Genomic DNA, 121,922 nt, shown 5'->3' with positions numbered 1-121,922 from the left:
TAACCCTGATTGAAGCAAAAAGAGATCAAGAGCTAAGAAAGCTGGATGAACTACTTACAGCAAAAAAGATCATGAAAGGATATGTTCACCCATTTTGACCTCTGCATGTCCAAACTTGAGTCTTTTAGTTCTGGAAATAAAATTTTTCAGTGTGAGCAGTATATATCTGAAGTTTAATACTGAGGTGTTGCTAAATTTTCATCAGCAGCAAGCATGCCAGCATTAAGAGCATTTTAACACTTAATAGAGTGTTAGATCAGTTTCTCTGAGCACAAATCTCTTGCATACTTGAGCTTTTCAAAAGGCCGTTTTAATATCTTATGTTTGTTCTGTCATTGATCTTACTTTCTTAAGGTTTTAGCATCTAACCATTTAAAAGGAAACTTGATTTAGGCTTTATAAATTTTGGTGGGGATTTTTCCTGTACTAGTTTCCTTGAAAACTCCTAGAAATACTGAGTCAAGAGAGGTATGTAGAGAAACAATAGCAAACACTAATCTGTCAAGTTTACACTAATTTTGTTGTAAAAGTATGTCCTTCCTGTTGAATGGAGGTTGCCATTCTGTTCAGAAGTGGTACTAAGTGCTTCTTTATATTTGACCCCAAACAATACATATTAATGGGTTTATCCTGCAGTCTTATGATTAGCTGAAAGCAGTAGATTCTCTTAGTTTAAGTGTTTAGTATTTGCCTAAAATTTGTTAACATTAATACCTTCCATTAATACTAATATATCAACAGGCTCAGTATGTCATTAAAATGACAGGACATCACATATGATGTTAATATTATGTATTTCAGAAAAATGTTTTCTTGCAAAAGGCATAACCAGTCCCTTCAAATGTATTTTCTTCTCAAGAAAATCCAGACGGAATGCTAGCTCTTAGAACTAAGAGGCAGTCAGCTGAACTACCCACTTTTCTTCCTCAACTATTACCAGAATTACTGCAAGATTTTTTTTTGTTTCCTGAGACCACTGAATACAATTGATGTAATGAATCAGTCCAGAAGGACATCAGTATTTGACTATACAGGTGATTTTAACTCTGCAGAAGCTTTGTAAACACTTAAAAGAGATTTTGGTTGGGTCTGTTGCCCAAATATTTTGACTCTATGAGTATTAACACAGTAGACTTTGCCAAGGCAGCGATAGCTTCAAGTGAAAAGAACGCATCTAATGAAGAGTTTCAGAATTAAGAAACAGAACAGTTTACCATGGATAATTGTTTGTGGATCTTTAATACCTTCTCCAGCACTCTTTACTAAATGTTGGGTTTGCCCTGGATACATCTTAATTTGTTCCAAATGGTACTCCTAAGAACACCAGTAATTATCTACAGACACAAGCCCAGAGTGTTAGTTGTTTCACAAGGTACATCCCTTTATTATTGTAATCACAAAAACATGATTTTTACAGGAATGTTTAAGTGAACATTAATCAAAGCAATTTGATTGGTTTCATAAAGATCAGGTAAACATACTACAGAAGATTGTGTTGTACAGAACAAAAATACCAGCTTTCTGGCCTTGCAGTGCACATTTTAGTGCAAGTATTAAGACAAAATAGTGTTCAATTCAGCAATGTATTGCAGAACATCATGCCACAGTCCACTTTGAAGACAGTCAGGACATGCAGCTTATTAACAAAATGCTGTGATATATAAAAAAAGCCACATGTTAATTCATAAAATATATAGTGGTTTATTTGGATGATTTAAAGTGATTTCACTGTGGGATTTAGTTTTATCCAGGACAAACATCCAGAGTGTCTTGTCATTTGGAATATTCTTCTTTTAGGCAATGGCTTTGGCTTCAGGTAGGAATGCCTCCCAGTATTTTATTAGCTTGAAGAGAAGGGAAAAATCACTCATTAAGTACTAAATGTTGGAAAACACAATGCATACCTACCTCATCTTTGGCGTAAACTTGCCTCCACAAGACAAAGAATGTAGGTACTTATTCACTACTATTTTTACATAGTGAAAGAAAAAACACAAATAATAAATACACAGACCTGCTATAGATATGTTGCTACATGTTGAACACAGTGTTATAGAATACAATTACACAGATTCTTCTTAAAGATCAGCCACTTATTATTACCACTAAAGATACTGGGTTTTGGGTGCTTTTGGAGGGTTCTATTCCTGCCATGAAAGGAAGAAAGAACCCTTGTTTTGCAAGTAGGCCTACTTCTCAGACACTGTTTTAATGCTTTCCAATACTCAATAATAATTTGTACTTTTAAAAAAGAGCAATAAACATTTAAGAATCCAAGTCTCTTCATTAAGTACATACTGATTGCAGTTTACTCCAATCTCTATGTGAAAGTAGTAATTCAGTTTGAGAAGGTGACAAGACCCTCTGTTTGCCCATATCCCTAAGGGAGCTTATCTGTTGCTTCCCTGAATTACAGTTCTGCAAAGGCTGGGAAACTGCAATCATCATGTCATTTACCAATACAGTACAGACTAGTAGCTCTTAATGTTCTAGAAGCTGCTTTGCTTAAAACCCATCTTTTACTAACTAGCCTAATTTGGAATATATTATTTATTAACTTGTAAAAAGCTTAAAATTTATCTTACCTGCTGTTGTGTTTGCACTAACGATTCTAAGTACTCGATAATAACAGTTTTAAAGTCTTTCACTCGTTCCTTCTGTTAATAAATAAATTATAGCATATTAACTTCTTAACAAATTTTGCTTGTAATGTCAATATTATCTAGTAGAATTGTCATTTACTTCGACAAAATTATACATGCCTCAAATCTTCCCACTTCCTTGCGAATGGTTTTGGAGATCTGTTCAAAATCTTTTTCCCCTTGCTGAACTTTTGTCTCCCACTGGCAAAGGAAAGACATACAGAGGTAAGATTTTGTGCTGTCCATTCAGTCCACCCATACCTGAACATTTCTAGCACACTGATTGTCACTTAAGAGCTAAAACGACCTATTTGATTGTTTTGACCTATTTGAAAGAAAATCTTTAACAATTTTAAATTTGTGTTACAGGATGTTATCAGATCAGTTTCAACAAAGGTATCTTTAAAGTGATGCTATCTGTAGATAAAATGTAAAAAGAACATTTAACAACTTTTAAAAAATATTCTTTAGAAAACAAAATGTATTGCAAAAGCTTTACTAACTATTCCCCTTACAAACTTAGGAACCTAAACCTGTCTAATCAAGCTTGGAAGAGCCTCAAGTTAGTTCCCCATACTTTCTAACTCCAGAAGAAATTAGTAAATCTTCAACTCTGCCTCTTGTGAAGTATTTGATTATCACTATCATATTTCTGTTGAAAATGACAAGCTACTGAGGATGTGTTTATCTGCTTTCCAAAGCATAACACTTTTTTTTCAGTAGCAACTGTTTTCATAGAAAGCTGGAATAGAAACCTTACTGCCTGTAAGAAGATCACTAGAGGAAAATTCAGAGGAACAGATGTTTCTTAGGGGGTTTTGCCATATTGGGAGCATTGCATTCATGTAACAATATATGACACCAGGTCGTTTCTCCTTAGTTTCTGTGAAAAGACATCGAGCTAGACAAGAAGGGATCATCAGCATCTACATTGCCTTGTAACTGCTTTTACACACCTATTGCATTGTTAAATTTAAACTAGTTGTGTAGATAAACTGAAAGCCCAACAGCAGGCTAGCAGTTCTTTGAAATGCAACTGTATCTGTTAATCTCAATATATTATCTCAGAACAAATATATTCAGTAACATTTATCTTCATCACAAAGAAGCAGCAGGGAAGCAACATGCTTCAATGTAGCATGTTCCTGTCAGCAATCCAGGGCTGCCAGTAATTAAAAAAACCCCATTTTGCTATGCAGCGTCAAGTTTCTAGTGTGAGATAAGCATCATCTGTGTTCCAGTAAACATCTCCATATTTATAGTTTTAGTGTATATTTATTCACAGTCCCCTGACTGCCCTTTCAGATATACATTATGAAGCCATTTAGTATAATAGCAATAGTATCTTCATGGAAGATCAGCCTCAAGAGTTAACTAATAACTGAAATAGTACAAAGCACAACTAAAGTGAAATATATTAGGATTGCCCATACCTTCCTACCACGTCAGAGGAGCCTGAGATTTCTGTGAAAGCTTCTATAGGCCTAATGAATTCAACATTTCAGTTCCATCATGCCCAAATTGCAGGTCCTATACGAATTATCATTGGGTAACAGCTGCCATTTTATAGTATCTGACGTGAGGAATCTCTCATTCAATAAGGTATCTCTAGGATTGTCCTTCCTCCCTTTATCCACAAAAAACAACCAAGTCATGGATGATGCTTAGGCTTCCATTTGCAATTCCTCCAGTCAGAGGGTCCATTATTACAGAATTCTCAAATCTGAACACATTTCAGTGGCAGTGATAACTTTCAGTTGACACATTTAAACTGTGGGTTTACTAAAAATGTTCTCTAATTATCCAATAATGGAGGGGAAAAAAAATCCTTCAGAAAAAAGCAATTACTTTAATATCGGGACTGGGAAAGAATCATTATTTCCCACTACTACCAGTAATCAGGAAATTTATTGTGCATGAATGGGTGACATCAGAAGAGACAATCAACTTAAATGTGGTCACACAAGAGTAATTGTAGGCTTTCTCAGTAAACAAAGGACTTTTTTAAGGAAAAGAAAATCAAGTTAATGAGTAATTTCAATACTGTATGTGAAATATATCAAATGCCAAAAAGAACAAAGGAGCATGTGGTTAGTGACCAATGAGGAAGCAAAACAAAGCAACTGTGTAAAAGAGCTTGAAATCTGCAATAACGTTCTTCCATTATTTAATGGGAGAGCACTAGAGCATACTTAGAAAGCATTAGTGTTAAATAATTAAGATGTCCTACCTCTTCAATTTCCTTAGTGAAGCATGATAGAAAAAGTGTATAAATTATGATACTTCAACATGTCAGATTTACTTTTACTGAAATTACACCATATATACATGCATATATATATGGGTAGAAAAGCTGCATATTTAAGCAAAACATGGGAATAGTTCTCTATTAGCTGTCTTTGCTGGATTTACCCAAGTCATCTTAGCTTTAGAAACCAAGAGGTGTTCCTCTGCCTATCCAGCTAAAAGCATTAACTTGTACATGTTCCCTCCCTCCCATCCCCCAGACTCTGTAGGGACAGTATTAACTGTCTAACAGATCATATAATGAGTAAAAATTGCACACATTCAGTGTTTTAAGTAAATTTCTATTAAAAACTTCAGTAAATATGGGAAACAGCAAGTAAGTGATTTGTAAACAAAAATGATATAAAGCAGCATTAATGCAAAATGAATGAGCCAATGCAGAAAGTCTGACCTCCAAAATGTAGTTTGATTACATTACCTCTTTTATCTCATCTTTAGCTTGCTGTAATTTATCAGGTTTGTTGGCAAGTTGGAGCTTTGCTTCAGCTTCACGTTTTTTTTGTAAAGTGACCTGAGCATCTTGCCACTTCTGCCAGCATTTCATTCGATGGTCAAACACACCCTATGAGAATAGACAAACTTATTAAACAGCTGGACTTGTTAGACCTATCTAAATTCCCAGTAGGAAAAAATTATTCTAGGATAAAGCTGGAACAAGTAGTATACTCAAAGAAACCTTAGCGTGTCTACTACATACTGCATTTCACTTGACATCATGCTTGCACAGTTCAGTACCTTCCACAAACAACAGGCTATTCAAGAACCCTTTTCAGAGCAGACACTTCAGTGCTCCAAATCATTTTATGCCCCTCATTTTATCAAAACACTACTAAAACAACCATTATGAAGTGCTCTATTATGCACAGAATTTTCTAAACGCAGATACTAGCAAACTGTTCATGCATATGGATTACGTGCATTTCCAGCAACATGTTTATGTTAGCAACGGACTAAAGCAGCAGAAGTAAAGTACACATATCAAAAAAAAAAAAAAAAAAGAGAGAGAGAGGAAAAAGAAAAAAGAAGTAAAAAAATATATGTATTTCCAACAACCTGGCAAGTTCAAAGGTGTTTCTGGACAGAATTCACAGATACCTGTTCTCATGTCTACATCTAATCATGCTGTGCAGCATAGCTTACACTTAAATTAAATATTTTCTTTAATGAGATGCAGATCCACAAATTGCACTTTTTTTCTTATTTTAAGACAGTACTGGCTATCTACAAAATATAGAATACCAAATTATGTTCTTCCACATTTATGTATGCTTACTGTAACAGTAAGTAATCTGAAATAAACAGGTGCAGTATGCTTAGACACAGTAGAGTACAGTATCCCCAAATACTGTATACAATCAGTATTGGTCAAAGCAGGTTCCCATTTTGTCTGGATCTTACCACTCTATTCACATTTTCAATCACAGCCATTTTTAACATTGGAGTAACTCATGAATGCTTTCACTTTACCCTGCTAGAACATCAGGGAAGATGTTAATCATGTTTTACATGAGCAAATGCACACATTCATTTACCCTTTTAAGATGAAGAATATGATTTAAACACTAAATCAGTACTTTTCCTGGTAGTACTCACTTTTACTGCAGCAATCAGACGAATGTAATCACCAAGCAGTTCTGAGAACACATAGAAATCAGCAAAAGCTTGCTCTTGATGCAACTGATCTATCTTCTCCTCAACTTCTGCAAGCTGAGACAAAGCTCTAGATAGAGCAGTGTGGTCCTCCGAGTTACCTAACATGGCAGCACTTTTAGCAAAGGCAGCAGTGTTGGCTGAAAGCTCTGAAACACAGGAGTATGTTCAGCAAGACTGTGTTAATTTGTTAAATTACTCTGCAGCATAAATCAGTGGAGCAGAGGTTTAACTTCACCAACTGAAACGAAGCTAAAGATCACAGTGAGATATACAAGGGCATCACAATGAAACCACATTTAGGAGAAAGACTCCTGTGCAAAGAAAGTCTACCAGTAAATGCTTTGTTTGCTAAGTCTGTTAATGTCATGCTTAGTCTGTCCAGCAAAATAAACGAAAAAAAAAGTCATTTCGGTATTATCCAACTGCCTACTTCAGAGAAAATGCAAACCCACAGAACAAAAGGCAAATTACCTACAGAACAAATTTTCAGAACAATTTTAACAGAAGATTTTTTCCATTTAGTTGAGTGTGGAAAAAATCCAACCCTTTCACAAAATCATCATCTCTGAATGGAATTTATTTCTGTTGGGCTGTTTTATTGACTATAAATAACTTTTATGAGTGCATACTGTAATGTATTGTCACATTCTGATATGCCTAAAAAAACCCCAACCAAACCTCACATATCAGCATCTGAGAATGTGAAGTTTTGAGTTTATTTATTAACAAATACTGGTGCAACGGACTCCAATCCCATGTAAGTAATCCTGTACAAAGTTTAGTTCCACGAAGGACCTTTGAACAAATGTTTGGTCCAAATTACTTCAGGTTAGTATGCAACTTTGCCAGTCCTGCAGGAGTGATTGCAGAAGGAAGCTGTCTTCAGATATTTAAAGCCTTTACAATTTAAACACAACTCTAAGAAAAAAATCCAATGAACCAACACTTCTTCAAATCTATAAAGCGTCAAATCAACCACAAATAAAGATTTCCATTTTGTATTACTTCTAAAATACTCCTTTGCCTTGAGGATAGGTGGCTAAAGATATTTTAACTGCAGAGAGTAATTCTTTATTAGAATTATGAGAAAGCAACTTACAACATTTTCATGAACTTTTGGAAATGCTCAGAGGTGACACCATATTTTAACATCATACAATATCATCAGAAAGCACACTCAAGGTCTTTCTTGAGCTACAAATTCAAAATTGTGGCTTTTCTAGGGTTTTGTTTGGTTTGGTTTTTATTATATTTGGTTTTTTAAAATAATCTGATAGAAATAATCTCTGACAAAAAGCAGCACAGGTTATTACGATATAAACTTACAGGTTTTGCTTATATCTTAAATAAACAAGTAAAAAGCTGATATTCTGTGACTACCTATTTTCCCAGGAAAGTTTACCTTAACAGTAGCTTGAGGGTATGTCATTATGCAGACTAAATTAAGAATAAGAAATTCCTGTGTAAGCAGTTAAACTCAGATAAGAGAGCAATACTGAACCAGAAAGTGTTTAAATGAATCTATGCAGCCACCTCTTGTTCAGAAAGAAATTACTCTTGACATGAGACCTAAAGATAAATTTATGGATGTTTACTGTAGCAGAATCACTTGCTATGTGTGATAATGACACTGTGCAAAGGAAAAAAAATATGCCACATAATTATAATGACTCTAGGAATGACAGATACTCTGGTTGAATGGAAAATTAAAGACAGGTATACAAAAATACTAGAGCAGTTTAAAATAAAAGATACAGTTAGAAAACTTTTGCACTAAAATACATTGTATAACTATTTTAGTTAAGAGTTCTGACATGCTGAGCTCTTGTTTCATCACCATTTCCTACCTCTCATGTAAAAGTAAAGTTACCTTTTCTGTGGCAGACTAATGCTTCAACACTGGAATGAAGCTTCCTAAGTTGCTGATCCAGATTCTCAAACTGCTGCTGTTTTTCTTCAAACCACTGACAAAAGATGAAAGAGTCAAGCATTACAAATTAGATTACCAACATTTCTGGTTCTAAAGAAGCAAATTATCCAGGTACTTCCAGGGTGGTCAACTGATGCAGCTAAGAATTCATGCCAATAAGGAAATTAATAACCCATTTTCTACTTCTACAGCTTTAAAATGCAATTGTTGAGGCTCATTAATTCATCTCATTATTCAAGCCGAAAAATCAGCTCTTACTGCATCCGATTCATTCATCTTGATTGTCATTTTGTTGACAGCGTCGGCAGCCTTGTTCACCATCCTCAATATTCCTGCTCCACTCAGAGCCTGGGTGTTAACTGCTCTCGGCAGCTAGAATTGAATGACAAATAAGGGCAAAGAGACTGGTTAAAAGGATGGAGGTTTAACTGGGCACAAGGGGGAAAGAAAAGGATATAGTGCTTTCTTTACTCCTATGTGTTTCAATATAGTGGAATCTAATTTCTCAAATTTACTACTTCTACATTCTCAAGAGGAAAACTTAAAAATATAGACTATTTACTTTTCTTCTACATCTTTACATTTAAATGGAACAAACAAACCACTTGTCCAAAGCTGTTATGAACTAGCCAAATGTCCTAAATGGCCACTTATATGCTACAATAAACAAACAGCCACTACAGGAACAGAAAAGCTTAGATTTATAACAAATTAGACAAAGAAAATTTGGTTACATGTTTAATTGTAATGCAAACCATGCACTGCATGCTAATAATAAAATATTGATGACTTTTTGCTTTTCAATATAAGGCTATAAGTGTATCTCAAGTACCAAGAGAACATGTTATCTGCATAGGTACTGAGAAACCCTCAGAATTAAATTAACAAACTTTAAATTTAATTGATATTATTGTTCAGGCTAGACTGAATATGGTATACAAGGTGGCCCCTATGTCAGACCGTTTACCCTTCATATGATGTTTTGTCAGTCAGCAGCATTGACAAACCCATTGTAAGTTATCTATTGATGCTGTTGTCAGTAGGGAGGCCTCTGTGACTTATTAGTATAAGTAAGATACTGACATTAGCCAAAACACAGTTCAGTATTAGAGTGAAACCACTACGCACATTTATAAAGAGATACTATGTATCTCTAACAATATATTTAATATTGTGAAATGTACTGGATTAATAGTAAACATAACTGAAATCCTTTTTCACAAAATACCTAGCCAGGCCAGCAGCACTGCCAGCATTTCCACTTTATCCTACCAATATACCTCAAGCTGAACTCCTAGAGGCAAGAGAGCTGCTTCCAAGTCAGTTTAATTTTAGATCTTACTTAACAACCAGTAACATCAGAACTGAAAAGACCAACTCACTTGAGAAGTCACTGTACAGTAAATAGCTTTTTGTCACTACCAATGTAAGTTTTACCAGAGTCTGAGGCACACCATTACCTAAGTAGCCTCTGCCATTCTAGCCCATGAAGGGTATGGTCCAATTGGATTTCAGATTAATTTAGGGGATTGGGTCTCAATAGAAATATATTTGAACATATTGTTTGGTAGGTTACCATATCTAGAAATAAATAAGAGAAGGTAAAGGAACAAGTACCTCAGAACTTTCCAAGAATTGTCTTAAATCTGGATCCTGTAGCAAAGTTGGGTGCTTTACTGTTCGCTGCAGATACCTATGATTTTAAAAATTAAAATATCAAGTAACAGAACAGAACATACTGACTGTGCAGATTTAATGTGCAAACTGACTGAACATAATGCAGTGCCAGACACTCCACACCACAGTATTACATTATAAAGGTTGGGTAGTGTTTTACAACACAGTTTGTTTACACCAGAAACTCCTTAAGGTGGGGCCCACCATATCTGTATGTTGCACAGCAGTAAAACAACACATTTCTTATTTTAAACAGCTGAGTGAAGACATACTCCTTTATTAACCAGTTTATGCCAGAAAAAAAATGAGCTTGTTTTTTGCACAGTACAGTAGACAGGTAATTTTTGTTACAGGTAATTCTGGCTGATTTATTTTAGAATTATAGGAAATCTTGGATAAGCAAGTTGATTATGGTCTAGGTATAAACTATTTGTATGCTGGACATACTACAGTCTTCAATCTCCATTTACTTCTAAAAGACTCATACATACAAGTAAAATTCAATGCAACTCTTTCCTCTTTTTTTTCTGTCCTTCTGTTTAGACCTCAAGTGTAATTTTTTATCCACCCTCCATTAGGTACGACCACCAGATCCTCATCTGTTTTTTCCTGAAGAAGGTAAGGATTGCAGTAAAACTATTTTACATATTAGATTGCTCAACTCTTCTTCCTTGTTCTATACTCTGTATGAAGTACAAGTTAAGGTTAACATGGCAGTATAGCAGGAATAGGACCTTGCCCTGACAAAGATACTTGAACAGTATCAGCTGCCTATCAGTGCTGGGTGACAGAGATCCAATATCTCATGCCAAAATTCAGCAAGTCACATCAATGTCATCAATGCACATCATCAGAAGCCCATTTTACTTTCCTGTGACTGAAGGTCTCTTCACCCACCTTCCTGTCCAACAGCTGGTTTGCTATAGAACTAATACATTGCTGAAAGTGTCTTAATTCCTTCAACCCAAAAGATCTACAGAAGCTGGTAATAGTAGTTTTACTTAGCGAACCTCTGCAATCTTTATTTTAAGGCTGAAACAAGTTAGCTATAGCCATTTTTATGAATAGGGCTACTCTTCCTGTTATTAGTGGGAATTACTCAATTTCTACACAAAAGACAGCTGTATACATCTCCAGAATTCATTTAACTACAGATCACCAGGGTTGTAATTACAGAACCTATACAGTATACTACAAGTAATTCTGCGCCTAGATAAATATCAGCTAGATGCACACATTACCTTTCTAGAGCTGCTCTTCTTTTCTCTACAAATTCAGTAGATGAAGAATCTTCTTTGCCTACTTTAACCTTGGTCATGCCTTGAAGGAAACAGCACCATATTGATTTTATTTTATCACAGATAAATCATTAACATAACTGATGTGATTAGAATATAAGCCTCACCTAAGTTTGCATATTTAAATAAAATTATAGTGAAAAACACTACATAGGAACATAAAAAAAATCAACTGCATGCTGCATCGTTTTGTGGAAGTAGCTCTGTGAAATACTCAATTTCCTGTTATACTAATTGTGACTAACAGGAAGTAAAACTAGGTTAATTCGAATTTATGAAAATAATCTAAATGCTGATCAGTCTTAGTAGCAACTCATGTCCAGAAAAAGAAAACAGTTACCCATATAAAGCAGAATGCAAAAATGTCCTCAGTTTATAAGCCTATTCACTGGTATGCTTATTACCATTATTTTCATTCTACTATATTTTTTCTTCTAAGTTCTAAAACTAATAGCTTTTAAATTAACTAATGCAATATAACAAGTACTGAAAATTCTGAACTGAACTGCATGGAGAATAACATCAGCAGAATAAAATGTATGCAGCTTTACAGTATTTCCTCTGACAAGAGTGGCAACCAGTTACTGATGTATCATGGCATGGGAAATAGATTCAATCTCAGCAACAGAGGAACTCTATTATAACGGAGAGACTGAAGTCACTATTTTTCATGCTAAAGCTCTAAACTCAGAGTTTAGCAACCCGAATTCCACCAAAAACACCACGAAATACTGGACAACAATAATTATTCTTATTTCCTAAAAAAACCGGAAAGGTATTTTATTATACAGTCCAGACGTCTGATTTCTAGCTGTAGTATATTTCTTATCTGTTCCCTTTGTGTTTCTTCAGCTAAAAGTTTTGGGATCTGACTATGTACTCACTAATCTGTCAGGTCAACAGTTCCCTAAGTTCCTCACCCATTCTCCCTTCTGGATTTAGAGGTCTCACACAGTAACACCTGGAGGAGACAAGCTGCAAAGCCTTACAGGAACAAGAAGGAACCCTTAACCTCACAGAGAAGCCTTAGTTTTTCCCTCCTCTTCAACATGATGAAAATAAATCTGCTAAAGATTTTTTTTCCAAAAGTATTCTATTACATTACAGCATAATGTAACTAAATACATACATTTGTCAGTAAAATTGAGTGTCTTCAAATACAAGGATTAAAGTATTCAAGGGAAGTTGAGGCAGTTCACATCCTCGTCTTTTTATACTGCAGTATTACTACACAATGATATTTTACTGCAGCAAGAAGGAAATCCTGGCTAAATACAAAAGAGCCTTCTTAGCTGAACTTTGAACACAAATTCATAGGAAAAACAAAATAAACAAACAAATGACCCATAAGAGGAATTCCTACCCTGTAATAATGCAAGTTATTTCTAAATATCTTGCCAGATTTCTTTCTCTGCTAATATAAGCCTATTTAAATGGAAGTACTAAGACTGTTTCTGTAGACCAAGCACTCTTCTAACCCTTCACAGAAAAAGATCCATGACATAATAGATTATTTTCTTTAAAAATGAAAATGTGATTTTCATATGCACTTACGTAAGTAGTGAGGTGCCTCAATGAATGTCCAATTCCACTTCACAACTGACTCATTTTTATCCTTTTGTTCCACAGTCAGTAATTGATGGACTTGAATTTGTAGTTAAGATCTAAAATTTCAGCCTCTACCTCTCACCATAATGAAACTGGAGCTTATAACTCCAGGTGTTACCAACAGTGTAACAGAATGAACAGACCGGCAACTACTTTTCTACAACACACACTGCATACCACTGAATTTATCACATTATGTATTAAGACTTTAAACATAAACATGCATAATGCAAAGACTATGTCACCTTACTTTCAGGTGTTTTGTCAGCTCTCTGCTTTAAGATGCATTATTTCAAAACAGACTAGAATAAATTCCTTCGTTTCTCCAGAACTGGAAACATACTGACTACATGCTCTTGAACAGAACTAAGCAACACCTGTGAAGTTCAACTTCAAAGAGGGAGTTTCACGCTCTTTTAAAAATATTCTCCAGAGTCTGAGTTTTCTCAGCCTACCTGTAGCTTAAAATCTCTACACAAGGCTTTGAAGCACCAGCCAGTACTTGCTTTCACTGCACTCCCACCGTTTTAATGTCTTCCAGGTATATCAATTTTTATGCTGGTTTTGTTCAAGCGGCAGCTGAAATCCAGCTGAATTTGACTGTGATACAAGCACTACATTTTCACATAAATGCACACCATCATAAATGCCATAATGTTGTATCATCCAAAGGACATGATCAGAAGCCTCATTCCATTTCCATAAGCCCTGTCAGCATTTGGAATTTACTTTTACTTACTTTTTTGTTATAGGAAAAACTGATTATTACAGAATTTCCTGTAGCTTTCAAGAACTAACAAAAATTCAGGTCAAATTTTCAGTCTCTCAAGCTTAAAAACACAGTGCTTTTCCACAGAAGTAAAATCATGAATTTTCCAAGCCTCCTGCTGCCTACATCTACTCAGTCTACATCTACTCCCACTTAAATGAAAATCTGCTGCTCTGATTATCTTTGCAGACTAAACTGCTGAAAATAAGTCCTGCCATTGTCCACATAACAAACAACATTCTGGATTCAAACCACTTATTTATATCAGTAAAACAAAAGTCTTTAACAGGCTTTACTGTTTTAAATATTTACCTATTTTGAAAGAACTTCTCCTACTTAGAAATCACTAAACTGAAGTTGTTTTAGCACACTAGGCATTCAAGTCAAAAGTTGTTTTTTGCATTAAGACCATGCCAAACTTCTGAGAGGGTTTGCATTCACCATGATCAAAAGAAACAAAGAGAAGTATCAGATATCTGGAGTATGTATGAAGCTCTATATATTGCAGGGAATTCATAACAGCTCAACTTAAAAATATCCTTTATTTTAACATCCTTGTTTTGATAGACTTATCACCCCTTGAAGGGAAAGAATCATAGATAAGAAACACAAGGTCATGCATTAAGAGACACCCTTTTCATTATCAACACCAGTCAGAGTTAGGAAGAGGCCATTACATATCTTTCCAATTTAATATGAACTTTCTGAAAATACAGAACACAAAGACTGTTTGTACCACCTGAGAAGAAGCAAGCAGTATTTATGCAGAAGAGTAATTTGTGTTCAGTACTTAAGTGTCACCTTATTGGAACTGCACTTACCTACAATACTTTTTTCTGGAGCTGGAGGCACAATATAACCAATATGCATGTATTTTGTTGCTAATTTGCTGTGCAGGCCAAGAAAATCACTGAATCTTCTTTTAACAGAGAATTCATTTTTGTGGAATATTGAAAGTGATGTCTTAAAAAAAATAGAAATGTTGTGAATTACTGATCCATCTCAACTATAATACAAAGTATTCAGAAATTTTTGTTGCACTTCCTACCTTTGTTGTTACTCTGTATGCCATATAAGCATTCATGCCATCTCCTGTAAGAAAATTGAAATACTTATCCCAGGCCAAGATAGTGTAATCCTGCCATACACTTTTTAGACCAAAATGTACATTAAATAGATTTCCATTTAGATGCTAAAAATTGCCAAATGAAAACTAAAGCGGAAATCATGCTAAAACCTAAGAATAGTCTTCAATTGACTGTCTTCAATTAAGACAGTCTACCATCTGAATTTCTATGGTCAAGGAACTTACCAACTTTCTCTGGGTCTGATACATTGATTTCTATATCAAACAAATCTCCATTTGCTTCCTCTTCAATCTAGGAAAAGGATATACCACATTTAACGAGGTAAGAGACATCCACACTATGTACAGGTACAAGTATAAGGATATAGAGGAAGGAAAAGAAAAAGTCAGTATGATTGTATTTATGAAACATTTCCAGTCTTCAATGTTAATATACTTTCTAACACTGACTGTGGTTACAACCAAAGTTCTTGTGGTGAACTTGGCAGTGCTAAGTTAACAGTTGGACTCAATGATCCTAAAAGTCTGTTCCAAACTAAATGATCCTGTGATTTCAGTTTTAAGCCTTACTGCTAAAGCTTTCAGTACAGCAGACTTAGGGGTCTGTTCACTGTATCACCTACAATGCCAGCAGACACTGTGGTTCATAACCACTCTCATTTGCAATGTTTCTGTGCGTCTCTAATCGAAGGACAGACATTCCTTTTCATTTAACAATATCTGTAGCAGAAGAGCTTTGGAAGGCAAAAGCAACAGATAAATTTTCTGATACTTGTCTGAGTTCTAGTCTTCCAGAATTTCATAATCTTTTATGTACTATACCTAAGTTTGATAAAAAGAGAGATCTTAAGACATGCCATGGCAGAAGGGACAGTACCAGGGCTGAAGGGGGCAAAATCAGAATCAACCATCATGTGGTTTCTGGGGAAGTAGGCATCATTGAGTCACAAGTAGGTCTGGTTTGCAAAGTCACTGTCTAGTAAGATAACTCCCTAGAATGAATGGCATTCAGCAATGTCTACCCTTTGACTGGAACACCAAAGGTAAGTAGCAACATTAAGACTACAATTATGCTCAGCTCTTTGTTAGCATGCAGGATAATGCTAAAAAAATAGGAACAGCTTCAGAAATACAAGCTGACGCTAAGATGCTAGTTAGAATTATTTTACATTAATAACATCTCTCATGTATCAAGTTCACAGCTTACTTCTGCACACACTTTTAAAATATCTATTCTGAAGGAAGAGAACTTATTCCTAACACTACCTAACTCAAATACAATCACCTTGGTAGTGAATTCTTGCAGTTTTTTCATGAGTCACATTCACACTAAACGTCTTTTGCAAAACAAACAGCAAGGTTTAATGCCATGCGTCAACATTTAGGAACTGGCATTTGAGAACAAGGTAAAATCTAAAATTCCAAATGAAACATTTCCATAGTTTCGAAGTTTACAGCATACCTCTTCTCTGGATCTATCAAAAATCACTGGGGCTGTTAAACTTTTCGATTCCATTCTGGGAGCCATTAATGTAGTAGGTGTTACAGGAGTGACTGCAGGAGTAGGTTCTGGTGAAAGTATTGGGTCCCTCTCCGGACTGTCCAATGAAACTTCTTCAGTTGCTTCTAGATAAACATTTTGAGTTAGCAACAAATTTCCTGAGCACCACAGATAGATATGCATCATAAAGACAACAAACACACATGCTAATGAATGATGATAAAATAAATAGCGCCCATTTGTTCAGGATAATTTTTTTCAATACATAGCTAAAAACAGATATGACATTTGGGCTTATAGTGCAGAATAGGTTAAATTAAGATCAATACTGCCTCCTCTTTTTTTGTGTATACTGCTCAGTAAAGAGTCTTTTAAAAGTAGTCACAAGCCACAAATCATTTATTTCTGTATGATATATTGTGAACACTAATTACTTTTTTTTTTACCATGGAAGCAACTCTTTTTCATCACCTGTTTAGAACTCTGAACAGCTGATTTAGTCATACAGGCTGCTCCACAAATCTCACTGATTTGGACCACTGGCAAACCACACATTTCCTGGGTATGCAGAAGTCCTTTTCCCTAGCTTAAATAAATTGCAATGCTGCGTTCTCACTAGAGACGCATTTTCAAGAATTCCAGTTTATTAAAAGATAACATGGACCCCAGAACAGTAATTTGATACCAAAACTGACTTTGCAATAGACCTCAAGTCCTTTCACAAACTAGACTTCTGTGGGTAAAAAGGCACTAAACCAAAGCAGACACTCGTTCTAACTTGAGGCTAACAAAGTTTGCTGTCATCATTGTATTTTGGAGCACATCACAGAATTGTTGAATTTGGAAAGGACTTTTGAAATCATCTAATCTAACCTCTCTGCTCAAGCAGAGCTCTAACTAGAGCAGGCTAAACTGGACCACACCCAGATGAATTTTGAGCATCTCCAATGAGGAAAATCCATCTCTTCCTTGGATAACCTGTGCCAGTGCTTGACCACTCTCACCAACAACAAAAAAAGCCCCAAAGCCAGCATCACCCTCTCACCCCCACCAAAGACAAACAAACAAAAATCTAGGACTTGTCTTATCTGGTTTTCAGTGTGTAGGCATTGCCTCCTGCTCTGTCAGTGGGCATTACTGAGAAGTCAGGCTCCCTTTTCTCCATTCCCTACCATACAGTATTTATACGCACTACAGGATCCTCCACACCCCAAGCCCCTACTCCAGGATGAACAGAACTAGTTTTCTCAATCTTATCTCTTATGCCATACCCTTTATGGCCCCAGTCATTTTCATGGCCTCAGTCATTTTCATGGCTCTGCACTGGAATCACTCCCATCTGTCCACGTCTCCCTTGTATTGGATAGCTCAGACCTGGACTCAGCACTCCAGCTGTGGCTTCAGCGGGGCTGAGCCAAGGGGAATGATCAATTCCTCCAGTCTGCTGGCATTGCTTTTCCTAATTTCATATTACAGATTTTCATAGCATTTTCAAACTAAAGTTAAAACCAAGCACCTCAATATATTCTCCATTGTTAATATGAACAAAGAATGCACAGCCTTTAATTGAAAATAATTATTTTCATAGCATTGCTTCATTCTTACTGCTAAATCTTAAAGAACATAAGCATCGGCTAATGCTTCCTCTTCTCAAATGCCACAAGAAGGACACTGCATCTTAAATCAATAAGGAATTTTAACTCAAAACCTAAGATTAGGTGGGAAATCATGCTGAAGCAGCTGCAAAAGAGCATTTAAATTGGCAGAAGAGCAATATTTCAACAAGAGGCAATTCTCTCCTTTGGTGGCTAACAGCATTCAACATATATGTTATACAAATGAATATATCACAAAAACATTTCTCAGAAAAATATGCACATACATATGCAACACAGTATACTACACACATGATGAAATGTAAAATATAAAATATTTATGAAATAAAGCATTGCACTTCAGTGCTTCCTTTCGTCCAGTTTCCTTTTTTACTAGCTGTATTCCAGCACATTCAGGAAACAAACCATTAACCACCACTACATACTTTTCTGTACCTTCAAATATTAGACAGGTTTAAAAAACAAGTTGCCTAACAATTCAAAGCACACATTTCTCACTTTCATTAGCTGAGAACACAAACCTCTTATTGTAAAGTATAACCTCATGAAAAAACTGTGAATTTCATGTAAGAAAGCAGCGCTGCTATAAGATGAAATGGAAGCAAACTTCTTCCTCAGGACTCCTCTTTTTCAGACTTGAATCCATATACCCATTAGTATCATAAAGTCATCTAAGCTGTGCATCAAATTAATTCCAAGCAGGATTGGCAAATTTTTAAAGCTGCTGTCTGGCATTTTTTTATTTTCCTGAAGGAACTTACCCAGAGGAAATAACATTTGTTTGTTTGATAGCAATAAGACAGTTATTTTAGGAAAAAATGAGAATTTTCGCCATTCTCCCTCTTGTTATCTCCCACTGCAGATTTGGCATGCCTCCAGACATTATGCAAATCTAGAAGCTTGACGTGAAAAAGATATGGAAGAGGATGATGGTACTGAGTTGGGAGCCTGGTGATGGGACAGGGAGAAAGTTATAACACTCTTTTGTTTAAAACAAAAAATATTCAAGGATTTTGAAAGGAAAAAGAAGCCTTGGCTTTATATAAAACAGCAGGCTCTTACATCTAGCTATTTTTTCCCCTCAGAAAAGCACCCTTCAAGTAGTACATGAGCTGAAGATCTATTTCTCACAAAATAGGTTTCTTCTGATGAACTGTAGCATTTATGCTTCTTACATATATCCCTTTACTTTGACGAATCAGATGACATGGTCTGATTAAAAAGTTTTATTGATAATTCTTCTGCTTGTTTTTCAGGTGAGCATTTTTCCCCATGTAAACATTAATTTGGTAGGCTTCACAGTAGAAACTACGGCACTTCCAGAAACATTTGCTATTAATTTTAGATCTTCACCTGAAAACTTAGCATTAAGTTGTGGTTTTGTGGTGTAGTTTATTGTTGGCTTTGGGTTTGAGAGGTTTTGTGTGCTTGTGTGGGTTTTGTTTGGTTTGAAAATATTCAGTGTCATAATTACCATGAAAATTGTAATCTACATGTCTTCTTTTCCAGGATAGTCCTCAAGAGCTTAAGTTCTCATTAAAGTGGCAAGCAACTACTCTGTACAACTTTTGGGAGGAGAACATCGAGACCCAACACTTAATATCAGCTACGGGAGTTACCAGAACGTATTAAGAGCTCCCACCAATCTAACAGCATATACTGTTACATATAAAAACATACCTTACAATCCATAAACAGTCTTTGTTAGGGATAACTGTCAAGTTACTTAGCTCCAAAAGAACATGAAGATACGCCATTCTGCTGTAGGAAACAACTATATATGCTTAATTAATATTCTACAGCCAACCACAACGTTTCTATCAAAAATCAAGCACAGGCCTTAATCTCAGCATTACACAGATCTTGTTTCTTTATTTTTCACCAGCAGTTTTTGTGAAATATCATCTTAGAAAATGCAAGTTTGCAATTCCTCACTAGCAGCTCACTTCAGCCACAAGTTATTTTTACTAGTCACACTTCCAAATGTCAGACCTTTAACATTCTGACATAGCTTGAATGATTAAATTGGCTTATTATTTTTGAAAGTTTGCCCATGTGAACATATAAATTTTGAAGTAAACTTAAGCAGAAGCTGTTATGCAGAACAGAGGACAAGCTATTAAAAAAGGCTTCTTTGTGCAGAGCAATATTTCAGAGACTTATCTAAACTGACTGTAAGAACTACTATACCCAAGTCATAACCCATGACCCTTATTGTTTTATCAGAAGTACCAAGCATAACCTGAATGAGAACAGAAATAATTTTAACACAACAGTCAGACACTAATATGACCACCTTCTGACTTCAAAGGTGTAGATTCACATGCTTTCATGCATTTATTTCTTGCAAAATAACTGAACAAAGAGATTCTAAAAAGCAGCAAGACATCTGCACAAATTCTTCAAACTCTTCATATCAGACACATTACATGACAACAACCCGACAGACACCATCAGCTATAAGCTTTTCTGTTCAGATGGGCCTGAAGAACATATCTTGTCTGGATCAGAGAATTATCACCTCCTTTTCTGTCTCAAATACCAAGGAAAAAAACGTAAAGGGGAAAAAAAAAACCTACAAAAGTAAACAACACAAAACCCCACCAAACAAAACAAAACAAAAAAAAAAAAAAAAAAAAGAAAAAAAATGAAAACAAACATCACCCCAGCATGCAACACAGTGACTTTTCCTCAGGATACTGTAACTAGACACTTCCATAACATGATCCATTCCCAAACACATTTCAGAGCTGAAAAAACAAAGTAGCAGTAATCTTTTACCCAAGAGAAGAGACAAAAAATTACAGTCTTCCACTTTTTTGAAGAAGGTGACAGAACAGTGACAAAACTTCACAGATGAGTTCACCATGTCTTGCTCTTCTAAGAGCACCAGAGGCAGAAGGCACAGATAGCTATGCCCTTCAAGGGCAATCCATGGTGTATTTGTGCAGTTATACACTGATCTTTGGGTTAACATTTTGGAAGACTAGTTCAATATCTAGCTCTTCATTGTACAATACCAGGTTACTGACAACCAAATTTTAAGATATATTTTCAAATTTCTCAAGATACATCTAGTATTGCCTCATTTGAAGCAAAGACCATTACGGTCTCCGCATGTTAGAGCTCTGTGAGGTAAGATAAAGTAATTCTTCTGGCCAAATAATTAACATTGTGACCTTTATTTTTATTCTAAGGGTGAAAGTTTTTAACTGGATTTAGCAAGACAGAACCAAGAACCACAACAAAACAGCAAAATTTACTTGTCTCCAGTGGCAATCAGGAAAACAAATTTCTCACATTTTTGAAACCCTGTTTTAAAAGTTCAAGGTAATGAATATCTATATTGTACATATTATTCTGTAGCTGCCACAGAAACATAATAGCAAAGAGGTTTTAAGCATAACCAAAAAAGCCTAAAACATTTCCCAGGTTATGTCCTCCATTAAAGCAGTGGAGAAAATCTGTACTGCTTCACCACCTTTTCCATGATGTTGCAATGTGAGATGGAAGAACGGAAAATTTTTTTTAAGTCTACAATAAGTAGAGAAGCATATCATCACATTTTTTACAAGTCTGAAAAACTATTAATTACTTCTGACCCTGAAGAATGGCAATCTCTGCCTTCAGGAGCCACAACCATGATTTCCTTTATTTTAAAGTGTCTACTAATTAAATTTGAAGGAACAACAGAAATTACAAAGCTATGGAGCTTCATTTCCTTTCCTTTCCACTAAAGTGCTCCTATAAGCTGTGCCAAGTTAAGACTCTTTGGAAATTCAACATGCCAAAGAAAAACCCTCACTTTTAAATTAAATTCTGCTTTCCTAGAAAACCAGACTTGTGCAATCATGCTGGAAGCAAGAAATTAGGAATCTCATCTTGCCTTTCTCAGGCTGTTTCTATACTATCCAGCAAAATAGTCCTAAGAAAGAAAAAAATAGTTATATTTGTGAGTTCAAAGTACTGGAACACAAATTCAACACAGTTTTTCAGAATGTATGTTTTGAGAATGACAGTGACACAAACACAGAAATTCCTGACTTGGGTTCAACTGCATTATACAGACTTCTTGCTTAGAACAGGAAACTGTGAAAAACATATTTTATCTCATGCTTCACAAATCACATTTGTTTTTTCCTCAATTTTAGACTATTAGACTCACTCTGTACTGTATATTGAACTTTAAAAGATCAGTCTCAGCTGAGGTAGATATGCAGTGTTAGATGCCTTCCATTCAGTGCTGCAAGCATTTAAGAGAATTTCCTACATGGCAAAACCCAAACTCATTAAATCAATTCCATGTGTTATTCTCACAGCATTCATTTCAGTTGAAACAATGTGGCTGCAAACACTTGTTCCTTCTGTCTGACTCCCCTCAGTACTTCAGTTTTCCTTTTCTTAATATTATCCAAAGGAGAATTGGCTTTCTTAAAATAAACACTCCAGATGGCTCTATGGTTATAAAAAGCTGGCTTTATATACTGAAGCTAAATAACCAAATTACTAACTAGTTCTAGGAAACTTGATTGCTAAAGCATTTACAATCTTTGTAAGTCAAAAAACAAACAAAAAAACCCCTCCCCTCCCCCCCCCAAAAAACAAACAAAAACACCAACCAACCAAAAAAAAAAGGTAAGATTACCTCTATCCTTTACTCCTTTTTTCTCTTAAAGCATTTTCAGAGTGGTACTAAACTAGTCAATACATTCGAACAGTGTCATGAACAAACAAGTTCAAATACTTAGAAAAACAAATTATGGAAGTTCAGAACAAATGTTCTAAATGTTATAAAGTTTGTTTTGGAATGATTACATCATGTAATCAATGAAGATGAGATGCCTGTACTCAAAGCAGACTGTCAGATAACTCAATATGAAGTAACAGGGAGAATTATAGTATTGAGACGTAACATTCAGAACCATCTTATGCACATAATATATTCCAAATATTACACCTCCTTTCTTGAATAGTTGATGTTCCGACAATTGTAATTGACAGCAACAATAACCAATATTAGGATAGCTGAAAACTGAAAACCGAAATAGCAACTGATTTATGAAGCTTTAGAAGCATTCAGTCTATTAACAGCTCACTTATCAGAGCTTTCACATCTCTTTCTAAAGCATGCAGTACTGACAACTGTCAGAGACACAACCATGCACCAGTGAAATTACAGGACTGGCCCCCTGTGCCAGTTTTCTGGCATTAAAACAGGACTATTAAGAAAGAAATACCTGCAATACAATCTAAATTCTCTCTCTCTTTATAACTGGAGAAAAGATTGGATTATGCATTATTATTAAGTAGAAAACAAGAAAGTAACTTAAGTAATGCATTTCCACACAAACAGATTTGAACATTTTGAATCACAAAATGATAAAGTCTGTTCTTACTGTCAGCAGAACATGGTAGTGACCAGCTCAATAGTCCCACACTACACACTGACTGTAAACACCACTGAGAAACTTATAAACAAACTTAACTAACAACAACTTTTCACAAGAAAAAACCTGTACAACACTGTCAAACTACTTAAAAGGTTTCAATCCTCCCTCTCAGAAAAGCACATTTCTTTCAGTCAAGGGTGAAGGGGTTTGTACAGGCACACCAGAAGAAAATGGTCATTACCAGCAAAGAGGTCTTCTCTGTCACCATCCAACATGATTTCTGCTGGCTTTGGACCATTGGAGTTTGTGCTGAGGTCTTCTGCAGGAAGACTTGCTGGCTCTGGAGATGAAGGACTTGACTGTTTTAAAAAAAAAGTTAAATAATTAGAAGATAAGCAGTTGCCATGTGTCCGTACATAAGAATGATTGCAACATTCTTTCATTGCAAAGAAGCAAAAGAAGATGTACAGCAAGGAAACCCTGTCAGCTATTTCTATTTTCCATTCCTAGCACAGCAACAATGAATAAAAACATGAGCTAGTCAACAGTCCTTTTAATTTCTTCATTTGAGAGAAAAAACAGTAAAGAGTTTCTTCTGGTTTAATTAATATGAAACAAAAGCTGCTACAAAATTATCTAGAATAAGTTTATTGGCAATGCCAAATGCAATTTGATTATTAGGTTCCTCCTGGAAAGGCTCGGATTTAAATCTGGATTTGCACACAGCCAAAAATCAATAAAGAAATCTCCAAGATACTCTTTTGTTCTATGATTGAAAAGATTTTGCCATCCAAATAATTCAAGGCTGCTTGGAGCTGCAAGAAATTTTGATACCTTTGCAACAGGATTACTGCCACAGAGGATCACATGGTACTGTATATGGAAGTTGGGCTTCCAGAGATAATTTTTTTAAAATTGAAGACTAGAACTTGCCCTGTTGAAGACACTCAGGAAAACCAAAGCAATATTGAAACTGGGCCACCAAATGAACAGCTTTCTTACAAAATAAAAACACACATAATTCAAGATCAGTGCTTCAGTTAGAAAAATCTTTCTTGAAAAGATACCAACTGCATTTACTGTTGCAATACCAGCAAATTTGCAAAACTCACTTCTCAAAACTTCATCCAGGATAGCTAGCTACGGAGTTTTCAACAACAGTGTATTTATTCATGGATGCATGCAAGTATTAAAAAGATACTAGATGTTTAAGGCTACACTTCAAAGAACACTGTAAACTAGACAAGATTTTTAAAAAATACTGAAAAATAATGCAAAGTCACTGAAAGTCTGTCCAGATTGTATTTTCACAAGAAAGTAACTTAAGTAATGCATTTCCACACAAACGGATTTGAACATTTTGAATCACAAAATGATAAAGTCTGTTCTTACTGTCAGCAGAACATGGTAGTGACCAGCTCAATAGTCCCACACTACACACTGACTGTACACACCACTGAGAAACTTATAAACAAACTTAACTAACAACAACTTTTCACAAGAAAAAACCTGTACAACACTGTCAAACTACTTAAAAGGTTTCAATCCTCCCTCTCAGAAAAGCACATTTCTTTCAGTCAAGGGTGAAGGGGTTTGTACAGGCACACCAGAAGAAAATGGTCATTACCAGCAACGAGGTCTTTTACAAATACAGCACACGCAAGAGTCCTAGCAGAGAGGCCTTCTTTATAACTGGTTTTCATCCTTCTTCCCCCCACTTTATGTACAGAGCAGGATGTCAAATGGTCCGGAATATCCCTTGGGGTCACCTGTCCAGCTGTGTCTCCTCCTAACCTCCCAGACACCCCCAACTCCCTCACCAGTGTGGCAGCATGAACAGCAGCAAAGGTCTTGGCTCTGTGTGAGCCCTGCTCAGCAATACCAAAAACATGTTGTATTATCCAGCCCTGTGTTCAGCACAAATCCAAAACAGTCTCATGCTAGCCACTGCAAAGAAAATGAACTCCACCCCAGCCAAAAATCAGCAGAACAACATTTTGTTTGCAACAACAAACTGATCCACTAAAATGACAGAAGAGATCACATCTCCTTCCTTTTGTGAAAAGCAGCCACTCTCTGAAAAATCCACATACAACATGGGGAAGCCAGAAACAAACCAAAGTGATGAACAGCAAAAGGAGCAGTCTCTCAAACTCCTTACTGGATACTGCCCTAGAGTCTGCAAAGAACAACAAAGAAGAGAAACTTGTAAGGAACCAATCCATTAGTCACATGAACACTTCTCATCTCGTATGAAACAAAATGCCAAAATGACCCCACAGTAAACAGAGTGCTCTGGGGTAATAAAGGTATATCTCGTCCATTCTGTGAAGTATCATAAGGAGATAAAACTTTTAAATTGTATTACAAGACTTGCAATAATTTAGATTAAATGAGCTAAGAAATGCAAGAAAACCACAGCACTTGATATGCCTCAGTATTTTACAACTCACAGTCTATATGCATTACACAGAATAGCCAAAGACTTTAAGCAATTTCACAATTCGGAAGTAGAATGTTTCAGAAGAAATCATCTGTCTAGTGTTACGTAGACATGCAAGTTCAAAACCTCGTATTCCAACTACAACAGAAGAGCATGGAAATACTTGATTTCTCAGTGCTTGAGGTTCAAGAAGTTTAAAGTTTCACCAGCAAAAGCAGTTCTTCACTGCATCATAGGTACTCATTCCAAACCAGTTTCACTGCTAGTCAGCTTTGAACAGCCATCCATTAACATTCTGATAGACTGGAATTTTAGGTCACAGGGAATCCCACACTGTCACAGATGCAGAAAGCACATAGGTTTGTGCTTGTCAAGTCATTGCTATAAAAAACAGCTCTAATACAGACAGTCACAGGGAAGAAAAGTCTTTCTGAACCCTTGCAGCACATCAGCAAGAGCTTTCTAAGAGTGATACACTTAATTATGCTCTTCCTTAAAGAATGATGGAAAAGAGCCCTTGGAGAATGCTTACACCTTCAAGCTACTCCCTCAGTCTACCTTCTCAGTTTTACTAGAAGTAGCTATTTTAGTTTCTAGTGGTCATTTTTGACTATACCTGGCTTCTAATCACACAAGTATTCTATCAGACACAAAATTCACTTTGAACAACTAAATCTGATCAACTCATGGCAAATATCTGCATGCCTAAAGTTACAAGTTAACCCAAGGTCATTACAGAGCTATTCCCACTTTAAAGAGACAGATTGCTCTAAGAATGGCTATAAATACATGTCACCAAGTCTCCTTCTGGCACTGAGCCAGGAAAGATCCTGCCCAATGGCACAGTTAAAGAAAGCCAATATTTCTACACTGGATACCAAGACTCACAGCTGTAGTTAGTAGAACAGTCACAGGCAGCTTTCACCTAATTCCAATGAGAATATTTGCAAATGACAAGGACTCAAACAGACCTTATAAGCACCTCAGAAAGCTGAAGAGCAAAGCTCACCGGAGGAGGATATCTCATATCTTGTAAAACCCTGCTCAGCAAAGCTATGGCAAAGGAGGACAGAGGATATACGGAGTTACAACATTTGCCTAAGTCACCATTACACTTCCCTCTTCCAGGAGAGGCTAAGTACAGGCCTGCCCATGGAAGAAGTGAATAAATTAATTATATTGCTTGCATATGCAACTTTTACTCTACCCATTAAATTCTCTTCACCTCTGTCCACTGCTCTTCTCATTTTTACCCTTCCAACTCTTCTCTCCCATGCCAGGGGTAGTCAAGAATGCCAGATGGAAATAAAATTCAACAAAATGACAGGCAAATAAGGTCCCTACTGACCTATTAATCTTTCTCTGTCTCTTTGGTCCTTTTAAACAGCTGTATTCTCAGACAAGATGAATTAAGAATGGGATGAAATATATTCACTAAAAGTTGTGACTTTACAAGAAAAGGACAATATGTAGAAACATCTTAAAAATTATTCATGGTCTGAACACCGCATCAGCTTTTTTAAGAGTTTTGCAATGAAGCCTAGTTTCTTCTCTTCAAAATGGATACAGTCCTCAGGGAACTACAAAAACCCTGCACAGCCGTTATGTATCAAAAACTGGGTCAATAATTTGTGATAACCTGATTATTTCACACAGCCAGTGGGTAAGAAAGAGCTATCCAGCCTCTCAAAAACCAAAAAAAGTACCCGTGCATGCAAACAATATATTAAGCTGTTTCAGTTACAGTCTTCTATGGATGAGAGCTAAAAGACAGGACCTCAACATTGCTTTTTTATCTCTACAAAATACAGCTAAAATCGGCGATGAAAATGGTTGTCAAAGGAGTTAGTAGTTAGTGCAGTGAAAATCTCTGTATCAGACATGAAATGGAGATGAGACTAATAAAACCTCATGGCCCAGACAAATAGCATAGCTGTTTAGAAACTTTAAACTTACTTGATGCCAAGGGTTCACAAAATGTCACAAACACAGCCATTTCCTGAAATGTACACAGCTGTGAAATTTCTGAACCAGTCCTGAGCTGAAGGTTTAGCGAAGTCTCCAATAACCAAGATACTCAATGGCCAGGACATCCAGGTATGCAGGACAGTCAGGATCCTTACTCATTTTACTTGAAAATGAGTTTCTGGTAAGATGCCCATGGGCCCATTCCAATTTACAATGTCAATAACAAGCTCAATTTTCTGTTTTTTTTATTGTTCATTACATCTGGAGGCAATAACCAAGTATTTTACAGCTATGACTTATGAAGAAACAAGAACAAGATCTTGCATTTTTTGCTGGCTGAAATTATAGCTCTAGACATTTGGACATCCTCCTTTCTCTTAACAGTAGGGTACCCCCTAAACTAGTTCTGCTTGCGTGAGCCCCTCCTAGCTTCCTTCAGTCAGAACACAGAAGGCTGACAGAAGGTGGCCATCACAGTATTCTAGTTGCTCAGGTTAATCCAGCTCATTGTCTGAAACAGGGTTACAGGAGCTCACAAATCACAGCATGGGAGGAGAGAATAGACTCAATGGCAGGACAGTGTCATTTGCAGCAGAAAGGAAGCAGCCACATTGGAATGAATTTCCACATACCTCCATTACAGCCTGGATTTAACATCAAGCAATGAGACACACATTTTCAGTGGAATTACACCAATTAATCTTGGATACAGATTAATCTTGGATACTTAGCTTTCTGCAAAGGTACAGTACAGTACTGAAGGACTTAGTGCTTTCCTCTCTGATATTCCAATGGGAGCTTTACTGCTTCCTCAGTAATGGCCACTGTTAAACTGAATGGATATCATTAAAGCCATCTGGACTTCTGTGACTATCTAGTGTTTTGCTTCGTGTGCAAAAACCAAATGGATATTGCAGATCTTTGACATAAACTGATCAACTGGCAATGAGATTATTACACACACTGCCCTAAATGACAGTCCTTAATAAATTACCACATCAACTGCTTACTGATTATATTCAAGTTCCTCCATGTATTTCTCCATTAAGAAAAGAAACCACCAACAAACAAGAGTATGGTCATATAAATACTGTTTGAATGAGTAGGTGGCAGCCTAAATTCCTATGTTCACATGGCACCTTCACAAAAGACAGACTGGCAATACAGAGCTAAATGACAAGTTTAGCCAAAATGAAATAAGAAATGGTGCAACATATAAAAAAGGAAGGTGACAGAGACACAGACTGGTGCATGGAGAAGGAAGAAGGCATAAATGGTGAAAAGAGAGTAAATGTGAACAGACCATTTTTCAGAAAATTTAACATTTATCTTACACATATGTCACCAAATTTGACTTTTATACAGTTGTTTGTGGACCCTTCTAATGGGAGCATAGGACACATACAGCAAATTAGCAGTTTGTTGATTAAACTTATAATAGGGAGTGATTCTTCTCATAATGCACAGCTGAATTCCACAACTTGCTGTGCAAATCATGATGGACACTTTAAAAAAGAAAAAACAAAGTACACAACAACAAACAAAAAACCAAAACCAACCAACCAAAAAAACCCAGAAAAACAAAACCAACAAACAAACAAAAAAAAAAAAAAAAAAAAAAAACCACAAAAAAAAATAAAACCAGGCAACACCAAAAACCAACCAAAAACCACCAAAATCCATGCACCTGAAATTTTATCAAGCAGAGAAGTCTAACTAGGCCTTAGCACTGAGCTACAAAAACCTGATGCCTAGAAGAGCACTGCAGATGCCAACCAGCAAATATAGGTAATAACCAGCAATATTATTCACATGGAACTCACCACTGATTATCACTGTAAATGCAATTTTGGCTTAAACCATTTACATGATTCATCCTGGCTATTTTCACTAATGAAAGCTACTCTGGTAGCTAAAGGGAAACCTCTCTGTAACCTTGAATGTAGGAGAGGCAGTTGTTCAGACTCACAATACAGTTGGCACAATGAAAACAAAATAATCAATCATTCTCATTCTACTATTCATAGGCACTGTGGATACCTGACAATAAAATGAGCATCCCATCAGCTCCGACAAGTTGCTGGCCAAACTGGTGCCCAGTTCACTGGTGTCCTAAGATCTCATTCTCTGCCACATAGCAAAGTTTCAAGTCCTAAAATGTGTTTCCACTGCAGCCCAGAAATCCAAGGTCTTACACATCAGTGAGATCTTTCCAATGTTTCATTTTCTACAACTGAGAGAGCTCAGTTCAAGACATTAACTTTTTTACAACATGCACAGAGAAAGCGAAAACTCCATCTTCTTTTTTTCTTCACATTAGAGAATTCAACTTGGAATAAACAATATTCTCCATCTGAAGCCACTGAAGTAACTAAGCCTCTCTGTATTTAAATGTTACATATTTGCCATTCCTAATATACAATGAATGTATATTTTGTCAAAAGCAACTTAGCCTGTGCTTTCCAGATGAAGACTTTGTTAATACTGAAGCTAATTGAAAGATGTACTAGAAACCATACGGTTTACAGCTTTTCCACTGCACAATCTCATTATATGCAGGAAAAGCACAGCACACATTTTGTGAACTGCACAGAGAATGAAAGCAAGATAAAATAGGAAGGGATTGAAATTAATCATGTTAAAAGCAAATGGACAGCACCAAGATAAACCAGTTGGGAACGCTTTCAAAGTACCAAAGCCCTCACGTAAGTTGGGTTTGGACCTCAGTGTCTCTTGCCACAACACTCTCACTTCTAGTATCAGCAAACAAATACATTATTAACTACAAAAAGCATGACATCATTCTGTTGCTACCATGCAACTCCCACTGCCATTTATAATCAGTTCATCCATTAATATTTACCATATTAAAGTAACACTCAATACAAAAGTTTAATTAAGTCATGAGACTTAATTCCTCTCTGGACTATGGTACTCTCTACACTGAATCCATCAATTTATGTTCAAGCTAGTAAGAAGTCCAAAGTCAATTTTCATGACCTCTTCCTTCCAAATTTGCAAGAAAATCACAAGACTAAGGCACTGCCCTAAATGCTGATGTCAGAAAAAGCTTACTGACACAGCTTTTAAAAGCTTCTCTTTCAGCAAAGCGGCTTCCCCTTTCTATCTGAGACGCTATCCCAAACAGACCCTGTACATAAACAAAGCAGCAAAGTGGAATTGTCAGCCAAAGTAACCGATACAAAGCCCATTTCTTTGCTAGTGTTTGCAGTTAGGGGAGTTTCAGTAACTTTTTTATCTCATGGTAACTGATTTGGACACTAAATCTATCTTATCACCTGCAGCTTTAGTTCCAGACTATATCAATAAAAACATTGTTTGTGTTACACTGCAGTCTTTCTCAGTACAGTGAAAAAGCCTTCAGTAATGCACACTGTGTCACACAGAGATGCACAGAAGTCTACTCATGCAATTCTTGTCAACTGCACATTCACATAATTTCTTATTCCTTCAGTTCATTTTTTCATAGATTTTTTTTTACCAATGTACAATTATGCATCTATAAAAAGAAAGAAAAAAAAAGTGGCTTGAGAAAAGGCAAGTGACTTTAAAATGCATTTTAAAGCCTCTTTGTATACTGCAGGGTTTTTTTGTTAGAGAGAGACAACAAGAGCAAAATCAAAGAAACACACACCAATCATATTTCTGTAAAGGTCAGGGACAGAAAACTCTTCAGGAAAAGAGGAACAGAACAATTTTCTTTCTCAATGGGCATCTGTGTACAGGAAGAAAAGTTCTTCCATAAGATACTGGCAAGACACGTAGGTGGAACGTGACCAAAAAGGCTCCCACTATAAGGAATGAACACATAAGCATGTCCCCTCGTGCCTCTTTCCCAGGAGGTCCCAGCAGTCGCCGCAGCCCAGCACTGCGTCGGCCCCCTTGGAGGAAACCTCAGAGACAAATAAGTTTTTGCAAGATTTGCAACCTGAAATGGAGTGAAGCCTCGGAAAGAGGCCAAACAAAGAAAATGGGTCGTTATTAATCCACTTAAAGTCTAAGGCTGACACCCACAGACATATACCACAGCGAAACTGGAAAGATGTAAACTGAGACTATTTCCCCGGCAGCACAAGGAGAGGACAAGAGAAAGGAAAACGACTGTACTTGGAAAAAAGAGTTTTGAGCTACTCTTGGCAGAGAAGCCCCCCCGCCCTCCGCGAGGGAAGCACCGAGGAGCCGAAGCGGAGGTGGGCGGTGGGGCTGCGGCCGGAGGCCAGGTCGGCAGGGGCAGCGGCGGGGCGGGGGCCCGGGCAGGAGCGGAGTACGGACGGCCTGACGGGGGAGGGGAGGGTACGGAGGGGAGGGCCCGCAGAGCCTGCAGCGGAGGGCGAGCTCTCCTCACCTCCAGGGTGGACACGGTGCTGGTGAAGAGGTCCTCGCCGTCCTCCAGCTCCTCGAGGTCGGCGGGCCGCGTCTCGCCCATCGGCGGCGGCTCCCGCTCCGCCGCCATCTTCCCCTCCGGCCCGGCCCCCGCGCTCACGTGACCGCCCACCGCCCCGCCGGCACGTGACCGCGGCGGCCGGGCCGGGCTCGGGTGGGGGAGGGGGGTCCGCTCCCCCTCGGCCTGCCTTGTCCACGGCCCCTTGTGAAACCCCTGCTATAGCCACGGCCCCTGGTGAAACCCCTGCTATAGCCACGACCTTTCCCAAAACCCTGCCTCATCCACGGCCCCTTGTGAAACCCCTGCCTTGTCCACGGCCCCTTGTGAAACCCCTGCTATAGCCACGGCCTTTCCCAAAACCCTGCCTCATCCACGGCCCCTTGTGAAACCCCTGCTATAGCCACGGCCCCTGGTGAAACCCCTGCTATAGCCATGGCCTTTCCCAAAACCCTGCCTCATCCATGGCCCCTTGTGAAACCCCTGCCTCATCCATGGCCCCTTGTGAAACCCCTGTTGTATCCACGGCCCTTCCCAAATCCCTTCCCACCCTTGCCTTGCATGATGCACAGCCCTTCTCAAACCCCTTCCACATCCCCTGCCACATCCCCAGCCCCTTCCCCAACTCCATCCTCAACCCCTTACCCTTTCCAAGAAGAGGTAAAGAGCAGAATTCCCTAAGTTACCTTGCTTGTTTTTTTGTCACTCGTTAAGAAAGGTACTGGAGGAGTTTATCTTATTTGATTAGAAGTAGCATTGTAATTATAGTTAGGCTAAGGGATCTCTGACCACAGAAATCTATTATAGGGGTTTTTTTGTGTCAAAGGGGTCAAGAAATAACTCAAAGATAGCTACAGGACCTGGATTTTGAATTAATTGATGTTCAAGGCTGAAAAACTGGATTAGTAAATCTGTGTGGAAAAAAAACAAATTAGAGAAAAGTAATCAAGGAAATAAATTGGAAAACAATTTTAAAACTTAAAAAAAATAAAAAACAATGTTGCAGGAAAATTTAGAATTACTGCAAAAAGTCTATCACATATGAGATTGTGATATGTTACTGCAAAAAGCAAAACCCCAGTTTGAAGCCAAGCCTCATCCTGTCAGTGTGGCTATTAATATGTATTTCATTTCACAAATATGTAAGAGCTGTCAACTTTACCTCATGCTACTAAGTGAAAATCTGAGAGAAGAGGAAGCTACCCAGTACCCTACTGGAAACTGCAGCCACCCCTTCCTTTGCAGCCACCTCTGTAATGCTGTCTGAGATGGATATAAATTAAGCTGCACAGCTGCTGAACAGTAGAACTACCAGTGCTAAGTTTACATGTGGAACTTGTGTATATGCCATGTGGCTGCTTTAATTACCTGGTTATGCAATAAGATTCCACAGAAGCCCTGTTCCCAAGGAGCATTTACTACACAGTTACAATTTTTTCCTTGTTTCCTAACAGCTCCCTACTTCATTTATTATATGCAGTCTCAAGTCTACACTCAAGACACGAAGATTTGTCTTCCCAGTTCCATTTCTCTGAGGTCTGTCACAGGCACTGATGAACTTTATCTTCAGGGTATGATGCCCATTACACAGGAACTGAGCAGAGATGGAAAAAATTAAACCTAAACTGTTTACTGATTTGGATGTTCCAACAGATATCAGTAGGACTTGGGGTTTTTTTGCTAGAATATCTAATATTCCCACACTTTTGTCCCCTAGGCAGGAAGCCACAGTATCACAGCACTAGCCTTACCCCCACCCATTTTTAGGAGTAGGCTTTTATTTCCTTCCTTCTCTATTGTGTCACTTTCTTTCCCTTTGTTGGCCATTGTCAGGTCCCAAACTTTCTTGATTATCCTTGGGAGCCATTGAAAACCCTCCAAAAATGGTAATTTCTGGTTTTGGCCCACCAGACAGTAGTTCCTCCAAATGAGTACATCTGGTTATGAAACTGTCATTGTGCTACTCCTGCTTCTGCCCCCAGCATCTGTGGGCTCTGCAAGCTTTTGTAGTGCAGCACTTAAGATGGCATATGGAAATTAAAAATTTATTATGCATAAACACTCTTGGGATCTTTTACACAATAAAAAGCTTCCTTTTTTCCTGCAGAATCAGGTTTCACTCAGAAGTATAATCTCCTTGATTTTAAATTTCTTTTGAAATGAACAGTACAACAGTATTATGGCTCCATATAATTTCCCTGGTTCAGGTCACAAGAGGTGCTTATGCCTCGAAATAGTAACAAGAAGTTATCTGGGTTTAGGTACTATACCATGTACTACCTTCTGCCCATCTGTCAAAAAAATTATTAAGTTAGATGCAAAATAAAGATGGATATGCTCTAAGCAATGTGAATCGAAGTTTACAATCAAATACGTCAGATTTTCAGAGAGTCTTATCTTACTGACTTTGTTTTAGGATTGCACTTAGAGCCACAGTCACTGTAATACTGTGTTATTTTAGTCACTGAAATATCAATGAAACTGAAAGAAAATCATGACTCATGACTTAGAAGTAGCTGTTTTGGAAGAGAGAGTGATAGTGAATTATACAAGTTCAAAGTCAGCCTGCATGATTTGGATCTGGAGGGAACACAGGAGATTACCTATTCTGTTTGCTGGAAAATGTTTGTCAAATCTTTCCTTCCACAACCCCAGTGATGAAGACCCCAAAATTTCTGCAGACAAACTGCTTTAATGCTTTTCTCTCTAGGATCAGAAAAGAATTTCCATCACTATTCTACCAGTCAAACAACCTCATATGAACTATGATTTTGCAGCAGCATGATACTAGCCTTGTTCAATTTGTGACCATATTTAGGACAGATATTGGCCTCATTTGGTATCTAGGAAGGCATTATTCAGACTGGATATAATGTCTCCCTATTGAATTTTGTATTTCTTTTTACCAACATTTACACCAGTTTTTTTTTTTTTATGATTTTGAATTCCTTGGCTAAGCTACAGCTGTTTCGTGTCACTTATAAATACAGTATGCATTCTCCACTTCTGGTGAGAGTATTAAATTGTATCAGGTCTTATAGTAGATCACTTCATTCATCTTTCATTCAGTTCATCCTTCCGTGAAGACTATAATCACCAAAAAATAGCTTTTGCCTTTGTTTGCTACACTGGTTTTGTACCTACTTTAAATAGATAAATATATTGTTTCATTAGCTTTTTTATGAAACAGTCATGAAAGATAGTGTTCAAGAAATAGCAAAAGAATTTTTCCTTGCTAAGAGCTATTTCAAGAAAATGGGTAAATACGGTAGGGGAGCAACAACCACCAGAGTGCTTAGAATTAGAAGAAATACATTTGTTGCGTTTTTATATTTTCATTTATAAAATATGTAAAAAGGAATACTGTACTCTTGTATAGTGACTGCCCTTGCTCACAGCAGTAAAGACTTTTAGTGAGTAGGCTTTCCTAAGAAAAATTACAAAGCACAACTATTTATCAAATCCGTCCATTTGGTTCTTGTGCCCACTCATCCTTTCAGACAAATAAACTTTAGCCTTCAGATCATGATAACTAACTGTTCTTTTATTCTCTCTTTCCATTTGAGTATTTAATTACATATCTTATAAAAATAACTTTTTCTGTCACCTTCTTTTTTTCCAGTGAGTGGTCAGTGTTCTCATATATTGCAGAAAAATCTTTTTAATATATGTGAAAGAAACCAGTTCTCTTATCAGTTGGATGCTTCATTTGCCTTTGGAGTAGTAGCAGGTCCTGCCCTCTAACAAATACTGGAATGGGAATTTCTGTTCCCTAGTTCTTCTAATATTCCAGTTCCCTTAAATATAGAGCACTGCTAGCATTAGCTGAGCATGTTTAGCCTGTTAAAATAGTAAGATGTAGAAGTACTTTTTTTTTTTGCAGATTCATAAGCACTAACAGCAGGTGAGAATAAACAAAAAATTTTGGTTATTGTGATGTACACTCACCTGCTATTTAGATTTTCCTCCACTGTTTATGATTTACAAGAGGGAGAGATGTCTTCCAGTAAAGCTTTGATTTTATTTTGCACTACTAACCTTAGTTAATCCAGACCATTGCAACTGGATGAAAGACACAGTAGCATCTGAGATCCTGATTTGCTTTTGGCTTCAGAAACAATCTCCCTGACAACTGTCTGTCAAATCTCATGGGTTGTGTTCTGATACAGGAGTCATGCTGGAAACAAATATCAGGATGTTGTTAGCAGGTGGCAAACCTGATACATCCCTTGCCAAAGTAGAAGATGTGTTTAAAAAGACCTAGAATGGATGGAGGTGGGGCAGTACTTGGAAAAAGCATCCTATGCACTTGCCTGGAGTTAACACTTCTTCAGTCATCTGCTTTTGTCCACAGAGAGAGGTAGTCTTAATCACATTAAAGGGAACTAAGGGTTCCTAAGTGACAAGTAATTATGTGGTATTCTGAGCTGGAAGAGACCCACAAGGATCACCAAGTGCAACTCCTAAGTAAATGGCCTGTAAATGGCCTTGAACCCCCAACTTGGTCTTATTAGCACCATGCTCTGATCAACTGTTAATCTCCCTGACCTAGTATTTTCAGTTACAGCCCAGTTAAATTTTTGTACCATGTAATTTTAAACCTGTGGTGTGTGACTAAGTAAATTTCATACATTTCTCTAACTATAGCCTGTCCATAACTGTCTTGACCTGCTTTCCAGTTTACAGAGAATGTAGCAAAATCATGTAAGGTATGCATCTTGTCCCATGTAAGGCATGATGATTTGCAGCATTTTATTAATCAGTTTTAATTCATTTTATCAGTGATAAATTGTTGCAAGGTTTTTTATGTCAAATCACTGAAGTCAACAGACATTTTTTATCATTCTCTGACTTGCTAGGACTTTCAGTTAGATACAAGAACTTTAGAAGCTATCAATCTTTTCAAAGATTCATGTACAATCTTAGCTGTTGTCCAAATGATATTTGTATCAATTAATTCCAGTGGGTATTCTTTGACACCCTTTTTTTAGAGCTATCTGTTCATATTTATGTTGTGAGTTGCCTTAATTCTTTTGTCCAAAACTGGATGACACAATTAAAAGAACAATGAGGAAAGGAGGCTGGACCTTCCATACAGTGTCAGAGACAAGTCAGTACACAGTATCAGTTGGTACTATCCCTGGGTGGAACATCAAAAGTTACCTTTGGAAAGTTACAGTAGAGGTTTCATGTAAGGGAGGCCTTGATATGAGCAATTTTTCTTGATCTTTGGAATTTTTTTTTAATGAATTCTGTATTTCTTGAACTGTAGAACATTTTGTTTTCCTCAGATGGAAGACACGGTCAAAGGTGATCCTTTTTTCTACAGCTAGTTTCTGGTACTACATTGCCTCAATACCTCCTAACTCTTTATCTCTACTTCAACAATGGTGAATATAACATTACCATTCAATTTCATCTAATTTTTCCAGAGAAATTTTAATCTAGTGATAACTTTGAGGTCAGAACCATAATGAAAACAGTTTCAAGGGGAAAAAAAACCAAATCAAACCAAAACCACCAACAACGAACAAACCAACGATTAATTTCCAAGTGTCTATTTGTAGAAAAATTTTTGTAAAAATCACCTGCTGAAAGCATGTGCTTTGTAAAAAAATTCCTATAACCAGGTCTTCATCTCATTGTATCTCTATCAGCCAGCAGTACTATCTCCATCTAGTGTAGGCCTTACTAAGATGAGAGTTTAAAATATTTTGTGTTATCACTTGATAGATGAAGAAAGTCTAGATTGTCTTTCTCGTTCAAAATGTTACGATTCCTGAGCTGATCTTAGTTTAGACGATTTGAGGAAGGAGTAGGGTGGAATGTGAATGAAGTAGAAACTTTTTGCATATTTTTTTTTCCATTGGACAGTCATGGAAGAAGCATAAGGGTAGAGGAGGTGGCAGCATGGAAGAAAATGGAAGTGATATGCAGCAAAAAACAGTGTAATAACCACTCTAGCTCACCACTGTAAACCTTGGGACAACTGTATTTTCCCACCAAGTCTGCAGCCTGTGGGAAGGAAGCTTATTTCCCTGCCTGCTTGGCACAAAGCAGAAACTGTGATGATCATATACACCAGTCTACTCCTGTGCTCTGGAATGGCAGTAATGGGGGCCTTGATCCATCACAAGGTGACCAAGAGTTTTCAGATGTTGCCATTGGAATATATGCAAGTTTTATTGATCATAGTATTTTTCTAAAAGCATACTCAAAATGTTAAACTATAGTGCTGGTTAATTCATTCATTCATAAAATGTGTGTAGAAGGCAAGGGTGGCATTGCAACTATACTTTTGGGATATATAAGAAACAATATTTGTTATTGATATTCCAGACACTGGACACAACCTATTTTGTATGTTTGCATGACTGTGAAGTCATTGCTAGGGAGTTGCCAAGAGGGCCTCCAAAGAGATTGTGGAAGGTCAGAGTTTTTGGCTTCCAGCTGTTCCCTTGTACAAAATGAGGGAGTTGTTGCACCTGGTCCTATATAGGTCTTTAGTGCTTTTAAATAGTTTGTCCCTCTCAGCTAGCTGAGTGCGGCTGATTTGAGGTAATTCACCTAGATTTTAAAGCAGAAAGTAAAAGAATGGAAATCTGCTCTCTGAAACCACAGTTAGAATTTTAAGAACATGCATATCCAAGACTTCCTTCCAAAATCCTGCATTTCAGTTCTCCCTTAGATTTTTCATACGCATTTTGGATACAGTTCACATCAAATAACTTTAGCTGGCTAAAAGGCAGAAATCTAATGAAAGCTATTCTACTTAATTTGGACTCTGGCAGGAGATAATAAAAATTAATAGATGATTTCTCAGACATCCTTTCCACCTTTAACTCTTATGCTAGGAGCAATTTAATGGTGAGTGCCTATTTCCATTGCCAAGAAAGGAATTTTATACTTAGGTAGATGCTTGACTTTAGACCAACTGTGATTAGGTGAGAAAATCTCATTCTGCAAAACATATGCACATATCCTAAATTATAAACTCCCTAAGTTAATGAGCCTTAATCTTAAATGTATCTTTCTGGCTGATTATAGTATTTATCATAATAAAAATTATAAAGTGACTACAAAATTAACCTGAGATGAAGTACTATTAATAATACTCAGTCCAAAATTGGCCTGAGAAAAAATTTCTTTCCTCCCTCCAGACACAATGGCTCATGTCTGCTGCTGCTTTTAAAAAACCCAGAGCCCTAAAATAAAAGAAAACAAAAAAACACTCCACTTACAAATATCTCTCAAAATGTTTGCATTTGCATGGATTATGAGAGCTAGGCTCCAGAAAGATTTGTTTCAAATATCTCCAGTCATTTTTTTTTCAGACTATAGCCTCCAATACACAGATTTTTTTTTTCTTCTACTTTGTGGACATACAAGATAAAGGCTTGTGCGGACAATTTTTCATTGAAAATTGCACAGTGGATATGCATGAACCAGAATTTGCTTTATTTCAAATTTCACAGCCTAAATGCAGCTGTAATTTGCATAATTTACAATTTTGCTGTAAACTGAATTGGGGCATCTGTCTACATTATAGCCAAACCAGGCAAAAGATAAGTAGGAAAAATGGAAAACTTCTAATATAATTGATTTCCACCAAAACCCACTGTCTCTGTCTGTTATAACAATTAGTTTATTAATTTAATGTTGATTATGCCGTTCCTATCGAGGAATAGGCAAGCTGGCAAAGCAACAATGCAAAAAAATCTGGTACTGTTGCTGCTAGAGTTGATACAATATCTAATATATATATTTACTTTTCTTTTAGATATTTTAAGTCATGTTAAGCAAAAATCTGGGTTTACAACATAATTTTCCTTTGACAAATTTTATTTCACTGGGCTCTGGCTAATTTTATCCTCTGGAGGCATAAATTTGGGATTTGAAAAACCTATTTCCTTCAAGCTTGTAATTCAAGTGATAACAGATGCTCAGGACAGACTAAGAGAAAAAAAAAAGATTAATCTCTCAAGAGTGTTGAGACAGTAATCAACATAGTTTCTAAAAAAGTTAATAAAGACCTTTTCAAATTTCATCATAAGGAAACAATTTCAAGAACTCAGTCTTGTCATAAGATGGGAGGAATCTGTTGATGAAGAGATGGGAACTTAAGTAACAAACCATTGAATTAAATCTTAGAAGGGATTTTTTTAAATGCTTGACCTGTATAAACTACAAATTTAGCTGCAGATAAGGCATGTAGCTTTCTAGTCATCTATATATCTATTTTACATTGCATCCTAGAATATATTTTGCCTTATTTTAGTGTTGCATATATCAAAAAGTAGGGCATCAAGCATCTCATTTAAATAACAGAGGTTATAAATAAGATTTGCCAGTAAGATAATTAATGAAATCACTGAATTGTCTTAGGAATAATTTCTGTGTAAACTGAAAGTGATACTAATAGCATTCAGCATGAGTATTCCAAAGTAGCACAGATTGGGATTGTTTTAACTTCAACCCTTAAAAAAACCAGCACCACCATAAGGAAGCTCATTGCATCTTAAGTTTATTTTCCCTTTCAGATAAAAACAGAAAGTAGAGATTACCTTTTTTAAGCATGATATTGAATTTATTTTAATGTAAGTATCATCATTTTTATGTTCCCCATTTAGTTAGGAGATACACACCTTCAAAGAGGAATTCTAATTTACTCTAGATCGCTCCCCGCCCTTGTACCTCTTTTAAATGACCATACAGGAAATTTATAGAAAGTCTTACTTTACCTTTGGTCCTTTCCTTGGGTAACTGAGGTAGATGTTTGCTGTGACACAAGCTTTTTTTTTTTTTTTTAGCCTTAATCTTAAATATTTTACAAAAATATGCATATCCACATGGAAAAAACCACTATAAATCAATACATAGAGAGTGTAAGGGTGTGGAGGTAAATATATATCACTGCATATGGATAGAATATTTATATATAGTGTAAGGTCTATATTTGTGGTATAGAGACTATATATATTATCATTTGAGTATTATATCAAATATCTATATACTATACTATACTATACCATACCATATCTATATATCTATATATACTCTTTTGGTGTACAAAATATAATTATGTCTATCCATGTACATCTATCGCTGTGTGTAAAATATATATATATACTAGTCAAAAGAGAAACAAGCATAAATATCTGAGAAAAATAAAAATTTTTAATTCAAACAAAAAATGCTTTTCCTGGAGACCACTAAGTTCTCTTCCTGTCATTGCTAGTGTACTGGCAGAATAATATAAAGATAATGGACTGATGTCTCAGTTCCTCCTTTTTTCTGCAATTCTAAGGTTAAAATGGAAGAAGGAAGAGCAGCCTCCCACTTCCTTCCTGATTCTAGGAATATAGATCAGAAACAGCTGACATACCAATTTCTCCGGAACAACAAACACAACCAGTCCATGAAACTAATTATTTTAATACATTTTAAATTCTTGAAGATTTTGAATACTTTCTTCTAAGAAACATATGCACATTCCTCTTCACAGACCAGCAGAGTTTCTGCAAAATAAGGCTGTTTTGAAGCCTTTTTTCTCCAAGAGATGTTGAGATATGTGCTGTCACAAAGCTTCTTCCCCAGCTGCTCACCTGGGAGTTGTCTCTGCCTCAGTGGACCTGCCTGCTGTGCCAGTGGGACTGATTGCTGTTGAAAGCCATCAGATGGAAAACCAAACAAATGAGATCCACACACTGGGAATCACTTGGTGGCAACCAGCTGTTCAAGGTATGGGTTGTAAGCTGTTCCTGCTCTGGGCAGATGTGTCACCTGGCTCAGTTTATGTCTGGCTGAGTTTCTTTTGTGTTAGCAGAGGATGCGCTTGTGCTCTTTTTTTTATTGCCCTCTACTATGGGAGGTTATTGCTTGACTGAACCACACAACTGAGAGGCATAGTCAGAAATCATTTTGGCACACCAGGCAGGATCCAGCTGGGTTTGCACTCCAAAAAGCCTGACTTATTTTGTCTCATGTGGTCTGACAACTCCCACTTGTGCTTGGTGAGAGACACAGGACTAGCAGTATCATATAGTTCTTGTATAGTCATAAGTAATGAATAGCACATGTGAGTAGAAGTGAAGAAAACATGATGGTTTTGGAACACTTGTTAAGAATCAAGATTCGTGTTTAGAGAATATTTACTATGTCTTGACTAATGATTGAACTATTTCCCAGTTGCAGTACCTTTAGATCTTTAAAAATTAAATAGATAAGTCTCAGTACTCAAATCTGGATCTAGACATAGTAGTTGAAATTTTCAGGAAGGCTTAGACATTCATGTGGTGTAGTGCCACCAGCAATCCCAATTTAAATACTTATAAAATTAATTAGTCTTCAAGTTTAAAAATATAAATGGTCTGGTTGTTGAAATTTGGAAGATTTACCCTATATTTGTTTTGGAGAATGAATTTTTTAGTGGTTGGGATAAGACCATAAGACCATAGCTTTATTTGTTGTTCAGAACAGAGATCAGAGATCAGGCTGTTCCTCTGATCCTACATTTGGCTAAGTTTTCCTGGTAGCAGAATTAGAAAGGCAATGTGTACAACTCTGATTTGCACAGACATGCAGTGACGTCGGTTTCATGTTTTTTTATCTAAAAATTTACTTTGCCTACCCAAGGTCCTCCAGGTACCTGTTTTCTAGTGTCATCAGAAGGATTGGATGTGCATGCCTGTGTGGATTGAGCTTTAGTTTCTTTGACTTTTACCTAAACACTCCAGAGACTTCATAAAAGTGCATACTGACATGCTGGCAGTAGGAACCTGCTGGGAAGGAGCCTGCCTCCATCAAGGTAAAAATCCACTTGGGGCCCTCAGTGCAGCAGAAGTCAAAACCAGAGTAAGCAGTGCCTTTTCTATGCTGTCTGGAGAAGAAATATCCTATCTCCTGCACAGAAAAGAGGGCTGGTTAGATGGAGCAGAAGAGGATGAAGCACAGTCCATGCAGCCACAGGAGGTGGTACGCCCCCTCAGGAGAGGGTGCTGGTTTCTGTGCGTTGGTCATACAGGAAGAGACTTCAGGACAGTCTGTGTGGTCCTCACCACCACTGCTGTCCCTGACAGCACATCTGGAAGGTACTATTTTCTTCATTTTGTGATACTGGTATGTGTCCCAGCATTTACTGTCATCCATCCAGTGCATGTGCCAGGGTGACTTCTGTGCTTCTATTCATCAAGGAAGGGCTGAAAAAGCAGTGCTGGCACATACTTCTCTTGCAGCAGGCTGCTGCTGTCTCATGGCTTGTCCAGAGGCAACACTGTCCGTAGAAATGGTGTTGACTGGGAGCACTGGAAGGAATACAGGTGCACTTCTGGCACCAATGCTTTTGCACAGGTGTTCAGGCAGCAGGAGCCTGTGAAGAGAGATGTTTGCAGTGCTCTGCAACCTGATACTGGTTGTCAGGTCTGGACACTAACTGTTCACGCAGAAAAGGTGAGGAAGGCTGAGCATCTCACAAGACCTGGATCCTACCCCTGCTCAGCACTCGCTCCTGTCTAGGTTTCAAGAAATGTTTCACCAAGGCCCCTTCCATCCTCTCACTGGGCACAGATGAGTGCCTTTAAAGCTGCCATTGAGAACACAGAGAGGTGTATAAAGATATTATTATTTGCTTAGTTTTTGCATATACAGTGTGGGATTCAGGGTAGGATTTAAAACTATGTAGTATATCTTTCTATATGAAGTAAATAAGCTAAACAATGCTGAGCTAAGATCATTATCAGTGTAACCTGTTTAAATATTACATGGGATAAATTCCTTCAATTTATTTTAGAGGCTTATACATTTTTACTTAAGTCTTTTAAGCAGCGGAAGTTATAGTCATCTCTGATGTTCTGATAGAATACTTAAATTCTGACATTGTGCTACTTATTAGATCCAAGTATCAGAATATTCAAATAAAATCAAATGAAAAATACTAGTGGATTTGTAATTATGATTTCAGAATGATGAGAATGCATTATGGGTTTTCTGGTTTAGAGAGTAAATGTTGTTTCGAAGTTACTTCATTTAAGGGATCCACCCTGGACATAAACCATCAACATTAGGAAATTCCCATACTATGTTTTAACAGAGTATAAAAAAAATGAAGAAAATGCTATTTTGGACTAGTTAACTTTTTGTTCTATTATAACAGCTCTAAGCTATTGCCAACGATATATTTCTTTTTGCTAAGTCTGTATGTTGACATGGAACCTATTATTTTAAATGAGAATGTTACTTCTGGAAAAATTCATTGGTCTCAGTCAAAGGACTTTATATTATTCTTTGTCAAAGAAAAAAATGTGATCGCTTTCATTTTTATCAGACATTTATGTCAAAGCTGGAATAAGCAGCAGGTTCCTTCATTAATTCAGTAATTTAATGCTTTTCTAACCGAGGTGTTTACACTACTCTTGGTAACAGAGTTTATATTCAGAACATACTTCAAGGTTGCCACTCATGTTATTATATTTTGTATTCTCAGACTTTCTTGTAAAATCTCTGGTCTGAAACTGTGAAATCAGGGCAAATATAGTCCTATATATGGCACTAGGTAGACTCCCTCTGGTGGTAAATTCCAACATGAATTGTACCAGGATTACCATTTCTCTATATTGATCAAGTAGCTGCGCTTGCAGAGAACTATATGCACTAAAACTTACTGTGAAAGTAATGTGAATGGAGCCTGTAATTGTCCTTCTTTACAAAGTGGGTAGCAAAAGTCACAAAGGTGTACTACAGAAAAACATAATAAAATCTGTGCAGCCCTTAGACATATAAAAGATACTTCTCACATTGTCCATCCAAGAAGGTAAGGAATATATGAATGAAAAAAGGAGTAAAAATAACCTGCAATATTGAAAATACAAATCTACTGAATGGAAGCCATTGCATGTCACTTAACCAAAACTCTGAATAGTTTCTGTCTTTAAAAAAAACCAAACTTTTATAGCTTTGAGTATTTACCATAATATGCATTTTCAAAGACACAACTGTTTCCCAGAAAAGCTATCTGAAACTGGTGGGAAGTTGTCATCCCATCCATCTACCACATCAGAGAGTCAACAAGTCGTATCAAAAAGGAATAGTCAATGCTTCACAGCTAAAAAAAACCAAGATAATACAAAGTTGATAGCATAGGTCTTAGACAGTCCTTCAAATGTGATTTAGTTGATGAAACAGGTTCAGGCTTAATAATTTTGCACTTACTCTACAGATGAACAAAAATCTGAGAAAGGATTAAAGTCTTAAAGAACTTGAAAATTGTCTGCTAGAATTTTTTAAAAAATATCAGTCAGAAAAAAAGAAATGAAACACACAAATACAAAACAAGAACTAACCTGTAGGAAAACGAAGTATTATCTGCACTTTCATTACGGGTTTATTAACAGCAGCATTTTACATAAAGCATGAGAAACAGATTTTTATTTTATATTACTTAATGTTTAGGCCCCAGGCCCAGAATATTGTGTATCCGCAGAGGACAGCAAAAAAAAAAATACATTAACTAAAAGTACTTCAAGGAACAGCAACAAAAAGAATAAAAAATTAAATTACATAATCTCTCAGGAAAAACTGAGGAAGCCATGAAAGATGTGATACTAATCTAATATAGGAGAAGTTTTAAAAATGGTGTAAAGAAAAGTGATGGTGAGCAATCTTGCATTTCCCTCACAAAGTCGCAGTAAGTAAAGTTTTATTTTCATATTGGAAAGTTTTGGGCAGATAATAAGAATACTTCCTAATATGTGCAGTGTTGATGAAATGTGAACCAACTCTTTCAAGAGAAACTGTATAGTCTTTTGGATATGTTGTTCATGAGGGAAATTAAAGCATATGCACATGTGTATATGTGTGGCCTGACAATAGTGTGCAGATTGGGGTGCTTCATTCTTGGTGGCAAGGTGCCATGTCTTAATGCTAGACCTACACAGCTTCTGCAGGGTATGCTCAGTTTTAGACTGTAGCTCTAAATGCAAGAGCAAGCACTGATTTCTCTCATTATGTTGGAGATACCCACATTTTATGGATTGTTGAAAAGTGTTTATCAAGAGGCACAGAATTAAACTGTCATTTTTTTCTTGCCTCAGAGTTTTCATGAGAAAGGTGACTGTTTGGTAATGCTTGTTGTAAAAGTTACTCGTTGTGTTTGGCATGTGCTGCCACTTATTGGTACCAGGCAGTCTGGATCTGTTGTTTTTCCTCCTTCATCCACACTCCACATTTTTTTTAAATTTTATTTATATCTGAAAAAGAAGCCACAGAGAATTTTTTAAAAGTGAGGCATCCAACAGAAATAAATGTTCCAGTTCACATGAAGCAAATAGTAATCCTGAAACATAAACCAAAATCACTTAGATCATTCTGTCACAATATAAATCCTGCATAGTATTTTCTTAAGAATCCTTTAAAGAATGATCTTGTCTCTCACATTTGTTCAACATGATCAGTTACTTTTTCAAGTTAGGTATCTGCCTCTGATAACATTCTGTCTTATCATGAGATTGTAGAAGATGGAGCTGGAATGGACCTCAAAAAAATTCTGGTTCATCACACTGCCTTATGTTCATCTGTGTCCTATCTGACAATATGCACAGATCAATTTTTAAAACTTACAACTTTTTAAAAATTGTGGTTATTGAAGAAGACTGATATGAAAATTAAAATGTAGAGGGAAGAGTCCTTAACAGCACCTTGGACAACATGGTGATCTTCCTTGCCTGTCTTCCAACATTTCTTTCTGTTGAATGTATATTTTGTTTTCCATTTACTCCTTATGCTATTTTACAGATTATTTTTCTATAATTGCTGTTTTCTATCTTCTGTCTTTCCTTTGTCCTTATTTTCTCTTATTTTCACAGATGGTGGTACATAGAGAAGTCAGTGAAATGATTTGCTATAGACGAGCCATCAGAAGTACATTATCTTTTTATTGAAGAAAATGGAAATGCAATAAGCACAGAAATTATGCTAGTAGTTGTTTATAATAATCTTGAGACATTCCCAGTCCATTTTTCCCTACTCTGAATTTATGCTGTGGTCTGGACATGCTGCATAAGTACACAATGATTATCCAGGGCTGCATCCAAGCAGTTCATTTCCTCCCTCACTTCTTTGGCAGCTGCTTGTGGTTTCCTCTGGACATCAGATTCCTTTCTCTACCCTTTCAGGATGAATCTGATGCCAGTAGCATGACTGAAAGCCAGGCCAAAAGCAATGGCTGACCTCCTACCCGTGTACTTACAGGAATCTAATGTGTTGGAAAAAAAATCTAGGGAAAAATCCAGCCTGTTTCTTGGAAGGTTCTTATACACAATATAAACTTGAAGGTAAGAAATAACTCTGCAAAACAGAATAGTTTGTAAAATTATTGAAAAATGCCTGGAGAATAGAATCACACCATTCTACACTCTATTATGATACAGTACAGGCTACCCATCATTTATCAGAGCTGTTTAGTTATATAAATTTGGAATTTAATAATATAAACTTTTGCAGAGTTTTTTGCAATCAATTTCCAACCTCCTTTGTGATTTGTATTCCCTCCTTTCTTCCTTTCTTTCAGTAACTGTTGCTATATCTGTATTGTTCTGTGGCCAGTCCACTGTCATGTTTGGGGTCAGCTGGAAAAACCAGTAACATCTCTGCTACAGCTGGACTGGTGTCCATTCAAGTGCTTCTCTGGAATGGATACAAAAAAGAATTGAAAAAGTTAAAGTCTGTTGAATTTCTGTATGCCTGATAGCAAAGATCCCTTTGCCCTGAAAATAGGGAAGAAAATAGATCTTAATGCATATGCAGTGTCTTGTAATACGATATTTTCTTGTATAAATGGAATAACTGTGTTGCTTTGCAGTTGTTGGTGTTGACTGAGCAGTTTTTTGCGTGTGGACTGTCCATGTCAGTGTCGAATCTGGGAAACATCCACAGAATATTGGGAGTTATGCAAGGTACATTTCTTTTCTGTAGCAAGAAAAATGAGCTGCAGCAACAGGAAACTCCAATAGTACCAGCAAGGAAACACATGGATCCTTGAAGATGACAAATTGAAAAAAAAATTGTATTCACATTATTAAAAAATTCACAGGAATTCAATTTATATGCAGGGCTTCCATGTGTTTCAGAGCTGTTCGTCAGCTTTGATGCTGGAAAAGGATTCTTACTAGCTTTTTATGTCTTCACATACATTCCAGTATACATTCCAGAGGGTCTACTACAAATGAGCTGAAACAGAGATGAAGAGAATTGCTGGAGTCTAAGGCTTCACTAATGAAACTGATAAGCTGGTTCACCAGAAAGCAGCTAGAAATTTAATTTTTAGTGGATTTTTCTCTAAGAAGCACACTAAGTGTTGACATGGACTGTACTTCAGGACATTTACAACAACAGTACCTGTGAATTTACTTTGTTCATAATCAAGTTCAGTTCGGAGATCAGCTCTATCATTTTCTCATTTGCTGCCATGGTAAAGTATATAAAACTGGTACATTTTATGTTGTGCAAATAGTAAAAATCTCAAAGACTTCCTTAATTGATGGCCTAAAAGTTATTAAGAGAACTCTTATATTATAATTTCCAGAAAAACAGGAAGTACAAAAGCTAAAATTTAGGTTTCACGATTTTCCCCAGCCATACTACGTCAATTTGAATTTGTTTTTCCAGATTCTTGAGCTTGGTATCAATTCACATGACTTTGCATGGTTTATAAAAGTACTACAGAGGTGAATATTTTGCTTTTGTTTTATTTATGAGGAAAAATTCTTTGGCTGCATTTTGCACTATGAAATATTTTTACCTCAAAACAAGAGATCAGGCAAGCACATGTAAAACATATTGATGCTCTATAAAAAACAAAGAGAAAAGAGTAACAAATGGAGAGGATCTGATTAGACAAAATGAAACAATGTGTGGTTTTCCTGGGAAAAGAATAGTGAGCACTGTCTGTATATTAATTAGGAGAATTAAAGGAAAAAAAATACAGTGTATCTGGAACAAAGGGGTATTAGCCACAGGAGTACTTAGAGCCTACTAAATGAATACACATTCTGATCCTCAGCAACTATGTGCATTAGGAGTTAGTGACTTCCTGCAAGTAAGCCCATTAACAAAATAAATCCATATTTAGTACATACAGCATATCAATTTGATAAGAACAGATCTCTTACCTGTCCCATCTATGCAATGTTTGCTATGGATTAAAAAGAAAGGCAGTGCATAGGCTGGTTTATGGCACATGGCTTGAAAGCAGCACATTTGTCATGTCACTAGATGGTCACCTGCCAAAATTTGCCCACATCTTCTTATCTGCTTATGTGTCAACAATATACTTATCCCAGTTGTCTAGAGTTCAACGAAATCAGTCAAGTTTCCAGGGAGTATGGCAAAGTTTGTATGCTATGAGATGACTGAAAGGGAATTTGGGTGCAGTGAAAGGAGGTGAATGTATACTTTTAAACTTTATAAAACACTCAAGCTTTCAAGCCTTTTAATGTCAACAAAATACCCTAATTACTTAAACAAAAGGAGCTGCAGATAAGGTAAGAACTTAGACACTGGGTAGCATCTAAAACATGGAGCTGCTTAACAAGGTTAATATTTTTTATATGTGCTCCCTCTTGCTCTACATAAATATCTTAACATCATAATGTTGTTTGTCACAAAACTAATGAACCTGTTAAAACTCTGAAAACCATGTGATACATGAAACTGTACAGACATATTTAATAAAGCCTGTGCATTCCAGTAATGAGAAACTCTGATGCACTAAGATGTTCCCAAAATGCTATCTGAAAAAACCTCAACATTTTTTTTGCCAGACCAGGCTGATAAATGCAATTATGCATCATACAAGGACAAACACTATTTGGAGCGGCTCTGGGAAATGTCCTGGTGGTCTCCCCTTCCACTCTGGGCAAGCACAGGCAAGGTTGGCAAGGTCAGCAAGGTCCCTGTGGTGTCTGGAGACCACCGACACGCTGGATAGTGCTCTGGACAGATTCAGCAGGGAACAGTAGAGTTGGGTCAGTGTAAGCACCTGCACTCTATCTGACCTGCTAACTTCTGAAGAGGAATTTCTCCTAATTGGTCTCTATAAAGAAAACTAATGCTAGGCAGGGGGGAAAAAAAGCACATATTGGTCAGATAGTGGGTAAGAACCTCAGTCTGACCCAGCTGTGTCTTGTCTGTGACAAAGAAAACTGAAATGAATTGCAAGGTCATTGCACCCTGCCTGTATCAGACTATCTTTCATTCTCAATAAATGATGTGTGATTACAGTAAGCAGCTACCTTTGAGGGAGTATATTTTGGCAAAGCCTCTGCCCTCTCTCTTCAGCACTGGTACTATGGCTTTGTGCCATGGTATCCTCCTACCTGTCAAAATATTTCAGTTTGAATTCACTGACTGCTACCAAGTGAGGAGTAAGTCTGGCGTAAAGGCAGCCACTGCTAGAATGCTTACAGTGGTGAAGTTACTGGGCAGAGAGGTTGCTCCAATCATATTCACAGGGATCATTCTGATATCTTTAGAACATCCTTCTCAAACACAGAGAGTTGTGGTTTAGGAACTAGCAGGTTATTTTGTCTAGGTCTCTGGTTTATGGAGAATACAGCCAAATGATTGTCTCATTTATTTATTTTTCCATTTTTCCCACTCCAGAATGACTTCATCAAGGTGTGGACGGCTTTATTTTCATTTGTTTTAGTTATTTTTTTTTTTATTTTGGGATTGCTTTTTTGTTTGTTTATTTGTTTTCTTGTTTTTGTTTTGTTTTTTTTTAATGGGGGATGATTTTGTTATGTTTTGGTTTAGGTTTTTTGTACCTAAGGGTTGATTTTTCTCATTGCTTTCCCTCAGAAGCTCAACACTTGAATTTGTTTCTTTTATGGGTAGAATAAACTGAAGACAGATTTTGTTTGCTTCCCTTTACTAAACTTTCCTTGTTAAAAATGACTGATGATTGTTTATCCTTTCTTTTGTGCTTTCAAGAGATATCAAATCCCATGCTTTGAGAAAGGACTGTAGAAGGGGTCATGGATTCATCATCATTCATCATGCACTTCATTGTGCATGTGTGTGCCTGCACTACAAACGGAGACTTCAGATAAATTCGTCTCTTTGCAGTGAGCTGTAATTAGAATTCTGACTGGCTGAAAAGTGACTATTCATTACACTGCAAAACTACAGAGCCTGATTAACTTTTACTGGAAGCTTTTCAAAAACACCATTTGCACTTTCTGGCATTCACTGAATAATAACGGCATAGTGCAATAGCTTCGTAATATTTTGTAACGCAGTAGAAAATATGAGCCCATGTCATCCACTGGGAGCCCACTGGGTTAGGTCATGTATAAACACCATTTGTTTTGGCTCCATTTAAAGATCAAGTTAGTAAGACTAAGCCTGAGAGAACATGTGTCCTATACAGTCTTTATTTTTTCACCCCAGTGCAAACAGCTTCCTAAAGGCACAGACAGAGTGCCCCAGTATAAGCAGCATCTGGCAGCACAGAGTCAGTGGAGTAACTCTGGTGCTGGTCCCTCTCTGGCTGATGGCACACAAGGATGCACACTGTTTGTGCCCACAATCTTTGGCTAACATGTCCATCCCTTAGATATGCTAAAAGCTGAATCAGCTGAATCAGCCTCAAAAGATATCAGAAGAAAAGACAGTTAAGTGCCTGATCCAAATAGCCAAAATATAGGGGAGGCTTTAATGAGACTACCAGTTCCTTTGAAGCACAAAGGTGTTCTCAGACACAGCCAAGGATTTAGAACTGAATATTTAGTCCTTGAAATAACATGGGTAGCCTTCCAAGCTTGTTCCATATATAGCACATGCAAATTTCTATTCCCTTGCCTGCGAACATTTTAAAGCAGGAATTCTTTTAGGTCAAACAAATTACTTGGCAGCCTTTAATTTTAGGTGTATTTCGCTCTGTAACAACATCAAATTCTTACCCTTTAAGCTGGAATACGCTGTTCTTTCAGGAGTTGTCAGTTTTTCTTTAAAACTGGAATAAAATCAAGGTATTTCAACTTTTAAAGAATAAAATAAAATTGCATGCCTGCTGCTAAAGAAAAAAAAGAATATTGAAGTGTTTTTTCTTACCATCTTTCATACCGAAGCCTAAAAATGTAGAAAATGTATATCCTGATTAGGAATGTCTTCGAAATTCCAGAAACAGCTTTTAATGCTCAGACAAGGTTCTATTTTGATCAATAAGGTTATCATGCTTAACAATTCTGTGTATACATGAAACACAGCTGCTAGGGACTATTATTTCATTCTGTTTTCTAGTGGTCCTTGTTTGTGTACATTAAATACACACATTGAATGAGTTTTGAATCACTAAAATCAATACGGGGAAGTTTTGTTTCTCAACAGGTTCTTGTTCACTAGCTCTTACTTGTGTTTGTATGTGAATTAATGAAGTGATGTAAAGTATAAATCAGAATATTTAGCAGAATGGAAGATGGAGAGTGGTGCTACAATACCTCAAACAAAGACGCAGGTTCAATTAAGTCTGGTCTTTCTCCCTTTACCTTTTTCTCTTTACCCCTTTTTTGGCCAGGAATTCTCTATACTGCAGCACTGGCCCCTTGATGCCATCCAGAGGTTCTTTGATGTCACAAAGTCCTTTAGAATAACAGATTTTTAATGTTTCCATTACTGTTTTAATTTTTCATTTGTACCAGGCTTACTGTACCATTTTGTTAGCCTCTTCCATTTGTTCATCTTGCCTATTGTTTTTGGTCCTGAACTGAAAATGTCTAAAGGCAGTGGATGTCCTTCTGTGGTGTAGTCATCAAGGACCAGAAGAACTGTGAGTTGTTCCCTGTGACTGAGCACCAAAAATACTAAAATATATCTATATGGAAGATTTGCTGTGACCCATATGGACAATACCTGACTGTTACAGAAGCTGCTGTCAGAAGGACTGCTACATGGAGGGAATGACTCATTCCATCCTGAAAAATCTTAAAAGAATAATCAAAACTAATCTGCCACCAACTTTAAGACCTGAAAAAAAGGAGCTTGAAACTGAAAGATAACTAACATAGATGGTGTGATTTCTACTGGAGGAGAAGAACTTACCATGCTATATTTGCACTTCGATTGAGTGTTAAGATTGAAACAGTTTAATAATGGAAATAAAATGCAATATAATACATTGGTATTACTACTAATTGGTATTACTACTAATGATAGTAGCAGTACTATTAATAAAGGAATGAGAGAGAAAGAGGAATAAAACTCAAGAGAAAGAAGTGATGCACAATACAATGCTCACCATCTGCTGACAGATGCCCAGACTTTCTGAGCCATAGAATCACAGAATCAGCAAGATTGGAAAAGACCTTTGAGATCATTAACTCCAACCTCTGACCTAACACCCCCTTATCTACTAACAATGGCACTGAGTGCCACATCCAGTCTTTTTTTAACACCTCCAGGGACTGCGACTTTACCACTTCCCAAGGCAGCCCATTCCCTTGCTTAACCATGCTTTCTGTAGAGAATTGTTTTCTAATGTCTAGCCTAAATTTCTCCTGGCACAGCTTAAGACTGTGGAGTTTAAGATCAGCAGCTCCTGGTCAATTCCCTCCAGTTTAAATACTAGACAAAATATTCTATGATAGGGAATATCCTTCTGGCCAGCTCATATTCGGTGTTCTGGTTATGCTCCCTCCCAGCTTCTTAGCTCAGTGCCAAAGCAGGGGACACTAAATAGTCCTTAATTTAGGGTAATCACTATTTACCAATGGCTAAAACCTTATTAACACTCTTCTCATACTAAATCCAAAACAGAGCGCTGTACATACAGCTACTAGGAAGAAAATTAACTCAATCCCAGCCAAAACAAGGACACACTCCTTGGTGATGAAACGCACACACATGCCTCCCAGATGACTGAGTGACCTTTAAAGAACTGCCTGTTTTAGGTTCTCATCAAATCTGTTTATGATTAAAAGATTACAAAACTCACTCAAGTAGAAAATTCAGTATTAAAGATGCCAGAAATGGAGCAAGTGATTCCTCAAATACTACTGATGTAAGGAATCGCTATTTCACTGACTAATTCTTGTCACAGAAGAATAGCAATTAGGTCTAAATTTTATTCATAGATGACAGAGATGGGGGGAATTAAAACATCTTTATTTCCTGTTTTATAGTAGGAGAACCAAAATCTAGAAGTTCAAAGTTCAGTATCTTTACTGGCTTTCCACTGATCCTAATCAGAATGAGTTCCTCATTCATAATTTTGATGGTTTTAGAGACCTGCTCTGTAGCTGGACTTCACACATGGCATCATATAACATTACTTTGTGCCAACACTGCAGTGTAGGTAGCACTCATTCCTGTCCCTCAAGGACAGCACCAGCTGTGCAGCTGCAACACAGACTGAAGCACAGTCCCTAGAGATATGCTTAGATGAAAAATCACTGTATTTGTCAGTGGTTTAAACACCCTCACACTGAAGCAGAGTCCTGACACTAAGACAGTTCAGGGAGAGCTCAGGAAGCCCTTTTTGCCACTGCTGAGCTGCCAGGTGCCTGTGCAAAGGATTGCAGCCTGCTGGAGTTGCAGCCCCAACCTGTTTGCACTCTCACAGAACTGTAGGCTCAGTTTCGCAAACAAATCTTAGCCTCTCTTTGGACAGCTTTATTACATCTTAACTACAGCTTGCACACATGCAATATGTGTTAAATACTAGACCATGCTGACTGATCAGCTGTAGCCTTAGCAGATTAAGTAACCAATGTTACCTTAAATAAACTTCCTATGTCATGGAGTTGGTACTGCTGTTTAAAATTATCAGTGAATATGCCCTTCTTACTACTGTTTAATTCAGCAGCCGCAGAGAAATCTTTTCACATTCAGTGAGAAGTATTATATAGACTTCACCAAATAGAAAATTGAATCAATTCACTCCATAGTTGATGGAATCTTTTTCATTTTTTGGTATGTTTTATTGTGTATCAAATTGTCCTCATCTTATAAACATAAATACAAATTGTGAGGAAGCACATAGAGAATGAAATGCTTTGGGGTAGCTCACAAAATATGACATGAATGTGAGTAACAGGTTTGGTTTTTTTTACTCTCATGAGTGTTTGAAAAGGGTTATAGGAAGTTCCTTAGATATTGAATATCCTTTCCATAAATAGCCATGAATAAGCATGATAAAGCAGTTCTGATCCACAAGGACTGGCTTTGGATTCAAAATGCAGCTTGAACACACTGAGAGCTTAAATTTTTGTGGCTTCTAGACAGGCTTGTGTTGAAAGATAAGATTTAGCTTGCTTTAGATCTAAACATGTGACACTTTGCTGGGCATTCTGTATTTGATTTTGTAAATTCAGTACATTTAGTTTTTTAAATACCAACTGATCCAAAAGAAAATGCTAAGTCTTTAAGGCCAGCTGTTAAAATTTTTACATATTAATCACAAATAATTTCATACCTCTACACTGAATTTAGGCACTTAAATTATTCCATTTGCAAGTTAATTCAGGAATTCTTATTCCATCTTTCATAACTCAAGTTTTAAAAACCCTGAAGTTCTTCCCACCCCTGACTTTGGCAACCCAAAATGGTTTTTTTTAACCAATTTAAATAACAATCTATTTCTCAAAGGCTCTGTTCTGTTCAGGTACAACTACACAATCAAATTAAGGTATAGCTGTAATATTTGGTAGTTTTTCCACACCAACCTCATAGAACAAGTACTGATAACAATAACAGTCATGGCATCGGGGTAGTCTTAGTGTGTGCTATCAGAAAAGAAGCTCCCCAGGGACCCTTAGTTAAATTAAAAGCAGTATACTAGGATATGGTGCAGCTGCACTTTAATAGGCAGGCATATCTTTCCTTTCTCATCAAAACCACCAGGAAGGTTAGGAGAACAAATCTTTATTGACCACCAGTAAAATTTGTTATACTAACTCATTGAGGCACTTCATAAGTCTTCCTCTAACTTATCTTTGCAGGTTATACGTACCATAAATATTGTTCTTCTGTCCATCTATCAATCAATTAGCAAATGAGGTTGTTTGAGCCAATGGTGAACTAATGATATACTAGTGGTTCTCCCTGGAAGAATACAGCATGCTTCAGCTTTGTAAAAATAATTGTCCTTCCCTTGCTCTGAATTTAAGCGGGTAAAACATATTACATGATACCACGCTGTAAGTAAACACCATTAACTACTTCTATATTGATAGGGGTGGTTGTTAACAGCAATCATCTGCAATCATCTTTCTTGCTGCATTTTATGCTGCTGCTATGAAAGCCAGTAGATAAGTGTATGGCATCATCAGCAGTCCAGCAGTTAGTGTGGATCTCTGCTGTTATACATTATAGTCTATAGCTGTTATTTTTTTAATCTAAGAAGAGCTTGGATCTGTATGTATGCAGGTATACTGTATTCATCTCACAATAACTTCTCTAAATCAGCCCAGTATGCCTTCTTTTACTTACATCTTCTTTATGGCCCTGAGTCCTGTTTTGTGCTGGTTCAAGATATAATACTAGTATGTTAATTTATCTTCCTTCTGAAGACTTGCAACAGCTTTCAAAGCCTGACATTAAACCATTTATTTTAAAAACACTCCAATACTGATCTAAGGCCCACAGAGATTGAGTGAATAGTGCGAAGGAATAGTAATGTAGAAAATAATAACAAAAGCAGTATTTTGATCCTTAAAAAATATCTCTGGGTATAAGACATAGGCTGCAGACATGCAGAATAATTCTTAGAGGAACTAGCAAGTAACATTTTATACTACACACCTAAATGAAATAGGATTTCACATTCCATTTAAGACTTGATGTTTTTGTCCAGAGCATGCAGAAAAATCAATCTGAATTAACTTTTAAAATAGATTGGCTAAACCACTTTAAGTTTCTGCGCAGCCAACTCTCATTTAGAATGTATTAATTTACTTTGGAAGTAAATGTAGTTAGATTGAATTAGGGCCACTTTAATTTTGAATGAGAATGTGCACATAATGCAGTTAAAGTAATCACAACTTTAAATTCACACCTTTAGTTAATTTGTATTAGTTTTCTTGAGTGTTCCCAGACATATAAACTCTAAATCTCAGTGAAGTCAATAAACATTTCTTCAGATGTGCATTGTTACGTATCCAGATAGAACAGAGCAAGCAAGACAGCCTAAAGGAACATGCCCTGACAGCCAGTAATGCTGCAGACACGAGGTGAAGGTAGTTTCTCATCTAGTAAAATCTATGGTGAAAGCAACTGTGTCTTGTGAGCAGTATGATTCAGTACCTGAATGCTGAAAACACTTAAAATCACCTACTGTCAACATTTCATTATAACTGTGATAGCCAAATTTTTGATAGTGAAATAATGTTATCAGAAGTGACTGCAGTGGGTTGCTCCCCCTTGTCAGGCAACATATGACAACTGAGAGGCATTTAATGAACCGTGGGTGTTGATTGCACATGCCAAATTTCCTTCTTTCCCTGCCAACTGCAGGTCTTAATGACTTTGTTTGCTGTACACCTGATGGCCACCTGCTGCCAGCTGTATCTGCACTATGTACAGCTTGCTCCTTTCAGGAGCTGCGGATGGAGAAGTCTGAAAGAACATTTATTCGAGCTACTGAAAAGCAGTGGGAGATGTGAAGGAAAGAAGACAGGGGCAATGCACTCTCTAATAGGCCCCATATTTACTCTAACACTGCAGATTAAAACTTACATGACAACCATCCACGTGCCAAGTGAACTACAGGACTTCTGCCCAGAATGTCTGTTTAGAGGTAACAAAGTGCAATGGCTCCATGACTGAGAAATGCCAAGGTAGGATCCTGAAGCAAATAACTTGGCAGTAGCTGCATATGGAAAACAGACTGTTCCGAGAAGTGAGAGAAACCAGATGTCTGGCCATCAGGGCTTGGTTGATTGAAATTTGCTTTCACACATGCAAATTGAAAATGCGGTAACACTGTGAATCCCAAAATTTAAATATTAAAACTGGATGGCTTGCAGTGAATTTAACTGTGTTTGCTATTTCAGTGAAAGGAAAAGTTATCAAAATACTGTTAAAAAATTACTGAGTTCCAAACGCTACAATCACAGATGTTTTGAAAGAAGAAGTTGAGGGTATAAGCAATTCTGATTAAAATATTATTAAGCAGAGCTAATCTGCTTCATTTTGGCTTATTTTAAAAATTGTCATTTTAAAAAGTTGCATGGAAATAGTCAAACGAAATTCTCCTTTCCAACAGATGCATCAGATTTGTAATAAGGACAGATTTTTTAAACTGTATTAGCTTCTGTCTTAATCTTGCATAATATGAAACACAAACCCTAATATTTATATTTTTAACACTTACAAACCACCTGACAAATTCAGCTTTACACGAAACTGTGCACCTACATTTAAATGAAAATTTATAGCAGGTTACTGTATTAATAAAACATTAAATAAATCCACACTTAGACATTTAAATATAAAACATCCTTCTTTTAGAAGAGCAAAATTATTATATTTGGAAATAAAAAATAAAAATTTTTGGTATCCATGGGCCTGTTGAAAATTTCTTTTAAGTACAAGTTTGCTCATACATAGAAGTTAGTGAGAGATGAGAAAAGAAAGAAAATACAGCTGAGAGAAAAAAGAGTGCATATATAGAAAGAAATGCATGACAGATTACTCTTTGCACTTGTCAAATTCTTCAATTTCCACTAAATTTTCATTTTAATTATGCTTAAATACTAGCAAATTTCAAGCCAATAACAAATTTCTCTCAACAGCAAGAAATAGATTAGGGACATGGACTGCCGGCAGCTTGCTCTTGTTGACTGTTTCAGATCTGTGATCCTATTTTATAGCTCTAGCCTGGTTACAAGTGTCTAATAAGTCATCAGAAGTTTTGTGTGTATGAGAATATGAGCTCCAGACTGCCCTGAGCCCATGGAATCCTTTCACAGGTGTGCCTACCACTCTATTCCATGAAAGCTGGCCAATAGGATTGATCCTCCTAGGCTTCAGATAAGCAGTGGAAATGAAATACTTTATTATAAAGATTTCCTTTGATTTGACTAAATGTTGTGTATACCAGCCTCTTCTTGTGAGCAGTTTATCAAAAGAAAGTGTTCAGCAATTTTTTAATTAATTCAAAAGCTGCATCTCAAGGCTGAGGAAGCTTCATGTACTCCAGGGCAAATCATAATGAAAATTTGAGGTTTAGAAACATCATTTTAATGGCAAAATACTTATTTTATCCTTCCCTATTTCATTTAAGCCACGGGCTTTCTATTATGATTATTTATGGTTATCATTTTGGTTGCTCTGAGCAGCCGTGTCTTGGCTTACTTGTCTCTCTGCTCAGGATGAAAAATGAAGTTTGAAAGAATGTTCATTACCTTCACGGCATGTGTCGACTGCACTGATTCTTCATCTGCCAAACTGCATATGCTGGCTTCTGGCTCATCTGGAGACCTCTGGAACTAAAAGTAATTGATCAAATTAATTCTAATATAATCCCACACAGACCCTGCTACTACTGCAGCTTGTTAACCTTATATGAAAACTGTTTATTTAAACTGTCTGTATGACATCATGAAAACTACCTTCAATACATAAAAAAGTATGAAATTAAAGCCCATTTTAATATTTTTTCAAAGATTCGACTTGTGTTATGCTGCATTTTCTTCAAAAAACAGAATTTGGAACCTCAGTGCTTAGAGAATTAGTTTTGATTCAGTTGGCCCTACTTCCTGAATAGTTGGATTTCCCCCTACTCTTTAAAATACTAACCACAGTGATCAAGTTTATTACAGTAGCTTTGTACACAGTGTGAAGTAGCAGTTGAAGGATCTGAGCAGCAATTTTCTGAACTCTGCACTCCGTTTTATATTATATAATCACAGAATGTCCTGGGCTCAAAGGCACCTGGAGGATGATTTGGTTCCAACCTTAGTGCCATGAGCAGGATGGTGATTCTCATTCTTGGATTTCATGGACTTTTACATCTAAGTCAACTTCCTGATAGATTTATTAGATGTATTAGATCCTGATTTCTGGTTATGCAAAACATTTAAGCAGTTCTAATAAACACCTTTTCAACTGTTTCCATCACCCTGTGTATTTCCTACTTTTATGCAGGCTGCTGGAGGTAGGGTGCTGTTAACACCAGTAACAAAACATGGTGCCCTGTGCTGAGGCATAATGTGTGAAAGACAAAATATGTCAGATCCCTCTGTCACAGCATAACACATAATTCTGTATAGCAGTAGCTATTCATAAACCATCAGAAATACCAAGGGTACCTAAGACAACAGAAAATTATTCTCATAATAAAACAAGAGTGATGACGCAAATGTGCACATGACTGGTAGTGATTTATAGGTATAGAATGTTCCCCACTGATTTGGGTTCTCAGCTTCAACTAGGCACAACATGGTGAATTAAAGGTAGCACAGCAGTCTCCATTTCAATGTTTCCTATAATTTATCACTTTGACCTAAGCACTTAGCCATGATGAAGTTATATAAATACATATACATATACACATACGTATACATATATATGTATTTACTTTGCTTAATATGAAAGAGAACAAAAAGCAAGTTTAAAATGTCATAACTGTATTAAGATGATCATCAAAATGTTAAAGTAGTATCTTTAAATCATTTGCCTTCATCACTAGTGCTTAGTAGCAGCTAAGACCTGTTAGATTTTACAGTACTACCTCAGGGTAAATATTTAATGCTTACTAAACATGGCTTCTGAATGGGCACAGTGAAGACTATCCTGAGAGCACATCTAAAAGGATAATACATTCTCCTGTAACCCTCTCCTGTGATTATTCTTCTGCTTAAAAAGCAAAATTGTCTTTTGCAGGTAAGCCAGGCTCATTCTCATAGGCTTTCCTGACAGCTTTTAAAATTCTCTTGGCTCTAGCCTAGTAGGTAGTTTTCCCAAAACACCATAGATGTAGCAGAAAGGATACAACACTCGTTAAAGTTCATTTCTTGTCCAGTTGCTCAATGCTATATACCACAATCTGTATCTACTTAACGCTAAATGACAACTTTTCAGTTTAAGTTTTTTTCTGAAAGCAAATACTGAGATGCAGCCTTTAAAAAAAACATGAATTCTTTTTTCAGATTTAGAATAAATTATACAGTCAAAAGGAGAGATATAATTCTGAAACTATGCTTTCTGTCTGGGATATAGGAGTCCTCAGTTCAAGTCCACACTCTGCATTATTTCTCTTGCAGTAACTTAGGAGCACATTTCCACCCTTTTAACAACAAAGGAAGGTAATGTAATAGTTGAAAAAATATATTATTCATTAAAAAATTAAAACCATGCTCATTTCCTGTTATTCATGCAATTAACTTCAAAGAGAATAAGCTACCAGGCAATGATATGCATAATGCTCTAGCCAATTACTGAGGATACCTGGAAGTGAAATGTGAGGTATGGCAGTTGCTTTTTAGCTTACATTAAGCAAATACCAACTGTGGAGAGATATGGCTCTATTTCACATATCAAAATTCCCAAGTCTTGTTTTTGTGCTGGAGTTCTACCCCGTTTGTTTTATTTTTCCCTTATTGGTTCAGCTTTTGTAATAAAAATTAATATACTTTTCCCACAGACCTTTGTTCAAGTACAGACATTCACAGTAGTCCAGTGATCCTTTAGAATGTTGCTCAGGGACAAATTCTCTAATACCTTAAAAACAAAACTTATTTATTGACAAGCACAGTAGGTTGCCTTCTCCAAGCCCTTTGTAGTCACTAAAAATCATCATTCAACACCTAAAGGGGGAAATGTAACAGCCTTTCCTCATGAACAGTGCCAGTTAGAAGAATTTGAAAGATACATCAAGTGCAAACCTGTGTGTAGGAATCGTGGCTTCCACCTTGACTATCTATACAAGGGTCCCCACTACAGCAGAGGTAAACCAGGCTGATGTGGAAAGCATGGAGCCCATCATAACTTACTAGACCTCAGGAGAAGCAAATCCAAGTGTTTTCATTCTTACAAAGTCAACAGGTCACTCTATCTGTTTTTCAGCTGAGCACGAGCACAGGCTGGCAAAGTTCCTTACTCGCCCAATCTTTCTTGATTTCTTTCCACACAGCCCGTAATTCTATATTAATCCTCTATAAACAGTTCATGGTAGTGATTCTTCAATGCTTTGTGCATGTATGAATTCCTCTTGCTTTTTAAATTTTGAAAGGGTAACTAATCCCCAAGAAATATTACTGCAATAAAAAATCACAGAAGATTGTATTTATGGGCACATCAGTTTCAGGTTCTTGATGGATTAATCAAGAAATTTTTTGCAAGAACTGTAAGAAACAAGGAAATAGGATTATATTTTAATTTTTCTTTAGAAAACAGAAGCAGCATAGACTACTTTTTTGGAAAGTGCCACTGGTTTATGCATCATTGCAGCTAATAACTTATTCTAGGTATTAAATCTGTCACATTCCTTTGACTTAGAATAGAATTGAAGAATTTTCAGCCAGAGACCCAAATCTGACCTAGCAATTTGAAAGCATAACAGAGATATGAATCCAATTTTTCTCTGTCCAAACACTGACATACATACCTTGTATCAGAGAAACATCTGAACAACTCATATTTAATATCAGACTGAAATTATTACAAAAAATGAGAGCATGAGGATTATTAAACACTCATTTGCAGAAGAGACTTCACTCCCAAAAAGACATCACCAACGGGCTTTACTTGATAATGTTACAAAATTCTTCAAAGGACAATAAATTCGGTCTCTTCTTATTTCCCACATTCCATGCCCTCATATTTTTAAAAAATACTTTCTTTTTTGACTTCATGTAAAAAAACCCTAATACACTCATCCTTGAAGATATATTTGTGACAGCAGCATTATCAATGCTACACTAGTAAGATCCAAAGGATTACTCACCAGTTTGGTTAGAGGTTTTTTAATATAACAGTATTGTGTGAGGAGAAGGGGTGAAAAGAAAACTTTGAAAATCTCACTTTGCTCTTTTTTTTTTCCTTTCAAAAAAGTACAGGGCTTCTTCTCCTATGATGGATCATACTGAATTTTAGAGTTGCAGAAATGACTATAAAACACTGAGAGCCTATGTCTTCTCTTGAAGATGTCAGAGCATCAGTCCAAGGATGGAAGATTTTCCTATTACCAAGTAAAGGTAAAATTGGGCATGTATGAAGTGGCATTGAAGCAGGGAAATAACCTACCAAACACTTACGGTCATGGGGGACCTTGTGCTTGACCAAGTGGGAAGACAAGGAATCAGAGGAGTGTAACAGAGGTGTACATGTGTGGGTCAGGAAGGCCAGGAAGGCCTTTGAAGTCATGAACTCACCTTCCAACTTTTTCCCAGGTAAGATTTTCTCTTCAAGAGGGTGCAAACCTTCTTGTAAAAACCCCAAAAACCACAGGGTCAAGCCGTCACCTCTTCCCAAACAGCAGCAGGAGATAGGGCTGTGGCAGTAGCAGGGAACATCTCCTCCCACTGCATACTTTCTGGGCAGGTCCCAGCGTTATCTCATCCCCCAGGCCATCCACACCATCCATCAGCTCTTATCTCCGGTGGGCCCAGCACTGCCTCCCGCCCCTGCCCTGCCCTGCCCATACTGCCCGGGCTCCAGGTCAGCAGGGGAAGGAAGGAAGGAAGGAAGGCAGGAAGGCAGGAAGGAAGGAAGGAAGGAAGGAAGGAAGGAAGGAAGGAAGGAAGGAAGGAAGGAAGGAAAGAAGGAAAGAAGGAAAGAAGGAAAGAAAGAAGGAAAGAAAGAAGGAAAGAAAGAAAGAAAGAAAAAGAAAGAAAGAAGGAAAGAAAGAAAGAAAAAGAAAGAAAGAAAGAAGAAGGAAAGAAAGAAAGAAAGAAAAAGAAAGAAAGAAGAAAGAAAGAAAGAAAGAAAAAGAAAGAAAGAAGGAAAGAAAGAAAGAAAAAGAAAGAAAGAAAGGAGAAGGAAAGAAAGAAAGAAAAAGAAAGAAAGAAGAAGGAAAGAAAGAAAGAAAAAGAAAGAAAGAAGAAAGAAAGAAAGAAAGAAAAAGAAAGAAAGAAGGAAAGAAAGAAAGAAAAAGAAAGAAAGAAGGAAAGAAAGAAAAAGAAAGAAAGAAAGAAGAAGGAAAGAAAGAAAGAAAAAGAAAGAAGAAAGAAAGAAAGAAAGAAAGAAAAAGAAAGAAAGAAGGAAAGAAAGAAAGAAAAAGAAAGAAAGAAAGGAGAAGGAAAGAAAGAAAGAAAAAGAAAGAAAGAAAGAAGAAAGAAAGAAAGAAAGAAAAAGAAAGAAAGAAGGAAAGAAAGAAAGAAAGAAAAAGAAAGAAAGAAGGAAAGAAAGAAAGAAAAAGAAAGAAAGAAAGAAGAAGGAAAGAAAGAAAGAAGAAAGAAAGAAAGAAAGAAAGAAAGAAAGAAAGAAAGAAAGAAAGAAAGAAAGAAAGAAAGAAAGAAAGAAAGAAAGAAAGAAAGAAAGAAAGAAAGAAAGAAAGAAAGAAAGAAAGAAAGAAAGAAAGAAAGAAAGAAAAAGAGAGAACTGGGGGCTGCTCCCTCTGCTCCCAGCCCTGCATCTTGAGCTGGCTGAAATGTCAATGAACACTACAGAACAGGGTCCTCTGGAAAGGGACAGAAGCTGAGGACTTTGACATGTTTCAATCACGTTTAGTTTCCATTTCTTTGAGGCTCAGATGGACATATCTAATCTCTCAGGACGCCTGCACATTTTCCCCCAGCAGCCAAGAGCTTGCAGGCTAGTGCATCGCCTCCTGTCAGAGCAGGCATGTTAAAAGCACTGAGGATGCCAGCCTTCTCATCGCCTTCATGAGCTGATATTACTGTATCTATCTCTTCATAAGAGCTCTATTGCAGCACTGAGGATGGAGTAATTTGCTCTTCAGGCATTCACACTGCTCAACAGAGAGAAAAAGTGAAAAGTTCTTGATATTGTTCAAACAGCAAGAAAAGCCTGAGAAGGGACCGTACTTTTCAGATTTCAGATTCAACTCTGATACCGTCTGCTTGAGTCAGGAGCTATGATAATGTTTTAAATCCTTAGAGGGACAGCTCTTAGATTACATGAAAGCATGAATATGGTTTGGTAACTAAATACCTTCTTTGATTTCCAGACAAGGAAAAGGGAGAGGGAAGGACAGCTGAAATAAAAGTCAGGGGTAATTACAAAACAGTGTAAAATGGAAAAGGAATGCTTTTACTCCCCATGGCTGGCAGCATGATACTTCAGTTGCCAGGTATAAATGCAAGGGAAGTTGAGTGTCAGATCTCAAATGGTGTACACAGAATAAAAATCACTTGGTCTTCAATAGATTAGTCTTTATGTATGTACAGTGAAAGAAAGCCAGGTAGCATTTTACATTTTGAGAGTTCTGGTGAAATTTTGTAAGTGAAATAAGTACAGAGCAATGAGGAATTAGGCCCTTAAGAGTTTAGACAATTTTTCACAACTTCCAAATTTTCATATGTAATATAATACAATACAATACAATACAAGTAATATAAGTAATATCAGAAATATAAATAATAACATTATAATAATTTGTAATTTATTTTCATTTTTAGTGTAGAAGCTTGTTCTTCTTATAGACTCCCCTATGGGATTCCTGATTGGGTTGGTAAGGGAAACTGAAACCACTTAAATCAGAGCTTCTTGGCGCACAGGTCCTGAAAAAAGCATTTTTGAGGTGAAAAGATGGTACTAGCATTGTACTTACCCAGGGAATTAAATCACAGTCATGAGACTTTCCCAAAGGAAAGTCATTTAGTATTTTCCAGTGCTAGTTCATCATGTTCATTACCAGTTTGTTTCACTAGGAAAAGCCAGTGCTGTAACAGGGGATTTGAGAGGTCCCTGACTCCATGAGCAAGAGCAATGTATCTTCTGCATTTTACAAACTGGTAGCACTGGATGCTGTTGGCTTGTTCTCCAATCTGTTCATTTGCCATCCACAGGACATACAGGCTTGCCTCTATCTACCTTAATCTCCTGAGTGCATCGTGGTGCCCTCTTTGTATCTGGGCTACACCAGCTGCCTGTCACTTCTGTGCAAAAGTGGTCCAGCCCACACACTCCTGTCTATAACCCAGCTAGTCACTGTCTGATGTTGGAGAGTGTGTGGAAAATTGACCAGAGCCAGTACATGGATCAGAAGCACACTGTTTTGGTCCCCATCCCAAATCTGAATTTTCTTGTTTACAAGGATTGAATGTTTATCCAGAATGATGTGCTCTCTGCTGTGAGTAAAGCAAAGATCCTCTGATGTAAACTACTGCCCAAGTGTTAAACACTAAAAATGAGTAAAATAATAATAATTTATTTTGTCATATAATTGAGTCCAATTATTGCTTAAAGTATCTCACATCCTTTGAAAAAACTACTTTGAAAATCCCTGTATTTTCCCAATAGGATTCATTCACCTCAGCTGATTTTTTGAAGTCCTGGTTTAGAATATTCCTTTGAATATATGAAATTTTCTTTCTCTTTTTTCACATTTGATGACCCACTTGTCCAATAAAATATTAAAACTTTACTTTGCAAATGAGGGCTTTGTGTTATAACTTCCTTCCTTTTAAGAAACTGAATTAATTTCTGAATACTGCATACGAATTATTTTTTTAAAAAATAAACAAGAAAAAAAACTCAGTAAAGGAAAAGTGCAGCTTTGGGTTATCAGATTACTTTGTAAGTGAGAGAAAAAACTAGGATTCTGTCAGAGGACAATATTATGCAGTAATACTGGGAACTTTACATGACACAATGCCAGAAAACACAGATGCTGTGAATAATGAAAGCCACAATAGAGAAAAATTGTTCAAAAGTTATTTTTCTAAGGAGAAGACAGGTAGTGGTTGAAAGCAACACAGTATTAGTAATTTGAAGGTGATAGGTTTAGACCTTAACACATTGTTTTGTTCTGTAAAATATCAGCAAAGGAGTATTTTGTGCAGACAATATGAAGTAGTTTTGTTCTTCAGTTCAGTGCTTCAGTGCTGAAATTGCACGCAAAAAGGCAAATGGAGAGGGGACCTGTAGACTTTTGATGCTTGGAAGACTGGCTGAGATCTGTGTGATGTGGGATTAGACTGGTCCAAGACAGGAGCAGAGAATACCCATTGTCAGAGGACAATGCTTGGCTGATGCAACAGTTGCATTAGAGCCATTTTTTTGCAAACAGCACACTGAAGAAATCTTGAGGAAATCTCTTGGCTAAGAAAAGAGGAATGTTAATACTCTTTTCCTTTTGCTGACACAATCCTTATGAAAAGCTGTTACACCAGTCCCCAAAAGGAACATGTGTGCAGCCTGCACCTTATTAGAAGCAATGTGTTTCCCCAAATTGACAGGGCTAATGAAAACTTATAACAGTAAATTCATTTATGAAAATGTTTAAAAGCAAGAGACAGGAAAAACAGGGAGTGTCAGTGCCAGTATGTTATGATAATGCCTGAGCTGGGAGAACTCTTTCTAATATTTTTGAATCACTTCCAGAGCTGGGCTTGAGCAAGAAACAGATTTAGATGACAAATATTTTCAAAGTGAGTTAAGAAAAGGCTGAAGACAATCTGATATACTTTTACTTGTGGATTTATTGATAACATATTACTAATGGAAAATAAAAAAGTAGAAATCACTCTGTTGTAAGCTGTTTAGGTTGATCAGTGGCTAATCACAATGATATTTTTTGTCTTTACTGTTTGGTCTCATCCTTGAATTATTTTCTGCTGCAGATGCTTTTCAGAATTTGTGAACAACAATCTAGTGCCCTAGATTGAAGGGAGCTCTCTGGATTTCACTTTTCTTTGCACGGATGTATTAAAATTATTGCTAGGGTTACTACTGTTGCAATTACACAGAGTCTATGATCAGAAGCTGCTATTTACAGAGGTATAAAGAAGGATTGTGGAGTGATGAGCAAGCTCCACATGTGCCCTTCAGTCTGTAAATAGAATGGAGATAGGTTTTGTAGGAGAAAGCATTGAAAAACAGCCAGATGGCAAAGAAGTCTCAGTTTGGACTTTTCCAGCATTTAGGGTAAGGGACTCCGAGTAAGAATACATGCTGTTGGAGGGCAACTTACCTTCTCTGCCATCTCCTGTCAGTGCCATATGCTGAGGAACAGCTCTGCTTAGCAAAATGCATTGTCCACATAGGTGTCCATTGCTAAATAATGTTTTTTATGTAACACTACACAAGATTTACCACAAAAGAAAGAGGAATTAATAGATGCAACTAAAAGCTGAAGCAGCAATTTGTCTTTGACATTGCAGCCTGGTCAGATCTTCAAAGTAAGCCTGTGCAAAAGTTAACCTCATCCTGGTTATTAATAGCTTGTTGTAACAGAGTTATAACAGTGATAACACAGGTAAGGATAAAATTATGTAAGGAACAGGCAACAAGTAAGAAATAGTGAAATAGAGTCTTTATAAAACTCCTGTCTGGTGGGTTTTGTGTGTTGTTGTTTTTTGTTTATTACGGGTTTTTTTTGTTTAGTTCATTGGACGGTTGGGGTTTTGTATTTTCAGGATTAAATAAAGTTACTTTTTATTTGGTTTTTGGGAATATTGAAATATTTGGGAATATTTCAAATATTGAAATGTTTCTTCTCTAATTATTAATTAGTTTCTTCTCAAAAGAATATAGAAACAATAAACATGCAAAGAATAAAATTAAATTTTTAAGTGAGTTATTAAAAAATAAAAAAAAATGACTAAAGCTGGTCATTGAGTCACTATCTTTGTCTGACTGAACTAACTAGATAGAATTATAAAAAGTTTGATGCTGTGCTTGGTGCCTGCACCCCTGAGCTCCAGCTCTCGGGAAAGAGAAGGGGACAGGCAGCAACCCTTTGTCATACCTGGGAAATGCAGCACAACAATGATAGCCAAAGGGTTTGACACAGTGACAGTGAAGAGCATTGGTCTCTGGGCTGTGACAAGCTTTGCAAGGATGGAATAGAAGAGCTAACCCGGCACTGTCTCCTTGAGCAGTAGAAAGGGTTGGACTGGCACCTGAGAAGTGCCAGGTAAGAGTCACTGACAACCAGGAGCATGGATGGGATGTAGGAGCACAGATAAAACAAGGAGATAATTCTGATCCAATGCAAGCTTTCCCACCAATGACAGTACAAGATCCCTTGGAAAGAGATCCAGGATGAAAAGGAAAGATGCTCAGAGTTACATCTTCTAGAGGAAAGGATGAAAAGATGAGGAAGGAAGTCAACTGCACAGTTCATTTCTAGGGAAGTGCCCCTGTTTGGCAGATAGACTGTCCTTGGGCCCCAAGGCAATGTCTTTTCAGAATGGATGCTACCATGATTGATAGTAACTTTAAAACAATGTGAAACAGTACTGTATTCTCCAAACCTAATTTTTTGTGAAAAAACCCTCAGGCATAAGAGCACACAACAGGAGATGAAAAAGAAGAGAAAGAAGAATGATAACAAAAAAAATAAGAATTCCATGGATAGTGGCAGAAGTCTTGCAGAAAAAAGCACCAACTAAAGTGATTGATATAGTTCTTTGAAGAATTTGAGTGTGGCTGAAGAGAAATTACTGAAATGTTTTTATACCAGTGCAAGACACTTACATAACATGCTGCAAGAACAACCATTACTAGTGCAAGAGGCAAAATAACAGAAATAAGGAAAATGGGCTGGATTGGTAGTCAAGCTTGCAGCATTTAAAGGGGTGCTCCTCTTGGGGAAGAATTAAATAAATAAGTATAAAGGCTGGATAAGATACTGTAACTGGCCTGTGAAGTTTTAGATATTATGTTCTCAGATTTATGCCTTCCATGGCACCATTTTTACAATTTTTTATATATTTAGGATTGTTTACCAAAATTAAAGCCAAGACTTAGACTCTTCTGTAAATACAGCTAGGCATAAATACCTTCTGAGTGAGACCAGCTGTCTAAGGAGAGTGTTGTTACAAGGAAAAAGAAATGTGGCCTGGCAAAAATAAACAGAGACTGGAATTCACAGCAACATTTCTGTCAGGCCTGGAAAAAAGGTTCAGATATGTAATAGAGGTAAGAAGATGCTGCTTTGACCAATAACAATCCTATGTAGCCTTTAACACTATTCGATACGCAACTTGCCATATGCTCATGCAAAATTTGGGTGTGTTTTTTTTATAAATAGTTTAATTTATTTTAATATATTTCAGGTACTAACAATGAAACTGTTGCAACACAGAAAGTGGCAGATGCATCAAATACCTAGTACAGTTAAATCACCTGTCTTAAAAGAAAATCACAGAAAGAGACAGACGAACTATAATAAGATGCTTCCCTACCAGAAAAAAAAAAAATCAGCTACTAAAGAGTGGTTTGGGAGAGGGACCAAGCTAATACCACGGGCAGGTAGCAATAGAAGTAAAACCTGCTGTGAAGTATTTCATTTTTGTGATTCTTTAACAATTTAGAGAAGAAATGTCACACAGTAGAGGTTTGGCTCTCTTTTGGGAGTCATAAATAAAATAGAACTGTAATCAAAGGACAGAAGAAAAAAGACTTAGCAGATATTTAATTCTTATTTATGTTTACTTCTAGAAATGATGACTTGAATGTAAATGTGGAAGGTTGCAGTATGCAATAATTCAAACTCATATGTTCTCCTGCTGCATGCTGCCTGCTAAGCATTTCCAAAGCCTAAACTGGCTGATTTAATTTACAGCTTTCTACCCAGTGATTAGACAAAGGTTTGAAAAGGTCTTCAGGAAAAAAATGGTGAGCTATCCCTAGGATTTGTTACTGTAGACTGTTCATCTGTGATCAATACTCTGTAGCTGTCTGGGTCTCCTCCACAGAGAACCCGCGCTTTAGCCAGGGGAACTGCCAGAGAGAGGGTTTCATGCAGGCACACAGATGGTTCATTTTCTTCATGCTGGGTGCAGAGATTTTTAAAGTGTAAGGAAAAATTAGGAAAAAGTAGTGTTTCTAGATGCACTGTTAGTACAAAATAAAATATTAACCACAAAATCCTATCAAATATGATTTAAACTTAAACAATAAATCTGTCCACTTTATTGATATCCATTGCCAGAAGCAGATGCAGGAGCAATAAATATATTGAGGAAATGACAAGCTTTGCAGGGATAAACAGTGAAAAAGCAACTGGATTACCCTTGATTTATCTCTAAATTTAGTTTGAATCCTGTAGGGTTGCACAGATGACTGGACTGTAAATTGCCTCCAGGGTATTCCCTAATGTTTTTTACAAAGAGAAGAGAGAGGCAGGGCTGGGGAAAGAACTGAAGCCTGAGGGATCTGCTTTGCCTCCCTGGTCTCAAGACACAGTATACTCAGCATTGCCCCAGACTGAAAATAAAGTGGTCTCTGGATCAGATGGCAGCTGAAAGCTTCCTGAACTTGCTTCCATTTCAATCCTAAACCCAGCCCAACACACACTTTACAGCAGGAGATACGTCAGATGTATTGCAGCTGCTGGCATGAGTCTGCTGAAAATTACCTTTTTTCTCTGCAAAGCCAGACATTCCTTGTGGCAGCAGGGTGACAGGTCTGCCCCTTTGTACAAGCTAGGAGGGAATCAGAACTGTGTGGGACAGGAAGCTAGGAATGTGCATTTTTTATTTTCTTCTGATGTCACAGAGAAGTGGTTTTCCTTAAAAGGTTTAAGCCCTACATACCTCCTGACCTATTACGACTCATCCCTTGGTGGTTGCAGCAAGACACAAGCAGTTTCCTTTCTAAAGCCATAACAAACAGGCACATTTGCTTAAGTTTCTTCTCACCTAAGAAATATATTGCCATGCTTATGTATTTAACACCTTATAGAGGTCAACTCCTAGACACAGGTGACACCTCTGATGGATCTGGCAACTCACTTCAGATAGGTTGTGCTGAAAAAGCCCTTTTGCAGTTTTATTTCAAATGTTCTCCTAGTGTTACTAGCTCTATTCTCGTCAGTGTCTTTGCAATTCCCTCAAGGCAGGCAAACAAATGAGAAAAAAAAGAGAACCTGGCTTTTGGGTGATAATATTTGCTGGACAGCCGGTAGTCAACTGGGACCAAAGTGGTGTTGTGGCACCTGTAGTCAAGAGGGAAGGCAGAGCAGCCCAAAATAAGCCTTGTTTTAAAATGCAGAATAAGGCAGCATCTTCTGTGTTCAGCAACAAAGGTGCAACATACAGGTGAATATCACCTTTGCCACCATTCACTGGGATAAAGTACATCTTGCCCACTCCTGCAAATTCAGAATACGTTGTGCAGTCACTAGTACTTCCCTCTTTTCTCAGTCCTTACTATAATTTCCTTATTCCAGGTCATGCATCTATGCCATAGAATATTTGGATGTTAATGTAATGAAGAAATTGCTGTGTGACATCTTTTTTTCTGAGGCCACATTTTACTTCTGAATTCACAGATGGTGAATACCATAGTCAGGTTTAGAAAACAGTTTATTGGTTTAACTTAGATTTTGCAATGACACTGTTGCAGTACCTCAGAATTTCAATTTTTCATAATGAGATATGGGAAAAAATAAGATTTGCAGCATCTAGGGAAAGTTGCAATAGAGTACATCTTTACTTCACATGGAAATGTCTATGTTCTTTTGGAATAGAGCAATAATGATGCTTTTTACAGAACCACAGGCACTGCTATGACCGATTTCACCCCCAGAGAGTACAAAATGCTCTCTTTTTCAAAATGCTGAGGAGAATTCTTTCAGCTCATACTTAGGAAAGACATAAATTCCTTCAAACCATCCAGATTCAGATAACCTCCAAAGCACAGGTAGCCAAAGCAATGCTATTCAGGAATTTATGCTAGTTAGAATAAAGTCTTGGTACTGAATACCTAAGACATTAACCTGCACATACAGATTTACTGAAAGATTTTATGGCCATCTGAATAAATAACCTATCTGCTACCCATTCCAGCCTTTCACTGGTAAAGTCACTGCACATAGAACTGCAATGAAGTTTAAGCACAGCAGTGGGTGGTGCCAGAATGTATGTGTGAGTGAAGGAGGATGTCCTGCAGTGCACAGAGTGGACCATTTAAACAAACTTAAATGGAAAAGGCAACTTTCCCTGGAAAGGCAGCTGGCTCATTTTTGTCTTTTAGGACAATGTTTTTGCCTTTTCTTTGTTCACACAGAAGCTAAGGCCATTCTAAGTGGGCATGTTTCATTCCCTGTAGGATGCGTTGCCTGAATATGAAACAGCTGGTAAGATCTGATTGGTTTATGTCCTTAGGGTGTCTGCAGTACGCTGAAACAGTCCCTTTTAAAAAAGCACAAAAACCCAACCAGCCAAAGATACATCATCATTGAAGCAATGCAGAACAGACAGCACTCTTCAACATTTCTTGCCCTTTTCCTTACTCTTATAAAGTTTCTTCAAATTAACCCTTTCCTATCCTACTACCCAAGCAGAAAAGGCAGAAAGGCAAAGCTAAAATATTAATAATAGAAAATCTTCACTGCTCTGTCATATTACAGCATTGCAAGATTGCACATACAGAACGTAGATGATGTTTGTTACCATGGCCATGAGTGAAGGACAAATAACTCCTAATAATTTTAATTTTACTACTGGTGTCACACGGAGCAGTTCTAGGACTCATGCATCAGAATTCACTGCAGTTTTACTGAGAGGGCAGAAGAAAAAAACAAAGAAGGACATAGATTTCTTTTGTTGACATATGTTGACTGACTGTTGATTACTTCAATTTCCATATTCATCTCTACAGCAGATATTAGTGTTTTCAATTGCATGAAAAAAATAGTACTAAATTGCTAGATATGCAATAAATATGTACAAATCCAATCTGATATATGAATCTCTGAGACTAAATTTTGCACTTGAAAATTTCCCCATTTTGGTGTTAGTTTTCAGAACAGACCATAATTTAATTATATCCATATGTTATTCTCTAAATCATCTGAGAATTTAGTTTTGAAACTTCTGTATAGTTTGTGTCCAACATGCACATTCTTATGTACACACCAAAGCAGAGATGGTAACTTCTGTGGAGTGGTTTTAATTTTTAGTACACTAAAACCAAAGAAAACTCACAAAACCCAAAAAAATACCCAACCAACCAACCAACCAACCAACCAACAACAAAAAAATACCAGCAGAACACAACAGGGAGATATTTCTAAATTACTGTGTGTGAATCCAAGCATCTTTAATGTTATTCTCAGTCTTTCTCAAAATTGGAGACCCATTCTCTAATAATTTTATTCCAGTATATAAAATTATGCCTCTTCTGCTTGAAGGAAGCCAGGTTATCTACTGGTTTCAAACGACCTTCATGCATTACATAATCACAGAAGAACTGAGGTTAGAAGAGACCTCCAGTTGTCATCTGGTCCAACTTGTTTGCTCAAGCAGGGCCATGTGAGCCAGTTACCCAGGTTTGGAATATCTCCAAGAATGGAGACTGCCAACTCCCCAGGAAATGTGTGCCAGAACTTAGTCATCCCCAACAGTAATTTTACTTACTGTCAGAGGATATTTCCTCTGTTTCAGACCGTGCCCATAGCCACCAGTTCTGTCACTGGGCACCAACAGAAAGAGCCTGGCACCATCATCTTTGCTCCCTCCCTTCAAGGGCTTATATACATTAAAAAAACTCCACTGAGCTGCCTTCCTTTCTCCATGCTGAACATGCTGAACTCTCAGCCCCTTCTCATAGGAAACATGCTCCAGTCCTTGGTGCATTCTTCAATCAAGGCTTTCAACATGAAAGTTCAGGCTTTTCAGACTGATCATGTAAGAAGCAAATGGTTCTGTTGGGACAAGCATGGAAGATGAAAAGAGGTTCACACTGGAAAGGTATTTGTTGTGTTGAGAACCAAACCAGGCTACCTCAGTAACTCTGCAAGCTTCTTGCATGCTGGTATTATATCTGACATCCAAACAATGCAATTTACTATGGTTAGCCATGATGGAGGAATCAGCTCCAATTCCAAAGAGCTGTGGTATTAAGACCAGTTTTCAGTGAAGGGATCCTTTCTTCCTAAAATTAGGGACAAAAATAATGGGATACTACAAAGCTAGGATTACTAAATTACAGTTTTATTTTGGGGAGATAAACATCAGTTAGTGAACAACAGAGAAGACAGAAGGGTGGACCATGGATGAAGGACCAAGAATGATGTTGCCCTGGTGTGCAGCATTGTTAGCTCTGGTAACTGCACAGGAATGAAGAATGAAATCCTGTTTATTTACATTTGTTTTCTGCTTGAAAGACAGCCCAAGAAGTAAAATAAAATGAGAGCCTACTCAAATACCTGCTATGTTTCCCCTTAAATTGAATTTCTCATTTTATCAGGAAGCAATACTTGCACTGATGTTAGACAGGCAGCTAAAAGGTCAGCAAGTTCCCTTGGTTGCCTTTTGTCAGGGGTTTTTGACTTGTCTGTGAATAAAGATCTCCCAGGAGGAAGGCAGACCTGGATTTCCTGTCATCTTGAAGACAGCAATGAATTTGAAAATGTTACAAAAAGCATAAGGGACTTGAAGCACACCTTCAAATGCACTGCTGATGCCAATAGCTTCCCATGTAAACATGCACACAGAGTTGTTTTGGATTTGTTCTGTCAACTTTTTGTTGTGAAACAAATTGTTATACAGCTGCTTACCTTGAATACTGAATGAATCTGATGGTTTTCCATTACTGCACTAAGCCTAATCGGGGCTACAATCTCTTTGGGTTAGCTGTGGTGCTGGCACACTCCTAACAGCGGTGGCTGAACCACTTTTCTTTTTCTGTCATGCTCTCCTGTGACTTGCATGGGTGTCTCAGCACATCCTGATTGCTTACAGCTCTTGATACTCTAAAAGTGCTAAGGGTTGAGAAAGTCTTAACAGGTATCTGGGCAGAAAGAAAAAGCTTTCTCACTCATGAGGAGCATTAATCATTACAGGGAGCACATAGGTTTCTCTCCAATGGTCAGAATTTGAGCTACAGTTTTTATCCCTGTATGGGCACAGATTTCCTCTTCTTGTAGTGTTAATAGTGGACAGTTTCTCAGAATATACTTAAGTTGTTAAAGCCTCTATTACTATTTTTTGTTCACTTAGCTTAGTTAGTGAAACACAATAATGCCTGTGAACAATGTATTTTAGCTGCACACGTATTGCATGTGGGAAAAAGAGACTCAAAAGAGTGACTGATCCTGTATTTTTACATCCAGAGACCCAGCTTGTTTTCCAGTGTTATATCATGCAGCTAATAGTGTAGAAAACTATTTACTTAGTTCAGAAATTCTGTGTGATACTAAATTTGCAAGGAAGAAAACAAAAGACCTCTGTAATCAGAAAGAGTGTTCCCAGGATGCTCAGGAAGTCACTGCATAATGTCTGCTTGTAAAATTTTCACTGGGCACTCATCTAACTACTTACAGATACATTCTTACTGAAAATAAATTAGTGCTTTGAGGTAATTGCTCTCTTCCTGAGTTGCTGATATATCTATTGTAAGCTGCTATGAAAATAAAAACAAGAAGAAATTAGAGGATTGTCCACTATTACAAAGTATTCACTTCTGGTGTATTTGAGAATCCCTTAAATTTTTTTCCCTTTGGGAAACTGAGTTTCAGGATAGATTCACAGGAAAAACAGGCTGCTCTTTTTTCATGGTTTGGAAGATTTATAGAAGAAAGAAAACTCTAATTTAGACAGGAATTGTGAAAGTCTATCTTAACTGAGAATCTAATTATTACCATTATGGTAATATGTGTTGTTAGTGTTCAAAATAATATTACTATTCAAAAGAATATATATTACTGTATTGTTATAAACTGTTCAATGTAGTGGATAACTTGTTTTCTTTAATATCATCGTTCATTTAGAGTGGCTTCTAACGCGGCTTGTAACAATTCTGGGCAAGTGTAGCACGCAGAAATACTGACACCATGGCAGAATGGGAATTACCAAGAAATATGAAGGTTTGCTGCTTACTTTCATCTATTTTATAAACACATAGGTGCATACAGAAATGCATATTAAAGCAAATATTTTTCACAAAATCTTTAATGGATTTGCAAAAAACTCCAGATCAGGGATGCACAAGGTACTTCCATAATTTTATGAATTAAGATTACTTTTACAAGGAGCAACCCTGGGACTTCTGGTATTCATGTTCCAGAAAACCTTCTTCTACCCTGCAGATTGCATATAATGTGAGATCATTCTACTACTGATAGCTATATTGTGTAGACATTTACCTACAGATATTTACCTACAGATATTTACCTACAGATATTTACCTGGTCCTTGTCTACAGTTCTTTTATGTTCCTTCTTATACCTGGAACTTACTTGGCGGTCAGATGAAGTTCTAAATGTACAAAGAGGTTGGTATGAAAAGAATTACAGCAGCCGATATTTAAACCAAGTAATTTTAGCTCCTCCAGCTTTCTGATTCTTTTCTAAAGTTAAGTATTCCTTGAAAGGATGTTCACTACATGCTCTTCAATTTGCATTGTCTGATAATTTACATAGGACTATAATTCACAGAAATTATGTCCTGCACTTATTTTTTTATTATGAAAAAAAACTGCAAAGCTCAACATATGTTAATGGGGCTCCCATAAGAGAAAAAAACCGAAGCAAAACTATGTAAAAGCCACAGAAGTAATTTGGTTTAATTAAATGAGGCCTAACATTTTTATTTCCCTGATGGATGCATTAACTGAATCAATAGGAATGTAAACACACTAAGGACAGAAGAGTACAAATCCAATCACCAAGTCTTTCCTTCTTTTTTTTTTTTTTCAGTATTGTAATGAACAACTGCAAAACAGATCACCTGGTAGCACTTTCAATTTAAAACCCAAAGACATATTTCATGTAGATCCACAATGAAAGCAAATGGTAAATAAATATCTATTTACAAGTACAGCAGAAGGATCCCTGCCCTTGTCCTGCTGGCCACACTGTTGCTGACGCCATTGGCTTTCTTGGCCACCTGGGCACAGCTGGCTCATGTTTAGCCTCTGTAAACCCCCTGAGTGATTTTCCTCTGGGCAGCTTCACAGATCCTTTGCTCTATCCTGTGGAGCTGCCTGGGGCTGCTGTAACTGAAGTGTAGGACCTGGACTTCTCTCCCTGATAGGCAATGTAACAAGAAGCCCTCACTTATCCATCCACTGTCAGGCACTGTGAAAGCAAACACAGCCTGGGATGAGAGGATGTTCTCCCTGTCTAGTTCACATGATGATTTTGGCTGCCCACTGGTAAAACTGTCACCCACCCGCCTCAGTACCCACGGGCTGGGTACCTACACCCTCAAAAGAAGGAGCACAACATTAAATAGTCTTATAGCTGCTTCCTAAAGAGTGTCCAGTGACCAATATGGAGACCTCAACAAAAAAAAACTAAGGCATGGCAACTTCCATCCACAAAGGAAGAATACTACATGTTTCTTAGAGGCAGAACAAAACCATAATCTTATCTAGTGCTTGTATCAGTTGTGTCCATATGGACACCATGAAATAAGATCCTAAAAATCATCCTGGCAGTTTTGTAAACAAATAAACTATAAGATTTTATCTGTTGTATAATTTTATCTGCTCAGGTGATAGATTTATTGTGTTAATACAAAACATGACTTTAAAAAATTGTGATTGCTTGTAATCTAGCTGGTCTTGATTGTATCAACATTTTGCTGTAAGGCAAAAATGTGACTCTGAAAAATACCCTGATCTTGCACAATCTGGAACTTACACAGAAGAGATGTAATCAGAATGTATCCAAACATTAGTTACAATCATAAGGGAGAGGGGGGAGAGCTTAGAGGTCGGTATGACAACACTAAACTGTGTTTATCTTCTTCAAGGCATGGACTTTAGACCATTGCCTGGCTTATAGGCTTAAAGAATATTACCCAACATGAGACTGTGTTCTCTGGTGTGACTGAAAATTATGGTACAAAAGCAGGTTTCCACCAGCCTGCTCTCCCCCTGCTTCAGGTCTTTTTGTGTGAAAACAATATAATTAATATATTAACTAACAAAAATATTTACAGACACCTGCAGACAGATTCCTTTGTACTAAACATCTCTGTAACTCCACTCACTTCAGTATAGAGACTCGGTTTAATTTAGTGTAAGGTAACTCTGAAACTTGCTTCTCAAATTAGAGCAAAGGTCAAAAGGGGAGCCTAATGGATCATCTATTGTTAGAAATGTTCAACAGTCCCATAGGAAAATATCAAATTTTAAAATGCATGAAATCCTGGTTGATAAGTGAAGAAAGATTTTTTTTTAAATATCCAGGCTACACAATGTAAAAGAAAAAGGGTGATCAGTATACTTGTAAAATATTTTACAAACTAATCTCTTTATCTAGAAACTATCCTATGGCTCAGTATATATCTGTTAAGTGTCCTATTTTAGTTTATTTCCTTTGTAATGTTATTACTTAGAGATCAAGAATGGGTAAATTAGCTTTTAATCCATGCTAACATTTTTTTTATTGGTTAAAAAATTGAGATTATGCAAATGAAGGGAACTTAGAAAAAGCCAAAGGTGAGCTTGGACAAAACGTTGGAGGGAACCATGTTTACCAAGAGACCTTTGAATTCTTTACGCACAAAACCCATTGTACTGGTTTGCAAAAAGTCATTTAAACTGCTGCAGTGACAGTATCTTGTGTGAAGACACATACTGTAAAGCACTCACGCAAAGTTGCCAAGTCTTCACTACCACTTGGCAGAATTCTTAGTCCATTGGAAGGTATTTACTCCCTCTGAATTATTAGTTTGTGGTACCTACTTTAAACACATAATTAATATTACCTAAATATTTATTGCAGATAATTTAAAGGTGGATTGCAAGAGGATAGGGGCAGACTGTTCTTTCTGGTGCCCAGTGACAGCACAAGGGTCAATATGCACAAATCATAAAGGATATTTCATCTAAATATGAGGTTAAACTTCTTTACTGAGTGAGGGTGGGAGAGCACAGGTTGTGAGAGAGAGGTGGTGGAGTCTCCTTCTCTGGAGATTTTCAGAAGCCACCTGGACACAATCCTGTGCAACCTACTCTAGGTGAACCTGCTTCAGCAGGGGAATTGGACAAGGTGATGTCTAGAGCTGCCTTACGTCCAAAACATTTTGTGATTCTGTGAAACTAGAAGAAGCACACTGTAGTGTTTGATCCATTGTTGAACATTACCCAAGGAAGCAGCTGTGGAAAGTGTGGAAAGGGGCTGGTTGGTGCAGCCCCTTGCTCACAGCCCTCTACTCTGGCATGCTGGGAGACTGTATGCTCTCTAGAGAGTTATTTGATCACGTTTTTTCTCAGTATGAGTTTGTATTCTGCTCACAATGCTGCTGCCAGTGAATTGCAAGCATCACCACCTTCAGAAAGCAACAAAGTGGAGAGGATCACGAAAATATATTCATGTTTACAGGCAGAGACACACTATTCCCTGGGCTTTCTTCTGAGCTTGGCCTCTGTCTATTGCGTCCGTGAATGAATACACCCTTCCCTTACCTGCAAGGAAAAACAAGCTCTCCTAGTCTTTTGTCAACTGCTTCTGACAGCTCCAGCTTTCCTCTCAACCTGTTTGGAGTAGCAAGGTTGTCAGTCCCCACAGTAACCTGTAAAAAATTACTTGTATGCAATTCACAGGCTTGATGTGATACAGGTACCAAAGCAAGGAATCCTGCATACATGCTCTCTAAAGAAAGCACCAGAGGTAAGGACTGTATGCTAATTTCTGTCTGCTCTCCTGTGGGCTGTACTGGGCTTCAGCCACAAAAGGTGCTCTGTGCGTATATAATTTGGCTTAGCACTACAGAGCTGTTCACTCATTGCCCTCAAGGGATGGGAGAGAGAGCTAAAAGGCAAAACTCATGGGTTGAGATAAAGACAGTGTAATAGGACAGAGGAGGAAAGGGACAATTACAATAATTGCAAAACAAAATAAAGTCAGAGAATCACAGAATATTTTGAGTTAGTAGGGTCCCACAGGAATCATCAAAGTCCAACTACTAGACCTATACAGGACAGTCCTGAAAATTACACCGTGTGCCTGAGAGCATCGTCCAGAAACTTCTTGAACTCTGCCAGGTTGATGCCGTGACCACTTCCCTGGGGAGCCCGTTCAGTACCCAGCCACCCCCAGATGAAGAATCTTTTCCTGATCCCCAACATAAAACTCTCCTAATGTGACTTCATGCCATTCCCTCAGGTCCTGTCACTGTCACCCCAGAGCAGGGATCAGTGCCTGCCCCTCCTGTTCCCCTCACATGGAAGCTGTAACTGCAGTGAGGTCTCCCCTCAGTCTCCTCCAGCCTGAACAGACCAAGTGACCTCAGCCACTTCTCACATGGCTTCTCCCTCGAAGCCCTTCACCATCTTCTATACAATTATTTGCATGAACAAAACAAGTAAAAGGAAGGACAGAGACATTTTTGGATTGCATTCAACTGCTGACTCAGTCAATGAAAGGCTTTTTTTTGCTATTTTTTATGAATGGAGGTGGGATTATCAACTCAGAGGGGAATTATAGGATAAATTTTTCTTTTTTGCTACTTATGAGAACAACAAAAGTCTAAATCACTGTTTTGTATGGAACGTGAAATGTTTGCTATCTCCTGTTTTCTAAGTTTGTAGATCATTCTTTCTGTCAGTGTTTCCCACAGAGCCATCTCCCATTTGCTCTTGTCTTACTCTTTGGTCATTTTTTGCCCCTTCACCTTCTCTCTTCCAATGTCACTATGTATGGAAGGCAAAAGGCTCTCTAGAGATCTTAGTGCTATCCTAGTCCTTTTTCCTCTCATCTGGAAGGCAGGCTTGCTGTGCAAACAGTGCAGTCAATCAGAAACATTTACCTGGAATTATTTGTGCAAACAATGTTATCAAATGCAAAGAGAGATAAGAACAGAAATCAAATGCAGACAGATTGCACGAGAAAACTGGAAAAGTTAATTGTATAAATAAAAATAAAGTGGTATAAGTAAAAAAAGCACAGACATTAAAGGGAAATAACATCTGCAGAGGTGCATAAAATGTTGAAAAAAAGTAAGAAAATGCAAATAAAGTAAAAAAAAAGCAACTGTGTCTAGGCAGGGGTAATCCTTATAATGTAAATACTCTGTACTGTTGAGAAAGCCCAGGTGACAACATTAATGGTACCATAAAAGGAACATGAAACTTAAGATATAAACCAAAGGGTGAAAATCATTAACAACTTGTGCCAACACTTGAAATAGTGACCACCACTGCACATGACAACAGCCCCTGAAATTGCTTCTGTGGAAAACTGCTGCTACAGTAAAAGCAGAGAGGTCTGAGGGCAAGGTAGGAGGACTGGAGCGTGGCAGGCAGGCTGTGTGGCTGGAAGGTGGCTGCTACAGCCTCCACAGCACAGAGATGCAGAGTCTCAAAGGACCTCTTGCTCAGGAAGCTCTGGCTACTGGGATGTGACAGACAGTGAAGATGTGCAGGTGTTCCTGCTATGCAGAGAACAGGCAAGTGCTGGAGCTGAGTGCCTAAATGAAAAATCATCCTGGATTAGCCATCCAGAGGGGACACTCTTGCAACAGAGCAGGTGAGATTGAAGAAGGAAAATTGGCTAGGTGTCATATTGCTGGCATGATCCATCTCTTCAATACAAGAACACCCTGGAGACGCTGGGAGAATTTTTGACTATTATCAAAACACCGCATTTCTCTGCAGTGCTCTTCTGTGCTGGCCATTTTTTTCTTCCTCCTTCCTTACAGTGATGTTCTCCAACAGACCAGGAGAGCATTTCTTGCCCCACCTCTTCCTCTGCTGAAGCACCTGCTTTGCTGAGTTCTAGCTTGCTCTCAACTTGTGGGCCAAAAGGACACAAAGATAGACACACCCCCGCTTCTGCCCTGGGCATTCTTGGCTTTCCACCTCTTCTGCTGCTGGGCTGCAACACACTGTTGTGCACTATTTCTTTAATTCCAACCTCTGCACACTCAAATCTTCAGTCACAGGGAAATCAATTATATTTTGTCATTAAATAGAACCACAAAAAATATCAACATGTAGCTTCTGAATTTGTAAATATTTTGCCTCAAACAAAAAAAGACATTGTTCCGGGTCAAAGCAGTGTGACATATTTCCCCTGCCTTCAAATGCTGTAAGGAGCAGAGGTAAATACTGGGCAAATTCACACAAATGGTGGCTACAGAAGTGGGCAAATTCTGTCATCCAAATTTGAAGGGGAGAAACTCTGTGTACTTGCTTCTGTCTTTGATGCCACAGTAAGGAAGCCACAAAGCTGCGGCTAAACATGAGGAAGTCTGTGCTTACTTGCTCTTTTCCCCTTTCTTTTCTGTCCAGGAACAGACTGGCAATACTGTGTACTGTAGTTTTTCTGTACTTCAATTCTAATTCCAGCTAGGATTTTAAAAATGCAGAAAAACTTGGCTATGTAGCTACTTGGAAAGAGCCAAATATTTTTATTTCTAAGGAAAAAGAAAAGTTATTTTTTGTTGTAAGGAAAGGTATTTTTTTGTTGGAAGGAAAGGTATTTTTTGGTGGAAGGAAAGGTGAAGACTTCAGTCTCTACTCAATACCCTTGTCAAGACTTTGCATCCAGTCATTAGATTTAGTTCTTTGTAACACTAGTTACTCATCTCAGTTTATTCAGTTTTATGACTACTATAATTTAGCCATAAGAAGATACAAAACACAGATGGAATATCCTGTCTAAACAAAATATATTGATATTTGTACTATGTTACAAAAAGTCCTTCTAATATAAATGCCTTGTTATTTCCACTCTGCTGTGTTTGATTTTTCAGTGTTAAACTGTTTCTATGATTCATTAATACCATGTCCAAAATATATTCCAGCTAAAATATTTAGGCACACTTTCATGATATATGTTAGTTTATATAGCCATATCTTGAACATAGGACTAGTGACCACTTAGTCTTGAGGACTGTAAAGATCCATGAGAAATTACCTACCATACCTGTAATTGAAGTTCTCTTAAAGGTCATAACCCTCTATAGATCCACACTTACCCTCCTTCTTCCTCTTGGGATTTGGAATACATTAGGCTTAGGATGGATTGTTTAGTTCTCTTTAGACCATAAAGAAACTGATGAAGAATATGTCACATGGTGCTCCCTGTAAGGCTTGTATATAATTGAGCATTATATAAGTCAGTCTGACAGATGGCTAGAAATAAGCTTTCCAGTAACATGACTCAAATATTGCACTTTAAGTAATCATGATCCTCAAGTTATATCAGTTGCATAATTCAATTTCCTTCTACTGTTACAACATCTATAAAGCCTCCTCTTTTAGGAATGTGAGAGTTGATTTCATTAATAAAAAATACCACTGTTTATTACACAAGCAAAAGAAACCCAGGTTTTTTTTTTCCTTTTTTTTTAATATGTATAGCAGGATTTTGAAAAAAATTACAGTAGACATTATATTTCTTAACAATGACAATGACACAACATTATTTATCATCCTAGAAGGGACGTTCATGCTTTCTGTGCAAAAGATTGCTATTTTACTTTACCTCTCCAATGATAATTGCATGAATATAAAGGGCTGGCCTGAAGTTATAGCTTCCAGTGTAGATGGCAGGTGCTGTATTACAACTCTGATTTCATCCTGAATAAACAAAAATGCCCACAATTTCACAAAGATTATTCCCTCCCTTTGTTATACTTATTTCAGCATCACACAGTATTAAAATGCCTCCATATAAAAGGTCATTCTTTTTCCTTTCAAAACATTTCTTTGTGGTTTATACTCCCAGAGGTACACATAGAATCAACAATCGATAAGAGAACATCACATAACACTCTGACTTACCTTTGAGGAATATCATTTAGGTCAACACATTTTATCAGGGAAAGAATTTTACAGACAATCATTTTGTTTTTAATGACATTTTCTAATCACTAGGTATTTTCCTTGAATAGCAATAATACAGCTCAGTTATTCAGTTTGATGCATTTTAGCAGGAAAAAAAGCACTGAAAGGCTTCACTCTGAGAAATCCAGCCAGATTTTTATGAACTGAAGCGTTCCTTATTTATAATTCTGAGACTTCCTGAGGTGGATAGAGACTTGGTTTCCTAAAGTATAGCTTAGCAAGTTTCCACTGTGCTGTATAACCAGTAGAACACTTACAGGATCCTAGCAGTGGTATCCTGGATTCTCTTACCACCTCTGAAATCTTGAATTTTAGTGTAGAAAGTAAAACTCGTAAGTTCTGCTACTTAAGTTCCAGTACTTCTTTAAAAAGTATACTTCAAAGTTCAAGAAGGCTTTTTGTTTATGGTATTCTATTTTTCAAAGTGGTCACAAAGCAGCACAGAGGAGTTCTTTCAAAAGGCATGGTATGGGTTGCTGTGAATAAGGTAAGTGTTCATAGTCCAGTATCAAACCAAATCCAAATGCCACATAAAATAATTAAGCTCATTACTTTTTCAATTTATTGAAAGACATGGAAGAGACAGAAAAACTGTGATTGTGGAATCATGTTAGTCCTGATATACTGTGGCTATTAATTTCAATGTAATATGAAAAATAATTTTAAAATATACATTCACAAGTCACTGTAGCACTTTTTAATGATCTAATTTATGCTTTCCTATATGGCATGAACAAATATTGTTTTCCATGGAGACATACGTGAAAACTATTTGAGGAAAAAATATAATCTCTCCTATCTGGTCGGTTTCTGTATTGAAGACTTCGCAGACCTTTAACTTTGTTGAAATTACATGTCTGCTTCAGTGTACCATGCCTTCAAAAGTCTAGTTATACCAGCCACAAGGTGGTGCAACCATGCATATTAATTACGATCACATATTTTTCATAGACTCATTTTATTGTGCAGTAGAGAGTTCAATATTGTTTTCTTCTTCATTATTCAGAGCACAGCCCTGTGCTTAGTATACATTTCTTATACCCTCTATGTTTTGATTTAGTTTGAATTTCTTGGCCAATGCACTAAAAAATGTCATAGTTTGCTGATTTTAATATATTCACTTTCTGCTGTGAAATAGAATTAGGAGCAAAAGAAAAGCAGGCCTAAAATTTAACAGGGAATAAAGAGAAACTATTAACAACACAAAGAAAATAATAATAATTTCAGAACAGATCTTCAAACCACTCCTTCCTCCCGCTTTTCACACCTTAATAACATACAGAGAGACTTCAATTAATTCCTTATTTAAATAATTTTTTCGGTTTACTGAAAAATTTTCAGCCAACCTTCATGGTGTCTCCTCATTCTCCTTCCATCTAAAAACTTAGCCTTTGTTTCACTGACTTTAGTGCATCCTTTCTGTTCTTTTTCCTCTGACCCAAGGAAGGATGGAAAGTCTCCAAGTCTCATCTGAGCATTGGTAAAAAAGTTAAAATCTCACCCAGAAGTTTCAGGGGCTGTGCCAGGCCATGCCGGAGCTGTGTCAGGATCTCAGGGTGCCCAGGCCACGCTGGAGGGGCAGGACGAGAACTGCAAAGTGCACGCAGAGGAGAAATGGGTGCCAAGGCCGTGTGTCCATGGCTTTCCCCCGGCGCTGCCCGCCCCCAGCTCCAGCCGCAGCCCGGGGGTTCTCCCTCTGCCCTGCCCAGCACACAAAGCCCTGGGGGCTCTCCCGAACCGGGCCCGGCTGCCTCCCCCCAGCCCGTGAGGGCGGCCGGGCGGGCTCGGCCACCCCAGGGCTGCTCCGAGCCGGGGCAGGGCAGGGCAGGGCCCCCCGAGCCACGGACACACCGGGAAAAGGGCCAGGATCCCAGCAATGGGCTCGGCTTCTTTTGGTTATCGGGGCTCCTGGTTGGAAACGGGGCCCGGCAGCTCCCGAGCCCAGCCCTGCCTGGCCCCACATGAGAGGGGCCCGGGCCTGTCAACGTTTGCTTGTGAAAGTCTGTAAATTAAAAAGCTTTTCCCGGGGTTTACTTGCTTTAAATGTGATTCACGGAGTGAACCAACTTCTCCAATTTTTTCCTCAGGCTGTCAACAACTAAACCAGCCTCCAATTGGTCTCATCAACTCACAGTGGAAGTTCTCATGGACGAAAACTGTTTATTATGCTCTCCTTCCAGGTGCCTTCGAGGCATAACCAGCACAGTCTATTACGTTAAAAGCTGTTAATTGCCTTATGGGCATTTCTATGTAATTTACCAGCTTATGTAAAGGATATAAAGAAACTCTAACTTAAGTGTTATATTTATTCCATTTATTTCAGTCTTCCTCACACAGTGTGCAGTCACTCAGTGGAAGAAAATACTAAGGATGCTGGATTCAACCAACAGGAAGAACACCACTCATTATGCAGCAGCACAGATAAGAGAGGCTGTGGCCGGGCTGAAATTAGTGGAGGCTTAGCTCTGGAAAGCCAGCTTGTGCTGTTCTTGTGGAGTAATCCCACAGAGGAATTAGGTTGCCCAAGCAGCACAGAGCATAATTTGGATATCCCACAGCCACGCGTAATTTTGAATCTTCACTTCGTGACTTTGTACTCCTCTGAGCCTATGCTGTGCTAAGCATAGGCTTGAAGAGCCTAAAAGTTACAGTATGTATTTGTACTGCTAATAAAATTTTACTGGTGGTGGGGAAGCTCACTTTTTTTTTTTTTAATTGTGGAAATCAATTTAGTGACCTTATATCGTGGCATCTCTGTACCACAATATCCAGGCTTAGTTTACAGATCTCAAAGATCCCATAGTGCTCATCCACTGGATGGTATGCAGCCAGGCAAAATAGAGGGAGTGACTCAGGAGGATTTGATTTGAAGAGCAATAAATAAGCAAATAAAACATGACAGTTTTAAGGTCAAAAATAGCCTTAACAGTCTGCTGATAGCGTGGGAAAAGAAAAATCACTTGTACCATAGTGATACAGCTTCCTTTTCTTCATTTCTATCTGGCTACACTGAGTTCAGTGGGATGCAGGCCACATGTACAAAGTTGAGTGCTATTGTAAACCATTCTGTGATGTACATGGGTAAGATTCAGTGTGCCCTACTCTCAGTAACAAAAATGACAGCTTGAGGATATACATGTGAACTCCAAAACATTTGATTACCTGTGTGTGCAGACACCTTAAGGGGCCCTCCCTGACTGGTCTGAACAATGAAGAAATCATAAGAATAAACTAGATTCCCTCTCCTGTCAACTCAGTGGTTTAAAATGGGCCTCTCCCCATTCTAAATTCTGAAACTTCTGTTGGAGGAAAGAAACTATTTGAGGAGATAAGCCATGGCAAAAGTGGTGGTGAGGTTGGAAGATTTCAGTGTTTTTCTTCAATACTTTTATCACCTTTTTTTTTCTATGGAGGGGGCCAAGGTCAGGATCATCTGAAAGGAAGAGTTTCTAATACTGAGTGCCTGGGTTGTGTTTGTGAAAGACAGAAAGTAAGAAAAGCAAGAAGAGAGAAGATATCTTGAAAGGGTATGCTTCTTTTCTCCTGGTGCAGGTGCAATTTAGGAAGTGAATACAGAAATTATCTGTCATTTGTGACAAAAGGCAGGTTCAGAAAAGTATCAGAAAAGGTTGTCCCTGAGTGAAAATGTGCTTCCTTGTGATTACAGGATGACAAAGTACATGGAGAGTACATAACAATTTATGGAATTTTTAGAGGCTATATTTTTAAAATATACTCTATAGGACATAATATCTATGACAAATAGCTCTGGATTTGCACCATGAATAGAATCAGCCTGCAAAGGTGGCAGTGACATAACACTGGCATTTTAAGATACGTTCTCATAAGTCATTTAGTTCTGTTTACAAGATAAATCTTATTTTTGTGCAAACAAATCTGCGGAGAACCCTATTGTGCTCTAAGGCTAAAGTGATGCAAGGGGAAAATATGTGTCATATTGGGAAGTGTGTGCTCTTTTAAAAGACTATAAAATACTCAGCTAAATACAGTTGAAAAATGTAATGAAAAATGTGACCCCAGACATATTTCCTTGGTTTCTCTAGGAACCTGTAAAGTAGTTAGTTTACTGTGGGCAAAGAACATAAGGAAGGCACACTGACAGCATCAAATCCATCTGGAAATATTTGTGTTAGCATAAAGGATCCCGTGTCCTCCCACCACAACATGTCTGCTTTCTCAACTTGGCCTCTTAAAAGATGGGTGGAATTGTATTTGGTGCACTGGGCCTTGTTGAATTACACAAGTCTAAAGAAAACTACTCCAGCATCTGTCTTCTTTCAAGCAGATTGTCAACAAGAGGAGGGGGGAAGGGAAGAAGGGGAAACTTTGCGAGGATGTTTTAAAGCCTCGAGATAAACTGTCACTTTGAGCCTTGACAGCTCAAGAGCCTGACACATGCGGGTGCTCCCTGGGGGCTGTCCTGCAGCTCAGCAAGCTGATCACAGCTGCTGGGCTGTGACGCCACAGCGCTTGCCTGACCCGACATAATGGGCAGCCACTTACTGCAAACAAGGTAGATGGAAGAACATAGACTTAAATGGTGCTCTGGTGTAAGAAGGAACGCACCAGGGCCCTCAGTCAATCTTCAGGGCTTTTTTTTTTTTCTTTTTTTTCATTCTGGGTTTGTTTATTCTTTCTCCAAGGAACAGGTGACTGTGGTGCAGTACTAAGCCTCTCCTCTCTAGATCAATAGAAAGAGATGAAGAAATTATTGCAGGAAAGTAAAGAGAAAATGAACTTTGAATAACCATACCATCAGTTTGCTTTGCTTTTTTTCATGTATTACAGTGTAAAGTAAAACCACAAGCCCCTGAGGGGCTGCAAGAATGCTGTCAGCTTAATTCCATCATGCAAGCATGATAATACTTGGTAGGTGAAGAGCAGGTGCCAATGAACCCTTACGAATATTGTGTATTGCATGACCCCAAACACGTCTGTTTCTAAGTATTTCTTGCACACCACACTTTAACTATGACTGTGTTAAAGCAGATGTACTCCACATTTCTGCTTCCTGCTGTGGCAAGGAAGGTAGTGAGTTGAAGAAAACCCTGACTTTTTTTCTCTTAGCATTTTAGCAGCATAGTACAGACATCATTCTCCACTGATGTAAAACATTAACAGCATTGTTCCAGTATGCCTGCTTATATCAGATGAAAAAGTCATCCTGCTTGGCCAATGCAAGTATTCATGTGAACATGGTGTTTAAACAAAGTTTAAACTTACATAACATTGGTGTAGCTTCAGCAAAAATAGAAAAGGAAGACAACCCACCAAAAGTCTCAATTTCATTGTATATTTCCTGGCCTTTCTCTGTTTCTATATCACTACATTCCATTCTTCTGCACAAATGCCTTTTTTTTTCAAGAGCAGGTTTAGCAAAAAGTGTAAAGATATTATACAAAAGCTATTTTTAAATTTATTTTCCAAAGAAGGTTTTGCTTTTACGATGGATTTTGGCAACTGCCTGCATCCATATGAGCTATATTAACATATTTGTGTATACGTCCAAGCCCCTGACTTGGCTAGGAGTTAAAACCCAGAAATTTAAAATGTTTTGATGGGTTTCAGTACTTAAATTCCACGAACCAACGAACTTTATACTGCAAGTGTGCTGATTCCAGAATGTTCAACTTGAGACATTATCAGAAGTGATACACTTTCACTATATTCTCCAAGTGCACATAACATTTTATGCATGTCACCCTTTAAAATATTTATATACTTACTTGATGCACTCTCCAGACCTGGATGCTTTAAAGCCTTATTAAAAATTTGAGCTAACTGACAAAATGTAGATGTTAATTATGAAGTAGGAAGGAAAACTGCTTGCTGATCAACTCTATTATAATATGATCAGCTGATCATATTATAATAGAGTTGCTGATCAGCTCAATTAGAAAAGCTTCAATACAAAGATATCTCAGTTGTGGGTATATTTAAAAAGCCAGCTCCTATACTGGTTACTACAATAGAATGGAGCCTAGGACCTGTGGATGGGAAACTGAGCAACCTCACCATAACCTTGGTATGCCATCAGGTGTTAAACATCCAATGGGCAGACACGATTCAGCTGCTCTATCATTCTCTATCTTGACATAAACCCTTGTTTTACATCCACAATTTCAGTGGACATTACTCAGGATCACATTGTATCTTAAGATAAAGTGTACCTATTGAAGACCTTAAAGAAGAGGCACAAAATACTGTGAGTAAATTTGGCATGTGCACATCAACCAGGTTCAACTCTGCCCATGGAGGATCTGGTGTCTCTCTGCATATACCACACACAGTATAACCTCATAAAATCTGTGTAAAACAGCCTTTCCATTCCTGCAAATCTTGCTGGCTGGCTGGCTTGGCACAAAAACCAAATACACTTATAACCAATACTTGCACTCACAGATAAAACAAAACTGAAATAAAATTGTCAATACATTAATGGTTACCTGGCATGAGCCAACATCTGTCTTCACAATGGTATGGCGTACACACTATGTGCATCCAAAAGATAAATCCATAGTCAAGGATTATGCAAGTGGATGTTTGGATATAAAAAGTGTTTTTGATCAAAAACTTCATGTATATGACTGTATATGACTAAGCATGAAGGGACCGACAGAAGTGTGAGACTGCATTCCTCAATAATACCATGAAGAATCACATGTGCACTTGTTTATATGATGGATATATCCACTATATATCCACTATGGATATATCCACTGCAGCCTGTATTTTTTTTCACTATTACAGTGGTACAGCTGGAGCATACACTGAAAAGCCCATGAATAAATGGCACATTTTCCCATGTCATCTGTGAAGCAATCAGTACACATCAAGAAGAATAATAGATAACAATGCATGGATTTTTTTCAATGTGTGGTGAATTGAATGATGAGCTGTTCCTGCATTAGTGAGTGTTCCTAACAGCATCGTAGTTTCCACAAATGACAGGTTATGGGATATTTTAGGAAACATCTTGCTTTGAGTGAATTCACTCTTCTTTACAATTTTTAGTATAATGATTTCCACTTGCCTTTTTTCTTAGGAACTTAACTAATGACCATACAAAGAAGTATTTCAGAATAACTAAAAAAAAAAATGTAGTTAGGAAGTTCACCACCTCATGAATAAATTATTGAATTGCCTTTCTTTTCCTTGGATTTTGACTGAAAGTAGAACTCATTCCACTATGAAGATTCTAGAACCACAGCTCCCAAGCTCAACTCAATTCTATCTTCCTAGCACAGAGGAGTATTCCAACTTCATAATGTAACACAAAAAATATGTTGACTACTGGCTCACACTTGTTGCCGATGTTTTGTAAGCTACCGTAATTACACTGGGAGAATTAATGAGAAAAGAACCCAAACACATCTGCAGGGAGAAGACTCTATGCATTTGTTTTATACTGTTTGTACTAAGCCTGGAGTTATTTCAGTTTCAGGAATCTCTGAAAATAACCCCCTCTCTGTTCCTATGAGAGCTCTATAGACTCTTTTTCCATAGAAATTGAATAAAACATTCACTGACAGATTTTTTTCAGTGATTCCATGCCACACTTTTACTATGTATATCGAAAGCACATGACAGAAACATAAATTGATACATATATGATCAAACTTCTGAATTATTAATTTTAAGGTCAGCTCTAATTGAAGTACTCCTGAAGTATCTGGAAGTGATGTAGAGGGGAAAAATATCAAGATTATAGAAATTATTTAAACCCTCTTTCCCCTGAATGTCTCCAAATCACCCTTTCTGTGTAGATACTTGTCTTTGACAGACCTGTACTGATGGACCTGCAGGTGACTTCAGAGTTTGTGTTACCAGCTTCTTGGTGCCTTGTAAGAAATCCACGCTCCCAGGCATGTGTTGTTTTCTCTGGCAGCAGAAAATGGCTGGTTCCATTTAAACATTTTAGAAACTACCTGCTAAACTACAAGGACAGTAATATACTATTTCCGTGGTGGGTTCAGCCACTTGAAGTAAGAGTACCTTTCAGAAGAAAAGGCTTTACACTGGTTTCAGAACAGTGTCCCAGATTTGGTTCAGGAGCTTGCTGTGTATATCAGCTCAGGGAAATCACTTGTGTCATACTGCACATGAGCATGGAGGGCACTTTTATATTCGTAAACACCACAGGTGTGTGACTGAGAGTTTAATGAAATCAATGGAATTTGAGTAGTTTATATGAACTTGAGATCAAAATTGAATGTATCATCAGGCAGTTTCTGTTTGATCAGGAGACCAATTGTCATGCCTTCTTTCAAGATACTGAGTTTTTTCTTCCTCATCATTCACAAGTTTCTACATGAGCTGGAAAATCTCTTCTCAAATGTGGCACATCTTTTGTGTGCCTAGAGGCTTAGAACTATATCCTAATATTTTATTGCATGCAGAGAACTTTCACTGTCATCAACGGTCACTGCTGAAACACATCTCTATTTATCCTGGTGATGCTCACTCTCCCATGGCCCATGCAGCTCTAAGAGGGACCTGAGATCCTTTGCCTAGAGTGTGGAGGAGGGTGGAAGATGAGGAGATGAAATATTTCAGTGCCCTTTTTACAGCCTCACCACATCCTTGGATGAGGAGTATTATGTTGTTTTCTAGTTCATTTGACTCACTAATCAAAGCAGGCTAAAATTAGTAATTGTCCATAAAATATATTTTTTTAAGTTAGAAATATTACACATACACTAGATAAAGCTGAAGAATCCACAACAACAACAATTCATTTCTTTATGCTAAGGTTGCATCAAGAAAGTTCCTTCTAATGATCTTATTTGACCTTTGTCCCCCTAATAAAAAAAACTTCCACAGGTACACAAACACTAAGTTTTATATCAGGAGACTACTCTGGTAGATAGACATGTCTATCCTTCAAAGAACTTTGAAACTCATGGCTGTCCCTTTGTAGCTACTTGGTTTTCTTCAAACTAACCAACTAACCAGTTAATCTCTAACCAACTTTTTCATTCCTGTCATCTTGTGCAATATGATGCATAATGCATAATCTATACAGTCTAACTGTATGCAGCTTATTACTGGTTTCTGACTGAGGCCAGAAATTATAACAGCCTAATACTTTGAAATGATCACAGGTTTGTGTTGATGAATCTTCATTTTTCAAATAAGCAAGCTGTATCAATATGTAATATTGAGCAATAATAACAAAGAATTTATTACTCTTCAACTGAACTGTGAAGATAATTCAACACTAACAGAGTTTACTTTGTTTTAGTATCTGCATTTGGTTATCCACCACTTAAACTGCAAAGGTTTACACATTTTTTTTTTTTCTGGAGGTATCTGCCCTTGCAGGATATCCAGCTGTTTCTGATATTACACACTATACATTATGATCAGGAACACCAAGCCATTCAAAGGGGAAAGCTGTGAAGCTTGAAATCAGAGGCAAACAATGGATTTTTCTTTGTTGTACTTTTCCTGGGGATTTGTGAAAATAGGGGTAAAACAATTTTGTAGTTTTTAAATGCAAAAAGAGGCAGCCTCCAGATGTTTACATGTCTGCCAGTAAAGCTGTTGTGCTGCTGAATAACCAGACAAGCCATGACACCAAACTGCTCATAGTTCAGAGAGGTGCTCACAGCCATTACCAGAAAAAGTCAGGGTTCATGCTGGCTGGATCTGCCTGTCCTAAAACAGATTCAGCAAGTCAATGGAATAATATCCATGTGCTGTCCTATAGAGTTCTGGTGTTGTGATGCTTCCCCAAGTCAAATGTTGCTCCAATTGCTCCGTATCAGACAGAGAAGGGCAGATAACCCATGACCCCATGACCAGACACCATTTGTTGATCCACTTCTGACACAGATTGTGTGAGAAGAAGCAGCCCAGAAACCTAGAGAAAAAAGGTGGCACCTGGTTACAGGTCTGGCTAAAAGATGTGCCTCTCAGAGCACAGCTAAGTCTCACCATTCCCCACTCTTCCTTTCACTTGTTTTGTGCCTTTCACCCTAAATGGCCACCATCATAAACAATGTCTCTGGTAGAGGAGGAAGTGAATTCAGATCACTTAATCTCTGGGCACAGGTCTCCTATATCATCAATTTGATAGAAGAAATATGTATGGGACACTCAGGGGAAAATGAATTTTTGAAAAAAATTCTTTGGTTTTCTTGGATTTACCTGAATTTTCTTCATGCGTTTCTGGTTCTGTATAAGATCTTAGGGAACAGCTTTCTCTAGGCAGTGATCCCTCTTACCTCTAGGTCTTAAATAAGAAGTATGTGATGGGACATTTAAAACCAAGTTTCTAATTAGGAGATTAACACATAGAATATGTTTGTCATCCTAGCCTAGTAACCATAACCAGAGACAATGAATAAATGGAAGAATATGACTGGTTCAATATTTATTCAACCTGTGTGTTCATAGATGATGCCTATGCTCCCCCTAATGTTGATTCACAGGTGTATTTACATTTTGTATCAAGGCCTCAGACTTTCTTTTTTAGAAATCTGACTCTTACAAACTTCTTTTTTATCCTGAAGCAAGGAACTGACTTAGAAGTCTTTTCAGAAAAACTATACTTATAATTATGCAATTTACGTACTGAGACAATTCCAGACATGATGTCCTTCAGGAAACTGACTGATTGATGTCTGTGTTAACTCAGATCAAGCACCTGTCTTCAAAGGCAAAGCTGTGCTTGTGTTACCACATTTTTTCTGCACTCTGCACTCAGTCACATGCACATGAGGGCTTCTCCTTTGTGCTGAAGCTGTAGTGTCCTCTGTGGAAAGCTGGAAGGCATAATAATAAATGCATGTATGTGTGATTATGTCAGCACTCTCACAGAAATGCTCAGGATAGTTTCTACACTGTAGTGACTTGAATCCAAGACCACCGACCCTTGTCTGTGCAGGGCTGTGAGCCAGTCACCCAGATGTGGTGACTATCTATGGAAAACTGGCCTCCCTAGCCACTTCAGCCAGGCAGTTAGGTTTCCAAGCTGAGTTTGGAGATACTTTACTTCTAGGGAAAATCCAGATTAGCTTTAATTAAATATACCTCTTGAACTGATGGAAGGAGACAGTAAATATAAAATTTTCAAACACAAGGGGAAAAAATCAAGATGCGAACATGGTTTTCCTGAGTAAGTCTGTCCTGAAGCAACATCCCTTTTTCATTCTCTAGTAATTTTCAGCCGTGGCTGTTGAGCCCTCTAAACTTGGTCTGCAGGTGTTGAAATCTTCATCTTACATTCTTACTGCCTGCATTCCTACTCCTTGCACAAAAGCAGAGTTTATGTTAATGCCCAGATACTTTAAAGAAAAAAAAAATAGAAAAGTGTAGTGATCAGTATCCATCATCTTTCCAACTGCCTTGTCACTACATCAATTAATACAATTGAGCAAAAAATGTCACAAGCCCAGCGGAAAAACCTTTACATATCCTTTCAGGGGGAAGTTTACTCCCAGCGTTTTTTCCCTTGCATTAGCTCCTGTCATCCACAAAACAACAGAACCCAGTGGTGTCAATTATATTTGATTGACTGAGTAAAGCACACACACAAATAAGCAAAAACAATGGACACAAAAATCTATATATGACTCCCCTTGTCAGTGAGAATGCTTGTCTTCTCCATTTTCATGCTGCACGGTGTCCTGCTGCTACGGGCTTAAATGTTTCCTTCAGCCCCCATACTATCACCAATTAAGTTAGCAGGGTCTTCAAAGGTGTCAAATGACTCCCTGGGCAATTGGCTGTAACTGCTGTTCAATAAATGAGGTCTAATTTATCAGTTTAACTTCACTTTTAAAAACCTAATGTCTCCTGGTACCATGTGCCATTTGCCCAGAGAGTGAAAAGATGCCTGCCACGTCGCATTTTGAAAGTTGGATGAGCTCATGTTAACAGTCACATGTTTTGTCTGTCATGCCTTTTCTCCCAATTTGAAAAGACGTATTTGAATATAATATACTTGAGTGGTGTGGACTTGTGCAGTACGGTATCCAAATAAATAATTCCTAGAAAAATGAATAAAAGGATTTAAACGTTGCTTATGACACAGGAGGGTTTGATCTCACCTTAAAATACAGCCCCACATTACTTTTCCTGCACTTCTTTTTCAGTGACCCTGTGCAGAAACAATGAGAGCTGTGTTAAGGTGCAGGAATTCTGTGGGCATCACAGGACACACTCTTTCACAGGATACACTTTTCAAGGAATAGAGTGCAGGGTGGCTTACAACCAGCACTCTAAAGATATTAGGCAGTGTCTCAAAAGGTCAGAAAAGCAGGATAAAAACTTAAGAAAGAAATTATACAGGGAGAAAAACTTTTATACTTTTAAAAGTAGTGGTTTTCTGGAATTAAAAAATAACATAAGCTTTCACTCTAGACAAAGCTTGTGCTAGGAATAAAACTTTTGCTCTCACATGTGTCAGCATTAATATACATCAGCTGTAATGGAAATTCTGGTAACACAGGGCAGCTTTAATTGAATATTTAAGTAAAACTAAAGTGATACTATTATGTGTTTTAGAGTTTTCTAATACATAGACACCAAGCTGCTCAGTCAGGCAAAGACATTCTCATGTGAGCTGCTACTTCAATCCTTTTTCTTCTTTATTCAATCCTACCCAGCACAGAACTTTAAACCTATGGAAAAGATGCCTTGCTGATAAACTAAAACCTGAACTAAAACCTACATTGTCACACCATGAGATGAGGCATAATACATTTTTTGTGTAACTTTCTCAACTTACTAGACTCTGTTTTGTTCCAAAGGTATTTGCAACACGTCTACTACTCCTAACCTGAAACTGTCCTGTGATAAAATGTAAGAACCTTAATTTAACATTGTGGTTCATCATGCCATTGATATGAGCATGGCACAATGGAAGCATTTTAGACTTTAAGCTTGTAAACAAGGCAAGAAGATTCGGTCTGGTAAAAGTCAGGAGGTACTGCATTTCCCTATTCAGAAAGAATTTACCATTGGAATTAAGCTGTGAAAGTCTTGCCCTCAAAGTAAAAAAAACTACCATGATGGAGAGACAGTGCATGAAAGTAAAAGAAAAGTATTAAAGTTACAAATTTAATGAGACTCATAAATCCACAAATAGTCACCCTTTGCAACATCAGATTGAGTCAATAGGAACTCTCTTCACCTCTAAGACACACTGAAGGAACAAGAGTAGAGTAGGATGACTTTGTAATCTACTCATTTTACCTGAACATCTTTCTCAACACCTTTAGTCTTCATTTATTTTTAACAGACATTAAAATTTCATATACGTCTTACACACCCATGAAGTCTCAACAAGTATTTTATAGAGTTGCTGTACACTATTTCCTGTCTACTATATTAACACTGTTTTTTCTTCTTGTCCATGACTAAGGACGACATTGCAATCTGTGATCATTGCAACGTCTCTCCCACTCTCATTTTTAAAGTACAAATTCTCTTGCTTGGATCAGATCTTTTTTACCAGTACCTTTGTATCAGTACCAGTACCTATCAGTCTGTACCAGTATCTGGCCATTTTTGTTGCGAAGTTTCCTTTTGTTTGTGTTACTGTGGTCCTCACTGTTATTGGGTTGTTCCTGCAGGACCTCAGATCTCCTTCTGCCAATGCTTCCTCTCAACCCTACTCCTTAGACAATTGTAAAGGCTGCTAAGTGATATCACTCCCCACCGTGACTTCTCAGAAAGCCCTCCTTGGAGAAGGTGTTTACACCCCCGCCCCCAACCCGTTCAAAAGAAATTACTGCCACCTCATTTTTAGCCAGTTAGCACCAACTTCACAGTTCTCACGATACCATCTACCTTACCTGGTGCTTCTTCAAGTTAGAGGATATTAGATGTTCCACGGAAGTCCAGATAGCTTTCTTCTCCACAAAATCAATTATGATAGAATGGTGTTGAACTATGGGAGAGTAAGTTGCTTTTATCTTAGATGTAAATTGCTAATTATGAACCTGTAAAGTGCAGCGTGGTATAACATATTTTTATAAAGCCTGCCTGCCTTGTGAATTTATTTGCCACAATTGTCACACAGAGATTATTTGCTCCCTCTATTTTAAATGGACATTGGGCACAAACAGTTAAATGTAAATTTGAAGTTTACTTCTATCTTGGGTATGATCCCCTTCCTTAATGTCCCTTTGTGTTGGGTCAGTAATGCTATCTTAATTGTGTTCTTATTAATAAGGAGGAAACTGTGCTGTTGCTCCAGTTAATGGTTCAAACAAAAAAAAAAAAAACGCATTAAGGTGTTTTAAATAGAATGCAACAGTATACCAAACTAAAGGAAAAAGCCTTCAAGCTTAAATTTGTCTGAAATTTACTCATAGTCAACCTGAACCAGACATAGCCCTCAAATTGTTAATCAAGTGGCTGTGACAGTGCTATTTACATTAAAAACAGGTAACAAACCTTATACCCATGCTGTCTCTTTAAACTACAACAAAATTCATCCGTGCAGTATCCACTCTGAAAACTAGTGTGAGAAGACAAAGCACAGAAAACCTTAAAATAATAAAGCCAAATAATGAGTTATTTTTAGAATGCAAAAAAATAGCTACAGGAACAGAAGCATTTAGTCAATACCAGTTTGGGAATAATTAAAAAAGAAAGATATTCAGAGCTGTCTATGTGTGGTGAAGTACTTTTTCATCCTTCATCTCTCTGAGTATGAGATGGGTGTCTGACTAATTTCCTACTGCTTCCTGATCTTTTCTTCCCCTGGAAAGGCTTGGCAGGCAGGTGTAGCTCTTCCTTGATGTCAGGGAGAGAAGTAGTGTTAGCATGTTACAATAAACTCTGCGTAGTCTATTAAAAAATGTTATTTATGGAAGCATAGAAAAATGACATGCAAATAGACAGTTATAGTTACCTTCTTGTTTTTGTTCCCCCATCTACCTTCTGTCTATTCTAGCTTTGCTTTGCTGATTGTATCATTCAACATATGAGTTCATTTCTGCCTAGAGCTGTAGTAGAGCAAGGAAACTTCCTCTGCATAATGGAAGAAGAGGCACAGTGCCACCAGTGATAGGGTGGGCAGTAAACATCTTGGTGAGGAATTAAAATGACTCCTGGGCTCCAGGAAGTAGCAAAAGCCATGACAGAAGTGACCTTCTGAGAGAAGCTTGAGTGCGCTTCTGGTATTGCCAGTGACAGCCAGAGTCAGAGTGACTTACAAAACACCACAGGCCCTGTCCTAGTGCACATTAAAAAAAAAAAAAATAATGACATTATTATAGAATTTAGTGGTACTAAGGTATTTTTTATCCTGGTTCAGAATCAAATATTATGTTGCATTAACAAAGCTATGCAAGATTTTTTGCAGCTTGAAAGAATTTACGTTTCCTTATTGTGGGAGAAGTGCAATATTAAAAAGTAAAATCAGAATAAATAACCATAAGACTTTATACCCTTGCCACACTCATCTTAAAGCTGTTAGTAACCACCCATCAGGACTTATCCAAATTACACAACCCTGCTTTCATGACCTGTATTCTCTTCACTTACATCCTCTCCTGCTTTTCCTCAAACATGCCACTGAACTCCCATTTGACTATTTTCAGAGGGAGAGTGTAATTTTTTTCCAAATAGACCCACACTGTTACCAGCTGCGCTTCGGGCAACCCTGGCTGACCTTCTGCACCTACCAAAACTATGAGTCTATTGGTATGACTCTCGTTCTTCTGGTAGCATCTGGGAAGCTATTGGAAACGACCTTTTTTTATTTTTTTCTTTTTTTTTTTTTTCTTTTAGTGAACACATACCTACATACCGGTCGTGCTGTGGACTATTGCCCTCTGGAGTTCGAAGCTGAGAGGAACGTTTTCTCAACACGTCTTTCCTCTTCAGGCAGAGGACTTCACTATTCGCCTCTTTTGCCTCGGCTGAGAGAGTTTACAACTAGCCAGGAATTTTTCTGGCTTTCTCTGAGCCTCTTTTACCTGCATAGACAACACCGAAAGATTTGCTCCTTGGAATTACATCTTTTTATTTGGGGTCAAGCCAGCAGTGGAGCTAATCATTATCCATTACATCATTAATATTTATCTCAACTTTAGAACTATTTTAAAGAAGTTTAGACGCCTTTGACATTTTTGGGCATGGTTTCTTGTTCCCACACACTTCCATTAATTATGTAAATTATGGTTCCAGCCTTAATAGCCAACTTCAGTCATCACAGCAGGGTTTTTGTGTGCATGTGTGTGAAGACAAGAAACTCACCTATCCTTTCAAAGAACAGTTTCAGAAAATAATGAATGAAATTAAATCTTAAAAAAACAAAACAGAAACTAAACCCTTGATGTGCTATTGCATTCTATGTAAATTTGACTGTACAGAGCCACAGGTTTTTGTTTGTGCTCAAAGTTGTTCACACAACTTAGTTAGTCTAGAAATATACAGATTCAAGAAAGAATGGGATTTCACTTAATTTTTTTCTATGTTTTATGGAATCATGTACGTATGTTAGTATTCATCTGCATATTCCATTTTAACAGCATTTGAACCCTTGATTGCATGGAATTACGGGGGATGCAGAGAGAGTGGTATGAAGATGGGTTAAATTCCTTAGGGTTTCATGAAAACAAGTGCCAAGACAGGGCACAGAGACCATAAATAATCTGTTAGTGGTAGTAACTGTGCTAGATACTTTCCTTCTTGGACTACTAAACAAATTAACCAGGAAGCACAAATCCGTAGGAAATCAAACTCCTGACATTCTGGTCACCCTGAAATTAGCCATTTTTAAATTAGGGTTTGGTAAGAAAGTGCTGCCCCTAGCTCAGGTTTAAAAATACTATCAGAATATTTAGAGTATATTTAACCATACTGCTCTCCCAGACCTGGAAAAATGTTCCTTCTCCTAATTTTCTGCCAGAAAGAACCTTTCTTTTTCTTTGGTTTTAGTAGGGCTGGCAGGTGGTGAAAGTAGGCAACCCACAGTCTGTGCCATCAAGGGTCTGTGGGAGCACAGGCATGAAGGAGGCAAAAGTCTGATGAGATTTCCTCCGGAGGAACAATTTAGGCAGTGACCCTGCTGCCATCAGCACATATAAGCAGCTCCACTAAACCGAATGGGACCATTCACAAACAGGCAGCAGGACACAGATGTTTAAAGAGCATTGGAATATCTGTTCCTTAAAGTCACTGATAAGGAATACTTCACTTGACAAGAACAACATAATATAATGCTTGTTTTACTGTGGCATCTGAATAAAATTGCAGGTGGACACTGTCATTAGCACAGTTCCTAATGAAGATATACAGGACTCTATTTTTGGAGAGTCTATAACAGGTCTTGTGACAGGTCATGGAGATTTATGCTGCAGAATGTCCTCAGGCATCTACTGGTTTCTCTCCTGCAAAGGTATTCCATGATTCTACAGACTTTGTTCTGATACATCTCTCTTACTAAATCATCTGGTGTGAAGTATTAACTGGTGGCCTTGCACTACATTTTGTCATGCATTAAGCTTTATCCAGTCACTTCAAAAGTCAAATCCATGCCCGTGTATTCTGAATTCTTAATAGATATTTTACCAATAGTAACAAGAATATTTCTTGCCTTAACACCAAAAAAAAATCAGATTTTAAGAAGCTGAAATACTAATCAATGATGCTTTAGTCTGGCTTGTTTTTATACTACATTTAAAAAGTTCTGAAAATGTTTGAATCCCCAAAAGTCTGTTGAAAAAAATGAAATCTTCTTCTCCCAGAGCACAGTGTGGTGAAATAAATTAGTATAATGATTTATGTTTACGGTTTTAGTCAATTCTGATAGAGATTATAGAGACAAAATGACAAACTGCCTTAGAGGTAAACTTAAATCATGTCAGCCAATCTTTAGTTTTTCCTTACTCTAATTGCTCCTCCTGTTCATTTATCTTCCTAGGCAATCTTTAGAAGAAATACTAGTTTAATCAGTGCATGTGCAAACCACCAGAGATAAAAAGTTTAGCCTAATTTGTCTCACTAAATTGTAATGCCTCTAGTAAACAAATCTTGGCTTGAAAGGAAACCAAGAAATCTAAATAAACACCCTCCACAAAATGTTTCTCTCTTCTTGGTTACATGTAGTACTGCTGATATTTTATGAACTTTGGTTTTGATGTATGCAAAACAAAAATCTATGTGCTCTATGCTCAGATAGTTGCTTTCAAATATTCGTAATAGCTTTTTAGCACGAGTAATTTCATATTATTACAGAAAAGTAATGCAAATAATTAAATGGCACAATGAAATACTGTATTACAACTGTGCAGTATATAGTCAGATGAGATTAATTTTAATTTTTCTTTCTATGGTTTTGAAATCAATACAGTTTTGCAGCTCACAGCATGCAGAATTTCTTAGGTTGGTATAGCTTTATTGCTGTTAATCTTATCTTCCTCTCACTCAAGAGTACAGTTTTGCCACTCACTTTGAGAGAAGTAGGTTCAATCCAGTAAGCTCTGCTTCCACAAATGTGGAAGTGCTTGGCATGAAAACACATGCAAGTGTGTGAGTCTTTGCAAAGTAGAGACATAAGACAACAAACAATCACTGGCTTGAAAACATCCCAGGAATTAATTAAATCAGACCACTCTGTTCATTTCTGCAAAGTTAAGGTCCTTGAATGCAGACTGCACTTTCTTAAAAAATCCACAGGTCTAATCCACCAACAACATGCAGTGGCTCGATTTTGGAGGACTGTTTGAATGGCTACATTTTTATTGTTTTTCTAAAGAGGCTTATCAATTGGAGAAATCTCATTAAAGGGAATTTTGCACTTATAAGGCTTCTGGGATCCAGACTTTCTGGGCAACTCAGATTAGAATCTGATCTCAATTGCTAGGTTTTTCAAAATACATCTGTGTGTCATTACTCATAAAACTAATCCCAGCAACTTGAATCAGAGCTTATATGTGAGAAAATGAGCATGTATTTTCAAATACTTGCTGGATCGGGTGCTATTTTTAATTTATTTATGTATTTATTTATTTATTTTATGTCTAGAAATTTTTGGTGTATACCACTGCATAAACCTTGATCCTATGTCTTCTGCTCTACAAGGAGGAGAGACATTTTGAAGCAAAAAGAGTACAGAATTATCTATAATAAGGTCATTGGCTGACATATCTTGTTACTACACAGCATCCTTGCCAAATATATATGCACTGGGTGGAAAATATGCTTTCTTCCTAATTAAAAAATTAGAGAGCAAAGATAAAAGTAAAGCATCTCCATTTCTGGACAAGTGAGACATAACTCATGTCAGATGCTGCAATTCTTATCACTTTCTCATTATGCGTGTTTATCATGGTCATTCATCTACTTATCAGGTCTGCATGATGGTACAAACATCAAAAAAGCACAAACAGCCACAAGGCCTCTAAAGGAGCATGACTTTGTGCCCAACCTTAAAAAATACATCAAAAACACTTAATGTTCTGTCTCAGAGACAGCAAATTATGTACATTTCAAAGATTAAAGACAAGCCGGCAGAATATATATAAAACTCAATTATCAACATATTTTTAATGGTCTATGTCTCTTTTTTCATTGCTTTCCTTGGTAAGCCAGCCTCTCAAATATTTTAAATTGCCACTACATTCCTTACCTGCAAGTCTCAGCTGTGCCAGTTTACACAAACTAAGGATCAAACCCATGCTCATATCTGAAGAAATGGTCAGGTCTGGATGCTGTTGTTCTAGGACTTTAAGAGAACCTGACTACACTCTGGGAACAGCACAACTACACCAGTGAGAAAGTAGGAGCAGGTCCTCTCCAATTACCTCAATACTACTGTGTCTGGAGCCACCATAACCCTTTTCTGTGTGTGCTGCAGGGCATTCCTGCAAAGTCTCCTAGCCTGGCTACATGGATGGCCAGATAAAAATAAAGGTGTCTCTCTGTTGACTTTGTCAAGTAACCAGCAAGTTCAATGAATCAGAACCATATTCTCCAAGAAAACCTAACTCCACTCCCAGAACACATTGACAATCTGATTTTTATAACTGCTTTTTATAAGGATGAGAAGAGCAGATGTGAGATGTATAACATGTCAGAAGAGCAGTGCATGCGCCATAATTAGGGAATACTGGTTTGAGACCTGTTGCTTACTACTGGAAACTGGTGGGAAGTAGAGGAAATGGCTGAGCTTCAGCAAACTGGTGTCCTTGTATCCATGTTATATATCCTTTGATCAGGGTATATATTGAACTGAGTGTTGAGAACAATCTGACAAATATAGCCTTTTTGTGAGATGTTAAAGAATATATTAAAATTTTGCAAAATATTAAGCACTCTAAATTTTGTGATGAATAGTTAATTTAGTTGGCTTAAAATAAAAATACATGTTGCCTATTTATAGTTTTGCTGTAGCTGTCATATCACTTGACATGCTGTGTGAGACCTTCACTGAAAGGCTTCAGCATCATACTCATAATGAGCACCTAAAACATCACAGGGACTTGGAAGGTGATCAGACAAGAGCAGGCAAGATGTCTTAAGCACCACTTTAACTTCCAGACACTGCAAAAATACATGTACCCTGGCTACTTGAGTGTTAAAAGATGTTGTGCCTCAAATACCTAGCTAAAGGGATGGCGGTGCTTGTGGTCATAAAAGAAATAATTTCAGATGGGAACAGTGTCCCTGGGAGCTCCAGTTTAGACCCTTTTAATATGATCTTCTGAAGACATGGTGTTACACTAAAGAGCTGTTCTTAGCAGTTCCCCAGTAAGTGCCATTAAATGATATGGGATGTATGACCCATAAGGGAGAGATGAGGATGGAACAATAAACATGAAGATAAAAAGAAGGTAGAGTTTTAGTCTTGGAAATCACAAAAGAAGGGTAGAGAAAGCCTTTCCCCTTGATCCAAAAATCACAGAATGGGACTTGTCAATGTCTCCAGCCTGACAATGGTACCCTGCAGGAACAGCCTTTGTAAGAAAGGCCATAACCTGTAGAGTTATTGAAATTTAGACCTTATTTTCCTGAGAATGATAGCAGAAGTCCAAATAAAAATCCTTTTTTTATTTGGACTTTTGCTGTCATACTTTTGCTATAGGGATGATTGTCTATGACAATGAAGATGCCATTATAATAACATGTAAAATAAGTCACCAAAAACCTACCCTTTGGTACACATCACTGCACAAACCTTGATCTTGTAGAACAATGCTATCAGTGTCAAAAGAAGGCACACAGCAAAAAAACCCTTATGAAAGAAAATCTCTGTTTCTGTTGCTGATCCCATGGGACCACACAGCCCTTTGTTTCTGTTTTCACTGAACTCTTGCTGTGGCTCTGCAAGGATTTACAACTTTAGCAGAGGATAATCAATTCAAATACTCTGAAAGCACAGCTCTGAAACTATCCAATCAAAACCAAACTGACAGTGACAAAGAGATAAAGGGTGTGTTTGGAAGCTGCACACTGACATTACCAGAAGAAGAGAGTGTAGTGGTGTTGCGTCACCAGTCAGAATCAAAACATATGGGCAGAAGACAGGCTACTAATATGCACAGCACAAGGAGATTAAAACTGAAAGATGACAGGCTAAACATCACTGTTTTACAGACTGAAGGCTGTGCAGATGGTTAATGATGCTGATCCTTTCACACCACTTCCCACACCCGTATAACGGGCCTGAAGCCAAGTGGGGAAAAGGAAACACTCCTACGTTCCTGGGATTGTAATATAGCAATAAGTTTTCATTTTTGCCTGTGTTTGCTGGGTTTTGGTTGTGTTGACTGAATGTATCACATATAACCTATTAGCATTTTACAGAAAACACTGAACATGTTAACCTAAAAGTCCAATAAGTTATACATAGAATATTCTGAGAGGACTTAATGAAGAAAAAATGTACTTTAAAGTTTAATTTACAGCAGTTTGTTGATTTGTTTGTTTTTCTTTTTTTAAGAGAGACTTAGAGTCCCAAATGATCATTCAAACCCCAGAATGGAAAACGCCATAGAGTTGCATGATTGGAAATGCATGTAATTGTATTTCTTACTTCAGTGACTGTATTAAGATGACATGCTGGTATTAAGTATGAAATCTTTTGTGAATCTCAAATCTAATTTAGGGGAATTATCTTACTACTATTTTTGCACTGCTGTAAAGCATAGCCTACATTTCTTAGTTTTCTGCTCCTAAAATATTTACCTTTCTGAAAGGTTAGGTCACAGGGTAAAACAACTTGTAATCAAGAAGATGGTCTTATAAGTAATATTTTTTTTAAAAGGGACTGAAAGCTGTCATCTAACAGACTTGTTTTGTAGATATGCAAATCAGAACAACTGAAATAAATGAGTAACTCCTGCAGTTTTGTACAGCTACCAACCAACAGAATCAGATGCTCACACTGAGACAAGATTCACAATTCTAGGCAGATCATTGGCAACATTTACTCAATCAGAACAGGATCTGTTTAAGTATGAAATTTTAAACACACAAAATTAACACCTAGAGATCACTATAGGAATATATATAACATAGAATTTAAAAATAAGTGCTATCTTGGTCAGTGACAGAAGCCCTCAGTTGTGTTGTGGGCTGCAAAATGGTATAAGCAGTATAGACAAAGCATGATGGGGCAATAGATCACAGTAATAACATTTGCAATAAACAATAACAGAACAAAGCAGACATCTATAAAAATCCCATGAGGAATTTGCCTTATCCATAATTTTTCTTTACATTTGAGAAACTGTGTCAGGAAAGCCATTACAGCCAATGGCACCAATTAATTTCTGCAACTTTTAATGACATGTTCCTGGGTAAAAACCTCAGATAATACCCCAGGCTCATGATTGATAGAAGCCTGTGTTTGATTTGTACCAGACTGTTGATTTTTTTAGCATTTTTAAAGAGTCCCAGTGCAGCCAATCAAGCAATCAACATGAAATACTCAGATCTTCTCCTGTAAAGTACAAGAAAACAGAAAGACAATGGGACTTCCTTCATAAAGTTGACAGAATATTGGTGATTTTATTTCAGTAGCTCTCCAGATGATGGATGAACCAAATTTTTATTCGAGAAGCAAATGATAGTCAAAAAGAAACCCTTGATTCTCTTGCCATTCTGGATATTTTACATCTAGAAGGGCTGTTGAAATGCAGAAGAGATATAAATAATTGATTTTGAGAGGTGAAACATCAGAATAAACTAATTTCATGTTTGGTTTTCTGGTTTTCAGATAACCAACAGGTTTCAAACATATATATATATATATATATGTATAAAAATCCAGCTTTGATTTTTTTGTTTCTTTCTCATACATAAACATGTAGAGAATTTAGAAAGTGCACACATAATTCCCTATTATTTTCCAGAAGTGCTCATCAACATCATTGTCTTATACTTTGAGATCAGTTACAGAATTAAACTGTCTGAAACCAGAGGTAGGTGCATTTTTGCTGCCTAGTGAGCTTCATGCACCCATTGTATCCTCTTATATCCCCATCTCTGTAACAGTAAGACGTTTATAACCACTATGATACTGAAGTCAATTAATTATTCAAATCTGTCAGCGAAAACATGGGGAATCATGTGTTTGTGAATGGATTCCACAGGGCAGTTGAGCAGGCAGGGAAAGCGTTCGTAGGCGCAGCTCTCTCTAGGGTGTGAGTGCTGAGGGTGATGCCTGGATAGCACAGCTCTCAGCATGAACAAAAACAGGGAGAAAGTGACAGGGGCTGGTTTTCTTAGGTACCTGCTGGGCAGTGAGTGCTGTAATCAGCCCTCGCTGTTCTCATGGACAGCCAGCCAGGCCTACAAGCAGCACCAAGATACGGCGACAGCCCTGTGCAATCTGCTTTATTGCACCACGGCGGGCTGGGGCATGGGGAGCTGCAAACCCACAGACCCCAAACCTTGTCAGAGAGCCTGGGGAAGTCATGCTGGCCATGCCAAGGCTTCTGATGGAGCCTCGGGTGCATATCCCTGAACTGCTCAGGCACTTCCCGGAGTCTCCGTCCTGACCTGTCTGTACCTGCTGGTGCCTGCCTTCCCATGCCTCCCAAATTCCCACAAATGGGATGTACATCCTCACATTCTCTGGAGAATACACCACAGAATGGTCCCTCTGAAACTTAGCTCTTAGGATGGCCTCACAGTAACTTTTCTAGTTATGAACTCAGTTTAATTTTTTAGATCTGTGGCTTTGGTATTTGGTGATTGTTACATGCACGTAAATATGCAACAAGAGAATGGATCTCTTTCATGAAACTGCCTCGGAGGGTTCCAATAACACAAATTTAATTGATTTATTTGGAATATTTTCTGAATGCTGGAAAATTTTGAAATACTTTAAGTAAGAAGACATGTAGCATGAGCAGCAAATAACAGATCACAGTAATGATCCTTGGTTACTCATACTGGTACCTTACTACTGAGACAGTATGTATGTTATTTCTCTCTCACTGCTGATTAAGATCTCAAACTTCAGATACAAATGCCAATAAACTATTTAGCTAAGCCCTCTCATCTGGACTACCAGGAAGGATCATACCAGCTCAAAGAAAAGGCAATTCTACCAAATTTAGTACATGGTGGGGAGTTCAGAACAGCAAATCCTATGAAATGAATGAATCTTATTAACTCCAAGCCTTACATGCACAGTAGTAGAAAAACTCTTTTTTAAAAGACCTCTCTGTCACATTAAACTGATTTTAATCAGTACTCCCATACTCTCAGAAATCAAAATAACTCCCTAAAAAACATAATTTTTTTTATTGTGTTTGTTCATTAAAAAAACCCAAAAAACAAACAAAACCTTGTATATCAGTTCCTCCCTGTTTTAAAAAGTTACAGTCTTTCCTTCACAAACAAGCAGATTTTCTTATTTCCTTTGGACAGAAACATTTTCCATTACAGTCTTTATTTAATGCTTCTTTCATTACAGGAAATCCTTGTTGTATTATCCATTTCAGGGGTAACATCTGCTATCAGTGCTTAAAATAAAACTGACATATAGCTATGATTGCACTTGAGGTTAAAATTTGACTCTCGTAATAAATCTTTTATAACAATTTTCAAGTTCTTCTTGTCCCAAGCATTGTCCATTTCAATTCTTTAGTGCTTTCTCTTTGAAGAATAATTATCTTCCATATAAAAACAGTATCTGCCCTCACGCATATCAGATATGACAAATTCAAGGGCTATAAGTATTAATAAATAACCATGTTTAATTTTATTGTCAGAGCTACACAAAAGAATATCTCAGGAACAGCAGTTCCTGGTATTAATTACTGTGTAATGACCAAGAAAGAGATTTTGGAAAAAATTCTACTAGATTTTAGATACAGGCATCCTATTTTTCTTTCTCGTTGCCTTTTTGGTAAGTACTGGGAATATTCAAACTAAAAAATTAAAAATTTCACAGATGAGTCAAGTAAACCTGTGTTTGTTTTGTGAAAAGACAGATGTTTCATCCCAGAGCCTAATTCAGTAGATTTATCTGCTACAATTACACTGCTTTGATCACTCCAGAATAGGTGGTGTAGTGTGGGGTGTAGTTGTCCTTTTCCAATTCACTCTCCTTATCAGGATACATGTCTGTTGATTTGTGGGAAGCTGGCTGTTTTTCGTTCCTGACAAACTCCAGTGATTAAAATGTAGTGGCTTGCTCTTGTTCCCCTGATAAAGGTGACAGCTGCAGAGTTTCCAGTGTTAGTGGATATGGTCCATGCAGATTGCTTTTTAATGAAAGCAATATATTATCTTACCTAGAGGCCCTGCAGCCGTACCTTGTTAATGTATTCTAGCTTGGCACCACATTCATCTATAAATTAGTTGTATTAAACATGCTTCTTACTATTTATCCAGTCTCTAAAGAGTTGTGGTTCTTTTGGTTGAGGTTTTTGGTTGTTTGGGATTTTGTTTTTTAGTTTATTTTGTTCATAACTCTGCTTCATACCTCCTCCTGCAGTACCCTCATACACCCAATGAACAGTGGTGTAGAGTTTTCAGAAAAATATATAGGATTAAATAATACAGTCACACACACTGACTCTGTACTCAATGACTTGATATTCCTTCACATTTAGCCATTAAAATATGTACTAAAGGATGCGGAATTGACAACACTTGATTATAAAAGTAATATCTGGAAAGGTTTTCCTCTTCAATTTTAAAATCAAAATTATTTGTATTTTAAAATCAATATAATGTATAAAATAAAACAAAACACAAGGTTAAGCTAGACAAAATTGTGCTTCAATTCTGTAGTCATATCTATTTTGAATTGTCGGAAACACAGAAGATTGAAAATTTCAGTTGCATTGTATGCTTTAAGAAAATACTGCAGCTCTCTGGAACACTCAAATGCCAAATTCATTCTCACCAAGAATAGTCTGTTCTTCAGATATAAGCAGTGTCACTTCCAATAATTGATGTAATTTTCCACAACCTTCATCTTGAACTAAATTTCAAAAAAAGGACTGGAATATTACTTAGGGAGAAACTTCTGTTCTTCTATTAGAAGTATTTTTCTAGCAAAAAGATAAATATATTTGCACATAAAAATAAAGCATTTTAATTAAATTTCTGTTAAGTTTCCCTAAATTTTCCTAAATTATAATGAGCATCTTGTGCATTGGTATAATCCAAATGTGATCATTACATTATCTTTACAAATATTTTGTATTTACCTTAATTTAAAAAAGAAGAAGTGATTCAACAATTCCAAGATATGTAAGCTGTTAACTACTGTGAGAATGTTATATTAATCTTAATAAGTAACTATAACTGGGTCAGTTCAAAGACTTTTTCAGTGGTGGGCATTCTGCATTTTGAAATATAGGAACTTAACTCCTTTAGCATGTCTGTGTGTCTTTGGTGTTTGCATCTTTTTTAACAATGCATGCACAGTAGGCAAGATAAGTAAGGGATTAATAAAGGACTAAAGGAAAGCCTTTGATTTATATACACTCTGAACACTGCCTCCACAGTTAATTTTTTTAATTTTTGCATTTTGTTGGAAAGATAACAAAACACAGTACCTGCTTATTTCCTCCATCTAAACACAAATTCCTCTTCTCATTTCCCTAAAAAATGCCCCTTATAGATATTTTATAAAAATAAGGATGCTCTCAGCAGAATCTTTGATTTGAAGTATTTATTTATGTTCTGTCTTGCTTTTGTTTATGCTGTAAATTTTAAGTCATCTGGACCTGTAAAGTTTTCTTGTTTCAAGTGAATAAATTGTCATCTTTTAGTTAAATACCTAGCATGCACTGAGCCTGTGAATGCAGAGATAAAGCCAGAGAAAGAAAGCATGTAAACCTGTAATTCTGAGAAGGGCCATAAAGCCTCTGGTCACTTAACCCAGAAATACCAATTTGCAGCTGGGGTGGGAGCTGCACTTTCTCATGCTCCCTTTTTTTTTTTTTTGGGCAAGATTTCTTTCTAAAAACAGATTCACTTTTTCCCTGAGACAAATATGTGAGAGGTATTAAAGATATAAGTATGCTTCATGCAACCTTGCACTCTTTTACATTCTTTTTGAAATCAACAAAAGGGCTGTACTTTCCTAAGCTACTTCAGGCACATTTTATACCATACTGATGTCTAAATCATATGTAAATAACTGAGGTCACAGTCAAAGATCTAATGCACAAGCTGGTAAATTAATATCCTGGGTGAATCTGAGTCTTCAGAAGCCAATTTGATTTTTGCTTTTGCTGGGAACAGGTGCAAATCTGAGCAGCACTAATTTAACACTGTATGCTCTCTGCAGCTATCTAAGAAAGCTGCTTGCATGTACTATGCATCATCATTCAACTACTTAGTACTCAGGCTGATTTTGTGAATGAGTGCCTGTCTTAGTAGAATTGGTTCTAATAAAATGGAAAAGATTGTAATTGAAAATTTCTTAAGCATTAACTTACAGATTGCTCTTTCTATTTTGTATGATAGTATTAGTATTGCTGTCACTCCACTGTCATATGTTGTGGAGAGTTCATAGCAAATCATGTGTTTCACAAGTCTAAAGTGCATTTTACTTAATTTTAATAAATTCTTGCATTTCCTTCTCATAAATAAAGAGCTCAGTGAGTGATCGGTAAAGAGCTTGTAAAATTACATATTATGAAGTGCAAAGTTTGATTATTGTGTAGGAAGCAACCAGAGTACTGTCATTCTCATCCCACTAGGAGATATTAAGGACCACAGTTAATGTGCTCTACATCTTGCCTTTGGCTTGCTTACACAGCCTCTTGAGCACACAGCCTCGAACCTTTAGGATGCATCCCATCCTCTTTTTGCTTATCATCTGTGCCTCAGGGACACATAGCCACCAAAACAGACAAAACCCTTGGCACAACAGCAAAACCCCTGGCTGGCAACAGCCAGGCCCTGAGTATACTCCTTCTTTCCCAGAGAAGGCTAGAAAGATGAGGAGATGTGATGCAGCAAAGACAGAGGACTCCACCATCAGGAAAAAGAAGGGAAAAGTACAAAGGCTCAAAGGGGAAAAAAAGAGTTTTCATTTTGTGCCCATTAATCATTTAGACAACTGTACAGGTCCACAAAATATACACAAGCAAACCCACAGAGTGCTGATTGCAGCATTTGTTCTTTACATATAACCAAGCATTGCTTTGCAAATTGGCTCCTCTGATATATTCTGCCATAAATAATCTGTTTAAAGTAAACATTAGATACACTATATGGACTGTTCCCCTCTATCTTTTTTGTATATTGCCATTGCACAAAGAGATTTTGATTGACAAAATAACACACTGGTACAAAACAAGCAGAAATGCCATATCATAAATCATAACAGAAAGAAAAGAGATTATCAAACAACTAAATAATGCAACTCACAGCAAAACATACCAGTAAATCATACAAAGCAGGGTAAATTAGATAACAGTGTCCATATACAATTACACCAGTTGGCTCCCACAACAGCCTTTAAATGTGACATGTTATTTGACATGTATGCAATTAGGGCTTAAAATCAATTTTTTTCTATTCCATTTAAAATAAAAAATGTACTATTTCCAAATCAAATGCTACCTTTTTAGTCAAGATAGACAAGAAATAGTATCAGGTTAGCAGCAGCATCTCAGCAGCATAATGCAAGAAAAGGATGGCTTCCCTGAATGCTGTAAAAGACTGGATGTCAGATCATTACTCAAGCACCCTATTCATGTTTATTTATTACTCCAACTTTTTCCCCCCAAACAGGGTTTATTGTAAAACCAGTACCCATTGAAAAGTAAAAACTCTAAAGCATGATTATATGGATGAATGACACATAAAATATCAAAGAAGGTTTAACTCTTTTCAGGTAGATATGCACTGTTAGAGATGCACCATAACATTTCCCATGGGAAAGTGACGGAAGTGATGCCCTGGAACAGCAATGAGCGTGGAGCTGGGAGGAGGAACACTGCTGATGTGATGTTTCAGATTCACATAACTTCTCTGCCACTGTACTTTTATCAGAAAACTCAGACCAGCGGTGCTTTGCTTCTTTACCCAGTTTAGAGAAGCATTAGAAACATTGGCTGGTTTCAGTCAAAGTTTGAGCATGAAGGTCACTAAAAACTTGTTCAGTGTTCAGCATCACTGGGCAATAATTGCAAGTCTAGTCCCAGCCTCCTTGTGCTTTTTGGCTATTCACTGACAGGTGGGTCCATCAAATGGCTCCATGGCTCCAGGATGATAGATGGGTGACACGATGCCACCTGAAGAGTGCAGAGACATGTGTGTTTGCACATGTAAATGGTTCTAGTCTACTGGCTCTTCCTCACTTTCACCTGCTGTCTTTCCAGTCAGAGAGAGAACCTTTCACTCTCCATGTTCACAGTCTACTTGCATGGCTCTTCCAAAACTAGTCCATTCCCTCCTCCCTGGATGTTCTCTCTCCTCCTGACTCCACTTCTGCCACAACTGCTCAGACACCTCTGTCTAAGGAGAGGAATGTGGACAAACATGCCCACAGAAATGAAGGACCTGCAAAATTCCTGAGCTGCAAGGAGCCACAAACCCAGTTTTAGACCCCAGCCTCTGTAGAGTTTATGTTGTAGGGGCACATTGGTATATCCATGCTGTGCTGTGGCTTGCAGCAAACTGATGCCCCAGCTGGTTGTAAGCAGGTTAAGCTTGGTGATACCTTCTCATGCCTTCCCAGAGATGGATGGTTACACAGCTCTGGAGAAGATAGGTAGCTTTGATCTCAAATTCTTGAGTTGTATTTTGCCTCAATTCATCTTCTGGCTGGCTTCTCCTGTTTATCCAAAGCAGGTTGTGCTGACAAAACACTAATTCTGACAGTTTGAGGACTCCATTTGAATCATTAGCATAAAGTCAGCATCATTCTCTCTATCCTCCCTGTGTCTGGCAAAGAAACCAAACTTTTTTAATCCCCAAAAGAGAAAGAAGACAAAATTACTCACACAAAAAAAAAATATTTTAAAAGTATACAGATATTTCCCTTATACTTAAAAAGATGTACTCCATAAAGATCAGCTGTGCACTAATGTTGACATTTCCTGTACATTTTCCTATAGAGAAAAACTTCTCCAAAAACACACACCATACATATCTTTTAAATAATCTAATGACTACTTCAAAACTCTCAAAACAAATATTAGCTCCTTTATGCATAAAAATAATTATTATTGGAATAGGATTTTATATGTCCTGGTGCTTTTATCTGTTTTTTTCTTGCAGTCTTTTTATTACCCTGATGGTTTAAAAAAAAGGCAAAAAAGAAGCAGTTTACAGTTTCCACTCAAGTTCTTTTCCAGGTCACCATAAAACTTTTGGCTAATTTGAGGAAACAAATATAATACATTGCACCTGAAGAGAGCCCCCAAAAGTGAGATTGTTGCACAAGGTAGAAACCCAGGGAAATGTTAAACACCACAAGTAAATAAAAACTGGGGGGGGGGTTGCCATTCATTCTTCCTTCCCTTTCTGTGTATGTCTTGTCTCTGAATAATGGGGCTGTTGCATCAGGAATTGGTTTTATTTTATGATCAGGTACATAGTACTTGCTTATTAAATACAAATGCAACAAGTTTGAACTATGCATTACAACTCTTTACTCTCTTATTCCCATAGGGAGCATGAAATCTCAGGAAATGATAATTAGTAAAACAAACTGTTCTGCAGGGTGGCTGTAATCATGATCATAGTTTAAGACTAGGTATGACAGTGAGTTGCTTTTGAACGCTTCCGTGCACTATCCTGTTGGCTTTAATGCTTTGCTGTGGAATCAGACTCAGAGATAAAATGAATTCTAGTGATGAGTGTTAAATCAATTCTTCACTGCCTTTCCTTTGATTCTATCTACAATTTTAAAAAGCGGCCTTGTCAGAGAAAGCTCTTTCTGTATCTTTTTTATCATTTTCATTCAATACACTTGATAAGCAAAAGACAAATATTCTGGAGAACCCTCATTTCAAACCCTCGATTTATGATGGTTTCAAACAAATTACTTTTCTGGAAAATCAGACAAGACTGAGAAAATTACACCCTCGGAGGATGGTTTTTCTGGATATGCAGGAAGCAATTAAATCTCACTGCATTTCTCTTATTTTCTCTTTGAGGCCAGATGTGCTCGCACAAGTCACTGGGCCTCACGGGGAAGGCTTTTTCTCAGATCACCTGTTGCAGGGAAGGAGGATTGAGGGGAGACCCGGAACAAGACAGCTGCTCACAGTAACGCGCCCCCTGGGCTGCCGAGATTAATTTTATTTTTGGAGAGGGTAAGCACGCTACATCCGACGGCAGCAACCTCCCAGCGCACCCTTTAGACTCAGGGACAGCACCTGAAAATTCTATTTCCTTCCTCCGCTCCGCTCGTCCCCCGCAGAGAAAGGCGGCGAGCGAGCCAGGCTCGGGGCAGGCGGAGGGTCCCGAGGCACCGGGACAGCCCCGGGACAACCCCGGCACATCCCGGCACATCCCGGGCACAGCCCGGCACAGCCCGGCACAGCCCCGGCACAGCCCGGCACATCCCGGCATAGCCCGGCACAGCCCCGGCACAGCTCGGGCACATCCCGGCACATCCCGGCACATCCCGGTACATCCCGGGCACATCCCGGCACAGCCCCGGCACATCCCGGGCACATCCCGGCACAGCCCCGACACAGCCCGGCACAGCCCGGGCACATCCCGGCACATCCCGGCACATCCCGGCACATCCCGGGCACAGCCCGGCACAGCCCGGCACAGCCCCGGCACAGCCCGGGCACATCCCGGCACATCCCGGCACATCCCGGCACAGCCCCGACACAGCCCGGCACAGCCCGGGCACATCCCGGCACATCCCGGGCACAGCCCGGCACAGCCCGGCACAGCCCCGGCACAGCCCCGGCACATCCCGGCACAGCACATCCCGGCACAGCCCCGGCACATCCCGGCACATCCCGGGCACATCCCGGCACAGCCCCGGCACATCCCGGGCACATCCCGGCACAGCCCCGGCACATCCCGGGCACAGCCCCGGCAGCCTCTCCGCGGGGCGAGGGCCCCCTCTGCTGCCTTCCGTGGGGAAACCAGCTTCCCGGGAAGAGTGCGCTCCCGGGCACGGCCGGCGGCGCTGCTGCAGGACAGAGGCTGGAGCATCTCGCCTCTCTTGCTACCCAAAGGAAAGTCTGGCATCTCTTCTTCCCGGCGCGGCTGAGTGGGAAGACAGAGGTGATTCGGTCACCTCGTAGGATGTTTTCACCTCCTGTGCCCGCAGCTGCCTACCTGGCCGTGACTCAAGTCTGATGCTCTGCCACAGGAGATGTCTGGGCATTTCTAGTCCCCCTTTGTGACTGCTGCCACAAAAGCCTGGATGTGAAATCACGGTTGGGCACTCTTCACGTGTGGGCAGCCCCTTATCTTAGCTATGAAAAAAGAAGGAGGTTTTACAGTCCTTATTTATGACGTTACTGGAAGTCAATATACTGTACAATCAATACACAATCAATTTTCATAACTGGAAGCAGACAGAAGGGCAGAACTCAGCAGTCATCTTCCCAGTCCTGCAATGACAAATGACTATATGGCAGTTCTGCTTATAAAACACTCCTGATGGACCACAGAAAAGACCAGGTCACCTACTTAATGCATGAGAAGGAATACTGATCTTACTACACTAAACCAATTCCGGGCCGGTCTGCCTTCACTGTTGTGCTGGCAGCAGTATTTACTCAAGGAGTAGCACAGCCTCCTGTGGAACCTCCTTGCTTTGTTACTGTCCTTTGATACATTGATCTGCTTCCAGTCTCTGCATGGGCATCTCATTGCTCATGGCTGTAGACAGGAAATGCTCAGAAAGGGTTTAGACAAGGTCTCATCGAATACTGGAAATGCACCCACTTCATACTGCAACTCTTTGACCAGCAGCTGCAGACAGCCAGCACTGTAGGAAACTTAGAGACTGACTGGAATTGAAAGTTCATCATACCAAACAGAAAAAGAGCAAAAGCAGAGTCAATCTGAGATCAAATAAAGAAAAAAACCCATCATATTACCCTCACCTCTCTATCTCCTAGGGGCTAGTCAAGATATTCTCTGGTTTTACCAAGTGTGCTGTTTAAGTCTGATGCATTTATAGAAGTGCAGCAAGTGTAACTGGACAGACAGCCCCATCTGACTAGAAGAATGAAAAACAAGCTCATTAAGGCTTGTGGCCATTGCATAAGCAGAAACAGAGCTCAGAAGCTGTTTTGAGAGAAGTTGTTGCTATACTTGTGTCTTTTTTAGGTAGCAATGGGAGAGAAAAGATGTTTTAGACTGGGTCAGCTGCAATAAATACATAGATTGTCAGGTACTGGTGTGAAAAACAGCCTTAAGAAAATTGTGGTTATCCAAGCTGATTTTTTTATAACTACCGGACATGCACCAATTCTTCTGCCTAGCAGAAGAAGTCAGACCAGAACATCGCCTTTTCCTCCATGGCTAAAAAGGCTGTCTTGTGCCTCAGAAAGAAGAGGGTTTTCTTCCAAAACGGTTTCTTTTCTTTCACAGAAAATAAAACCATTCTACTTCTACTGATTTTCTAATAAATTTGGATCCATGCTTTAAAATGCTCTGATAAAGGTGATAAATTTGGGTGTCATTTGCCTCTGAACCAGATTGAAAGCAGAAAAGCAAGTTCTTCTCCAGCAGAGGCCAGTGCACATTTCAGAATAAAATGTCTTGCCAAATGGTGTTTCAGGGACCTGTACAGGCATGTTTCTAGAACTGCTCTCAACACTCGCTTGCGCCAGGCACATGTGGCACCACCCCTTGGTGACTTGTTCGTCATTTTCTTAGTCCTCCCTGCCAATTCCTTGCTTTTTCTGCAGTTCTGCTTCACAGTTTCTTTTTTGACACTAAGTTTTGCATTTGTCAGTGCATAAATAGAACCAGGATTGTAAAAATATTCTGCTTGGCAGCCAGGCTTGGCAGTTCCAATCAATTAGGGCTGGAAGTCATGATGGGACAGAGAAGCCTAGGCCCAGCATGTATAAATGTTCTCATGGCTCAAAAATTCTCTTGGCAACCTCAGCCCCAAGCGATTCAGTCTGCTTAAATTACTGTGCTTTCCAGTGTGCTTGTCCTGGTCTACTTTGTTTGCCTCTTCTCAGGTTAGTGGTACCTCAAGGATTTTTTCTGTGATGCTGACAAAGCATCTACTTACCTTGGGGTCTGAGGGTGAGCAACGGGGATAAGAGAGTTTGTTGACAGATCTCTGTTGAATATTCCCTGTGGATCTGTATGGCTGTCCTGGGGCATAAGATAGGAGAGGAGCTGCAGAAGTGCACAGCTTTCTGCACAGCAGTCTGTGGTTATGGTCCATCTTCACAAAAATAGAGAAGGTAGTACTTCTAGCTCAGGTCCATTTGCAATCCCTTAAGCTTCTGCAGTGAAGCGTGGTTCAGCCAGACAAGCCATGGAGAAAAGACCATAGGATTTACATTAAAAGAAAGAAACAGTGGTGGTGGTCCAGCCAGCAATCCACTCTTTCCCTCTTACTATTCACTGAACAATTGCTAGCATGGATTTTAGTGGCATGTAGTGCCACACTTGGTAAACTAATACTAGTCATTCCACAGAGCTGTGCTGGTATCTACTACACAAGTGTCTCACAATCAAGGTAATTTAAGTATGTGTTTACTTACATGCCTCCTACAGATTCAGCCATGGGGATGGATGGTGTTTCCAACAGCTACCTGTCTGTCCACAGCTGGGTGCATGCATTGCAGCACAGTGTTCTGTTAATTCATCTCAGATGTCAGGCAGAGCAACAGGGAGAAGCCAGGACCGAAACCAACTACATTACCCCTGTAGCTGTGGATTCCTTTGTTTCACTTGGCAGCTGATGCACCTTGCCAAATATAGGTTCAATTTCTCCCATGGGGGCTGCTTTACCCGATACCAGCTCTTGCAAGGTAAAGCAGAGTGAAGTAGTGATTAAGTCAAGAACAGAAGAACTCAAATTCATCAACTAGCTCAACAAAGAGTTTAGTTTTGAATTTAACATGGTCTATGGCCAATAAGAAAAATAAAGGATTCATTGTCAAAGCTCTGTACACACAGAGATGTGTGTGTTACATAGTCATGATAACAGCTGCTTCTTTCTACCAGATCATAAAATGTTAGTTTTGGAAAACCATTCTGCTGGAAATCGTGCTCTGGTTTCAGAAGCAATCTTACTTTGTTGAAATGGTGGTTTGGACACTGTTCTTGTGGGCAGATTAGTCTCAAGTTATGGGAATGGCCAGACACGGCCGCATCCTGATCTTCAGCTCCCTTTCTCAATCTGGCAATTTCAGGCAGGCTTTCTTTGTTCTCAGTACAGTTCCTTGAGTTTCCACCTCCAAATAAACCCAATACCAAAATTATAATCACAGGATTATAGGATCTCAGATTAACTTCAGTGGGAGTTAATCCTCTTTCCTGTTTTTTGTTTGTTTGGTTGGTTTTTTTGTTTGTTTGTTGGGTTTTTTTGTGGTTTTTTGGTGTTTTTTTTTGGTTGGTTGGTTGTTTTCTTTTCCTTAACTCTGGCACTGTTTGTGTTAAACACAATGCATTTTAATACTGGCCTTTTTGGCCTGCTCTTAACTTCTCTCCATAAAGGAAGTCTACTTTGTGTCCTCGCACTGTGTGTATTCAAGTTCTCCCTTAGGCCCTTCTTAAGCTTTCTTAAACCCTGTATTGCTTACTTGCCCAACAAATACGCAGGCCTCATTTACCTTTTACAGTAACCAAAACTGAAATTATTGATTACCTGTTTCCTTCAGGACATGGCGTTAAACTGCTTCACTTCCAAACCAGAGAAACTGCACACAGCAGAAAATCCCCCAGAAAATGTAAAAAGGTCAGTGGTGCATTTGATGACATGAGTGCTTATGAAGCCACATAATTCATCATTTGTTACTACAGAACTTGTTCCTAGGGGGATTAGCATTTGCCAATAAATATACCATATGCTGGATTCTGTATGGAGATTTTTTTAAGCTACTTTACTAAGTCATTAAGGATCTCCCATGACAACTATGACTAAAATGGGCCAAACCCATCAGGGTTCCCTAGACCAGTGAAGCATGTAGGTTAAAGGATGAAGTCATGTCTCATTCGTGTACCAATTCTTCAGTGAGACGTTTACAATTAAATAGTTTGGTTGTGACTTGTCTTTTGGGCAGAACTATTACTCTCCTCTGTGAGGATGTGGGCTTAACCCTTCCTTCTCTCCAGAAGAAGAATGAAGAAAGAACACAGACAAAAGTAAAGTACAATTTCAGCAGCTATTATTAT

The 121,922-nt window shown here is 37.8% G+C and overlaps 2 protein-coding genes across 3 annotated transcripts; both read right to left on the bottom strand.

Moving 5' to 3' along the window:
- Positions 1–1,354: 1,354 nt before the first annotated feature.
- SNX2 (sorting nexin 2) lies at positions 1,355–63,795 on the bottom strand. 2 transcript variants are annotated; one of them, XM_062513598.1, is made up of 16 exons: positions 63,656–63,795; positions 59,687–59,770; positions 23,720–23,837; positions 16,434–16,597; positions 15,197–15,263; positions 14,933–14,976; positions 14,706–14,847; positions 11,451–11,529; positions 10,150–10,225; positions 8,791–8,904; positions 8,473–8,566; positions 6,543–6,748; positions 5,368–5,511; positions 2,763–2,843; positions 2,586–2,657; positions 1,355–1,844 (listed from the first exon to the last, which is right to left on the bottom strand). In XM_062513598.1, exons 3-16 carry the CDS (start codon positions 23,751–23,753, stop codon positions 1,794–1,796), a joined length of 1,368 nt encoding a protein of 455 aa, XP_062369582.1. In that variant the 5' UTR covers positions 23,754–23,837; positions 59,687–59,770; positions 63,656–63,795; the 3' UTR covers positions 1,355–1,793. The 2 variants fall into 2 exon arrangements, with proteins under 2 accessions (XP_062369582.1, XP_062369581.1); XM_062513597.1 differs by lacking the exons at positions 59,687–59,770; positions 63,656–63,795 and adding an exon at positions 32,256–32,368.
- Positions 63,796–116,786: 52,991 nt separating this feature from the next.
- Positions 116,787–117,758, bottom strand: LOC134056920 (keratin-associated protein 5-2-like). Its single transcript, XM_062513879.1, has one exon. It carries the CDS (start codon positions 117,756–117,758, stop codon positions 116,787–116,789), a length of 972 nt encoding a protein of 323 aa, XP_062369863.1.
- Positions 117,759–121,922: the final 4,164 nt, after the last annotated feature.

The sequence above is a fragment of the Cinclus cinclus genome, chromosome Z (genome assembly GCF_963662255.1).
Source record: "Cinclus cinclus chromosome Z, bCinCin1.1, whole genome shotgun sequence".
Classification (NCBI taxonomy): Eukaryota; Metazoa; Chordata; class Aves; order Passeriformes; family Cinclidae; genus Cinclus; species Cinclus cinclus.
The sequence above is the reverse complement of the archived record's forward strand: the minus strand, read 5'-3'. Positions and strand labels throughout refer to the sequence as shown.

Coding starts and splice junctions, on each gene's coding strand:
- SNX2 (XM_062513597.1), bottom strand. CDS start 32,363: ATGGCGGCGGAGCGGGAGCCGCCGCCGATGGGCGAGACGCGGCCCGCC. Junction 11,530..14,705: donor TCCAGAAAAAAGTATTGTAG/GTAAGTGCAGTT, acceptor GTTTCCTTCAAG/GCATGACCAAGGTTAAAGTA. Junction 10,226..11,450: donor AGAAGAGCAGCTCTAGAAAG/GTAATGTGTGCA, acceptor TTAAAATCATAG/GTATCTGCAGCGAACAGTAA.
- LOC134056920 (XM_062513879.1), bottom strand. CDS start 117,758: ATGCTCCAGCCTCTGTCCTGCAGCAGCGCCGCCGGCCGTGCCCGGGAG.